Source organism: Petromyzon marinus, chromosome 11 (genome assembly GCF_048934315.1).
Source record: "Petromyzon marinus isolate PM22_M1 ecotype Great Lakes invasive population chromosome 11, UKy_Petmar_22M1.pri1.0, whole genome shotgun sequence".
In the NCBI taxonomy this organism is placed as follows: Eukaryota; Metazoa; Chordata; class Hyperoartia; order Petromyzontiformes; family Petromyzontidae; genus Petromyzon; species Petromyzon marinus.
The window spans coordinates 4,188,149-4,293,541 of NC_133677.1; the positions used below are offsets into that span (position 1 = coordinate 4,188,149).

At 47.5% G+C, this 105,393-nt stretch overlaps 2 long non-coding RNA genes across 3 annotated transcripts; one reads left to right on the plus strand and one right to left on the minus strand.

Annotated features, from left to right (window-relative positions):
- Nucleotides 1–8,728: 8,728 nt before the first annotated feature.
- On the minus strand, nucleotides 8,729–81,323 carry LOC142924274 (uncharacterized). Of its 2 annotated transcripts, XR_012941460.1 has the most exons (3): nucleotides 81,234–81,323; nucleotides 16,669–16,774; nucleotides 8,729–11,375 (listed from the first exon to the last, which is right to left on the minus strand). It is a non-coding gene; the product is annotated as an uncharacterized LOC142924274 (long non-coding RNA). The 2 variants fall into 2 exon arrangements; XR_012941459.1 differs by lacking the exon at nucleotides 8,729–11,375 and having other exon boundaries at nucleotides 14,503–16,774.
- On the plus strand, nucleotides 74,394–81,324 carry LOC142924275 (uncharacterized). Its single transcript, XR_012941461.1, has 3 exons — nucleotides 74,394–76,527; nucleotides 80,679–80,943; nucleotides 81,237–81,324. It is a non-coding gene; the product is annotated as an uncharacterized LOC142924275 (long non-coding RNA).
- The last annotated feature ends 24,069 nt before the right edge of the window (nucleotides 81,325–105,393 follow it).

Sequence of the window (105,393 nt, forward strand, 5' to 3'; positions counted from 1 at the left end):
GTGATGTCAATCAGTTTTCCGCAAACACAAATGACCCTCCAGCCCGCCCGCGTGAATCCTTAATACGTGACCGCTTTACGGGAAGCACTATGGGACTTTCGGGAAAACAATTATATCACGACACACGCCCCCGGCTGACCCCTTTAACTCGAGCGGGCTCATCCCAGGCAGATAGCCGTGATTGGCAGGACTTCATGTTGCTTCCTGACCATTATTAATGTCAGTTTCGGTCGGGGTTGGGGCTCGAGGTTGGGAGGGGATTGGTGTCAGCGTGAATGTGCATGAATGAGGATTGAAATCGAGAGTTTGTCCGGCAGGTTCAAGTGAAAGCGTGTATTATTAACCAGATTCTCGAGCCGCCGGGAGGGCATTCATTGTTAGGCACCGTAAAAGTTTATACTAATGGCTGGAAACGTGATATCTTCATGTTTACGCCGAATGTAAAATGTCACGTAAACAAACAGGAGAGGTTTGATGTACTCTGCATGTATACATTGTGTGTTTCAGCGCAGGACAACGCGTGCTCCAAATTGTGTTTATGCGTTTATAAACACACGCCATTTAACATATTTTCGAAAGCTATTTATTAAACACAAGGTACATGTAATGCTTGCAGCTGTAAACAGCAATAGTTTGAATATGATTCCATAATTGTAGACGGTGGTGCGTTGGCAGAGCGGTAAGCGCGCTCACTGCACTTTGAACCCAGCGAACCCGGCTTTAATCAATGCTTCATAATATTGTAACCGGCCACGGTCCACGCTGACCAGCGTGGTCATGGCTCACACTGACAGAGTGCGGCGAAGTATGGTCAAACCAGCTCCTATGATTGAAAGGCATCCAGAGGGCCTTAAACCAGGGATGGATTGACAAAAGTAGCTGTGGACGTAAACAGGATAGAGAATGGAATTCGCTTGAAAAGTGGGGAGTATTATTTTGTTTTACTTGGCCTGAAACAACCAAAGTTATTGGTGACAAGTTACTTGTATTCACACATTCTGAAAAAAAATTTCTACACTGAGAAATCGCAGAAGGTTTTCGTTCTTTTATATTCTTTTTTAGCAAAACGGGCACTAAGCTCTGGGAAAACCCTTGGAGCAGATTTGACAGCTTAAAAAACGAAGCAAATCAAAAACTGCTTGACCATTACAGTATCGCTTTCATAAAACATCAAAACTGCAATATTTCACGGGGGGGGGGGGGGGGGTGGAGGAATGCCCCTAAGGGCCGAGCGGAAAAATGTACATCATGTTGAAGTAGTGGTCAGCAACGTGTTACACCAATATCACGCTGACACGAGCGTGCCTTTAAACCCGCGTTACATTTCCCCATGAACCATTATTGTGATGAGGCACACGCAAGGCAATAAACCACAGTCCGAAGGTATGTCTGTGTTTGTTTTTAATCTTCATGCTATCGTTGAATATATTTTGTAATGCTTTCCACTGTAAAAATATATTTTGGTTAGTAAACTCTTTGTGGATTATAGGAATTCACATTCCGTTGTTCGTTTTTTTTAAAGAAATTGCTATTATTTATTCTAGGTTGTACATTCAGCATCCTTTGCACTTTCATTTGACGACATTTATATAAGTGAAGACCAGGTTTTGTGAAATATTTATCTAGCAATAACTGTAAATGCCCCCTCTCCCATTGAAGCTCTCGTTTCTGTGTTAAATGTCTCACAGCATTGCTGTTAAATAAAAAAAAGATAAACCCTACTAAAATCAAGCAAAACCATTATTGATGGCCAGTGGGATACTAAAGCAAACACAGTAACCAAATTAGAATCCACGAATTTGTTAAGCTGTACCAGTAAGCTCCCGGACATGGTTTAAACATTAGGGGTGTAAAAGTTCTCACCTTCCCAATTTGGCGAACTGTCGCAATTCCTGGCATCAACGATTCAATTCACGAAACACATTTTTTGTGTGTTTAACATTGTGGTGCATTCAAACAGCCGCTGGTGGCGGGAGGAATGACGTCAACCTATTTCATACCTAAATTATTATACATACCTAAATTATTATACATACCTATATTTGTGTATATCTACTACGTACATGTTTGAAAAAAAAACATGCATTCTAAACAAAGCCATTCGATGTGTGTAATACCGTAAAAATTTGATCGTTGATATTAATGCCCGAATCGATGCATCGTTCCTCCCCTAAGTGGATTTCCACCGCATTTAATCTGGAATGGCTACAGATGTCGGGATGAGCTCCAACTGTTGAGCAGTCTGCAGCCCACGCCGAGGGCCTCAACAGAGCAGCTGTAAATCCATCAAGAAGCCAAACATTCTCCGCTCACCACACTTTCTGTTAGCACTGTTCCGTACACCTCTCACAGCAGCTGCACGGAGTGTGGACACTGTCCTGGTGCAAAAAGATACACACGTTTTATTTGTTGTTGTTGTTGTTTTGTGGCCTTGATTGAGTTTTGTGTCATGTCATAAAACAAATAATCCATTTGTATCGAACAGGGGCAGTGCAATGGCACCACGAAATGTCAGTCAAACTGATATTTTATTCTCAGAACTGGCATTTTGCCAAATAAAACACGGAACAAATTTTTAAATGCCATATTATTGTACAGTCATTGAGGTGTGAGCGGAGACCATCAACTCACGACACTTGAGAACCCCGTTTAATTGAAGGCGACTGCCTGGATTACAACTCGGGTTTCCCTTCGTACAAACTCAGTGCTCTGACATTGAGTCGAGTAATGAAGTGCTTCGTTTATATAACGCACCAAATTTGGCCACAAATGAGTCCGAGTGAGGACATGCGACAAAAGATCAAAATATAACAATGAACACGGTTTGACTATTAAAGATTTACTGGAAAACAAGTAGATAGCTTTTTTTTTAAGAAGTGCATCCGTGTTACGATAGCATACACGTAGACATTGAAAAAAAGACAAAATACTGTGAGGATAATTCAGACCAGGGAAGTAGAGCGGACAGTGGTTGAAAAATGTAAATAAACAAACGCAGCGCACACGAGAGGTCAAAGCAATAATGATTGTGCTGCCGAGTGCCGACTGCCGTGCTTTTGTGAACATCAGGCAGTGCGCACAGTCCGGCCCATAGCCCAAGAGAGTACACGCCACGTACAAACCACAACACCTCGCCGATCTCGTCAAGGAGCGTAAACCATCGCGCGAACTCCGGTCGTACTCGCAGCGGCAGCGGCTTTTAGTTGGCCATCGGACAAAGGCGGTCACCGCATCGTGCGCTTTCAAATGAGCTTCTGCGTCCGTCTGGAACACTCTTCCATCCGATGTTAGGAAGCCACTGGAGCTGTGTACTTTTTCATCTAGATTTAAAAGTCATATAGTACTGCTTTATGTATTTAGTTTGTTGTCCTTCCCCCGCACCTCCGATTAACATGGTTAGCTACGTACGGTGCGAAAGAACTTCAACATGTATACGTACATGTGACGAGTAGGTTGATACCTCCAAAGCTACCCAATATCTACCAACCTACCCAATGAATACCACAACTATATCATTGAGTTCTGCGACGCTGACCTTCTTTAACTCAAAATAGCATAAATTGGCCCTAGGTTTTCTATATTAATTACATTTGGGAGAGCTTTTATTTTATTTTAAAGCACATTGTGTGAGCTTCAAAGTAGAATTTGCATGACATGAATAATATTACTGCCACCTGCCAAAAAAGTGCCTACAATAGTTCCGTTTGTTTGTCTAATTGTTGCGCTTTGGCCAGTGCCACTGTGTCATTTAAAATATTGGCACTTACAATGCACAGCTGTTGATAGTTGAATTAGATTATTAAACTTGAGCACACAATAGTGATATGTGTCTTGAAACGGTTTTCGTAAGAAATGGCCACACTTCATTTAATGATTTGCTGGCGCGTTTGGCAAAGTAGGAGCGGTAGTAATCGATTAAAATGTACTTGCATTAAAAAGGAAGACGTACATTCGGCTACACATCTCCTGGAATTGCAGAATGTATGGTCATTCACTCCGATGTCTGTTGATTTACTCATCGAAATGTTAAACACCCCTAATATGCACTTACAAATTGCGTCATGAATACAGTGAGGGAAAAAAGTATTTGATCCCCTGCTGATTTTGTACGTTTGCCCACTGACAAAGAAATGACCAGTCTATAATTTTAATGGTAGGTTTATTTGAACAGTGAGAGACAGAATAACAACAAAAAAATCTGGAAAAACGCATGTCAAAAAATGTATAAATTGATTTACATTTTAATGAGGGAAATAAGAATTTGACCCCCTCTCATTCAGAAAGATTTCTGGCTCCCACGTGTCTTTTATACAGGTAACGAGCTGAGATTAGGAGCACACTCTGAAAGGGAGTGCTCTTAATCTCAGCTTGTTACCTGTATAAAAGACACCTGTCCACAGAAGCAATCAATCAATCAGATTCCAAACTCTCCACCATGGCCAAGACCAAAGGGCTCTCCAAGGATGTCAGGGGCAAGATTGTAGACCCACACAAGGCTGTAATGGGCTACAAGACCATTGCCAAGCAGCTTGGTGAGAAGGTGACAACAGTTGGTGCGATTATTCGCAAATGGAAGAAACACAAAAGAACTGTTAATCTCCTTCGGTCTGGGGCTCCATGCAAGAACTCACCTCGTGGAGTTGCAATGCTCAGGAGAACGGTGAGGAATCAGCCCAGAACTACACGGGAGGATCTTGTCAATGATCTCAAGGCAGCTGGGACCATAGCCACCAAGAAAACAATTGGTAACACACTACGCCGTGAAGGACTGAAATCCCGCAGCGCCCGCAAGGCCCCCCTACTCAAGAAAGCACATATACATGCCCGTCTGAAGTTTGCCAATGAACATCTGAATGATTCAGAGGACAACTGGGTGAAAGTGTTGTGGTTAGATGAGACCAAAATGGAGCTCTTTGGCATCAACTCAACTCGCCGTGTTTGGAGGAGGATGAATGCTGCATATGACCCCAAGAACACCATCCCCACCGTCAAACATGGAGGTGGAAACATTATGCTTTGGAGGTGTTTTTCTGCTAAGGGGACAGGACAACTTCACCGCATCAAAGGGACGATGGACGGGGCCATGTACCGTCAAATCTTGGGTGAGAACCTCCTTCCCTCAGCCAGGGCATTGAAAATGGGTTGTAGATGGGTATTCCAGCATGACAATGACCCAAAACACACGGCCAAGGCAACAAAGGAGTGGCTCAAGAAGAAGCACATTAAGGTCCTGGAGTGGCCTAGCCAGTCTCCAGACCTTAATCCCATAGAAAATCTGTGGAGGGAGCTGAAGGTTCGAGTTGCCAAAGGTCAGCCTCGAAACCTTAATGACTTGGAGAAGATCTGCAAAGAGGAGTGGGACAATGTCCCTCCTGAGATGTGTGAAAACCTGGCGGCCAACTACAAGAAACGTCTGACCTCTGTGATTGCCAACAAGGGTTTTGCCACCAAGTACTAAGTCATGTTTTTCAGAGGGGTCAAATACTTATTTCCCTCATTAAAATGCAAATCAATTAATACAATTTTTGACATGCGTTTTTCTGGATTTTTTGTTGTTGTTATTCTGTCTCTCACTGTTCAAATAAACCTACCATTAACATTCTAGACTGATCATTTCTTTGTCAGTGGGCAAACGTACAAAATCAGCAGGAGATCAAATACTTTTTTTCCCTCACTGTATATACACACTGTACAAGACTACGTATTACTGCCATGCACAGATATATTACCATTCAGTAATCTTAGCATTATCATCATGAAGAGCTTAGTCAGCCGTGATATATCCACTGCTGGATGAAGGGCCTCTTTAAGTTCGTTCCACCTCTCAATCTGGCAATCGAAGTATCTTCCTCGCTTCTGCACATCAGCTGATCTCATTGCTCCACCTCCATAGTGGTCTTCCTCTTGGGTGTATTCTCTCCTTTTGGCTGTCGTTCCGCTGTGAGTCTTGACCATCAGTAATCAACCCTTCTAGCATTGTGTCCTGGCCAAGCGTGCTCGTGTTTTTAAACATTCAATACGATGTGCCAAACTTTGTCTGACTCCTAGCATGCACCTCCCCATTGTTTACTTCAATACTTCTCATTATAACGGTTGTGGATATGAATGACGTTTATTTAATTTATGAAACTACATTTCCAACCTCAGCCAATGTATCTTTTCGCTTTACGAATATATAAACCCCATTGACGTTGTTATTTGATTTAGCTATAACGGCTTAGTTTGTGTTTGCTTTGCGGGCAAGGTTAGAAAAAGCATGGAATAAAACACATAACCGAACTTAAGTTCAGTCTCAAATGTCTGCTACTGAGGATGTCGTCATCACATCGAGTATTTTTTTTAGCGTTACAATTTGAAAACCAAAACGCAAAGTCACTGCACACAATGGAGCTTTTGAGGGTTTCCTCGCTAAAATCGTACCGCCCATGGCAGGCAGTCGTGTAGACCCTGTACGCTTGGCATCCACACGTTGATGGCAACTGCATAAATTATGGCAGAGGCCTATTCCCAATTGTCATCCAATTTGGTTCCCCGCAAGGCAGGGTGCATAACAAACTGAGAGCACCGCTTTCCACCCACAAGTTCAACACAAGGCAGCGAGTGAAGCGATCTCTGCGCGGCTGTAAAGTGGCACATCAACTCCTGCCTCGATTGTCTAAGGCCTGTGCTGCGTTTTCTGGTCGCACCACACGCTGTATGAATAGCACAATGTCCAACGTTTCGCTGCGTGGGCCAGGAGGAACTTCCTCCCGAGGAAGCCATCCCTCACAGTTCGGCGATCCAACGATGCCGCGTCGAGGCGAACCGAATTGACTTCGGGTCGCTGGAAGAACCTCCCAGCACAACCCCCTGAAAACACGTTGGAGGGAGCGGTTCGTTAAAAGCTTTTACAACGTGGCGCGGCGTGGCATCATTCTGTCGCACTGGGCCTCTTGATAGCTGACACGTCTCGGCACACTTGCCACGGGATTTTTTATATTTTTTCCACCGCTGTCAAGTTGTAAATAATCACCAGGCACCTGCCCGCCACGGCCCCCCCCCCCACTGTTTGCAGCCGAGGCCTGGGGAAGATGGATGTTACATTTTTTGTAGTTTTAATCCTCCGATGCCAAAACGAGCGAGCGCATCGCGAGGGCCTCGGCAAAGCGGAGGAAGGAGGCCCGACAAGACGAGGAGAGCAAACGCGCAACCTTGCCAGATGGGCCGCGCAGCCTGCCTTGGCAGCTTGTCCAATTAAACATTCAAACGAGGGCGGCGGTTTGATCAATTAAACATGCAAATGAGACAGGGAGCAGCTGAGCCATCAAAATAAATAAACTTTTTTTTCCCCGCCCGGCGGTTGAGTGCGAGAAAATTGTTCGCGCGAGCAGAGGGCTTTTTGTTGTTGTTGTTGTTGCTTCACGGTGCAGGTAGGCGCCTGGCGTTCTTCCGCGCGACGACATTGGCGAAGAGAACAGCCCCCCCCCCCAAAAAAAAAAATCACCGTAGAAATTAAACCGCTTCATGGATAGAAGGAAAAAAAAGAAGAAACGAGCATGCACAGTTAGCGCGTCAGACAAAAGACAATGATCCCCCGTGTAGCCTCCGATTCATAGTGAGAGGACGATAACGTATATATAAGCCGTATTTTTGGTTCTTTCGGTCAAGTCACGTAGAAGGGAAACAGTAAAATAATAAAAATATAAAACAATTAAATTCTCACAGCAAGAACACTGTATTGCTGTGGTTTTCACACCTGATGATGATTTGCTTGTGTTGCGGTCGAAACGTCGTGAGCATTTTATTGTTTTATATTTTTATTATTTTATTGTTTCCCTTTCTACGTGACTTTACCGAAAGAACCAAGAATATGAATCCCTGCAGTCACGAAAGCTTTAAATCAAAATATAAGCCGTTTTTGGGGATAGATCGCGTTATTATAAATGTGTCGCAACCCTCCACCACCCGACACGGCCAATCAGTAAAAAACCTACGTGTTAAAGTAAATAAGCCGGTTACTAAAAAACTAATTTTTTTTAAAACTTTATAAGTACCTGCCATTTGGTACTTAAGAAACAGAGGATATTGTCACGATTTAGTTGGAACAAAATGTGAATTTGTTTACACCAAGACTGCACCTGCATTTCGAGTGTGTAACACTTTTATTATGCCAAACGACAAAGAACCCCCGTATAGCCTTAACAGACTGTTGGGGCAAGTGCTGTTAGCGAGCACCTATTAACGCCGGCACGGCACACGGGGCGGGGGGGGGCAACACCACGCCCGACCGCCTTTGTCTCCTTAGTGGCGATGTTAACACACCGAACCAGGTACTCATTTGAGGCTGAGTCGACCGAGGGGTTCATAGCGAACACATGCGCGCGCACACACACACACAACGCACAAAGCTGTGTTTATAACATCTGAGCAAAGTTAGTCCTGCTTCAAAAACAAAACCGCTTTGCCAATGACTTGTGTACAATTTGCCTGCCAATTAAATGCTACAAAACTGAGCAATTAAACCCGGTGGAATGTTTCCACGTCCACGAAATCCTGTACGTCCTTCATTTACCCTGTCGTTACGTGAAGCCAAAGAAAAAAGTGTAAGGATGCGAGACAGATGCAGCCCAAATTTGAACAAGCACTGAAGAGAACTCTTGGCACAGGATTTTAAGAAGGCAATGTAAGTAATTATTGAAGCACATCTCTAAAGCTTTACAATTGTAAAGTCGGAAACATAAAAAAACGATTTGTATGCCCACGAATTTACTTAAATTGTGATACAAAACAACATTCTCATCTGTCAATAAACACTAACATTTTGCACTTCCAATGAACTGGTCGATGAAAAAGCAATTCGGTACACTTTAATACATTGTTCATACAGATAGATTAAAATACGAAAACAATGGTGGAATTTCATGAGATATGTTCCTGAGCAAAGAAGCATGGAGAGATGCACGATGGGAATTACATCGGATCAGGCGACAAACACAAACCAGCGACATCATATTGCTAATTAACAAACGTAAATGAGCTTGGGCAAGGCACATCGTGAGACAGGACTATGGCCAATGGACAAGCCTGGTGATGACATGGTAGCTAAAGGAGAGACGGTGGTCCACGAAGTTTACGTTCGCGTGGAGATGGAGCAATTAAATCAGTTCGTGCGCTAGAGTGATCTGGATGGTAGCAGCACTGGACGGTGAAAGATGGCGGTGGCATGGTGTGGCGTTAATCCAGCAGTGGATAAACAATGGCTTATGATGATGATGATTAAATAATAGCTGCATAATTCCTGCAGAAGCGTATACATCTCCTTCTCCAGATGCCTTAAAAATCCAACACGTTTTTCATGTTATGACCAATTATAAAGTCCCTTGCCTTTTTTCACATCTCACATTGCCCTCTCATTAACAGTTTTGTTGGAACACCATCTAAATTTAATTTGTCACAACAACAATTTGTTTTCGTTGGCAATGCTGCCCGCGGAATCATGCGCAGCGCACTCGCAGAGGGCGCGCACGTTGCAAAACAATGTCCTGCCAATCATCGGTCGCGGTCACACAGAGCATCATCCACTTTGAGGCTTTAGACTTTAGAAGGATTTGACACTTACAGCGGCCACTCGAGTTTGCCACGAAGGGCACGCACGCACGTAACATATCATCTACACAACACGCAAAAGTCAAGCACTGTCGCTGCCCATGACTCATGTTTTCGATTCGTCTGATTTGTCACGTGAGTTGAAACTATAACATCCACGAGAGTTAAGCTCAAACGGTCCTCAACCCTCGCTCCCCCGCCACTGCACCAACCCGCCACTGGCTGGCACGGTGAAGTAAAGTCAAGCAACGCCCGACGATCGACACGGAATGGAGAGACCTCAGCTCATCAGTGGAGATTAACCAAAAGGTTGTAAACAGTAAGCAAAGCTAGTCTTTGTTTTTGTATGAATCCTTGCAGTCACGAAAGCTTCAAATCTAGAAGTAAGCAGGCGCTTCGGCGGTGGTGAAGAGAAAATCACGCCGTGTCACAAATGCGGCAAGTTTAATCGTCAAATGTTGCAACTGTAATATTTACAACGTTAACAATTTAGCCGTGTGGTAGGTGGATGATACACACGATCGTCTCCTTTGTAGTGCACGTGGTTCCCCCTCCCCCCACAAAACAGTGCATAAAGAAAACATGAGAACAATAACTGGAACACGGGAATGCTCCACATGGAAGCACACATTGTGGCCTTCCTGCTGGCTCAAGACGTCATTGGGATTTGCGCCAGACTTCCGGATAAACCACACTACACTGTGCTGTTTGTGTGTGGTGTGTGCGCACGTGGAGGAGTGGAGGAGGGGGGGCGCAGTGGTTAGCTCAATGCGCTCTGGATGAAACCCAGCGAGCGTAGTTTGAATGCCCAACGTCAGTGGTAAATCATTGCTAAACCTGTTTACTGGGCCTCTTCCACCTCACTAACGTGCACTGATTAACCAGTCGGGTGGAGTATTATAAAAACAGATCCCAATGGGGAGGCTTTCCTTCAGTCATCTACTGACAAAGGGCTCTAAAATATATGGGTCAAGGAGAGAAATATACAAATACATCGCAATACACGCATTTAACTTTGAGGTTTACCATTGCATAGGTGTACATGGGATTCTCAACGGAGTAATGTTTTACTGCATTGTATCGAATGGCATCAGAACTTGTACAGGACTTCCCCTAGGTCAAGTCACTTGTGCATTCCATAAACATCAACACGACGGTGGCAAAGGCAGACTCCTTGAGTGCCGTGCCAGCCTTAAGATTAGCTTGTTAATCCCAGTTGACATGGAACGTTGGGCCAAAATTGGCCCAACGGATTCAGACACGTGCCACCAACGTTGCTCTATCTACTGGGTAACAACGCTTGCCCCAACAACAATCTTTGAGGCTAAATGCCAGATCTTCGTCGTGTGTATGCAGCGCATTGGTTGATGGAGGTTATGCGACAACTCACAGCTCGCATCAATTGCATGTTCAACCACCAAAACAATTAACATCAGAATTTAGAAAGCTCCTGTATATCTCATTGGTAATTTTAATAAATGTTACTCATGCGTCTTTGCATATTTAGGCGTTTTGTACGTGCATATTCTTTGACGATCACGATTTATGCGGAGTAACAAAGTGTCCTATGCAATAAAACAATACGGGTTCTTAACCGACCCAGCAGCAGTGAGCCCCACGTACGTGCTGTAGGCATACGGCAACGTGCAGTCGTATTCGTAGTAGTGCATGCCTGTCCCTTGACCTTTTGACCTTCTTTTCTGACAGCCCTCTGTCGATCCACTGCTGAATGAAAGGCTTCCCGATGTCGTGGCCGTCACGAGGATTGCTCGGCCAATGGAATCGTCGCGCTGTTGCGGGTGCGAGACCCAGAATTGGTTTAGAATTCACTCGCCACTGATGGTAGCCGTGGCCAGGGACAGAGTCACTGAGTTCGTATCGGGGGGGGGGGGGGGGATGATCCCCCTTCCTTGTTGAAGGTTTATTTCCTTACTTCGAAATTCTTACAGTCACGTCAAAAACTGTTGGCACAATATTTAATAACCACCGTTTGCAGCTGTGGTAATGACTGTGCGTCACACGTCTTTTTTGGGTTGTTGTGTGTAACGACTGCTCACATGCCCCAGCTGATCAGCTTGCGGCATCCTTATTTCAGTTCAGGAGCTTGTTTTGGCATACAAACTGTCTGTAATCGTTGTAGGAGATTTTGGACAACAACACCATCAGATAAAAACTAGGAATAGTACCATTCAGTGATGGGAGTCGCAAAGCATTTCCCAAGGTAGCATAGGCGGCGAGTGCCGAAGCAAAATTCGTGATAGACAAATGATAATAATACTTTCATTTTATAGAGCGTCGTTTATGCAATTGCATCCCACAACGCCGCAACAGCAATTAGCCAGTCCCTTACACAGATTATATAAAAACACCCCCGCGCCCGCACCCACTTAGCAAATCAAGAGCTAAAAAGACGAATACGTAAATAACGACAGAGACAAAAATTGCACATAACGCGAACATGATCATCACAGGGAAAATAAATTAAAAATAAATAAATCCGTTCGCGAAGGTTATATTGTTGCTCACTCTGTTTAAGCGGTGCCGTTCAACATAAGTTTCAACATTGACTGTGTTAGTACGCGTGTGTGTCTGTGTGTGTCTGTGTTGGCACAGTAGGGGGACAGGTGGTGCATCAGCCAGTCATCTCGGTCATCTCAGTCAGTCGACCCGTGGCACCTGGGTCTGCCCCGTGACCTCCTGCCAGGGGGCGTGCGAAACTTCACGTGGCCTCAAGGTGCACATGGCCTGGCACAAGCGTCGTGGTGACGTCACCGCCACTTAGTGGCGAATGGCGGTTGTTGTTGTTGCCTGTGTGTGCAACCGTTAAATAACGCACAAACGCGCACACACGAAGCATATATTCTCCTCCCTTCTTCAGACACTACGAATGAAGCAGGCATTTGTGTTGATCGCGGACATGCACCTTTCAAAATGCAAAGACATTTCGCGAGTTTTGGGTGTAAGCGTGCTTGTGCGTGTTTGGTGAAGATCAGTTCATTTAAATAGCGAAAGAAAGATTGTGTATACAGTTGAAACTGAGTTGTTATTGATGGCATTTCTACGGGGCTGGGTGCATTGCTAATTCATGCGCATTACCACAAAAACATGCGCCGTGTTGACAGGGATCGTTGCGTTTCATCGCACTGCAGACACGGGAACTGAATACTTTGACTTAATTTTCAACATCCTGACACTATATCACCAGGGTATAGGAACACAGGAAAAGCGGTGAGATTGACTCTTAAAAATACACTCGGTAAATACAACTTTTAAAACTCATCGTGCCATCCACGGCCCAAAATGCTTAAACATTCAATTTCGCTGCCCCAAATGCCGTCATCGCCTCGTTCGCCGGAGTCACCGGTGGTTGTGATCGTCATCCAGTCGTCACGACATCAACAATGCCGATGCACACGCGCAGCTCCTTCGCGAATGGAGAACTCAAGACGGGCCACGGTAGCTGCGACGTTGCAGTGTCACGCAACCCAAACTCGGGACCGCATGGGCGAACCACCTGATGAAGGCCGCTTGTGTTGTGGCCGAAACGTCGTGATTATTTTTTTTTTTTACCTACGTGACTTTACCGAATAGAACCAAAGAGTACGAACCACTGTGGTCTGCGCTCATCCAATGGAGGAATAGCAACTGCCACACGAACTCCAGCTCTCTGTACAGAACGAGGAAAAAGATGCTGGAAGGTGACACTGACGGCTGCTCTGTGCTGCTTCCAGTGTTCAGGGGCCTGCTCAAGGCGCGGCTCCGGTTGGAGCACGCCATGTACCACACACGTGTCGGTGATGTGCGCGTCTTATTCGAACGCTGGGGAGCCGGAAAAGCCCCTCTCTGTACCAGCGTGAACGGCACTCTCATGTTCACCTTCTGAAGCGCTCGCTCGTCACCGTGGCGTGCGCGATGACCACCACCACCACGTGTCTTTTCTTTCGTGTTGTGCGCGGTGCATTTAGCGTGACAGCGTGTGGATTTATAGCGATAATTTGTTTGCTGGTGACTTTGTGTGTTTCATATCGGAATCGCCTCCAGTGCTGTTGCTGCTGGCGGCAATAAAAGTTGTTTAAAAGTCAAGTCTCTCTCTCTCGCTCTCTCTCTCTACCTCTCTCTCCTGAATCCCTCTCCTCGTAGCTAGCAGACCTCGACATTGGCATTCAGCTGCTGACCGTATTGCCATATGCACAGATAGAATATAATAATGCAGCTGTGGTTCGTCATTACACAGTGAAGGGTAATGGTTGATTTATTTAACCCCCCCTCCCCCCCTGGTGATACCATAAATTGCCACAATTCAGCATTTCTATTCGATTCAACAATCAATATACATATGTATTGTAGATTATCGTGAATGGTAGCGCCTCTAGTGGCGCGTACCCCTCGCATACAACAGATATGAATTTAAAGCCATCGATTGTGATTTCATGCACGTGCGGTGAGCTTAAGGAATTGATATTTACCGATGAATGGACGAATCGTTCCACCCGCCGCCAAACAGTGATGGAAATGCTTTGAAGTACACTGTGCTGCGCTTTATTTATTTTTTATTAAAATACAAACAAAAAAACCTCGCTTGTTTGTGTATCAGTTTTGTTTTTTCTCCCATTGTGCTCTGGTGCAGTAATGAGGCTTTAAAAACACGGGAACGGAAGTCATTTGTCCATGCTGTGTTCCTCCCCAGACTCAAAATCAAGAGTTTCAAACTGCCGCCGTCAGGACTTTGTTAATTAAGCCCCTCCCCCTTCCCAACGCCTTAATAACCGTTAATTGGCCGCCTGCTATTTTCAGCACAATTTGATAATTAGAGGAAAAGTCTGCGCAGGGTTTCAAGCTAATTACCGGGAGGCTGAGCGCTAAGATGGTTGCGATTCCACACCGCGTCACGTCATTAAATAAGACAGCACATGGCAGCACTTGCAAACTCTTTAATATCAAATCTCGATGTGAGGAAGGATGTCCTTGAAAGGAGTAAAATATTGCCACTGATACGATTTGATCCTCCAACTGGCGCAGGAAATCAGGCAAGCAATACGTTTTCTGATACAAAAAAAAAACTAAAACCAAAAGTCCCTCCCCAATATACGATTACTTTTGAAACCATTGTAAACCATGTTCAATCCACTCTTGGATGAAATCCGCCCCCAAGCTGTCACCGTCTTTCAATATTCTCCGATGAAATAATATAATGCACCCAGCAACTGCGCACTGGCTGATTTCATCGCTCCATCTCCTTGGATGCCACTCCGTTATGATTTTTTCTTGACCATTAACCCATCGTCCTTTTGGAGCGACGTGTCCTGCCCAAGCCCGCTTTACTTTTGTTAACACTCTGAGCGATGCCATTAACCTGCCATACGTTATGGAATCCACGTCTTCCTCCTTCTGGTGTCTCAATGGCAATTCCAAGCATGCGCTTCCCACCGGCGTTTTCTGCGCACGCTCTACATCACACGCACGTAAAGAACCCCCCCTCCCCCAATCATGCAGCAGCAATGTTTGAGCGGTGAAGTATCTACAGTTGACAGCGTCCGCTTCCCGTGTCAGCAATGGCCGGTTGTGAGATGCTATTCCCGAGGCGTGGGTGAGCGAGAGAGAGAGAGAGAAATGAACATCGTCTCTCTGGCCCAGAAGGCTTTGTGGCGCGTCAAGTGAGCCTCGTGGTCTTGAGCCAAGGCACTTGCTGGCAGCGGAAGCGAGAAAGCCATCTCAAGCCTCCACCTCTGTGGCTCTGCTTGCTTCGTGCACACTGAGTATGACGTGTGTCCTTCTTCATGAAAAAGTTGGGGTGTGTTTCGGTGTGTGGGGGGGGGTTGCCTGCACTATTATTAAGTTACGATTGATTTTTTTTGTCATTTACAGATTTGATTGACGCGAGGGTGGTTGGTGGTGGCAGTGCTGGGGTGGGTGGGGGGTTGGGAGAGTGAGACGGTTGTTGTATTTTAATGTGGAAAAATGTCTAAAGTCAAGGATGATTTTTACTTGTCTTAGAAAGGCATCTGCTACCCTGGAAATGGCAAAAAGCCACGAAAAAAATGACAGCGGAAAAATGTAACATCCCTAAATTACAATTTCCTGTCTGCAATGGCAGTTTCATTTGAGAAAATCCGAAATATTTTATTTTTCCCCCCAAGATGTGTGAACAAAAATGTCTTACTTATTTTATCGTTGTGACATGTACACCCAATAGTCATTCTTACAATGCGGTCTTATGAAGCATCGGGATTCAATCTCATCTCATTATTTTATAATGCGTACCACACTGTGCTGTCTGGAAGAAAGGAAATGCATAATGAAATAACACTTAGCACCTGACCCACCAAACAATTTTCCTTGTAGTGACCTGTCGCAGTCTGCCTTCGAGACTTCGGGTGAAAATCAACACACCGGCTCGCGCGCAATATTTTATACTAATTAAGGCTCCGGATTCTAAAAGTCTCATTAATGGCCGTGTAAAAGCCTTATTGAATTAATTAACTGACGAGGAGCCGCTCGCTTATGAAATCAGTGGCTTTTGCGCTCCGGATGACAGCGGTAATGAATTAAACATCGGAAGGAAATTTTCATTAGGCAAGCGAAGGAGGGCCCCCGCCTTTTGCTACCCCGGTGCTCCCACTCGGACGGCGTGGCGGGAGGGTGCAAGGGGAGGCGCGCGTGTGTGTGTGCGTAAGTGTGTGTGTGTGCGTAAGTGTGTGTGTGTGCGTGTGGGGAGCGGTAGTGTATGGGTTAGCGCGCTGCGCTATGAACCCAGCGACACGAGTTCAATTCCCGCTCACGGCCAACACCAGTGACGATTATCTGAACCGGTCCTGGGCCTCCCCTAGGTCGACTCAGCCTCAAATAAGTACCTGGTGCGGTGCGTAAACATCACCACTAGAAAGACAAAGGCGATCGGGCGTGGTGCTGGCCACCCACCCCCTCGTGTACCGTGCCGGCCTTCATAGGTGCTCGCCAACAGCACTTGCCCCTACAGCCTGTTAAGGCTATACGGGTGATCTTTGTCTTTGTGTGTGCGTGTGGGTCACCGCCACCGCTGCGGCATCGTCTCGACGCGCCGCGGTGTCACCCTTATTGACGCACCGTGCCACGCGCTGTCAGCGTCCTTGTCCGAACGTCTTCCCCCACGTGCGCATCTCTCTCGCAGAGAAGGAGGGCTTCGAGCGCGCGCCGTACACATTCCCAGCGACTGCGAACAAACAAAAAACGATACCATCCAATATATCGGCGTTTTTAATTAATATCCGCTTCTTATTTTACGTTTTGTTTCATTTTTGTGACGTGTCCCACTTTGAAGAAATGTAAACATTGCTCAGAGGAAGAAAAAAAAACCCCAACACGGATGTCTTTAACATTGGAACTGGCAGGTGTGCGATGACTCACACTGTTCTGTGATCAATCACGATACACGTGTGCGCGATTTTTTATATATAATAAGTGTTGATTGGCTCTGCAAAAAGCAATATATCACCCCCTACTGCGTTCACTATCATCGCTCATCTTTTTTTGTTTCATACATTTGACAATCTCACCATTTCATCCAATCAATTTGAACCTCACACGACCAGTTTATATGTATGTTTCGTATAGTGAGATATATTATTGTATATATAAAATAATTATATTAATGTATATTTATTTTCCAGTGGATTCCTGAAAGAAGACTTCCCAATGGCTTATGGGTGCATGGGTGGTTGATTGCCCGTAATCGGTGAAAAGGGTGGCACAGGTTTGGATCAGATAGCCATTGCTATTGACATGACAGCTGTGGCTGGGAATCGAATTCAGGACACTGAAATTTGCAGTGAACAATAGTGAGGAATAGCGACAACTTGTGGAGGCCTTTATCCAGCAGTAGATCAAACTTGGCCGCGTATATGACCGCAAATTAATTATTGTTTTGGCTCATGAACAAATACATGATTTCATTCAAAGAACGGCTTTCTAAATACGGCCTGTTTTTTTAGTGAGAAAATTAATGACCGTGCATAGACAATGAATACATTGCGCATGGCCATCATAGTCTGTGCTGGCGGAATTAGACAGAGGGCCTTTTAAAACTGATTTGGACATTTTACAATTCATTATTTAAACATATGTTGAACAATATGGCACTCCAATAGAAGCTCGTTTGATGTTTTGATTACACTTAAATATGCAGGAGTGCAGATGTGTCAAGATGTCACGTTCATTTTGGCAATGGTTTAAATGCTTCCAGGAGCTGATGGCGCATTCAGTAAAATAAATTTTCGTGCGCGTGTTAGGACGTCTTCCTACTCTGGCACGTCATCTCCCAGCTTTTGATTCCAAATCACATATTAATGTCTCCAGCGTGTATTAGCGTGCACCGGGCCGACATTGTCATGATGACGTGATCAACTATCTGCTGAGTCTGAGACCGGATGCATCGAGTCACGTACCGACTCATCGCCACACCTCCAATTATCACGGTTGGCTACGTACGGTGCGAAATAATTTCAACATGCAGACATACACACACGCGCGCACCGACCACCGATATCAGATGAAGCAGCAAGCGACCGTGGCTGCGTCCGCAGAGGTGTTGGGTCTGTTTCCACCGCCCTCACTATCGGCATTCAAACAGCACATTTAATATAAACCCGTTTTCTCTGGGCAGTGCAGAAATCCATTCTCAGGCCAAACCACCCTTGTTATTCACTCATTTTGGCACTCGTTGAGCCCTATTCTTTCTCCGAGCGAGCCGAATTTGCACACGAAGCGATTTCGGCCCCGGCGAAATTTATGCGCGGACATCGTTATAGGCATAGTAACAACCTCCGCTTTTTTTTTTGCCAATCGTGCGCTTTTTAATGTGTAAATTTACAACAGTGCTCTAACGAGCCCATTTATCCCCTGCGCGGTGCCATCGATACTCTCCCGTGAGCTACTTTGGGTAAATCTTGTTTCACTTTCAAGTCACTTAGTTTAGCGAACTTGGCCCTCATCCTATCAGCATGTTAATCAAATTACTTCGGAAGGTAAAATTGACAGTTTTCATTAATTATACAGCGCCGATTCCATTTGCAATGCAAATGGCTTCGTGCGGAACAGAAGGCGCTCAGTAATATTTCAGCAAATTTGCATATTAAATGGAGGGAGCGCTGTATTATGCATGATAATGTATGCGCAGTTTCCAACCCAGAAACACACGAGCCATATGTGCTGAGCTGCTGTTGCAGACTTAAAACGGGCAGGGGAAGAAAAAAAAGGCGAGCACTATCATATTTAAAAGTTTTTTCTTTTTGTTCTCTTACAGACAGTCGCTTATAATGAACATGAGTCACTTTCCCTTTTATTCTGATGCCATATGTTAATAAGCGGTCTCATGGTATGATTAAATATGTATGCTAGAGATGTTTCCAAAATGGAACGGTGTCAAAAAAGACACATGTGCCAAATGATAAATGCCCTTTATATAGCAATGCTGGCTTACTGCAGCGATAACGAACACTCGGTTATAGCTTTATTTATCCATCTGTGCAACGAAACCAGAACAATTAATGTGGGTTACAAAAGCATTACCTTCAATCTCTCCACATGAGCCTCCTCACGCCTTTGGATTTACTTTGGTCTCAGTGCAAGCCTGCTGCCTTTCACGCTGGCAAGTCTGTTGGGGTTTTTTTGCGGCAGTAGTGCAATTTAATTTAAGAGTTGCGGGTGTTTTTGTGTTCTCAAAATGACGGGTAGCAATTGAAGAGAAAATGTGACCGCAGAAACTAATTAATAGTGCCAGTTTTCATGCTGGCTTATTTAAATAGACAAGTTGGACCTTATTCACACCGAGAGATCCGTAGCGCAGATGTTGGAAGTGGCACTCGTTAAAACGTGTGTACATTGCACATCATCCATATCTAAAACCTGGGCCATCCGGGCAGCCACGTGGCTTTGGAGTCAGAGCAATGAAACGGCACCACTGGGATCCTGGGTTAAGAATCTCGAATCTGGGTTTCAACCACGGTGATAAAACTGGGTTGTCAAGTGTAGCCCAGTTGATGATTTAGGGGGCCTGCTCACCAATGACCGCCCACACAATTCATCCTTGTATTAAATTTTGACTTATTACTTACATTGGCAAGATTTCAACTTGGAAAATAGCTAAACGTCGGGTTGAGTGCAATAAACGTTTCTCTGCAGTGGGCCAGGTGGGGAAATGCAGCACCTTCGATTAGCAAGGTTGGATACGTACGGCGCGAAAGAAGTTCAACATACATAAAATAGATTACTTAAAGGGAAGTCGTTTTGTGAAATGTAAGACGCTGTTTTGTGATATTCTCTTTTTCGGTTGCTAACACAGGGTGATGCACTGCTCTGCAGGGAGACTAAGTTCTGAACGGACAGTTAGCTTATGATGCGACATCAGTAACAGATGCATGGCCATTTTGGAAATGTACTGCTGGATGAGGGCCTCCCCACGCCGGGCGTGCCGTGTTGGTTATCTGACCATACTTCACCACGCTGGTCAACGCGCGTTGGTGAAGGCGGGAAGCATTGCCCACTGCTGACCACAACGTGGTACAGCCTATAAACTCGCTTGCTTTGTGGTCACCCATCCAAGCATTGTCCAGGCTCAACTCTGCTTAACCTCTGAGACTGGAGATCGGACACATTCTGGAAACAGCATTATAACATAAAATCACGGTTTGCGGAGCACATAGCCCCCAATGAAGGTTTTAAGGACTGGTATGTACGTATGTTCAACTTCCTTCGCACCGTACATATCCAACTATGCTAAATCGGACTTTAGGAAAATCTGACGGATGGGACGTCGTGGGCCGATGGGCTCAATCGCAGCAGAATGGTGGAGGGGGAAAGACGAAGATGTACAACAACAAACCCCACGGCGGCACTGTGCCTGATAGAGGGGGTTGGGGAGGCAGCATGGATCAAGGCGAGCGACCAGCGGGGGGTGTGTGCTGCGATCCCATTGGTTGATTTCAGGCCAGTGGTCTGATTAAGCTAGTGCAGGGCCTGTAGCATATGTTCAATTAAAAAAAAACACGTAAATATTAAAACACAAGTTTGCTAATTGCGTAGTAAAGTAACTATACTTTTTCGCGTGCTATACAGCTAGGTAATACGACAAATCGCTAACCTTAAACACCCAGTCGTTCATAAAAAGTTGAAGGCGGTATAGTACTATAGTAATCGAGCAAGTGCAGAAACACCGAACCGGAATTGATAGCTTGAAAGCATTTAGCGCCCTTGCAAGTGCGGGGCCCGTAGCATATGTAGCTACTTTTGCTACTAGGATCATCCGGCACCGTTTCAGGCCTGCCGCTGATCTCGGCTCGACGACTACAGATTGATCTGCTCAAACACACAACACCTGTGCCTCTGCGCCGCTCGCTGCGAGCGTATGCTGCCTGCCCCGCCGCGGCGAGAATTCGTCGACACGCAACACGAGTCAAGGCCGAGGCGCAGGATTGGGTGGTCAAAGCCACGGGGTCATAATCCATTAACTGTCAGCCCCCAACTACGCTGGCTTGTGAGGTTGGTTGCCATTGTTTGGAGAATGGGGGGGGGGATGCAACGGGGAGGGGCTGGGAGGGATGGGGGGAGAGTGCGGGCTTGGGGTAGGGGGGGGGGAAGAGGAGGGAGGGGGAGGGAGGGCCTGGGATGAAGTGGTGGCGTGGATTGATCGCCCTTCACTTTCTTCACGGACTTCTGTGCCTGACGCTGCAGCGAAACGTTGATCTTAGCGCACGTGGCAAGGGGAGGACGTCACCGTTGAGGCCAATTACGCGCGTTTCACATGACGCGCAGATTCTGTTTGTTAACCGTGGGAAAAAATGCATAATATAAACACTGCATCGTTCGAATAAAAATAACCGAACTGACAGCATTTCGACTGACTGAAGCACTTAACGTTGCTTTTAATTCAATGTGTTATTTCACATTGCCAGGTGAGTCACAGGGAAAGTAGTTTTCAATGTAAGGATGCCAGGGCAAGTGGCAGGTCTACGTGTGGAACTCTTGAAATGGACACCTTATAGAATGAAGGGCACCCTCCATCCTTTTGCCATGAACGAACACTCATGCCGTACACAAGAGTTGGATTTCCATGGCTTTATCACTCACAATAGATGTATGTTGAACTTCTTTCGCACCGTACGCAGCCAACCGTGATAATAATCGGAGGTGTGGGGGAAGAACAACAAACTAAACACAAATATAAGTTATAAAGAAATTAGTTTTCAAATAAATGATTTTTTTGTGTTTAATTTGTTGTGCTGGTATGTGTGTGTCGGTGTGGGGAGCGGTAGTGGTTAGCGCACTGCGCTACGAACCTGGCGACCTGAGTTCAATTCCCGCTCACGGCACAACACCAGTGACGATTATCTGAACTGGTCGTGGACCTCCCCTAGGTCGACTTAGCCTCAAATTAGTACCTGTTACGGTGTGTAAACATCGTCACTGGGGAGACAAAGGCGGCCGGGAGTGGTGTTGGCCACCCACCCCCTCGTGTGCCGTGCCAGCCTTCATAGGTGCTCGCTAAAAGCGCTTGCCCCAACAGTCTGTCAAGGCTATACGGGGGTCTTTCTCTTGTTGTGCGTGTGGTTATAACATCACTTGCAACAAACTAAGCACAACAATTGCTTCCATTGGTTCTGCAGGTCTGATATTGGCCCATGGAGTCGCGAGGCATTCATTTTTACTCATGGCCAATGTCCACGTTTCTCCCACGGCAGGCATCGCCAACCTGCGGCTAAGGAGCCACGCGTGCGGCTCTTTAAGGACTCGCTTCGTCACGTTTTTTTTTATATTAAGGGATGCAGTCTCTGAGCCACGTGCATTAGCCGCTATTGAAATATTGAGTTTTTATTTTACCGAATTCGAAAAAAAAGTATCTTCTTGTTGCCGACGACTGTTGCATCGTTATCAACACCGCAGAGGAAATATTTCGTTACAGCACCCTCGCAGCCCCTCGATAACGACCGCTCAGACACACGAGACGGTCCCTAGCTGGCATCTTCTCGCGGCGACACGAACCAAATCTCCCGAACGTTACCAGCCCTACAGCGCGAGATCTCTGCAAGTTTACTTTATTCATGCGGGCAATTTAGCTTCGTGACCGGCACGAGTCCTCGCTGAATCTCAGTACTCGAGTTGCACGAGCAATTACGGGAGCCCTCGAGGCACAGCGAATTAAAATTGCGTTGTACCTATACAGGTGGTGAAATGTGGCTGTTTGCGTTGAGGCATTGGAGGTGGCAATGCGCCCCTTTATTAATTCACGGTAATGCAGCCCCGTCCATTGTCTGCAAGCAGCGCTCCGCGTGGCAGGACAGCAATTATTAATTAACACGATCAATTATTCAAGTTTGCGTGCAGCTTTTTGTTGCAAATATTAACAACGTGTCCCGCCAATATTTTGTGTGTGTGTGTGGCGTACAGCAGCACATTTGTGTTATTAGACAGGCACTGATTTAAAGTTTTCGTGACTGCAGTGATTCATTTTCTTGGTTCTTTCGGTAAAGTCACGTTGAAGGGAAACAATAACATAATAATAAATCAGGTGTGATGATGACTGCTTGTGTTGCAGTCGAAACGTCGTGAGAATTTTATTGTTTTATATATTTCATTATTCTATTTTTTCCCTTCAACGTGACTTTACCGAATAGAACCAAGAATATAGACAGGCACTGTTAAAATATTACACGCGATTAATTGATTGTATTATTATTACTACTAGTACTACGACGACGAGCAGGAACCCTTGTCCCAAGAGTCATCTTTTGTGGCCGGTGTCTGCAGTAAAGGAAATAAAAGGTGGTGCTGCCGGACTGTAATGGTCAGCGCATTGCAATTTGCAATCTCCGGGCATGGCAGTTGAAGCAACGGTGAGAGTTTCATGAATGCCGCCTCTGTCCAACCAGCAGCATCAATGAGTGCACAGCAGCTAGCTGATCAACAGGTCGTGTGTGGTGGGGTAAAGTGTGGATATGCTAGACAACGCTTTTCAAAACGTCTGCCCAATGTGGAAGAGTAGGCCAAATACCCTCCCCGTTGGAGGCACTCTCCGCGAGCTTTAGTGAAACCTCACCCACCTAAACACACTCCAGTGTGGAAGAGTAGACCAAATGCCCTCTATTGGAGGTACTCTCCGCGAGCATTGGTTGAAGAATCTGCACCTTTTTTGTAACCTTACCCACCAGAGCACATTCCAGCGTGGAAGAGTAGGCCAAACAACCTCTATTGGAGGTACCTCCCGCTAGCATTGCTGGAAGGACCTGCACATTTACTGTAACCTTACCCACCTGACCACATTCCAGCGTGGAAGAGTAGGCCAAACACCCTCTGGAGGGCGGCTACAGTAGTCGCGAGAACCACGGTCCCACGGCGGTCAGCCACGTTACCGGAATCCGCACTCAGCACCCCCCCGCCGCCACCCCCTTCTGTGCCGCATTCCTGTACATCAGCAGCAGCAGCAGCAGCGGTCTGCGACAGATTCCCTTCACACCCCGCCACCCCACCCACCCACATATGGGGGCGTAAGGCAACAGGGGGCTTAAGCGAACACGCGTGGGCAGCTGTTCAGCGACCCCTCAAGTGGGGTCCGCGGACGTTCAGGTGTGGCAAGCGAACCGAATGCGCGCTTAAAGCCGTCAATGCTGCGGCGGCCGGTGTCACTTCCTGCACCGGACAACGAGCCGAAGGGGTCAGGGTTTTCTGGAGTTATTGTTCAGCGGTATTTTTTTTTATTCTTAATGCCTCGCTCACCCCTTTCCTGCATTTTTCAATTAAACAAAAGAACATCACATAATATGGGTATTTATAGCCGAGGCGGGGAGGGGGGTTGGACCTTTGAATTGAACAAAATACGTGCAAAGTTCGAGCAGGAAAGTGTTGTATTTCAAAGTCACTTTTTTTTCCTGGAAAATCGGTGTTGTCGACAATGGCATATGCGACTAATGGCGCGACCTGCTTTGAGAGTCGTTCAACACGAGCCTCGTGCTCGGCAGGACCCGTCTGAAGCAAGGGACGCACTCCCCATAGCCCGTTAAATGCGCGTTGTAATCATATTTTGTTGCATATGAATGCAAGATGCTGCACAAAACAGCGGTGAGTGTACGCCACAGTGAAAGAGGGTCGTGTGTGTGTGTGTCTGTGTGTGTGTCTGTGTGTGTGTGTCTGTGTCTGTGTGTGACTGTGTGTGTGTGTCTGTGTGTGACTGTGTGTGTGAGCGGTAGTATAGTGATTAATCCGCTGCGCGACGAACCCGGCCACCCGAGTTCGATTGCCGCTCAAGGCCAACACCGTTGATGATTATCTGCACCGATTCTGAGCCTCCCCTCGGTCAAATGAGTACCTGGAGCAGTGTGTAAACATTATCGCTAGGGAGACAAAGGCGGCCGGGCGTGGTCTTGGTCACCCACCCTTTCGTGTGCTGTTCCGGCCTTCATAGGTACTCGCTAACAGCACTTGCCTCAACAGTCTGTTGAAGGCTATACGGGGATCTTTGTTTTTTTTTGTTCTTTGTATGTTCATACACACACATGTCGTGGGGAGCCGTGGCACAGTGGTTTGATTCCCGCTCACGGCCAACACCAGTCGACTATTATTGGAACCGGTCCTGGGCCTCCCCTAAGTCGACTCAGCCAAAAATGAGTACCTTGTACGATGTGTAAACATCGTCACTGGGGAGACAAAGACGGCCGGGCGTGGTGTTGGCCAACCACCCCCTCGTGTGCCGTGCCGGCCTTCATAGGTGCTACTCGCTAACAAGCACTTTCCCAAATAGTTTGTGAAGGGTATGAGGGGGATCCTTGTCTTTATATGTTTATATTTATAACTACGACATCGGAGCGTGAACCAGAGCCAGCAGAGTTGAGGAAGAACTTAAATTTGGACTTGAACAGGGACAGGAAGTCAAATTCATGGATAGGTGGTGGGAGGGAATTCCAAACTGCAGGGGCAGCAGTGGAGAATTTGACTTATGTTCAAGCCATACACTTCGAAGACATTTCAAACACTGCGGCACGGTAATAATTTTTGCTTAGTTCAATTGGTACTAAGTGTCACCCTCACGCAAGTTGTGGAATTTACAGGGCCGCTCTTTCGGTTTATTGAAAAAAAAAAGCCAGCGAAGAAAGATGATTCTCCACAATTATGTCAGTAAATGTAAAAATACATTGCAACGATAGATATTTAAAGTCCAGGCTCCCATGTTTAACGATTATGGTCTTTGTTAAAACTGTGCTGCTACAGATTCTTACAGCCACAGGTAGCTAGCTATAACTCAAAATGGAGCGTGTAAATGGTTTTGCACAGTCAAATTGTATTTTGTTATCCTTTAATGCTATCACTGTTATTTCAGCGTTCACAATTGGGTGCCATAAATGTGGGCGCGATAAATCTGTCCGTAAATAATGCACTGGGGCAACATTTGCTTTAATATCGGTAATTTTGGTGCATTAGCAATGCGTGCCCATTTTGTTCGTTATTCTTACAAGAGGCAAAAGTCTCCGTGACATCCAAGTACCGCAGCAGTGGCATTCTCTGATATTTCTCTTAAAACACAATTGACGCACAGCACTTTGGCAATCTAGTGACGCGCGAAGGCCACCCGATGCTTTGTCGTTCATGGATTTGTTTGTTCCACAAAAACTTTGCCACGTTGGTCAATACAGAACGGGACCGGTTCAGCAGATAGCACTCGCCTCTGACGTTCGCCCTGGCCCGGGAATTGAACTCAGGTTATCGGGATCATTGGTTGATTGAAAATAATCCTACGGACATGCAAGCGGCCATGGCGAGGGCCCTTCCATTAGCTGTTGTGTGTATCTTCACGGGCAGAGATAAAGGAGTTTGCTAACTTCCTCCCGAATGATGTTGGGAAGACTACACATTCTTTAGGGTGGAATTGGAATTGAGCGGGGAGAAATAAAAACTCTAAAAGCGACCACTGGCTTTAAAGTTCAATGTGGCGTGGTGGAACGAAACACGTACAGCCTTTTGTCAATTCACTACTGAACGAGGGCCTTCCCGCGCCATAAAGATCACGCCGGTAAGATCTGCAGCTGTAGCCTGGGAATGGAACTTGGATCTCCGCATACTTCACCACGTTGGCCAGTGAAAATTCGGTAAAGGCAGGAGACAGAGGCGTGGCCAACTAAACCAGCGGACAAACCCCCCCACGGGTAACCTTTGTGGATAAAGCACGGCACGGGATTTGAGTGTCGCACTCGCGTCGCAGGTCACACTGTTTCAAGGCGCATCAAAGGCAAGGGATAACATCCCCACCCCCCCCAAAGGAAGTCATGTGCACGACATGCGCCACTCGCATATGGCTGACCCGTTCCTCTGATTAAAAATTGACGATTACGTGCTCCTAAATTGCTGCAAAAAAAATTACGGAAGATTTGGCCGAATGCAAAATCCCGTCCCATTGGAGTGGCCCAAAAGATAATGAAGTGCACCACACTGGTACTTTCAGACATGGCTTTTAGTGTACACTAAATTATTAGTTGCACTTGCTAATGGGGTTTAATAAAGTAAAAGCCCATAATTATGAAAAAAATTACTTCAAACCATGAATGTTTAATTCGCATTTTTAAAAAGTATCCATTTTTTCTGCTGCAGCTCATGCAAAAGCCCCTGCGATATATACAAATAGTCAAAGTCAACTTGGGCCACCATTATTTGAAAATGCCAAAGCTACAGCGACCGATGGGGCTTCAGTACGACCAATGCACTACTGTATAGCACTCCGGTGTGGACAAATGTTCGGCACATTTTTTTAAAAGAATGTTATGTCGCAAGTAAAACATATACTCCTTACAATTTGTGTGCATTTTTATTCACATTTAGCAAAAAGAACACGGGGTCTAGGAAATATCATACACGCAGTGGGTTCGTATTCACACGTTACTGAATGCCTATCACACAGAGACACAGATTCCCCATGCAGCAGTTATAGACCGCGGCAAGTACCCATTGGTGACTCCCGGTGAAGGCCGGCACGGTGCACGAAGAGGCGATGTCCCCAGCGCAATGACTGGCCACATTTGTCTCCCTAGTGCCGATGTTTATACATCACACCAAGTATCTAGACAGTGGCGTAAAGCAGGTTCTGGCATCACTCTCCACTAACGTTACCCGTGGCCGGGAATTGAACTCGGACGGTCTGGATCAAAGTGCAGTGCGCCAACCACAGCGCCAGCTCTGCTCGTTACTCAACAAGAGCGCGCACCGTGTATGCGAGCACAGCAGTGTGCATTTATTTATCCCTTAATTGCTTCGGCATTCTCCCATCAAGCGCCACATTCGTCGCGCCACAAATTTGCAAGGCCACACATCGCAATCATAGCAAGTCAAATTGCGTGCCGATGGCGTCACGTAACACGGCGATGTAAAACACCATCGAGTGGAGGTTAATTGAAATAACTTTTTTTTTTGACAAGGCACGTTTCAGATTGTTTCGGAATCAATGGGTGCCCTTGCACACTCAAGTGTACGTGTGCGATATTATTTTTGTCGATCCACTGCTGGATGAGGGTCTCTCGAACTCCCGTGGGTTATTTGACCATGCTTCACCACGCTTGTCAGTGTAGGTTGGTGAAGTTGGAGCATGGAAGCGCAGTGCAACGGTGGGTTTTGTTGCACTGTCCTCCGCCGTCCACCGTGTAGGTCACCGCAGCCGATAGCACCTTTTGTGCGAGTGGTGGTCACCCAATCAAGCTTCTGAAAAATATGACGAGATTGGGTGCTTTTCTGGAGATTTGGTCATAGGCATGAATTCGCGCACACACACATATAGATGCTACGCACATATTATTTATAGTTTAGTTTAAACAATAATATCAAACTAAATAATGTTTTATTTTACCAGGTAAGGCCCACTGTGCTATATTAGCTCTTTTTCAGAAGCGAGCTGGCCACAAATGGTAGCTCAAGGAAGTGGCTGATCGCGTGGACATGTAGAGCAGCCAAATACTCTAAACGTGTAACGTTGATTCTAAACGTGGAGGGGAAAACCCGGAGGGCCCAGAGAAAGATCCGCGCGACAATGGGGAGAACACGCAAACTCCAAATACACAGGCGTCAGGGTCGCGATCGAACTCATGACCTCCTGTATACCAGGCGAGGGAGATGACATCTCGCCACAGGGGTACCCCAAGTACCCAGTAAAGAGTCAATAGGTACCTTTTCCGGAGGGTACTTGCAAGTATTGGCAGCAGGGTGCGATGTTGCTAAGTGTGATCCCAAAGTGAGTCATTTGCAGGTTATTTTTGCAGCACGAAGATAATTGGCAGCAAACAAAAAAAAAATTTGGCCATTTTTTGTCTTCATATTTTAGCCATTGGAAGGAACCGGAGAGACTGGGAGAAACCGATGCAAAACAGGGAGAGGAATACTATACACACTTCTCACAGGGAGGCCCCAGAATCAGGAATCGAACGCGGGTCCTTCTTGCCGAGAGGCACAGGTGTTACCACTGCACCACCCTGCGCTGCCCTGTAAGCGACCTTGTATATATAAAAACACATTTTCACTTGGACAAATATTGCAGGCTAATGTGTTAACCTTTAAAATAATCTCAGCATTACGTGACTTCAGATAGGGGAGTGGGAGCAAGTTTTCTACAGCTATTATTGACTCCCATCCCAGTTTCCCGGGCCTTATCAAACACTGACGGTAAATCCGAATCAAATTTACTGAATCTTTTATTCGCGTATGTCTGGGTCTCAAATGCGGCGTATAAATAAGTGATCAGTCAGCTTTTCTACTTGGCTGGAAATTCGCCAGGGGTGACGTGTGACACGTGTTTGGTACGACCAAAGCAGGTGGCGCTTCGCTTTGTGTGGCACAAAACCATCGCCGTCGAGAGGTTATCAACCGCCTAATGCCCCGAATCCACGCGCGACAGGTACACCGTGTCACGATCGAGCCTGACGACTTGCCCCCGCGCGTCAACGCGTCTGCATTCCAGGCTAATAATGATCGCGATCGCGCAGTGCCATGTGATGGGTTGCGCTCAGGTTCTTGCCGGTCGATTTTCGCGCGTAGCAGCCCTCTCCCCGTTTTAACTCGGCATGTTTATGAGTTTTGGTTTATGAAGATACCGATTTTTCCTTTCTTTGTCTTCAACGCAGACCCACTTACAAATCAGTCCTCTGAGAGTACTCAGTAGAACTTAGCGCATGATCCCACAAAACAAAGTACAAAACATATTTTTCCATGTTGTTATTATGATGATTATTTCAGTAAGGAAAAAAGAATCAATCGGTTGCACCGGAGCAGTCGCTCAATTATACAAGAACACGAAATAAGATTTTTTTTTCAAAGCCACATCAATGCGCCGAGACGAGGCGTTCCATCCACCGAGGACCAAAGAGCGGGGAATGCAACGACGATGGGAGGGGTTCCGCACTTTGTCGTTTACGTCGCAAAAGCGTAGGCCTCGAGAACCGGAGACAATAAAAACGCACGTCCGCCCGTCCAATTAATGCAGAAACATCCACGTGGCACTCGCGCTTGGCACGCCGCGACTGGGCCGAGCGCGGCGTGAGCGCGCGATAATCCACAAGAAGCGCACACTGCAGCGCGGGTGGCAGGCGTGGTGGAGGCGGCGGTGCAGTTGCTTCTTCCCAGAAGCCAGTGGCATGAAATCACAGCCCGCGGGATCGGCTCGGCCAAGCGTGGATTTGTTTTATATTAGTTTAATAAAGCAGTCGCGTAAATTCATCCCCGTAGTGCGACTAAATTACCTCCCTCATAAAGCAGATTAGCACCGCGGTGTCATCCCCACGCCTGAAAATGAGGGGGGGGGGGGGGGGCGGTGATTTCCATTCAGAAAATACGCTCTCCCTGTGAAAAGATAAACGCACCGTGAATCTGTAATGCCGACGGCTTTGGCGGCGACACGAGCGCAAAGAAAATTATTACAGTGAGCAGGTTGGGGAATGATTGCTAATGCTCCCGCGTTATCCTTCACGCACTGTGCAGTCTGCCGTCCAAGCCAGCCCCGGTCCTCCGAGCGTAAAGCATCTGGGACAGTTTCTGGGCAGAACCGAACACTTCATCAATTTCAGAACATTCAGAGCTGAATATTGACCTATCATTAGTGCATATATATAAAAAAAAATTAGCCCCGATAATAAATCCACCGCAAATGTAAAGTGCTCGTCGGCGAGAATATCCGGAGGGGAGAAAGACGTCCCAGCAGCTGCCTTGTACGGAGCCATAACACATTCGCAAGGCATTTATGGGGCTGGCAACTAGTCTGACACGGACAAAATATCATGTTAACCTCCTGTGCCTGGTCAGATAGTGGAGGAAATGGCCAGAACATATTATTACTTTCTTAACTCTTCCTTTATAATTCATGAGCCTCAATAAGTGTACAGTGTCCATTTGGTTTAAAATAATAATACTAATCTCAGTCGCCAAAAGATGTTTGCATAGAGAGCAGCGCCGCTGCATTTCCATGATTGAAAGTCAATGGGCTTGTGCGCCGTAGTTGGGGATGCAAATACTGCAATATATACATCCTCCTCCACCCATTAAGCTGATTTTTGATGCAGTCTCTCGGAACGGAATGGAAACCTTCAGAGCACCGTAAATGATGGGATTGAGTTCCGAGCATGAAAAGTAATTTACAGCCAAATCCGTTAAGGAAAAGGAGGTTGGGTGGGGGGAGCAAAAAAGCTTTGCCTAGTAATTCCCAATAAGATTATATGTATTATTTTTTTGGAGAAGGTTGAACGACAGCGGACGTGCGGTCGGGCATGTGGTAGTGATTGGGGGGGGGGGGGGGAAGAGTGATTTTTGGGTGGCGGTGGAGCGTAAGGGTGCGTGGTGGGGGTGCGGACATGGGATGGGTGGGATAAAAGCTTGCGGTGTAGGGGCAGAAATTTAATTCCAGACCGTGACAGATTTTACGGGACTTAAAGACACCTACCCCTTCGGAAGCTTGAGGGGGTGGCCTACTGGAAGTCACAGCCTCGCGAACGGGCCAGACAAGTTCCCTTCGCAGGACGTACGTCTGTGTCTGTGTGTGTCTGTGTGTCTGTGTGGACTTCTTTCGCACCAACCGTGCTAATCGGAGGTGCGGAGGAACGGCAACAAAACTAAACACACACTATCACCCGTCGCGGCACGCACGTGTGCATGCATGGGTGCGCGCGAGCCACGGGACATAATCGTTTTTTCATGAACATCATTTCCCAGCAGGGCCTGCCTGTTACCCCGTCGCCTTGGCGATGGCACTGACAACAGAGAATGAGGCCCTTCCGCCCCCGCTGTAAAAACAAGCGACTTTCGTTCGGGATTACGATGAGAACATTCCTTCCCTCCCACACGACAATGGCTAAAAGCGTTCGACCATCCGCTGACATTACAAATACGCTCGTCAAGGACAGAGTTTGATTAATATAATAATTATTATAATATATTTATTATAATATATTTATTTTCGAGTATCACTCTCTGCGGTTTGTTCTCGAGTAACCTTGTAGCCACTCTTCGCCAAGCCTCCGAGCGATTCCCCATACATCCAGACTCTTATACAATTCTAATTTGAGTAATTAAACTTGCTATTACACTTTTTTTTGGAGCCCATAAACGAATGCTTAATTGGATTTGTTTTCTTTTCTTACGGAATTAATGCGAGTGTGTTTGTCAGATCGCTCGCTCGATTTTAAGGAGAGAAAAAAAAATCATGTTTTCCGTTCATTCACGCCTACCAGACTATTAACAGTCATGCAAATAACAAAGCAAATAGAATCAATTAACATCCTTATCACTTCACCCAAGCAACGTCGCCGTTTAATTACAAAGAATAACAGATTACTGTGAAAATAAACAGTCCTGTAATTATCAGGCACAGTAAGGAGTGGTTATATGTAACGCACTGTCAAGAGGTGAAAACAAAAAGTTCAGTCTTTATACCAAGTTTATATAAATTAGGAATGCGATGCTGCCCTGAAAAGTGCTACATACGCGATGCTGTTGGTGTGCAACTTCTTAAACTACTGTTGATTGCTAATAAGTACAGCGCGACAAATTCACGATGCTAACATAACGTGGCAATGTTGTGTTACGAATTACCGAATGCAAAGAGCATGCCAACGCTTAATAACACATTTTAACGAGCTGCTTTCCTCCCTTGAAATATTTGTCTACTTGTTAGCGTTCGTATTGGCCCCGGTTATTTCTGGGTGGCGATTTTTATAACGTGGCGCATATGACGAAAAAATTAATCTGGGGGAAAAAAAACCCCCCAGAAGCAATTATCGTTGTACAAGCATACAAGACATTGAAACCCTTTCATCCCGGTGAGCAGACGGTGCGACTGTTGCCGTCATTATCTCTTTGCCTCCAAAGTCTGCCAACAGATTGACCCAGACCTTGGAATATTAACGATGCATTTTTTTTGGTTCAACAACGAATTGAATCAATGCCTATTGGGCATCTCGGCGTCTCTCGGTGTAATGTCCAACACGCAGCTCTCGATGCGTCCCCCCCCCCCCCCCCCCCAGATTGTTGTTGTTGTTCAATTGTATTTTGTCTTGTGCATTTGTGATTGTGATACATATGCCACAGCAGGTAATTCTGCACCGATTGAAATATTTTTTCGGTCGAACCTAACAATGGATCGGCAGACAAAGCAGAGAACACTCCCCCGCCACCCCCCCAAAGAGTACGTCCACCTCAGAGATGGAGCGATGGAATTAACTCTCTCGAGCTAGAGAGCTCTTTGTATTGCAAGACCGTGAGAGATAACGAGGGCTGGGGGAGGGAGGCTGTCATCCAGCAGTGAATGGATCGCGGCCGATGATGTAAATAGCAAGTGGCACACGATCACGATAACACTCTGTAGCCTGTAGCGCTCCTTCATGAAGCCACGCATTTAACAACGGACCATCAAGACATTATCTATTGGATGCTTTGAACACTTTTTTTTATGTCAGGTGTGGTCAATAGAGGTAGATAAATAGAGGTAGCGGAGCAAGCTCTGCCTCAAGCGATGTGGAAGTGGGGCAGTGGCGTAACGATCGAGTGTGCAGGCGGTACAACTGCATCGGGGCACACACAAGTGGGAGGGGCACAGGCGCCGGGCTATGAAGAAGAGGAGGAGGGGGGGGTGGCCGATTGAACGGGGGGCCCTATCGCGTTCATTGCATCAGGGCCCATGTCCACCATGGTATGCTGCTGAGGTGGGGCAAATAGATGATGCGAATAACCACGTGTGCTCGTCGCTCACGTGCAAAAACAAACAAACACGAATGGAAACAATCAACGTTTCTAACTGGGACCCGATTGAAAAATCAGTGATGAGACTCAGTGAGGCCTTGTGTTTTTTTTTGCATTGCTGAGCACAGGCCCAATGCTCCCAAATGTCAAGTAGCTGGCAACAAAACAGCACTGTTGGAGATGCAATTGAAAAGGTTTAATGCGTTTCTTCGACTGAGTAAAGAGTTATGTGAAGTTGCGATAAGAGACGATGTGGTGGATTTCAAAAGTCGAGCAGTCTGCTCCAAAGTGGAGCAGTGTGGTGGCTGAAGACAGCATGGATGTTTGGTAAACAAAACACAATTAAACTCGACTAAACTATTTTATTTTACCAGGTAAGGTCCGCCTGAGCGACATTGATGTGGAGGAAAACACCGGAGGAGCCGGAGAAAAATCCACGCGACCACGGGGAGAACAAGCAAACTCCAAATATAGAGCAGGCGTCCATAGTCGCGATCGAACCCACGCCGTGGGCCCCCCCCCCCCCCCACGCTATGTAGATGCGTCCTTTTTTTTTGCTCGATGTCTTGATACAACCGGTGCATTTTGGCAAGTTTCCCACGAGGACATCTAAGTAAGTCCATGACCTTTACTCGCTGACCTCTCGAGCCCCTTAATATTATTCATACAAAAAAAAACAATGAAAAACAATAAAACAGCGGCGATGACGCCTCTGGTTTATGTTGCATTGTTTCTGCGCTAATGGGCAAAAATCCTTTCCAAAGGAAGCTGCTGCCCTGTTTGAGAGGAGGGGAGTCTCTACCAAGGGTGTCATTGAACCAAAACATCTCACCGATTACAACGAGTAAATAAGCACCTCCAAACAATGAATGACTATTCAAATTTACAGGAGTGATTTTTTTGTGGAAATTTTCCTTCCACTAACGGCGGTTTTCACAATTCACCGTTTTATGCTTTTCTCAGTCAACCGAAAATTTTCGGTCCTAAAATGTGTCACGAATTAATATTTTTTGGTTGTCATCCGTTTTGTTAAAATTAAAAACGTAAATCAACGTTTAAACGACATGTATATTTAAACATTTGGGAAGCACGTTATTTTCGAGTGAGAACATATTCTTTCGTAAAGTCCAGCCACGTGCGGACTTTTTTTTCGCCTTCCTCCTGTCTCAGTCGAGCACAAAAGAGAGTCTCTTGAAGACGTTTGGGTCAGTTTCAAATTAAGTGTTTCAACACGGGAGGTGCCTGCATCGCTCCGGCCATCAATGTCCCGTGTCTTGGGGCCTGAACCAAGCCCTCTCTCTGAAGCTGAGCTGAAGCCTCGGGGCAGAAGAGCAAAAAAATTAACATCGTATTTTCCAAGCCACAAGGGCCCAAATGTGAAGTGTAGTAAAAAAAAATTCTAGCCACGAGAGCAGAAAATAACCCACACGTGGGAAGGTGAAAGCCCTGGGTTCATCCAGCTGAGGACTCCCTTGCTCTTTCAGGAATTGATGGGAGGACGACATCAGAGTCAAAGGTCCTGGCCGCGAGTAGCTCTCGGAGAGGGGTGACGAGAGGGGGATTTCTAAATTATAAAAAAAAAATGCCTGCGTCCTCTGCTGCTGATTCTAGCAGCGCGCGGCAACATCCCGGGGAGAACTCTCGACCCCCCCCCTACCCCAACCCCTCAGAATTGGACAACAGGGACAAATGAATGCTATTGATAGCATCGACGCGCAAGCAATACTACACACACACATACACAATCGAGACATCACACGCGAGCGTCGTACGCTATCTCGGCCAGCAATGCCACGTGGCTGACGGAGTGCGTATATTGAAGTCTGAGGTGACGCAATACTTAGCGTGGACATTGACGAAGTAAAGCGAAACGAAAGCTGCAAAGCGAGCAAAGTGGCACGGAGAGGCGAACGCTTGAGATTGCACCGAGCCACGGGAAAAGGACCACGTGGATTAGAGAACATACCGCAAAGGACCCAGATGGATTGTCGCATTGCGAAACCATTAAAGATAGTGATGGCTTTTTGGAGGGCCCTCTCGTCCAAGCAGTGGACGGCTCACATGTGACGAAAATGACAAATACTTGGAGATGAACGCATTCACACGCTTGGGAATATTGCAGAGGTATGTAATGGCTGGCGCACCCACTGGAGTTCAATGCCTGGCGATGGCTAGCATCAGTGACGAGGGATATCTGAACCGGTCTTGTTCACACCCTTTACTGATCAGTGTCAAGTACGGTTAAACATTAACGCCCATGACCAATACGAAGCGGGAAGGCCTTCATCCAACAGTGGATGGAAAAATGTACTGTCGATGAGATAATTATTCTAGGCACTATAAATGAACACTGTAGAGCCGCGCTGATCAGCAGCATGGTCACAAATAACACAACCGAACAAAAACTGAGAGTTGTTCTAAACGGCGTTGAGAGATGCATGCTTGGAGTTCTAATCGAGAGACAGAAAACGGAACGTGCGAATTTGTGCACAGCTAAAACAAACATAATTGAAACTGGGCTTGGGCAGGAATGAATGGTGGCAAATAGTCAAGAAAAATAGTGATGGAATCTAAACCAATGGAACGCAATGCATCCGAGAGGATGTATAACGAAGCGATGGGATTGATGAAATGAGCATGCGTTGCATGCGCACGGTGTTCCATTACGTCGCAAGATTGAGACAGATGGCAGCGGTTTCGAGAGGCCTCCATCCAGCAGTTGATTGATCATGGCTGCTCGTGGTGATAAGGAAGTAGAGCCGCAGTAATGCACTGCCACTTAACTTACTCAAACAGAGTACGCAGTGGAGTCGTGCATCTGCCGTGAGCGGTGTTTACGATGAAAACTGAGGAAGCCGCTCCAGAAGGTGGATATTTTAGTGTCTGCTCAGTATCGCTTTCGGCCACCACAGCGGATATGCAATTGGATCCACATCGATTATAATCTTAGGGAAATTGATGTTGCCCATTTCACCCCTTCAGGACACCGCCGCTTGCCGAGGTTCAAGTAGCGTAAATACGATAAACACAAACATCAAATGCAAATAAGAATCGGGATTTCTTGAATGAAGCGTAAACATTATCAACGAGGAAGGGGCGGCAAGCAAGGTTGAACTTTATCGATGTTGACATTCACCAGCCCCGCTAATGCAGACACGACACACGCACGCGCGTGCGCGCGCGCGACACTGCACACCGTAAACACGCGCGCGCGTGCGCGCGCGCGGCACAAACAAACAAAGGGATGCCGCAACAACCACTATGTCGGCGATGAAAAGGAATAAAACATCGTTGCAAGTATAAATAAAAATCAGATATGTTCGTCAGCGAGTTTGAGGCCATTGTGCAGCTTCAGTGTTTTAAGTGCTGCTTATACATGCGCTGAAGACAAGCAGCCCGAGGAGTCATTATATGACAGTGCGTCCTTGGTAAATCCCCTGTGCAAAGCGGTGGTTATCATTCATCAGCCGCAACCAGTTTATTACTGCCAAGCAGTTTACGGGGGGCTGCGCTTCCAAGCCCAGACAAACGCGCGCGCGCGCGCGAGCGAGCTGCTCTTTAGTGACCATGACGTGGAATCCCTCCACGTTTAATCCCAGGTTAAGGGGGGTCCTGGACACGTGGCTTAGTGTCCTGCTTGGGGATTCATTACAATGGCATAATCTTAGCCGATTAGCATTTCATTGCTCGCTGCTGTAAAGAAAACAACAATAATAATGAAAAATAACAATAATCCGGGCGCGTTTTTTTTGTCTGTGCGTCCAGACTGGGGGGGGGGGCACGAGAGGCGTAGCCCCCCCCCCCCCCCCGCGGACCGTAAGAAGCAACATACGGACACGGGGGAGGAAACTGGGCGATCGTCGCTGGAGAAACGAATTTTCAAGGGACTAGCCAACGTCGCCCCCCTCCTCCCCCCACAGCACCACCAATGCAGAGCCGCGTGCAAGGGGTGCGCGCGGCGATGTTCACACTTGGGCAGTGGGTGGCACTGTCATCCCGCTTTGGTCGGTGGCCACCGACAGAGAACGCGCGCACGGCAACGGGGGTGCCACGCTCCAACTTGCGTTTTTTCGCTTACTTTTTTCTGTAGCGTAAATCACACCTCCATCCCACCCCAAACCCCTGTTTTTGTTGCTGTGTGTTCGGCAAAAAAAATGGCAATAACGTGTGAACGGTGCGCACGACGTTCAGTTGTCGAGCCGTATTTGAACCGGTGTCTGGGAGCTGACGCTTCGCCGACCTGCGCTCACCTTGTGTGGACAAGTATGGTCAAACAGTACCCCCGTGACTGACATGGCGTGGGAGAGGCCATCAACCAGCAGTGGATTGATAAGGGGGTGCAATTAATTTATTCACGTATTTATGAATTCATATCTACTATCCCTCGGAATGAAATCCTCATTTACGACAACCGAGAGTCTGGGTTTTACACCAAGGCAGCAAGGAACTTATCATGCAGTTATCTTGGGATTTTTGTTTTTAAAGAGTCACGCGCGAGCTCTAACATGAACACATCTATGGAACGAGTTCGCATCCAACAAATCAGGTTTTGCAGTACAGCGGACGTCGTCAATGCAAGTGCCCCATCGCATTCCAGGGCACAACAGTCGACTTACTTACGTCCGAAATGGACGCAAATATAATTGCACGTCTACTTAACCCATCGTGCGCATTTGCGAGCCTTTTTTTGTAATTTTCAGGAAAAGGGCAATTGAAGAGAGATGTCCGGCACTTCGTGTAAGTCCAGTGACTTCTTCATTAAACATTCATGGAGTTTGCAAAAGTGCTTGTAACCCTAATTGCACTCAATTTTCCCTGAATTATTAATTGGAACCCTCGCCGTGCGAGGCATGAGCCAGCAACGCCTCCCCAGGTACACGTCCAGCCCTAGCAAAACCCAGAGAATTACCTCTCCCGCTCACCCAGCTGATGCCGTTGGTAAAAAGTCACCGCCTGCCACCCCCCCCCCCCCCCCCTTGCCACTCGTGCTACGGGCCGTGGAGAGGCTTTGACTCTCACCATCGGCGGGCGTCAAAAGCTGCGGCCATCTCTCTTGGTTCTGCATTGCCGCTTCTCTCCTCACTGAGAAGACAACTTGGGGGTGAGAGCAGAGGAGGCAGCTGCTCTGTTTTCGAGCACAAACTTTGAACCACCAATTTGTTCTATTTAGCGACTGGAAAAGTGGCTAGTCCCGCGTTAAAAAGGGGGGGGGGGGGGAAATATCAAAATATAGACGTGAAGATGAAACAGCATGGAGAGTTGCATAATTATAAATATATTGACGTTCATTTATTTAATGATGCCAATTATTGAGCCGCTGAGTGCCAAGACTTTTTACGGAAGGGTTGAGTCTCCCATGAATGAGTGGCTTGTCTTGTGAGAGGAAGCTGGCGAACCTGTCAACTCAGCAACGCAAAACGAGGTGATGGCAGCATAGAAGCTGCGATTGTAACGCTCTCGCAAGAGGAGGGCACTTTTTTGGAGTCAGTGGCTTAAACAGGGTTCGAGAAAACCATGCGGCTGGTTTGGCAGGCTGTGATGTGCTGACTGGCTCAGAGCTGTAAGCATCATGCAAGCTCCTCATACACGTTTCAGTGTGGAAATCACTTTGACCTTTAACCTTAAGGTGACCGACAATAATGAATTGCTTCACTGGGAGAGTGTGACGGTTCAAACGATGTTCTGATAAAAACTAAAGACACGACTGTCCAATTTGGCTGCTGAATATCATCTACCGTGAAACGGACAATTACAGCGTCACAAAGGTTTTATGGAATACTTAAATATCTCGTTGGGAAAGGTAGAAACGTATTTTCATTTGCTGCGAAGCCGTTATGAAGGACACTATAAATGCTGTACATTGTGGGAACACACGAAGCACGGTGGTCCTGAATGACTTAATATCATGAAGCATTAAATGATGGGCAAGGGTGACATTGCGAGTCTCTTCACAAGTCCACGCATGTTACCCGAAAAGTTAACTTTGTGTACTTAAAAAAAAATCCAACAACGTGGCTTCATATAACACCGATAATTATTTCAGCAAAGCAGCTCGAACTCTGAAACGCACAAACTTTTCCACAACGGAACCCATTGTCTCATGTGGCCGGCCCCGTATTTGCCCACTGGCTCAACGTGCCCAGCGCCTGCACGTCCACAGGGCAAGCGTCGGATGCAAAACTGAGATCCGACACGCGGGCGGGTTGTCGGGGGGTCGTAAGACCACAGCCCCGCAGTTGCCGAGTGGACCCTCATCAAAGGGAGGGGGGGGGGGGGAGGACAATGCGATGCTGGCGAGGATCGCGGGTTTCAGATGCAGCTGGCTGCTCCGGATTCTATCCTTGCCAAGTTCACTTCGTGTTTATGCACCGGGCAAACAATGCGAAATTAGGTGACTGCGTCATCGCGATCGATAACGGAAGCTATCAAAACAGCAAGCGCGGATGAAGCCCTGGCCAGGATTCAAAATCCGCGAAACAATTCGTGCCAAATTGTACCCCAAATCGACCCCTGCGCCCCCCGACACTGACAATACACAAAGCGCTCTTTTGCTTTTGCTGGGGGGATGTGTTGTGTTCATCGGGAAGAAGCGCCTAGGGACACTAAGGCCACAATAGCCAACACAATGGCTTGCCGGCTTATTTATAGGCTCGGGCAAACGTCGCAGGGCTGGAGCGCGGCCGGTTAGGGGGGGCAGGGGGGGGGGGCGGTTGGCGGTGAGGGGGCGTTGGGGTGGGGGGTGCTGGGAGTGGGTGGGTGGGTTGCAGGCTCACCAGGGTGTAGCCAGAGCGAGCCATTGGTGCGGCGGCTTGGATAACAATGGCCCAGGCTTCCTGAAGCACGCCCGTTCGGAGTGAGCGCGGTGCGCGGAGAGTCTGGGTGGGTGGGCGGTCGGTCGGGCGGGCGGGCGGGCGGGCGGGCGTGTGGGGACGGCCGCTCTCCAGTGGAATCTCCGCAGCGGTGCCAAAAAAATGCGAGCGTGGAAAAACAATCGCTTGGCACTTCTACTCCGCCTTCACAATAAGACCATTTGTGAGATTTATGCTTCGGTGATAGGGCTTCTTTTTTTCATGAGCATATATATATAAAAAAAACTATTATATCATTCTAAATGTTTAAATAAGCTAAGTTGATTTATCGGCTCGGCGATTGTTCACACGGGCATTGAAATAGGGGCTGAAATGCGAATATTGCTCAACGGGAACTATATTTACGCTAAATAAAAAAATGGAACAATACGGTGTTTTCAAGTGCCGTGAAACCTCCAAATTTTTACTCTCGATCGTGTTTCCGTCGTTGAGATTTCGAAAAAACTTTCAGCAAAAGTGAAAAAGAAAGAAACGCAATGCCTTATTCCAACATGAATAAAAAAAAACACTATAGTTTCCAAATGCTTTCGCGATGACCTGACGAAACCCTGCTGCGTCGGTCCCTCTGGAAAGACAACATCAGCACAATTTTTAAATTAAACAGCGGCGCAGAGCATCCTCTATTTAACTTGTTTTTCTCGTCCACATTTGCTCAATAGTCACAACTGCCTGGCATCGTCAATTTCGTACATTTAAATAAATAACGGCGTGGATAAATAATGGATTTTAAGCGAGCAGCCCATATTGCAACCGCAGGATCAAGCCAAGGGGCAGATGTTTTTGGCCTCCTGGGGGGTGCCGTGGCCTTAGAAAGAGGGATGATCATAGTCCTTAGCAAGAGGCAAAACATATATAACTTTCCACGAGTCAAGAGAGCACAGGCAAACCTGGAAAGGGAGCGATACAGTAAGATGTGGCTTAGGTGGTCTCAACGGCACCCGAATCTAACGACGCTGTGTCGATAGAGAAAAATCCCGCCACCTCCGATGAGCGTGTTTGGCTACGTACGGTGCGAAAGAAGTCCAACATACATGCATGCGCGCTATGCAATGCAAACCAACACAGGCACGCACACGGCTCGCAGCACGAATGTGTCCCACTTCGTTGTAGCTGCCCGGCAATCAAGAAAACCCCGAGCGGCAGCGCGAGATGACGCCACGGTTTGTTCCCCCCCCCGCCACCCCCCTCTGCGTGCACGGCGCGCATGCGGGAGCAGCAGGGCAGGCCGCTCTATCCACGTTCGGGAGAGAACTCAATGTTTGACATTCATTTTGAAGGCCATTCAGCTATCGGCGTAGCGTGGTTGGCGTGGGCTCTTGTTGCAGTGAATGACGTTTGGCCCTCTGTACCCTCCCCTCCTCCCACGCCACCCTTTTTTTCAAAACCCGCTGGCAGCATGCGCACTTGCACACCACCTGCACACTCCACGGCTATCTCACTGCATGCAGCAGCGACTCCAACACACCAAACACGTAGACACACACCAGGCGCCTTTTCAATCGCATCATGTCGCAACGCACGCACGTGCTCGCGCACACACGCGCACACGAGCACGCACACACGCGCGCGTACACACGCGCGCGCACACACGCGCGCCACACACACGTGCCATTAACCCTTCCACGTGCGCTTTGCCGGAGAGTGACACCCGAAGCTGTCAACCCATCAACATGTGGCATCTGCTCAAAGCAAACTTTGCTTAGTCTTCTTCTTCAACATGGCCCTCTGCCTCGCCCGTTGATAGGTACAACAATTTGAACGCTGTCCACCGCTTCCCTCCGCGACGAGACCCGTGGCGCAGGTTGGCACGCGGTCAGCCAAATATTTCTGGAAAGAGGGCGGCTGTGTGGGTGGCGGCAGTAGCGAGATGGGGGGGGGGGGGGTTATGTCGAGTGCAGCCTGGGCGGATTTGGAGAGCACCAGCGACGCGGCAGCTTGGCACGCCGTGAAGGCCTCTAATGAGCCCGGGGACCGTCCCTTCGCGAGAGGGCCACTCGTGCCAGCTGCTCTGCCTGTTTGTCTACACTTAACTCCCCCCTCGTAGCAGCCGCGCGCGTCTTGTTTGGTCTCCGGTTCCGCAGGAGAGAAAAAAAAATGCCTTGACCCTCTAACGCTCGGGGCGCTCAACTTCTTTGCGCAGATTGTTTTACACTGACGCTCGCAGAGCAAAAAAAAAGGTTTGCCCAAACCATTTTTTTCTGCGAAGGCGATCAGCGGTTTGAAATTATTATTATTTATCACCACCGCAGCGAGTCGCCGCATAGCTCGCGCGGTACGCGTCGCGCGCTCGATCTTCCACGACGAATTTTCCGCGGCAGCCGCTGCGCTCGCTAACGCTTAGCGCACGACGCGCGCCACGCGTGCTCGCAGGGTGTGTTTACTTTGGATTAAGAACGCCACGGTCGTGGAATTCCACGACCGTGGATTGTGTTTTTTTTTTACACGCACGTTAGCGCGTGATGTGGAATTGCATATTTCTTGCCCGTCGAATGTTATTGAAAACAATCGCGCGGGTGGTAGTCATGTTCGTGAGAAAGGCGCACGGAGACTTGCATCGGTGGGATTGGCAGCCAAGTGGAAAGGTGAAAGGCGGGATTGCAATAGCCCAGTTAGCGCCCTGGACTTTGTCATATCAATGTTGAAGCTTTACTTAGATTAGAGTACGCAGCATCACATAACATCACTCGCGCATTTTGCCGAATACCTTTTCAACCTCCTAGCTCAAAAAGTAAATGTGTATGTAACTTATAGCACCACGGATCAAATGTTGGACAGCTGTTGGCAGAAACATTTCTTTCATCTGCGTGGGTTATTTTTTTTTTCTCCTGGAGCAAAAATAGAATTTTCATTTCAGATTTTTTTTGCTTGTACAAGGTTAAAGGTCAGAATTGGATGGCAATTGCTGGGTTAGAGCTATGGAATATCGACTACTCAATAAACACGTTTCCTTCATTCGGAGTAATTGTTGAAAGCAAACTGCATAGGACGCAGGCATTTTTCCGCATTGTAATGTATACTTCAATTCACTCAGTGAGTAAAACCATCGCATCAGGCACACATTTATATTTTAATTCACTCAGTGAGTAAAACCATCGCATCAGGCACACATTTATATTTTAATTCACTCAGTGAGTAAAACCATCGCATCAGGCACACAGTTTATTCTACTCTATGTTGGCGATGGACTCCCAGCGTGCCTAATTTTTTTTGTAATTCTTCCCAGAGTAGTTTCTCGCCAGAGTGGAAAGGTTTACGGAAAAAGGGGGCATGTTGAGACAGCCCCAAATGCGCTTAAGGCTAATGAGATCAAAACACCAGCGCCGCCCTGCGCTCCCCTATCCCCAATTTGTCATAATTACGCCATCCGCTGAGGTGGGATGCTCGCCGGCAAGAGAAGGCGAGGTGGGAAAGGGGACGGGTTGGTGGGCGGCAGTAACCGAGAGGTGGCGGTGGAGGCGATGAGGGTGGTGGGGGCTGAGGGGTGGGTGTGTGGGAGATGATGGCCAGCTCTTCAAGGTTCTAGTCGCCGCATGGATGAACCATAGGGGAGGGTGGTGGAGTGGGGGTGGTAGAGAAATTGTCTCATGCTGCCATTAAGTTGTGGAGAACCAATTATTGAACCTGGGTGTGTGTGGTGGGAGGGGCAGCGAGGGTGGGTGGCGATGGGCACACTCCAAACCAGCTCTGTGGTAGCTTTTATTACCCGGTGTCTCTAGTGTTCCTTTGTTATTAATGTCGATCATTATCATCCTATATCACTGGGGTGACGTTAAAAATGATGCCAGGGATGGTGGGACCTGAATTGAAAAGGAGGGGGTGGGGGGCGATGGCATGAGAGTGATAGCGCTTGTAAAGCACCGTGAGTCCACGTAGCACTGAGCTTGGAGCCGCATGCATCGGTACCGACACGTTCAAAGTATTTCCTCTGCATACGAATTCTTCTTGAATCTTTGGAGAACTATTGTTTTCAAATCGTACTTATGTAAATCCACACTATCTTAAAAATCATAACCGAGATGTGGGGGGCAAATTGGTTTCTTTTATTATATGTAAAAGAAAATGCTCATGTGGGAGCCAAAACAATTTTTGGGCCATTAAAATTTTACTAAAACAGTCGCGCAGCAAAAACCCGGTGTAAAATTACACAAAGGACATCCGTTTTGAATGTGATGAAAAACTAGGACAAAACAAACCGAGTGCGAGAACACAATCACGCACCGCATGTGTCATCTGTGTCATAATTGAATACCTCCCAAAACCCTTAGCGGGCGGCACATGAGAGGCTACGTGTGTCTCGGCGCATAAAAACCCAAGAGTCGGAACAAACGATTGTCATCGCGTTACAATACACTGGGGCATCTCGACAATACCAGTAAGCCCTCAACCCTCGCCCTCCCTCCCTCCCCTCCCACTCGCCCTGGCCAAGCCAGGATGCACTCGCAGTCACCAGCTGAGCCACACGACCGCCCGCTCGCCCCCTTCTGCCCCGGCTCGTTCCCCAAGGGTCGGGTTGGTGGGCTTGACAATTAATGGTTTCAACGCGCTCACCGTCCTGGAGGATGGCGATCTCATTAGTGCTGCCACTCCGCAGCCGGGCCGAGTGGGCAGATGCCTTCGCACAGCGCGCAGACTTTAGTGTGCGGAATGTTACCAGCGCCGGGACAATGTAATTAGGAGTGATCGCTGCTCTCAATGAACGTCCGATGTTCCGGGCTTTGGGGGTGGCCTCGGCGCAGTCACGGGGTACGGGGAGTCGAGGGAGAGGGTTCGTCACAACGTCCCAGCCCGATTCATTACGGTGACGGGCAGTTTTTAAACAGATCTGCTCGAGATTAATCCCTGCTCCGCAGAGGATCGCTCCCTTATTCTCTCGTTCTCACTTTGCTGCTGCTGCGTGCGTGCCAGCCATCCAGCTTTGTTCTCCTGCATCCACCTTAAAAAGAAACCCACCCCCCTTCATCATCACCACCACCACCGCCGCCGATCCTAGGAGTCTCCCTTGAATAGGATTTCTACCACACCCTTCTAACTGCGAATGGAAATTTGGCCTAATCTCACGACTCGCAAGAGTTGCGATGGATCGTGGTGGCGAATCGTGAGAACTGCGCTCTCGTGCGTGCGGAAATCCTCGTCACGCGGGACACCTGTGCCGACGCAGAGCGAACGCCGCACGAAACAAATAAAGGCTCGATGTCTACGCCGGGCACTCGGAAGTTACAGCTGTTCAAAAATAATGACACCTGTTTTCTCCAGCGTTCGTGAGATGTGAGGAATTCGTTCAGATTTTGGGCGATAGCCGACAGTCCCCGTTGTGGTTTTGGATCACAACGATGAGGAGACATTCAAGGCGGATTTTAACATCTCAAGAACATAACTCACTACGGTTCGTACTATACCAGGAGCAGGTCGCGCGATGTGCCTTACGTGGAGCCTCCGCTCTCCGCGGATCATGGGCAAACCACAGAAAACGAAGCAAACCAATCGAGATGAAAGATTCGCAGGCGGAGGACTCGAATGGCCTGGCGTGTGTGTGGGAGTTGAGAGATTTGGGGGGGGGGGGGGGGGGTAAGGCAAGATGCAACTGTTGCTGTTTTGAGAGCAAGGGAATAATTAGCTGCCCTTAGAAGGTAACAGAAGCATCCGCCCGGGATACGGGGGTGGGGGGGGGGCGAAGCTAAGGGGGGGGGGGGGTGAGCCAAGAGGAGGCGGGGCGGTGTTGGGTTGCGCACGGATGCGGCGGCGGGGAGATGTCTTGGCGGGGACGACGTGTCGACCGTGGTGGGATGGCGATGCCGGGCCTGGGTGGGACAGGCTCGCCGGAAGGGCCCAGTGGGGACTGATAAACGGCAAATGCGAGGGACACGCAGAGCTGGGGAATTAATCACACGGCCGCCTCGCTCCTCGCGACTGCACAGCTGCGAGGAGCGAGGCGCTGTTCGCTCTGGGTCGCTAACAGCCACCGGCGTGACTGGCGTGGGGCAGGCTGGGGGTGCCTTGCCCCCCCCCCTCGTGACCAAAGCTACGAGTTTGCCCCCTCCCCCTTTGATAACCACCACAAGATCTGTTTTCAAGAGTATTCGGGCCCCACCTGACCGATTGTCGCACCCCCTGAACTCACGATGATAATGATGGAGCTACCACGCCACTGGCTCGCGGCGCTGCCGTCTACGACCGATCCAAGCCACGCGACAAACTCGCAGGGTGTCGCCTTTGAGTGGGGATGGGTGGGGGGCCAGGGGACCAACACCGGGTGACGATTACCTGAACCGGTTCTGGACCTCCCCTAGATCGACTCAGCCTCACGTGAACGCCCTACCTGGTGGTGTGTGTAAACAACAACACTGGGGGAGACAAAGGCGGTAAAGCATGCTGCTGGCTATAACACTAATGCGTGGTGCAAACTTAAATTTCTACGAATAGCACTTTCCCCAAAAAGTTCGCGTAGGCTGCATGAGGGATCTTTGTTTTTTTTTTGCGTGTTTTGCGTGCGTGGGAGAAACCGTGATTCGCTCTCCTGGAGAGTCCACGTGCCGAAGTCCTCTCCCGTCGTTGTGCACTCACACGGTTGCACTTGACAATGTGCGTCGTCAGTACATGCGCTTCACATGTGTACATGTATAGAGAGTGTCTCTATATATACATGCACCGTGAGGTGGAGCGATGTGCATGTGCTAGAGGTAGCCTAACATCGCAGGATAGTAAGAAATGGGTGCGAACTAGGAAGGCTTTCATCCAGCAGCGGATTGACCATTGCTGCTGATGATGACTATGATGATGATGGTGACTGCACCATACATGCGCGGGTCTTCACACCGAAACGGACGGGGCTAGATGGAGCAGTAGCCGCGGTCCTATCGGTGAGTGGTCGTCGATCAACGAGAAACGATTTGAGCGTTCGGCACACGGGCACAGAAACCGCCGACAAGCAACGCGCCCGCCCGCCCGCCAGCCCGCGTGTGGGTGGGTGGGTGGCACACTCGCTGCATCGCCGCGCCGAGCAGGGGCCAAAATAGCAAAAAGAATGTCCATTAGGGGCCACACATCCATCTGCAGATTCTCTGTAGCCTGTGCACATGCTCCCGAGGCTTGGGAAGCAACGCACACACAAAAAAAGCAAAGCTCCTCTTCTGTTTGGCTAACGAAGCCTTGAACCTGTTTGGCCCATTGGCCGTGAGATTTTGATACGGTGTCTCTGGGGCGTCGGCAGCCGTGTATGTACATGTTTTCGATTCCAGAAATTGCCCACCAGTGGAGTAATAAGCCGTTTCCATGTAGAAAGGTCAGAGGAGGCACGGCGTTTGCCACAGTAAGCGCTTTTATTCGCATCTGCTGTAAGGGGGAACTCAACAAAAAAAATGTGGCAACGTCCGTAAATGTGCGAAGTGTAACGGTGCAATTATTATCGCCTCCGTATACGAGGGTAAAAATGATAACAAATGAGAGCACCTCTAGCAAAAACGAGCAAAAAATCCCACTATCAGCAGAGCGTGCGTGACCGTTGAGCCGGTTATGCACAACGGTTCGATTCCCACAGCTGCCGGGCAATGTCTGCAGAGAATCAACTCGTGGGTGATTCTGCCCGTGCTGTGGTGGATAAGAGGCATAATGAGTCGCCCCTCCACATCCCCATTGGGAATTCAACACATTTTCACAATTCAAGATGACGATTCGATTTCCCGAAACTATGTTTTGTCTCGTTCCCTCCCACACGACTGCTATCTCGTTTATATTTCGTTACAAAAGAAAACAAAAAATCGGTCTCATTGGTAGCTTCGGTGAATCCATTCGCAAAAAAACAAGTGACAGAAGCCTATACAGTAATTGGCACACATGAAAATGAAAAAAAAACTACTATTAAACACGTGATTGGATGCAGGCATCATGAGCATAAAGAATCGATATCTATTGATCACTTAGCGGGTCATCGCACCGCTCGTAGTGGACGTCAATGACACCGAGACATCAGAATCAGAATATTTCTTTATCCTGGAGGAATCCGATGAGCTATGAAGCTCCTTTTCACAGATGTCCGGTAAAGACAGGATGGGTTGGACCGCTGGGATCATCGCCCAAATTCCAAATTCGCAAATTGCCTGCAGCTAAAAAGGGGCACACATGAATAACTCTCCATACGTAAGGGTCGCTCACCAGTCGCCTCTTCCTCTCTGAAAATAATAAAAAAGACACGGCTGCGATTTTCTACAGCCTCTTACCTGGTTCAAAGACGAGCACGCTTTATTTAATTAAATACTAATCCTTTGAGCGCAGAGATATACCGCGTTAGCTTATAAAGGACAGAACAATAAGTGCCCTACTTAATACTTTTAACTGAACGTCACTGAATCGTGAAAAGTGAAAAGAACGAGGAACGGTATTTTTTTTTTAAGTGTGGAAGTGAACGGGGCGGGGATGGGTGGATGTGTGTGGGGGGGGGCAAATATCTTTGGTTGTAGTTTTACTTTAACTTGAAAAGCCACATTTTAGTTGATCCAAAATACATATTTAATTAGAGCTCCGTGTCATCGAGAGAGACTGACAGACTTGAGCAAAACAAATTAGTTTCTATTCAACAACTCCATATTAAAAAAAATACGGCGCACACACAAACCTCCCAACACCGCCGCCTTGTCGCCTTAGTTGGCGTCATCGTCCTCAAGCCGGGCCCCGCTTTAATTAAGTTAATTAGCCGCTCGACCTATCGCTAGATCAATCAGCGCAGAAGAGCGGGGCGGGCTTAGCGGGCGAGTGCCGCCGCCCGATAATGAGGGTTTAATCAGCTCGGAGAGAGACCGAGCGAGCGAGCGAATGAGCGAGAGCGCAACCGCCATTCCATAGGATAAGGGGATTAACCTAGGAGCTGAAGAGACAGTGCATGTTAATGGCAAAATAACGGCTGCAGCAGACACTGCTGATCGTTTTGAATAATTTATTCAAAAACAACTTTATTTGAAAAAAAAAACCCTATCCCATCTGCTCATTTAATACACCATAACTAATTAGCTGGCTGGCTTTGACTTTGGATTAGAGCACTTGCTCCCATTTATAGTCAACGAATTAGCAATTTCTTTAATAATGAGCCTTGTTTGCATACAAATTAACTAAAATGTGTGGCATAAAGAATGCGGCTATGACTTTTGCGGCTTGTTGTTTTGATTAATCAGTGACAAACTATTTGAAAGTGTGCGTAAATCTAAATCACGCGAACAATTGCATCAGTTTCACATTCATGCGGCTACGCTGAAATTTGGACACCGAGAGGCTTACTCAACCGGGCGTCATCAACCATGGTCTATGCACTGCTGGATGAAGGCCTCCCCTGCGAGATAGTCATCATCCCTCAATCTTACACTCACCGAAACCCATCAGCGTTCACCCCTGTTGTTTTTAAACTCATAATTTGTTCACGCATTGAAGGTTGAAGTTCACTCATGATTGAGATAATGTTAAAAGATTAATAACTGCCTGCCAATGTATGGATCGACTCTCGCACGGTTAAATTACTTGGGCGACGTGGCATGCCGTTACCGCGAGCAATCCCGCGGTGAACATGAAAAAAAAACGGGCAGCAGCTTGCACACCGAAGAGTTCTCTGTTTAGCGATAAACATGGATTGACCTAAACCTCGCCTGCCCAATTATTATTAAGTCAGAAGCGTGCCAAAGGAAGGCGCCAGATGGGCCGAGGAGTGCTCGTTCCTGCTATGTTTCATGTAAAGGGGCAACTTGAGACGCAGGGTTTAAATACGAGCATAACAGCGTAACCGGTGGTCATGTTCCTTAGCCCTTAGTCCACCCGGCGTGTCACAGCATGGGGACACCAAACACAAAAACGATGCCAGGCTGCCTCGAGCGCATCCACGCATTGTTGACCTCTGACCCAAATCGCCCCAAATTAGCCCTAAACAAAATCGGGTCTCGGGCACCAAACGCAGTTGTTACTTGCACGGTTGACCACGGAAACGAATTTTGCCATGGCGCTGTAGTAACGAGGATGCGAAGGCGGCCAGGAGTTTGCGGTGCCGAGTGTCGCGCCCGCGTACGAACGCGGGCGAGGCTTTTCTCCGGGGTCTACGGTTTCCCTTAGCATAGAGCCGGCTTAACGAATGCCATTATTCGTATTCAAATTTGAACAGCGGGACTGATAAAATAGACACTCTGTGATTGAGGGCGGGGGGGGGGGGGGGAGATTGTGGAAATTGGTATACCACATTTTGTTCTGTGAAAATGTTCCTATTTTGTAAAGTGTTCCAAAACACATCAACCGAGGGGATATATTTAAATTATGTTGGTTGAAGTGCCAAAACCCGGAAAGCAAAGTCTCCACGTAGCTAAATCATAAAAAAATGGCACGTGTTAACGGCCACTACTGTTGGGGTTTTTTTGCTTGTTTGTTGGCAGGTTAAAAACAAGATTCTATCACGTCACACCCGGAGCTCACGTTATCATTGTTGTTTCATTACGAGTTGCGGCCAAGGGTACTGGACACTTTAACACCGGGTCCGTCAATAGAGGGCGCACGCGTACCGCGTACGGCTCCAATAATTACCAACACGCGCATCGACGAGGAACTTGCATGCTCACCGCCGGCATTACAATAATACACAGATTAAGCGACAGCCCATCAAACCAGACATGTCACTTACACAGACAAAACAAGTTTTCATTATCCATGGCGTGTCGGCTAATTCTTATTGTTGCACAACAAAAAGGCATTCACTTTTTTTTCCCCTCGCCAATGTCACAGGGACGTTCTTTCTTCTCTCTCTTTCTTCTGATAAACATTTACCGGACAAAATTGCCCTCCCACAATGTATTGGGGGGGGGGGGGGAGGACATAACACGTTAATGGATTCATGTCGCGGCGAAGGAAATTCATTGCATTAAAAAAAGATGTGGACATTGCGCACACACTGAAACAGTCTCCAGGGACATGCAAAGTGCGTCTTGAAAAAATCTTTAATTAAATTTCTGCTAGCTGTGTACCATATTAACGAGCCACTTCTTTTTTTTGTGTTGCACCCCTCCCCTGTTCGCGCAACGGAGAACGAAGCTAAAGTGACAATCCCATTGGACTGTACCCACATCAAAGCCGTGTACAAACAAGCCACAGAAATCAATGGAGGGAAGCGCAAGGAGAGAGATCGGGGGGTGTCAGGGCCCTAAGTGCAATATAAGCAGAGGTTTTTTTTTTGCTGTTGCTTAAAATGTTACCCACATTAGCCGCCGATATGCATTGCCGTGCAATTACAGCCTCGAATTAAGCACGGGGCCCTGGTGCGAATGCTAAATTCGTAATAAACAAATGCGGTCACGATCGAGCCATAATGTAGGAGGTAAAGACTGCGGCCTCGCTAAGATGCGTTAGCGTCGCGATTTTATTGCCGGGGGAAGAGGCGCGTGCGAGCGGTGGAAAAATTATGAGAAGGGAAAAGCGAGTCTCTGAGTGGGTCCCGCTTCTTCATTTTTTTTCTTAAAACTCAGCCCCGGTCATTTGAGTCCAGGATTTCAAACAAACTGCATCATTTTTTGCAGGTCAATTAACTTTATTTAAAAGATGTAATGATATTCATAATGTGGTTTTATGTAAATATACAAATTGTGTTTTAATATCCAGCCTGAGACTGATCTTTACAGTTGCTGCCGGCTTCCTTAGATCATCTTCGCCAGATTACTTGGACACAATGATATATATATTTTTTAAAGGGGACTGCTATCTGATGTCTGGATGTGAGAGATGCTTATCCGGATGGGCTCGAGCACTGCGTGGCCAATTACGGACAGAGAATAGTCAAAAGAAATTTATACAAACTGCCGCGGTTTACAGTTGCGAAAAAAGACCCACCCTGCCCAAGACTGTTTCCGGCTCATAAGACTAATTTCAGACAATTAGCATCATTATGTACATGAAATTGGGAAAGCTGACCATTATGCGGGCTGAATTATAAATAATAACTGAGAAGGGGGAAAAAAAAAGACGTGGAAAGAAGCAAGCCACCATGTATGTTTCTCCTTCCGAGCCCCTGCGCCCAGCAGGATCGTGGGGATTCCCCCGATCTCTCCCTGTTGGTAATACAATAACGATAATACCTGGCAACCTTACATACGCATTGTTACAACAATAGCATTACACGGAGTCCGGAAGAACATTTAGAACGCAATGGCCATCGTAAAAAAAAAACTTTTTGACAAAGGTCTACATCACCTTGCCCGTGATGTTCTTAAATAAACCTGCGATAAGTGCTCGGATTTTACAGCGGAGTGGCACGATGCCCTACGTTTCCCTCCACGCGGTGGGAGTTCCCGATTAAGGTCTCAACACGTGGAGTGAAACGTCGGGCATCACACCGACTCCAAAATCACGTCAGAGGTGTGTGCGGCACAACCGGAAAAAAAAGAAACCGACGCAGAATGTGTTAAAAGAAATGTCCCTGTCAACACTGCGAATCAGAAGGCATAAGATGGAATTATCACATGCGCTGTGGCTGTTCCATCTCGGACTCCTGCCTTACAATTAATTTTCAATCACTGTAAAGAGTCCCTTTTCACCCAGAGTCCAGCGACAAGACGATGAACAGACGCACGTTTGCGTGTTCCTCCTCCGAGGAAGAAACCTTCAGTTTAGCGTGCTCGCACTTAATGGTCTGTGTAAATGCGCTTGTGTACGTGTACATTTTAGCGTACATCAAGATGCAAGATACAGGAAACTTAAAATTTTAATTGTGCGGCATATGGGCGTAACACCAACCCACCCAGCGTTTAAAAATTGCGGCAGATTGGCCTTTTTGAAAACACACACACACATATGTGCATCTCAACTTAGTGTGGCAGGTCAGCACGTGATCACTTATGAATTCAGGGTGTCCCAGCAACAACAACAAAACAGGGCCCCCTTCGTTTTGTCCACCCTGTGTTGGTTTGAGGACAATAACACGATGGGAAATATACAATTCATTAAAGCCATAACTCTTTTACTATGTTTTAGCGATGCTGTGTTGGCAGTGGCGCAGGACAAATATCACCCAAACCTCTACGTTCATTTAATGTTTAAATAAAAATAACAAGCTGTAAGCAAACATCAATAAACAAACGCGTATACAAGGTAGGGCGCCAAATTCTAAATTTACAGTGGTACATGTTCAACACCAACTTCAACAAATGAGATTAGTCTGTTTTATTTTACTGTGCAATTGCTCGGAATGAGCTGCAAGAGGCTCTATCATTTAAGTGGGCAACCAGTCAGTCGAAAGCTCTGACGAGTTAAGAAAAATAATGAAGAAATACCCCCCCCATCCCTGTATTGTGGATAATATTGGTCGTGAAAAGCCTACGTGTTTAACAAAAAAAATGAAAATGGTTAGACAAACCGCTGGCCGGTCCCGATTGCACATTAACACACACACACTAACACACACGTGTGCGTGCGAGTGCCCGACATTCGGCAGCACTTGTGTGGATGCCTCTGTAAAAAGGTGGGTGGGGGGGGGGTAAACTGCGGAAAAAAATGAAAATGCAATAAAAAATGATTGTGCAAAGAACAGGCAAAAAAGGTTCGGGAGAAGAAAAAAAAATGCCGAATCGATGGCCTGTTTACACAAATGCTTAACCACGTTTCAAGCAACTGCTCGTGGCCCGGTCCTCACTCTTAATTGGGGTCACGTGATCATTATTCCTCAGCCTCATATGTCCCATGCAGCTGCTGTCCCGTCAGGTCACAGCTCTTCTGATTTTTTTATCGTCATCGACCAGGCGATCGATTTTGTCTCTCTCTCTCTCTCTCCCTCTCTCTGCCCTCACATCTCGGCTGAGCGGTTTGAAATGTTTATTTTTGTGGAGCATTTAACCTTACCTCTTGGTGACTGGGCAGTGCTGGTGCGGTGCTTGTGTGGAAATAGGAGGGGTCGGGTGAACGTTTAGGGGAGGTGAAGGGTTGGGGAGAGGAAGAGACAAACACACAAAAAACCCTCTGCAGTGAAAGGAAAGGGACGGCCGATGCAGCAATTACCTGCTTGATGTCACCTCAAACACTCAATCCCATCACCTAATATCATTGGCAAAGTCTTTAAATCAGAACCCAGCATTTGTATTTACACCGGAGAAATCCGATGAGCTATGAAGCGCTTTTTTGCAGATGTCAAGTAGGGGCGGGTCAAAAAGTTAGAACAAGAGCAAACGAAGCAAAGAACGATACGCGTGCAAAGTAGAGGAAAGGTAACCAAATCACCCCCCCCCCCCGCGCCCACCAGGCAGCAAAACAACAATAACAACATCATTGCCAATGGGTGCACAATCTTGTGTGACGAAGACTCAACGTTCGTCAATATCACTGCATTCAAAGGAAGAACAATGCATACGTTCGGTGACGTTTTAGGCAATGGACCCTTTAATGCATAGCGGAGACATTCTGAACGGCCACCGGGCCCATTAACTCTCATTTGATGACGGGCCATTGCCTCACACGTCAACCGATCGTGCTGTACTGTCTATGTACCCGTGTACGTTGAACTTCTTTTGCACGCCGTACGTAGCCAACCGTGCTAATCGGAGGTGCAAGGGGAAGGACAACAAACTAAATACACAAATACTTTCTGAAGCAATGAGTTTTCAAGTATGTGTGTATATACACGCATACACGTGCACGTTTCCCTTTTATGGCAGTGTCTTTAAAGTAACAGGACTAATTATATATATTAAAAAAAATCGCATTATTATTATTTTCACATGCACATTTGTCACATCTAATGCCATTAGTTTCAAAATCAGTTAATGATCTAAGAAGCACATTTCAAAGGAGTTAATTGTCTGTTGAGCATTGAGAGCGCTGCTCGGGCTGGCAGGGAGATAAATTGACCCTCTCGTGCACAGGCACAGAATCCCGACTCGGTGCTACCACAGCCTTGTAATTAATATCGGCATTTTCCCCACATGCCCCTGCTCAAAGTTTTGCAATATCCTCCGAGGGGCACGCATCTCTTCCCAGAATCCAATTCTCCTCTCAAGTTGTTACAGCTTATGCGCTTACCTTAAGTTATTGCCTCTTTTTGCACGCTCAGGCTCGTCTTATAAAAAGGCTCAAATATTGTGTTATAAAGATAAGAAACAAACCTCATCAGCAAAAAAAATTAGGATAACCTGAAACATTTATACGATGGGGAAATAACAGCGTGAAGAATGTTTGTAAATACCAACCGCTTACATATTACCATCGTCATCATCAACAGCAATAACAGGAGCGGCCATGATCAATCCACTGCTGGATGAAGGCCTCCACAATACCGTCACCACCTCTCAGTTTTGCGATGCAACAATCCATCTGTAATATAATCCCTTTGCTAATTGCATACTGCGTATTGTTTTCCCTGTTTGAACATTTGTAAATATTCTAAATCGTTGTTTTTTTTTCCCCCCACGAGTGGGAAGCCTATTTGCCAACACTCTCATGAATTCAACAATACAAGTTTTTTTGGGGGTAGAGCGCGTAAATATATAAATGTGTCGTTAAACCCGCCACCACCCGACACGGCCAACTGGTGTTGGAGAGCCAAGCCGCAACATTTACAGTCTAAGTACGGCGTTTCGGCCAGATTGGTGGCTGTCACCTGATGAAGCTAGTTGTAATTACTGGCGGAACATCGTACTCAGATTGTAAATGTTGTGGCTTTGCTCTCCAACACACCAGTGTGCAGTACTGGTAACGAATTGGCACGTTCTGTTTACGTGACAAACCTTACTAATTGGCTGTGTCGGGTGGTGGCGGGTTTAACGACACATTTATATATTTATGTGATCTAACCCAAAAAAACCTGTATTATGTATGATATTGGTTCGTGAAAGTCTCTTTATTAAACTCTCTTAAAGTGCAAACAAAAATATGAATAGCCGGGCGGTGGTGGCCCAAGCCTGTGATCCAGCACCGTGAAGGCGAGGGGATTGGTGGATCACAGACATGGTATGAGGTGCCATACCCTGGGGCTTGCTAGGAGAAGGCAGCTCAGCAAATTTCAGACGAATATCATCTCTATCTTCTGTATGGGACAGTATTGCCCCCTTGCATGCATGGATTTTCTTGTGGTGCTCCCACATATATGAACGGTAATACTGGTAGGAAAACGTAGTGGACTGGAAGCCCAACCGGGATTAATTCACAGGAGGCAGGGGATTAATTGTGTATGTCTGTGGATGTCTGTCCACGTGTAGTCCGGCAAAACAACCCCCTGCCTCCTCGCGGTGCCAGACGGGCAACTCTGTCGTGGACAGTGCTATGGGGGGAGGGCCAATTCCGATTGGCTTCTCCCCTCATGGCGTCTGTGTCCACCACAGTGGCTAAACGGGGGCTCTGGACGGGTGCGAGGGGCTGGTAACCCCTCCACCTTCAATTAATTACCACTAAACTACGACTGAAATAAGAGGAGTTGGAGACGCTGCTGCTGAGACTGGAGCGTGCCACTAAGAGATGGGGCCTTACCATCAGCCCCACCAAAACTAAGCACCTGCCTGGGTATTTTGTACCATTGGACACTCCACCCCCACAACTCCCAATCGGTGATGGGGCAGTTGTGGAGAGAGTGGAGAGTTTCCCATACCTGGGCAGTGTGCTTATGACCAGCTCCAATTTAACAGCAGAGGTCTCACTCCGAATCAGTCGAGCGGCAATATCTTTTCATCGGTTGCGTAACGCTGTGTGGAAGCTACCTGGTCTGTCGCTCCGTACTAAACTTCAGGTTTTCTCGGCCACGGTCATTCCCTCCCTTCTCTACGCTTGCGAAACGTGGACCCCCCTAATGGAACATCTTCGCCGGTTAGAAACATTTAGGCTAGCCTGCCTACGATCCATCCTGGGTTTAACCAGGCTGGATTGTGTGAGGAGCTCACAAATCCTTGAAAGATCTGGGCGAGGTCCCATCGCTGAGCTCCTCCGGCAGGCAAGGCTGCGTTGGCTGGGTCCTGTAGCCCGCATGCCCAGCCACCGCATGCCGAAACAGCTTTTGTTCGGCCGGATTGAGGGGGCTAAACGGGCGCAGCACGGGCTAGAGAAGAGATGGAGTGATATGGTACAGGAGGACGTGGAGCTGAGTGGACTTGCCGATGACTGGTACCAGCGGTGTCAAGATTGGCCTCTGTGGAGGAGGCTCGTGAAGGACGCTACTGGGCAGTTGGAGGTAGTCGCGCTCCAACAACAACGGAGGGCGGAGGAGCGACGCTCACAACGAGTGGAACGCCGGGTGGCTAAAGCACAGCAGGTTGGCACAGTAGGGGGCACAGGTGGTGCATCAGCCAGTCATCTTAGTTAGTCGACCCGTGGCACTTGGGTCTACCCCGTGACCTCCTGCACGCGGGCGTTCGACACTTCACGTGGCCTCAAGGTGCACATGGCCTGGCACAAGCGTCGTGGTGACATCACCTCCACTTAGTGGCGAATGGCGGTTGTTGTTGTTGTCCACGTGTATCCGGACACCCGGATAAAATGGGAGGGGTGGGGCTGGGTGGAGAGGGGAGGGTGGGGAGGGGAGGGTGGGGAGGGGCTGGGTGGAGGGTGGGGCTGGGTGGGGGGTGGGAGGGGTGGGGAGGGGCTGGTCACCCCGTGGTGCCCTTATCAAACTCAACGTTTAACCTACTCACGCCGGCTTGTGCCCGCCCTCACAGTCGGGCATATTTGCGGAATAGACCACGTGCCGCCGTTGACCCTGGCCATTGACCGAGCAACCCAACGTTCCTACCAGCTCCCTCCGCAGGAATGTGTTTGGCTGATAAAAACATGAAATATATATAGAGGACAACAGAGCTTTGGTTAATTATTGCTGCCAGCTCACCGCCTGCTCACTGCCTGGCTACCTTCCAAACTTGTCCGTTGTTCATAAGCGATTGTGGGTTTCAATTTGCATGAGAGCCGCTATATAAAACGAAACAGTATATCATCACAAAAATGTTTGCGCTGCTGCAGACACCGTGTGCGCGGCTTTTTTTAGTTCAGGCACCAAACTATGCAATTTAACAAGCCTCACGGTCAATGCTTGTTGGGGAGTAACACAAAAACAAATCAATGCGACTGTCAATGGCATGTTTATATCGCTGGGATATTGCAATGTCGAAGGCGGGAGCAATAGTAATGAGCAAACCAAAGCAAAATCTTAGGGTCCCTAGCAGCTCAAGAAACCCCCAGATTCGTCAAAACAATTGCCGTGTCAAAATTCAACTATCAGCTCAAATTCAACGAATAATCAAAAAGAGCTAATAAACATGAACGCCATTAAATCTCTGTCATCTCTATCGCACCTATCTCTCTTTTCTCGTCTCACTAACATCTCTAAGGTTGTCGATGTCACTTCCACCACCTCACTAGGATTGTATGAATCAAAGAGAGAACGCCCCAAAAATAATTTCTCATGAGGCCCCCCGGTGAGCTCGCGCCACCACTGACCATCAATGGATTGAAAATGCTTCATCTGTTTACCCAGGAAAGCCTCACCGAGTCTCAAGGCCATTGGTCATAAGAGTCCCCCCCCCCAGTGTTAAGGGACAATGTTGTTATATATTTCCCCAGGTCGAGTGAATTTACACATGGCCAACTCGTTAAAAAAAAATTATCATATGAAAACGTCACGGGATCTTTAACGTCCACTGCAAAAGCAGATGGCAGATATTTTTAATGGCTAATACATTCGCAGCATTAACCAGGGCAGCCGTGGGGTGTGAACTGTCAACTGCGACTCGGACCAAGTCACCGCGCCGTTTGCATACAATGCCTTCGCAGCACCTTGGTCCTGGCGTCGCCACACCCCACGCTGTCAGTGCAGTGGGCAAAACTTAAAAAAGAGATACACACACACATATATATATACATCTGTAAGGTTCGTCGCGCGCGTGCAGGCTGCCTGTCAAGGAACGAGCATCTTGCACGGGGCACGGGAACGCGGGCATCGATACCACGGGCGTTCTGTCTGCCGCGGTTACGATCAACATCCTGTAGGTCTCGGTGGTGCTTGTTTGAGATCGGAGCTTACCCCCCCCGCCCCGCTTCCTCCTCCCTTCACCGACTTCAACTGCTAACTCACCTCGTCACCAACTCACCCGGCCAGCCAGCCACCGGGCCAGCGAGCCGTCCACCGAGTCACCTCCCTTCTACCCTTCCTTCGCCGGCTCGCCACACTCCATAAAACCTGGAAGGCCGGCCAAAAAGCCAATCTCATCGTCGTGGCCAAGAGGCGAGAAGCCTCTACCCCCCCCCCGCACCGCCTCCACCCGCAGGTCTCTACGGTGCTGTTTGTATCGATGGTGCGCGTCCCCCTCCCCCCAGTATTGTTAGGATCGACTCATGGCCATTATCAAATTAAGGAGCACAATTAGGGCTTGTCGAGAGGGACCCGGGCTGATTGGTGGCTCCCTGTGGCATGGACCCCCCAATTGCCACGCGTGCGTGCGTCAGTGCGTCCGTGCAAGCTGAATGCTCAGCACTTCTATTAGGAAAAACAAAGACACAGATCCCCCGTATAGCCTTGCCAGACTGTTGGGGCAAGTGCTGTTAGAGAGCACCTATGAAGGCCGGTCCAGCACACCAAGGGGTGGGTGGTCATCACCACGCGCGGCCGTCTTTGTCTCCCTCATAGCCATGTTTACACATTGCACCAGGTACTCATTTGAGGCTGAGTCGACCTAGAGGAGGCCCAGAACCGGTGCAGCTAATCGTCACTATTGTTGGCTGTGAGCCGGAATCGAACTCGGGTCGCCGGGTTCATAGCACAGCACACAAACCGCGACACTACCGCTCCCCACTCTATTAGGACGGCAACGCACACACGTACACTCTACGGACTTCAAAAGATCGTTCTACGTTCATTGTTTCAATGCTGCTTAACGTTCTGTAGCTCAGGTCCAACTTTTCTTAAATTACGCACACTAAACCTAGACGTTCGGTACGTAGTAACTCGAGGCCTAGAAAGTCGACGAAAAGCTGTCCAGAGTTTGCTTGCTTTTACAAATGCTGCTGGAAACATTGGTCTGCAAAGGCCACTGGACCAAATGGACTGAAAAAATGTGGAGATAAAGAGCGAAGTTCTGCTTATATATCTTAAACCTTGAATAAATACAATTGCTTGAATTGTTAGAGTATTTGTATACAATGGGAAGGTATACAACAGTCTGTATCATGGCAATTGGTGATAATTATAATCACGGGCCACCATACATTTCAACGTTTACATACCTACTCACATGAGTGCCAATGATTTAGACAGTTTTGGGCTGTAGTGCAGAGGCGGGCCGTCAGGGCCAGCAAGGCCTCTCTGCTGGCCTCGAGATTGTGAGAATCAGAACATTTTATTTTGATAATTTAATATAAATTTTCATTCAGTCTGTGCACGTCATTTCATCGCTACTCTCTCCCTCAGTTGCGCTGCTTCCAGTGCAGCTCATAAATTAGAGCTTTTATCCAATCAGATTTTCCACCTGTGCTGTCTCCGCCTCTCCGGGTGAAAAATCTACCCTGAGGCCTTCAGAATGTCGAGTGAATCCCCTCTGCTTTTGAAGCAAATGGGGACGATGTTGTCGATTGTCATATTCTTTAACCAATCAGATTTCGAGATTGCCATGTTGGGCGTATTCTTTGACACGCCGGAGCCTTCTAGCTGGCCTAGCCGCCTACGTCAGCATTTTTCATGTGGCGTGATCGGAGGGCAAGTTAGTCAACTGAAGTAAAACTAGCTAGCACAAAACGTTGCATCATCTAAGATTTAATTAAACGTTCTTTCGTGACGTTTAGATTTTTAGATGTAGCGCTTAATATTGATTGTGTTATTTGTGTTTTATGGCATTTTTGCTTGCTTGGTGGTCGTATGAGTAAATGTGACTGGTTGTTGTGAGTTTGTCCTTGTATCTTTGGTAATGACATTGATTTGGGCAATGCGATGTCTTTTTGTGATGCAGCATCCTCTCATACTGCGTAATAGTGGTGGTACATCCTTGATGTTTTCAGTCACCATGTATTCATGTCTCTGCAATTAGTGTATTGTAACGCTCGTAGGTGTTGAGCCTCGTGTTAAATCACCTCATTTCACTCGATAAAGGTTACTGCCACTGTGAATATTAGGTGGTTATGTCGAATGACAATAGCCTATAGCCCTAGTGTCATGGTGAGGTTATTCGAAGGCGGTTTAATTGCGGGAGGATATCACTGAAGGCCGAGTTGTAAAATACACGGCCCGCCACTGCCGTAGTGCATTCAAAGATATATGATAACAGTGGTCACTTTGAGTAAAGCAGAGACGAGATCAGCTCATGTGTGGCACCGAGATGTATTCTGGTATTGCGGTGGTGGAAGGCCTTCATCCAACAGTGGATAGATCATAGCGGATGACGACATAAAAAACACATGTTTTGAGGCTCCTTTTAGAAAGGGAGGGCTCTTACGATGTATTTTATTCCCATACGCCATGTCACGAGTGTCCTATGGCAGCTCGCATTTTTATTCTTCTTATAGAATTCGTTATCGTGGTCACAACGTGTTGTGAGTTACACTCCCTTTCATTTTCAGTTGATCAAACTTGTTTTCTATCATTTGATGTTTCGTGTGCGAAGATAGGAACGTTGCAGAAACGTGGAGCTCAAAACAAGGAAGGAAAAAAATACACATTCGGATAATCCTCAAATGCCCTTTTTATAATCCTTGCCGGTCTCAGGCCTCGTCTTTCTCCATCCCAAACATATTTAATTTGTTTCACGTTACCGATTTGGTCGGCGTTAATGCAGAACGGCATAGGCGTACGTACGAACGGCCATTCAACTAGGAAGAGGGTGGTACTATTGATTGGACAATGAGTTTTTCTGTCACCTACCAATATGTTATGCCGTTGTTATGCTTGCACATTGACAACAGAAAACAATGACACGAAAAAGTCACCCTCTTCTCGGTTTTCAGGGGCAAATTGCAAACAGCGCAGAATGTACTTTCACTTTTAGCTGTGGCTGCAAATTGAGGGATCTGAATGCAATTTGCCACTCTCCTGTTCACCACTTTTTATCTCGCACAGTTGGGCCAGTGTACACAAAATACCCTGTAATTTTAGAGCGTGAAATTGCCACGAGCAGAAGAACAATAACTCATCTTTACCACTCTTATCTAGAGTATCCACTATGCCAAAATCATCCATCAAAAATTAACACTGCGTGAGTTCATTCGCTGTACGCATTAACAATTCAGTTTTTTTACGTTTATAATGTTATTTATTTGTTTATTTACCTATATATTTTTTTCCCTCCCCGGGATAAAATGATGAAACCTGGATTAACTTACTTGCAAAAAGTGTATTTCTAGCAAACAGATAGTGGCTTAACTTTAATCCACTTATCAGTACAGGAGGTGCATTGCGGTATTGATCAGGCGCCGCTGTGTTTGTTCGGTGTAAGATGGGTTTACCCTTTGCAACAGATAAACCATATTGGGTCTATACTTTTACAGGATTTCTCCAGCCTCGTGCGGTGCCTCCCCCTGCATTGCACTCGCAGACAAGACCCGAGGCTCACTTAGAAATACAAAATGCATCAGCAGGCGCAAAAAACGTGAACTATTTCCCCACCCCCACCTCTGCCATCCGCTTAAAAAAATAACTATATTAGCGAGCTTAAACAATTGCAACGCTATTTCACTGCACGTTGACGAATGCATCCGAAGCCTATCATGCTAGCACAGGGCGCGGTTTGAGTGTAAAAAGCTAGAGAAATGCTCTAAAACGAAGTCTGGTTTGTCAGCTGCGCTACTGGAATGTATACATCAGTAGAAAAAAAAAATAACAATTGGGAAGTAATTATCGAATACCGGACTGCGGGCTGAAGCAGCAGAGTGCACATACGGATCCTTCACCATCACCTCCACTCCCTTCCTCGTTCCATCTCTCCTCGTCCCGTTTACCTCCACCACCCCTCTCCCCTCCCAAATTCCTTCTCCGTGGCTCCTGCTCTTTTTTTTTAGCTCGCGTTCGCACTACCTCGCTTACCTCCTGCCTCACTCTCTCTCTCGCGCGCGCGCGCGCTGCTCTCAACGCAGATCAATACAAAATTATCAGCGAGCAAACAGGGGCGGGACAGCCTGAATCGCAGCAAGTGTTTGCTCCCAAATCAGGCAATCCATCTTCATATCGGCCAGGGTCAAGAGGCCGGAGGGCAGTGGGGGGGGGGCAGCCAATCTCCGCACTTCATAATTACCCGGCTCTGAAACGGCACCAGGCGTGCTCACGGGCCATGAGGCTTTTGACACGAACTCTGATCTCCTCAAACAAAGGTCTGCCCTACAGTACTGATGAAGCAGCTTCATGCAAACCGCTACGCCAATTAAGAGCAAGTCACCGAGGCTTATCTTCTACGCGTCTCTCTAACGCGCTCGCTTGTTCAGCGGTAGACCCACCGCTCGTCGAGTCTCGGAGGCTAAGCAGAGTTGAGCTTGGTTGATACTCGCCTTGGAGGCTGTTTGGAGTTACACAAGCAGGTATTGTAGAGTTGGGATGACAGTACAGACGTAGATTCTTGAATCTATTTTGTGCGGAGTGGTATCCCGCTGTGTGCGCGAGTGTTCTCCGGGCACTCAGACCAGTTCTCACCCCAGTATTTGAGCACGGCCAGAACATGAAGCCACAAGCCACTGTGATAAATGGAGAACTCGACTCGGCACGCTTTAGAGAAGTAGGCAATGTTAGATTCACTCTTTGGTTCTTTCGGTAAAGTCACGAAAGAACCAAAGAGTATGGATCCTTGCAGTCACGAAAACTTCAAATCTACAATGTTAGATTCCCTGGATGTTGCAGGAGATACTATAAGCAGAATTCGGTTGTGTCTCCACGCATAAATAATCGTATTTTTAGTCCGTCGCCCTTTTAAACTCTCCGGAACAAACTGATCCGACACCATGGATGAAGCACTGAAACTCTGACTAACGTAAACCGTCGGCGTCTCATTAGCAGTGTGAGGCTTGTTAAACAACTGGTGATGGGTCCCCAGGTGTTATTGGCAAGATTTCTCCGTCGAAAACCGTGGGTCCCGATGTTGTAAGGGTAGAGATGTAGGTGGGGAGGCATGAAGGGAGGGAAAAGTTGATGAAATGAAAAAACTGCAAGGCTTAGCGACTACCGGCATGCAACGCGAGTAAACGCGCGTTACAAAGCACACAAATGCGCTCTCTGTTTTCGCACGTCAGTATCTGAGTGACACCGCGATGATAACAACAAAAAACGATAAACGAAGCTGCCTCATGACGATTCCGACTCGGTGGTCACGCAACATTTGTAAAACCAATTTCTAGAAAAAACAAGTGTTCACGTATGAATCACGAAGTACCCAAACGACAGTTTCCCACAACACACAGCAACGCAAATGGCCAGCTTTCCCTCCCACTAAAAATTGCAGTTGCTTCCGTTCACTTTGTAATAAAACGAAGAACCGTATGAAAATGTAAATTACAAAAAGTGAAGTCTGTAATGATGTACTCCACAGCGATGCCATACATTGTGGAAATGTCTTCGCGATTTGATTCTATCGTGCTGTGCACCTGTCTCCTTTGTACCGTCCTGCTCGCGTAATTTATTGCTTTATTTTCCATCTCATTTGTAGATTTCTTCGCTCCGGTAGCCCCCACGTAGTATCGCCATCTCATTCGCGTGCGTTTCACGTAACGCGTTTATGCGTTCACAGTTCCATACTTGCGTCGTAAGCGTAAGGGTTAGGTAGACAACGATACATTGATGCGTCGAGTCAAAACGATGCTCATAACCCGTGCGTCAAATGAAGCACGTGAGGCCCGAATACTTTCAATCTGCATGTGTGACGTATTTAATCGATCCCCGTGGCCCCCGACGATCACGAAGCGACGCTACATTCACCACAACGTTAAAATAGCAATTTTTACATCGAAGCGAGTACTAGAATCGTGACAAATCATTGTCTCCGGAGGGGGGGGGGAGGGATGAGAAAGGGGGGGGGGGGAGTTGTTCGTTGAATCTTCACCCTCCTAACAGCAGTAATCGAGTCGCGCTGACGATTTGACGCGCAGCGAAAACAGAACGGCAACACGCATGAACCTCATGATAAAGTGTTTTGGGTTAAATTGCCCGATGACGCTAGATGTAAGGACCAGCGAAACGTCACGTGACTCAAATTGTGGGCTGAAGTAGTCACTAATTGGCCTTTTGGTCACGTGACAAATCCCGTTACTAATTGGTTGTATCGGGGTGGTGGAGGGTTACGACACATTCATACTTACGCGATCTAACACCAAACACCTTTATTATGAATACTATCGGTCGCGAAAGCCATCTACGCGTTAAAAAAGAAGCCTACTACCCCCCCCCTCCCTCTTGACTTGCGAGTTCAAACCGTCGGCGACCTCCTTTGGCGAACCTCGCAATTGAATGCGAACCGAGGTGCCGGCTGGGCGCGTTGCGTCGGCATTCCGCCGCTGAATTTCACGGCGACAGCGCGCCCAGTGGGGGGGGCGGAGCGACGCCGCGGGGCGCGAGCGCGCGGCGGCGGCGGCCCCGCCCCCCCTCCCGCCGGCCCCGCCCCCCCTCCCGCCGGCCCCGCCCCCCTCTCCCGCCGGCCCCGCCCCCCCCTCCCGCCGGCCCCGCCCCCCCTCCCGCCGGCCCGCGACCCGGCTCATCGCCATGCATGAGGCTCGGGGTTATGCAGATCGCAGAGAGCGCGGTCGAGGCAATCGCTGGGACCGGGGCCGGGGCGGGGCGGGCGCTCTGCGCCCTGCGCCGAGGCCGCCGCATTCCTCGGCCCGTCACCACCACCCCCCCCCCACCCGCTATTAGAGGCCTAAGTGACAAATCTCTCCCACGCCCGGGCTTGACACCCTTTTATGATTAATGGCCTGATTATTGGGAAGGCCCTATAGCTCGGTCGTCTACTCTGCTTGATGCGCTGTCGGCCCGTTTGTGATAGAGCGCTGCACGACGCTGTCATGTCCGATTTATTCCGCGTTGTAACGGCCGGCGAGCCAGGGAAGCCCCCCTCCCCCCCCCCCTCCAAACAAGAGCTGAATTTCGTCTTTCGCGTTCGCTCTGCATGCGTCGACATCTTTCAGCGCCGTTTTGAGAGCGAGCTCCGGCGTATTTACATTTAAAGAGCTGCCCGTCCAAACATCAGCTGCGCTAACGAGTAAAGCCGAGAGAGCAGGCAGCGAGTGCAGGTCAAGTTTATCCCAATTATGTGCAGATCTTTGTTCCAAAAAGGCCAAATTCCAACCCCGCATCCCAGAGGTGCCATCCATCTGGTTGGATATTGGACTCTGGGGTGGGGGAGGGGGGGGGGATTTTTTTTTTACTGATGAACCACCCAGCATCAACGATTGCGAGATTCAGACCGCAACTGTGAAAGGCAAAAAAATCATCAGAATATCAAGGAAAGGGAAAGCGCTGCGTGATATTCTCCGAGACGAGGTGCATTTTGGCCACGAGACACGTCTCATCGACAGGCACTGCGGATCGATTCTCTGGCCGAAATAAGTGGTGGCATTTATTTCCCCACATCTGATGCGTTCCGAAATGTTAACGGTCTTCCTGTCCCTTTTATCTTTGATGGAATTGTCCTGCCGGTCTTTGAAGTGAGCAGCATTAGACTTTATGCCAATACACTTGGACCCATTGCAAGAGCACACACTAATTTTTCACGAAGAAAATATACTCGCTCAAAAAATAAAACGTGAACCCCGTAACAAAGCCTCCTCCAAAAAAAAACATTCAAAGGCTTCTGCTAACTAAATGTCGTTTTCCTTAGGATGTGTTGAAATACATGTCAGTCAAAAGGACATCACCTTGACTTGTTAGCAGTGGCCAAGTGCTCAGAGGTTTGTCCCTAATGTTTAATTTAATGCAATAGCAGTGACACTGCTGACTTTTCTAATCTACTCCAAAGTGAAGCGCTGTAATCTGCTTTAACCCCCCCCCCCCCCCCCAAATGTGGTCATCGTCTAATTTAAGCGTGCACATTTTAACCACTCTGGTTGCGTCGTACAACTAAAATGGTAGCAAAATGAAGAAACATGCAGAAGGCTGAATGCGAACGAGTGGAATAGTGGACAGATAAATGACAAACTCATGCAGACACCCAGCCGCACACAGACACCCAGTCGCACACAGACACCCAGTCTCACGCAGACATCCAGCCTCACACAGCCTCACACAGACACCCAGCCTCACACAGACACCCAGCCGCACACAGACACCCAGTCTCACGCAGACATCCAGCCTCACACAGCCGCACACAGACACCCAGCCTCACACAGACACACAGCTTCAACACCCAGTCTCACGCAGACATCCAGCCTCACACAGACACCCAGCCGCACACAGACACCAAGCCTCACACAGACACCCAGCTTCACCAGACACCCAGTGTCACGCAGACATCCAGCCTCACACAGCCTCACACAGACACGCAGCCTCACACAGACACGCAGCCGCACACAGACACCCAGCCTCACACAGACACCCAGCCTCACACAGACACCCAGTCTCACATAGACACCCAGCCTCACACAGACACCCAGTCTCACACAGACACCCAGTCTCACACAGACACCCAGTCTCACGCAGCCGCACACAGACACCCAGCCGCACACAGACACCCAGCCTCACACAGACACCCAGCCTCACACAGACACCCAGCCGCACACAGACACCCAGCCTCACACAGACACCCAGCCTCACATAGACACCCAGTCTCACACAGACACCCAGCCTCACACAGACACCCAGCCTCACACAGACACCCAGTCTCACATAGACACCCAGTCTCACACAGACACCCAGTCTCACGCAGCCGCACACAGACACCCAGCCGCACACAGACACCCAGCCTCACACAGACACCCAGCCTCACACAGACACCCAGCCTCACACAGACACCCAGCCGCACACAGACACCCAGCCTCACACAGACACCCAGCCTCACACAGACACCCAGCCGCACACAGACACCCAGCCTCACACAGACACCCAGCCTCACACAGACACCCAGTCTCACGCAGACATCCAGCCTCACACAGCCTCACACAGACACGCAGCCTCACACAGACACCCAGCCGCACACAGACACCCAGTCTCACACAGACACCCAGCCGCACACAGACACCCAGTCTCACGCAGCCGCACACAGACACCCAGACTCACACAGACACCCAGCCGCACACAGACACCCAGACTCACACAGATACCCAGCCTCACACAGACACCCAGTCTCACACAGACACCCAGTCTCACGCAGCCGCACACAGACACCCAGCCGCACACAGACACCCAGCCTCACACAGACACCCAGCCGCACACAGACACCCAGCCTCACACAGCCTCATACAGACACCCAGTCTCACGCAGACACCCAGTCTCACGCAGACATCCAGCCTCACACAGCCTCACACAGACATCCAGTCTCACGCAGCCTCATACAGAGACACATCCTCACCCAGATACCAAGCCTCACGCAGACACCAAGCCTCATGCAGACATCAAGAATTAAGGGGGTGGACACATGAAGGCAATCATTTTCGCAAATGACGGTGCAATCGTTATTGCATTGCTCTCTGACCTCAGTGACCCCGAGCCTGATTACCAGCCATGGCTAACATCAGTGGTGAAATCTGAACCTGTCCTGGGCACTCCCTCTGTTTCACCAACCCGCACTGACTAGCATGGTGAAGTATGGTCAAAACACCCCGATAGATTACATGGTGTTGGTGGTCTTGCTTAATTGTTGTACATCAGATTACATTTCACCAATTAAGCCCAAAAGAGACAAAAACGGCACATTTACCTAGGTTTGGCTCGTGTAACTATTGGACGGTGTAATGATGCAATGACTCGTTGATTAATATTGATTGGCAAGTTCACGCTACATGCATTAAAACGCGGGGTTTTCTATTTGTGTGTCTTGCATAATAATAATAATGGGTTAATGCGATCCCCACCTCCAGCCACTGAAGGCAGCTACATTCGCCAGATTAAAAAAAAAAGAAATTGATTGTGAAATCGGATTGCAACCTTTGAATCTCGACAATTTATTGAATCGTCGGGTGGTGTGGATAATTATTAATCGGCTAAATAACAAATGAAACCGTGATACTATTTTTAGGAAAGCAAATCGATATGGATGCCACTGCTGGATAGGCGTCCGACAGTAGTGCGATGAAAACGCAACGAGCGTCGCCGCGCTCCGCAGCACACGATGCGTCACGACTTGTTACGAATCGAAACAAACAATTAAAATGTTAGTCCTTACACGGGGGCTTTGTCGACGCATGCAAATCGCGAGCTTGAGAAGGGAAAAAAAATCCAACATTTGACAACGAACACACAAAAAAAGCCCAGAGGCAATTTTCAAATCGTGTTATTTTTTTTTATTTAAAGCTTTCGTGACTGCAGGGATTCATATTCTTGGTTCTTTCGGTAAAGTCACGTAGAAGGGAAACAATAAAATAATTAAAATATAAAAGAATAAAATTCTCACGACGTTTCGACTGCAGCACAAGCAATCATCATCACCTGATGATGATGAAGCATTCATGATGAAGCATTCATCATCACCTGATGATGATTGCTTGTGTTGCAGTCGAAACGTCGTGAGAATTTTATTGTTTCATATGTTTATTATGTTATTGTTTCCCTTCTACGTGACTTTACCGAAAGAACCAAGAATACGTGTTATTATTATTATTTTCATTATTTTGTTTGCGAGTTTGCATTTGCCAAGTACGTCTGCGGTGATTCGTAGCCCTGCGATCGATACGCACGCGTAGGATTTCTCACTTGAGATTTCGCAGCAACCTAAGCAGATTATATATTTTATACGCGCGTTTAAAAAAAAACGTCGTATTTTTGTGTAATAATATTAGTAGCGTGGTAAGAGTAATAATAAAATAACGTCGCAAAATTAAGTACTATGCGTGGAAGTGCATAACAACTCCATTAGCGAGGTTGTCATGAAATAAGGGGGCCGCTAATGTGACACACCATTTTGCCGGGAACATAAAAGTGATTGCTAAAGAAATGGAACCTAATTGAATAACATCGCCAAACAATGAAGGAGCCATCCCTGTGTGCATTTTAGGCCGCCTGTAAGAGGCACATTAGTTAACCTGGCGAGCCAGCAGGCATTAATCGTAATTAGGCGCCGAGTGCGAAGTGACGGAAGGCATTGCACCGAACCCAACAAATAGGAAGAGACACATTATATTGGGTTTACAAACGGCTATTGATTTAGAGGATGCCTGGCTAAGTGCGACATTGCTGCCTAAAACACGGCACGGCCGTTGTTTATTTATTTATTTAACCCATTCGAGGATCAGAAAACATCTGCGAGCGCGCGCGCGCGTGCTTGTTAGTCACATGCTTAAGTGTTAATGAGGCCTTTTTGTGCTTTTTGATAACGAGCAGCAGATTAGGTGTTTGCTTTTCTCAAAAAAATGTTGAAGTCGAATTCGCTTCTCACTCAATAGAGCAAGGAGTGGCGCTCACCTATTTGTTGGAAATTCCACGTTCCTACGTCAGGGGTGATTGGATTATTTTTCTTCTTTTTTGGAAAACCACTGTTGACCTCCACCCACAAAGTGGTACTCAATTTACCAACCCCGGAGGGAGGGATGAAAAACTGAGTTCAACCCCCTACTGGGATTTGATCGCGAAACCTTTTGATTGTGAAACGGCGCAATCTATCATCATCTCACCCGAACGGTAAAACTTGGTAAAAAAAAGGTTACATTAATGCGTTAACATAAAATTTATGAGATGTTATTCTTCACGTTATGAATAACTGTTTCATTTATAGTACATGCGTGTGCACACACACATGCTTTACATAATTTGTTGTAGTGTATAAAAAACAACGGATATTTTTGCTCCAACCAATGGGGCAATTGCCCCACCTTTCTCATTAATAAGCAGCAAGGCTAACAAAGCAATTTTAATAGGTCGGGCGATCTTAACAACAGATATCCACCGCAGCCTTCAAAAACCCGTTCACAGCTCGCTCCGCCACTTTTGACTGGTGGTCAGGTCAAATAGCAAACACTGCATTAAGTCAAACATTGGCAAACATCTATTATCCAAAGCATATTTGTTGCCAATTAATGTCACTTTAATTGTAAATTTGCGTACAAATACACTTGTTCGATCTGCAGCGGGGGCGTCTCCATCGCCAAACAAGACGAGGGGGGGGGGGGCGTAAAGCAGGACGGGTTTTTGAACACGTGCCAAATTCTCGCTGCCTTCATTTAAAAAAAAATCTAATTCCATCTCTATGGGCTTTTTATCCCCAGCACATGAAGCCCCCAGCAACTACGTGAACAAGTATTGAACGCTGAACGCACAGTGCTCGCAAAAAGAGATATAGCACGCCGATTGCATGAGCCCCGGACTGGTAGCGCGGCCTTCTCTTATTGGAGACACGGGGATAAATAATGAATGGGGTTTAAAAACAATCTTGTCGGTACACTTGCTTCTTTTTGGCTGCTTTAAATATTCTTGCAGAGATTCAGGCGGACATGTCATTTCCTTCGTAAAGCATTCGTTTTTTTCTCCTCCTTTCAGGTTGTTTTGTTTCATAGCAACAACAAAAAAGACTAGGGGAATGTTATGAAACTTCGGACACAATCATGGCAGCGCGCAGAGCCTTGCGAATGGCCCTTCCCGTGCGAGATGAACGCGTTATTATACTCGTGTCACTTGGCTAGGGCTCTCGTGTGCAGAATGTCAGGATTCCCCAAGCCACCTGCCTGCCTCTTAATTGCGCACATTTGTAGAGTCTCCCCGTCAAGTTGCGAGTTCCCAGCCCGACAAGCCCAACCCCACCACCCACCCACACCACCTCTTCCACCGAGCAGCCCAATACAGACCGTAATTCTGTGATGTGTGCACTCCCTTAGCCCGTGATGAGTCAGAGAGACACCGCCGTACATGCGCACGCACGCACGCGGACACACACACACGCCCACAGACTTTAAAGACGGGGAAGAGTCAATATTTGCCATCCGCGCTTAACATGATGAAATGGGTGTTAATGCAATGCGGGGGTTGTCTGGCTGCCTGAACACACGGGAATCTCGGGGCGGCTTAGACCGCCCTACGACCACGCGGTCTCTCCACTAATTATTTCCATTGAGCCAAGGTACTGCGTGCGTTGCGCGTGTCAAATTTGTCACCACGAACACACACGCGCGCTGCTTTGCTCAAAGGCCATTAACGATAATCCTATCTCAAGGTTATTTTGCGGCATATTTCCTTTACGCACGCGTAATGATTACAGGCGAGTGGCCAAATCACGTGCAACCGTGGTTTGTTTTGAAATTGTATTGGTTGGAATTTGAATGGCGTTACAAGGGCAAGAGTCCACTCCGTTGCCTTTCAAAGACCGCCCGCTACGCGTTTGACAATCAGAAACGAACCGTCTATTTTGTGATCGATAAATGATTTCAAGTTCCCTTACTTTCAAGAAGGCTGTGTCACGCAGAGGCTAATTCACCATGTCAGGGTTCTAAGCCGACACCTTGGAGGTCCTGGGTTCAAGCCTCGGGGTTGGCAAGTGAGAAGAAAAAAGAATCCACGTTACTGTGGTTTGGAAGGGTGCTCAAGAGCGCCGGGGTGGTGTTTCTCAACCCAATCATTGGCGACCACGCCAACAACAACAACAAAATGTTCCCAGAATAAATGCGCTCAATTTCTCGTTGGCAAAATATTCCAGCGCGAGAGTACACGAATAGCGGGGGATGTTACGGGCTATTTGCTTTATTTAGTTAGTCCAGTGGGGGGGCGGGACACATATGAAAGTTTTTTAATGCGTTACTTATAAACGTATTGGTGGGTGTGCATACGTCTTTTCCGTGTGTCTATGTGCACGAAAGATACATTGCAGAACCATGAAAAATAGCTCGGCTTGAGGCCTTCATCCAGCAGTGGATTATTCATGGCTGCTGCTGCTGATGATGTTGATGTTGCGCATTGTATATGACCGGAGGTCTAGCAATATGCTGATTTGCATTGATTCTTAAGCTCGTCATACATGCATCAAATATGACGCATATCAATCCATGTTTTTCGATTCGTGAATCCAATGCATTCACATGACTGCTGCAGTCACTCGAGATGCTACACTAATCACTATGTCAAGAAATACTTTCTATTTTCGTATCAAATCGTGACATCACACAACAAAAAAGTAAATATCGTCATTTTGCCGAGTATAGACCGTCAGACAATTTATGCCACACACACAAAATCTTGACTACAGTACTCACAGCTGTACGTGTAAACTGCACAATAAATATTCGGTATAATGTGCACATATTTTTAGATAAAGCCACCTCTAAAAAAATTCGTCCTCTAAAAAGGGACGGGATGGAAACATTGCATCGGTGATGATATTTAAAGATTAAGCCAACTTTCTGACTAATATCACAACCATCAGTGCGAGAAGATTATTGACCAAAATGTTGACCCATTATTGTCACTACCAATACCAACTAATTCCTGGCTCCCCTGTACAAGATAATTAAAAACCACACCAGATGCAACATTTCAATACGCAATGTATGCTAACCTTGTTTTGTTTTATTCCTTTTCGCTTTTCCTATTTGAGTCGGTGTGCCCATCGCGAAGTAATAGACCCAGGCAGCCTATTTTTGTTCAGCGGAGCTGGCCTAAATTATCTTGTTTAGCCACAAACAGGCGCGCGCGTGTGTGTATGTGTGTATGTATGTGTGTATGTATGTGTGTGTGCGGAGTGGTGGCGTAGCGGTTAGCGCGCTGCGCTGCAAACCCGGCGACCCGGGTTTGATTCCCGCTCACGGCCAACACCAGTGACGATTATTTGTATCTGTCCTGGGCCTCCTCCCCTAGGTCGACTCAGCCTCAAATGAGTACCTGGTGCGGTGTGTAAACATCGCCACTGGGGAGGCAAAGGCGGTCGGGCATGGTGTTGGCCACCCACCCCCTCGTCTGCCGTGCTGGCCTTCATGAGGTGCTCGCTAACAGCACTTGCCCCTACAGTCTGTTCAGGCTATACGGGGGATCTTTTTAAATCTTTGTGTGTGTATGTGTGCGCGTATATACACGCGTCGTGTTTACAGCGTCGCGTTATGCATGGCCGTGGGCCGGCCCCGTCTGTGCGTCTGTGTGATTGGCCGGTAATGGAGCCCAGCATTCCCCCCCCCCCCTTCGCGGGCTATGGAAATTGCGCGGCGTGGCAATTCATCATGGTTAAGCGGGCTGTCTGTGGCGGCTTTGCCGAGGTCAGGCTATCAGAGGCGCCGACGCGCGCAATGCGCCGCCAACCGCCGTAATCGAATACAAATACAAACTTTATCGCCTCCGATGCAAGCGAAACAAAACGCGCGCGGGAGATCAAATGAAAAGGGATTTAAAAAGGAGTGGTGGTGATATAGACACACATGCACACTCTCTCGCGCGGTCAGACGCGTCTGCTCGGAGAGACAGCGTCCACGACTTCACCAGTGCATTACCGTAAAAGTCTATTAAATCAATCTGTGGCCATCACCGCTGACACGCCGACACATTTTACATTCAAATGCCCGCATTTAAAAAGGTTAACCCTTGTGCCTCCGCTGTGGGCCCGCAATGTATTTTCTATTACAGCGCATGCAGTCCAATTTCATGCATGTTAAGTAGTCGCCTCTCACTCATCGTGAACATAATGAACTGAAGGCCGTTTGTTTGTGGTCCGAGAGGTGGTAAATTTGAGTTAAGAAGAATACCCCCTCCGCTAAAAAAGCATTGCAGGTAATCTTCGCAAAATATCCATGCAGATAACTTTTTTTTTCAAGGAATCGTGGCAACTCTACGTTAGGACACCGACCGCGTCAGTTTACCTTGTTTTGCACAGACTGCAGAGGCATGGGACGTTCACGCCTGCGGAAGTTATTTAAACGCGCGACACATAAAGAGAAAGCCACTCACGTAGAGCTCCCCTGCAGTCAAGTGGAACACTCCCAGCTGTCAACGTGTCTGCTTATCATTGGGAGGGAATCTGAACTTCGTATCATCGTGTTAGACCGGTGTGCGGTGGTTATCACAGCTGCCAGATCATTGCATTTCAAATGCAAACAGAGCGTCTGAACAGCGACATTCGTGATTCCGATAGCAATTCAATTACGAACAAGCGTGCGTTGCAGCTGCATGCCGCAATTAATTTTAGAGCAGCGAATGGATGAGCCGCCCCGCTGACAAAACGCGGGCACTTTTTACAAGTGCCCGCGTAACGTTTAGCATCTTGGCAGCGACACTCGGCGCCACGTACGAGTCAAGAGTGGCAAAGTCTGTTTCTCTTTTTGCTACATTTAATGGTCACGAGAGATGACATCTGTGCTAGGAAATAATCAGAAGATTTTCCAGCTTATTCATTGCTAAAAAAACAAAAACCCTGTTATCCACTTGAGGAATGAGTAGAAGCTTCTACGATATCTCTGTGCACAGTCTAATGGAGCTTGTCTGTGAAGAGATCTTCAAATGCAATAAATAAAACCAAACTAATCACGTGTAGCAACCACAAGCGCTTGCCACTGCACACGGGGGCTGTCTGCTACGGCAAATATTTCGAGTGCGGGACTTTTATTCTTTAGTTAGTTCACAGCGGCGGTGAGTGGTGTGGGAAATGACAATTTTTATGTTTTTTTTTTTCCGGCAATTATTATCGGCGAGTGTAAAACATAGCCGATTAAAAAACATTTAAATAAATTACAAATATAGTTTTTGCTGCGTGGGTCCCCCTGGTGCAGAGCGACAGTTGGTCCCGCCACAGAGCAAGCAGAGAAGGCTGCCATCTGGCTCGCTGCTCCTCGGAGACGCGAGGAAGCACCTAAAGTCAGCCCACAGGTAAGTTAGGTCTCCCGCTAGATTGTCCACAACTGGCACATCCACCCAGCCGCTCGGGAATTTTTTTTTTTGCCTTTCCTATGCTCACGAGGACCGGGGAATGCGTGCGATACGCGCGTCAATGTGAGAACAGCGATGAACGCAATGAAAGCCATATGTTGGTTGCCTCGATCCTTGGATGAGTCAGAGCGTTGTGTCTGACATTGCTTATCTAGTGAGCTTGCGTCTGGTCTCAGAAGAAGCCACATGAATCACCGTCCCCTACAATTCTTAAAAAGCAAACCTTCATATTACTGCTCAAAGTTGATTCAACTCTGACCATTGGTGGTGGTTAGCTAAGAATAACAAAGTGTAGCCCCCTCAATGCTATTTACCAGCTCCAGCATTCAAATACAGCCTACACAGCCACACCTCTTGAAGCTGGACTCCGTGAGGGAACACGAGAGGTCATCAATGGCATTAGCACTGGGAGGACTGATTATATAATCAGGGAACTCGTGCTCTTGGGCATCAGTCCACCACGTGCGCTGCTCGTCTCTAGCTTTTGGACAATGACGTATTAACAAAAAATAATTCATTAAAACAAATTGATGCCGTACCCCCCAAATAATATTTGCACCTGCCGCCGTTGACTCTGACAAGTTGGCTTAATCTGTAATTTTTGCTGTGGAAATGCGGAATTTTTTTCCAGTAAAACTAAGCCTCCCTGGAACACTAGGATGAGGGTTAATTGACCTGGCGAAGGGACCTGCGGTCACGCCAAACGCATCGTTGGAATATAATTGAGCGAGAGACGGAGAGAAAGGAAAAAAAAGCAAGGAATGGTACGTTAACAAAACAATCGCCCTTCAACGTCTGCAACGCCGAATTTCAGCCCACGGTACGTGGCGATGGCACTTTTTTCGAAAATCAAAGGAAAAAAATAAACCTTTGCGGGGATTTTATTTTGAAACTGCGAGAGATAGTTGCATCGTTTAAGACGGCGCGGTTCTCGGGCACGCGTGAAAAGGCTGCAAGTTTGTCTCGCGACCCCCGGCAGACGATAATATCACCGCGCCATTGATTTGTCAAATGTTATAAAAGCGGCGATAACACCCGGCAGGGCCGCGTCAGCCGGCCCGGCCGTGTACTGACAGGAAGCCAATACTTTCCTGCCAGCAAATATGGCATCCGTGGTGACAGGCAGCAAGGGGGCGCGCTGGGTGCTGGCGAGGATGGGGGGGCTGGGGGGGGCTTGGGTTGAGAAGGGTTTGGGTCGAGGAGGAGGCGGGGGGGGGGGAGCTGGAGGAGAGAGGTAGGGGGTGTGGGTGGATTGGGATGGAGTCTTGAATAAAAAAAAGAGTGGGGTGGGGGGGGGAGAGGCAGCAAAAAATCACAACAAAACCAAATTCAAACCGCTGGACACTGAGAAATAAATGATAGAACAAATGCGTAGGGATTTTCGAGGGGACGGGGGGGGGCACTTCAGCTTAAAAAGCAGCAAAGCATTAAAGTGACAGGATCCGTGCGGCCGTATTGAAGTTCACGCGCCGCAGATAGAATTCGTTTTTATTTCAGCGGGGGTATCCGTGCATCGCCGCGTTAAATGAATTATTATAGAAGCTCACCAGGCCTGATGTCAAACGGCACTGCGAGTGGATTTGTTTGGAACTCTGTAATCCTCGGAATTGCACGGAACTTACTTTTGATAAAAGGGTGCACACAAACACGTGGCCACTGTGATATTTACCAAAAAGATTACCAACCTACATTATAATGATTACGTGAAAAAAAATCACAGTATGATACTTTATACAAAAGCGCAGTGATAAAAAGTAAACCTTTCTTTGAGCAGAAACTAAAAAAAATGCTCTCTCTATGCTGTATATCTCGTGCGATGTGTGTGTGTACATCACACGTTCCCGTTTGCTCGGGGAATTGCATCGGTCGTAATAATTTTCCGCAGCACACCGCAATTATTGCTTTCATTTTAAGCTTCGATTTGATGTGGTTTTGTTTTTTTGTTCATGAAGCATTCAGGAGTAATTTCCAGTTTGCCGCAGCTTTATTAAGAGAGAGAAACGGACACGTGGGGTAGTAAAACTCGACAGGCAGATGCGCGTGGCGCTCTCAAAATGACTAGGTTATTGTTCCTCTGTAATTATAAAAACGCACCGTTTTGCAAAATCTTCCGTTGTGGGTTATTCGACGGTTCCTCGTCGGATGCGAGTTGCCGCAATTAAAGTAGTAATTTTTCTGGGCGCGGAGTAGATATTGACATTTATGGCTTTAGCACCATTTCCCCGCTGTAGCATTTGCTCCGAGGCAGGAGCCACAGTCGGTAATTATCCTGTGCTGTTCGGCAGCATCCATAAACCCTCATCACCTCGGGTTATCACGTGACTGCCACACGCCGACACTACATCATCTTTTTTTAAAGCCGTGCCGTCGTTTTGGTAGCAATCCGATTTTTAGCGGGACCGCAGAAAATCGCCGACACGTGTAAGTTAGGCGGTGCGATTGTTTTGTTCGCTCGCCTTTCAGGTTAACTTTTTGGGCGAATTAGTACTGAATGTTCCGATGATTGGTTACCCCAAGCTGAGATTAGCACGGGTGGCTACGTACGGTGTGAAAGTAATTCAACATACATACATTCGTGTGTTGTTCAATTTTGGCGGTGGCAAAGGTTATTTAAAATGACGACGCTTAAAATAATTGATTAATGGATTTTTTAAGCCCACCATGTATGCAAATAGCATGTGGACTTTTGAAATTTAATTATGATTTACGTAACAGGTTCACGTGACTCCTACAACTACCAGTGGCTGCTACATTCCCTGCAATGTTAAAACATGATTCAATTCCTCATTCGTAACTTGATCCTGCATAATGGGAATTAATCGAACCACCAGAGGGGTGAATCACCACATCCCTTCTTTAAATCCACTATGAATATCCACCACTTATTTTATTAAACAGACATTTATTGTCGACCAAATTAAAATAAACTCCCCCTGCCCTCACTTATTAATCTTCATCATTCTTCAATTCTCTCCAAACTCAAGGACAACTCTGATTTCCAGAAATCACCACAGCACACTTTTCATACATGTCCATTAAACCATGATAATGTTGCATTGTGATCAGCCGGTTTCATAATTGACCCAATAACAATCTTGATTTGAGGACAGCTGAGAATCCATTGAAACTAAACCAGCCTCTCTTACATGGGAAACCTGGCTAATAAAAACAACTACAGGACACATGTTCATTTAAAAAAAAACCCACTAAAAAACAACAGCACACAATGACAAAACGTGATCCAAAATGAGAACATTAAAATCATTTGTAACATCAGACAAGAAATATCACTTAAGTGGTGTAACATTTAAGAGGGAGCTTTAAAATCTAAGTACATTTGAACTATATGAAGGTGGAAGGAAATGTAAATGAACATTTAATTTTTTATTCACAGAGATATTTTTTTGTGGTAGAACATCTCCAAGATTCTGTGCTTAAGCAACTTATATCACGTATTTCAGAATCAAAAAATTATCCTGGAGAAATCCGATGACCTATGAAGCTCTTTGTCACAGACGTCCAGTAGGGGCGGGTCACAAAGGTACAACAACAAACAACACATCAAACTATTTGAAGGGGCACCCCCAGTGACAGCTGTCCCTTTGTGGCACGCGATGACTCAGCAGCCACGTGACTATCGCAAGGGGGCATTTGCCTCTCCAAGTCAGAGAGTCCCAGTGCCCGTTCCTTCCAGAAAAAATATCATTGTTAATACAACACAGTTCGATTATCTACTGTGTTAAAACATCGTCATCTGGCCCAGCAAATTGTCCGGGCGAAACTCACGACGAGAACGGGGATATTTTTTTTTTCCCACTTCAAATAAATGGAACTATGGAACGATGGAATGGGTTTGCACTCCCCGACGTTGTGTCCAATGTCGCGGTGCGTTCTTAATTGGCGTTCACTTGCCGCCTCGTTCGCAATATCTCACAGCCCCGCGGTCACGAACGGATAAACACACGAGGGATATTCAGCGTCATCGTGCCCCGTCATGTGCTCGCGGCTTGCCTCATACGCGCTCTTCTAGATTGAAAAGTAATTTCATAGTTTCAACAGTCACTTACTTTGAACTGCCTTTTTGTGTTCAGTTGCGTTGTCCTTCCGCCGCACCTCCGATTAGCACGGCGGGCTACGATGCGGCGCGAAAGAAGTTCTACATACGTACAACGCGCATGCATCGGCATCCCTCGCCGAAAGTGTCTTCAAACAAGCCAGAGCCGCGCAGGATTTGCTCCCTCTGGTAGAGAATTAGCGACTCAGGAGGCGCGAGGAACCACAGACGAACAGGAATGCAGCCACGTGGCGAGCCGGCGCCTGCAATTGCCCAAGTTCCGCGGTCCTCTACAGATGAAGGTGTGAAAAGCCAATGAGTGAGTATTTGCATGTTGTATATAATTGGTTCACGTAACTGCTGCGGCCACTAGCGGTGCTACATTCCCGACCAAAATATTTTTGGGAATTTAATCCTGAATCAAGACAGTTCCTGGGATCGCTGGATTGATCGGGTCATATATTTCCTTGCTTAAAACAGGCGATTTTGAAACTAGCACACAGAGAGAGAGAGGGCTACGGTTTAAACATTCCGTCGATGCCAAATGTCTGTTGTATCTCTGACAAATCGTTTTTTTGTTTTTCTCTCTCACCAGAATGAAGCTCTGAAATGTGCTCGTGCACTTGAGTTGGAGAGCAGGAAGACGTTGCTCTGCAAGCAACACCCCACGCGCACTCCCAGTCCGTATGCCCAGGCAGAAGCCCAATTACGATCCGCGTTTAAAGTTGTGCTTCGACGTGTCGCCATGGCAGGGCGGGCGAGAGCGGCCTAGATTTGTCACGTTTGGTTTGAAGTTGTGGGGGTTGCTAGGGGCGGCGGCGGCTGGGTGTAGCGGAGGGAGTGAACCAGCTGTCTGCCACCTTTCATAAACACAATTCATTAAACAGGCGTGCGCGGCACACACGCGTGCCGTAACCGAATCGCGCGGGCTACACCCGTGCACACTGAAGCGTGCGTCAGCGCTCAACACGCGCGTGCGAATACGCACCCGCGTGTTTATAATTCGATATAAAAAATATATATGAATGTATGTTTAACTTCTTTCGCACCGTACGTAGCCAACCGCGCTAATCTGAGGTGCGGGTGATGGACAACAAACTCACACACAGAAAGCAGTTCTGAAGAAATGAGTTTTCAATCGCGATTGTGTTATAACGGTGAAACAGAAGATAGTGTATACTCCGGATTATAAGGACACACTTTTTCTTCCTCTGGATTTGTAAAGCTAAAGTTAGAGGTGAATCTTATAATCCATTAGGCGTATGTATGTGGAACTTCTTTTGCACCGTACGCTGCCAACCGTGCTAATCGTAGGTGTGGGGGAAGGACGAACTAAACACAAAAAGAAGATCTCAAGAAATGTGTTTTCAAACAACTGCATTTTGTGTTTAGTTTGTTGTCCTTGTATCTGTGTGCACGTGTGTGGCGCTAACAGCACTTGCCCCAATAGCATGTTAAGGCTATACGGGGGATCTTTGTCTTCGTGTGGTGCTGGCTACCCACCCCTCGTGTGCCATGCCGGCCTCCACAGGTGCTCGCTAACAGCACTTGCCCCAAAAGTCTGTAAAGGCTAAACGGGGGGGGAGGGGGGTTCTTTGTCTTTGTTGCAGGTGCGCGAGACCAGAATTGTATCATTTCATTTCCATTTGGCACAAGTTCGAGTTGCACCTGAAACAATCCGGAGAGTACGCGAACGACAAACACCAAACAGTGTCCACAACTCTGTTGCCGGGCTGAATGTAGACGGAGGCAAAAGTCAGCGATCGTCCAACAACAGCGGACAACGCTCGGCACTGAAGTCCATTCCAGCGCCGTGTATATATATATTTTTTTGACCCGAGTTAAAGTGATCGAGAGAGAGAAGCCCTGCGGAATCGCGGCTTAGTGTGGGAAGATACCCTCCTGTCCCGGGTGCTTACACCACTGTTTGCACACCGTGAGTGCCGCATGATCCCATTATCAAATCTGTCAGGTGCTCAACGCTTTTATTGGCTTGATTATTCGAATGGTTGGGAGCGAAACGCGGAGTCATTTATGCATCGCAGGTTGTAACGGGCGGTTCTGATTTTTCACAAAAGCGTAGATGCGGGGATCGCACTGCCACTGCCAGGCGTGCTAAATCGGTCTGTGTGCCATCCCCATACAATGCAGACCTGGGGCCAGTAAGCACAATCATGTTGGAAATAATATCCCCCTTCCTTTGCTCATGCTCAGTTTGATTCTTGCTCGGTTTGCCCTGCAGCAGAGTAGAGTAGTAGGATGAATATCCAGATATCACTGGAATTAATATTTATCGTATTCTCCACGTTGTAACATATTTATCATATTCTCCACGTTGTACATCTTTCGGCAAATAATACACACCCCAAATGTGTGTCTGGTGTTGATAATGTTCATGTAAAGCTGGCCACACACACACCTACCAGATTATAAAATGCTTTTTGCAACTTTCTCTTTTATAAACAGAGGGAGGTGGTGGGACGAGTGGGTCATCATCTGGAGAATACGGTAATTACTGCCCTGTTAAATTACCCCGTGCCATTGATGATGCATCAGAAGTGAATGTATGAAAACTGGACAGGCCGCGTCTTGTTTTTAACGCAACGTTCAAATATTTTCACCACGAAAGCACCGTGTAGATGTAAAATATTTAGTTTTTTAAATACATTTTCTTACAGTTTCATCCGCACTCCAAGGACACACGTTGATTTAGCCCATTGCGATTTGATCCCTGGTGAACCGAGTTCAATTCCCGGCCACGGCTAACATCAGTAGCGAGTGATATTTGACTTCGTCCTGCAATGCGTGGCAAAGTAAGTCAAACAACCCCACAAAACCAAGATGCTTTGGGGAGCCCTTCATCCAATTATTAATTGACAAATGATTGGAAAGAAATAAGTAGTTCCATACGACAGCATACTCCTTACTGCTTATTATATATATCACGTTGCACAATACATTTCTCACCTGCTGAATTGGCAGATTAGTTCAGGATGGTAAAAAGGTTTCCCTGGATATAATTTCTCACACAAAAATGTTAGCAGCAGCGACTGATTGAGTATTTGAATTGAATATTGTTTATGAAACATATTTATTGAAAGAAAAAAAACTTAACATGATTAGGAATAAACCTACAATGAGAATGACATATTCAAAAATATGTAGGCATTAAGAATAACTACACAAAGCCTTGTAAGTGCCCTAAGTGGGCCATATTAAACGCCTCATATATTTCTGTAAGTTCCTATTTGTGCGTCAGAATTTTCAACATTTCCATATGCACGCTTAAACAAAGTCGACGTCGCAATCAAGATCCTAAACGCAATTAGTTGCAGTGTTTTCTTTCATTAATTAATTAACGCAACGAAATGTAAGCAATGTGATTTTCTGGTTGAACTGGATAAATCAGTACAAAAAAGGGCTCAGGCACGTTACACCCCCCCCCCCCCCCCAATCAATTAATGCGCACTTTCAGGCGCTCATTTTTTTCTTTGCAATTTTCAAATTGCAGCTCAAGTCATTAACACACACCACATGGCATTCAATATGGCTGGCATCTGGATGAGTGGGAATGGCCCAACCTGCATTGTGGTTGTAAATGGCCTATTTCAGAAAAATCTGCTTTACCTGTCGCGAACATACAATCGTAAACGTTCCCGCACGGGCGCCTTCACCTGGCTTATTGACGTTACTTAAACAAACAAAAAAAATCTGCCTGGCTTAATTACCATGTCAGAATTAAGGACAATGCATCCTGATGCCCGCGTTCTAAATATAACGTCACCTTCCGCATCAGATTCACGATATTGTGCGGTCGTATTTTTTACGTTATGCGATGTGCATTTATTCACTTAGTGACACTCGATATACGGTACGAAAAAAAAACACGTGAACATGCGTCGGCAGGTTAACTGAACGCATGCATTTAAAAACAGTTGTGTTGTAGGTCACACCTTCAATTCATTTTTATGAATGTAGAAAAATGAATGAAACCATCTGATATTCTAAGCATGGGCACGGCACAAGTCTACAGATAGCAAAACACAAGTGGATCAATTGCTTCATATAAGATAGCAGACACTCCAGAAACATGGCCTACTGTTGTTATTATTGCTGTACAATAAAGGTGGCTACAATCAATTGTCTACGTGCTTTTTAATAATATTTATTGACATAATCATCACAACTTTGCATTTTGCATGTACCTTATCTATGCCATGTAAATGAATTAAAACTAAAGTTTTAAAAAATATGATAATAATTAAGTACTCGGTTAATCCACCATTGGACGAAGACCTGCCCACAGACTTCAGTCATGGAGGTTATCTGGTCATACTTCACCACTTTGGTCAGCGCGAATTGAAGAAGAGAAAGGCCGAAGACCGGTTCAGATATAATTCACCACCGATGTTCGCCATGGCCAGGAATCTAATTTAACAGAGTTCACAGTGTATCGCTCTCACCGCTGCAGCGCTATGATAAGTAATTCATGCCATTATAAAGCACAGCCGGAACCTTTAAAAGGGAAGCAGAAGGCACAACAGGCAAGAGTAATTTAGAATTTGTTCTCCACATCAAATCAGGCACCAGGCACGTAAATGAGACATTAGCGGCACCTGCTAATACCCCCCCCCCATCGCCCCCCACCTGATCCACTACCATCATAACTGGGCAAGGACGACGCTTTTCATGAAGTCCCGTGTATCCCTTCCAAGCAGGCATATGGCTAAATATCTGGCTTCGCGCTGGAGCTGGAAGCGATCGCCGTTTGCGCCAATTAACGAACACTGGGACACGCGCGAGCACTGCCTCGTTTTATGGGGGGGGGGGGGGGGGCATCATCAATTCTAGCGCCGGCTCACCGCGACTGCGGCGCTCCTCGGCATCGGAGAGGGGGTTTCCACGAGTAGTCTCAGATCAAAGTAGCAGTCTAATAGTTTGTGCGAAACCACCTAAGGCGCCTGGCTGGAGGGCAATGCCGTACGGGGTGGTGGTGGTGGGTGGGTGGGGGGGGGATTGGCATAAGGACAACAGTTAAACGGGAGACACGGAGATACAATCCCTGCCTGTCACCTCCTTCTTCCCTTCTACGCAGTCCCCTCGATGAAAAAAATAAAGTGTCATCGGGGGAAACTGCGAGGAAGGTGGCAGCAGCGAAGCTGCTCTCGTTGCCGTGCCAAGGATGTGCCATATGGCTCGGTTGATGGCCAGCGGGGCCGGGCGTGGTAATTACGTTAATTGCGCCTCGCACCCTGGAAATCACGCAGGGAAGTTGGCTGTCAGATTTTTTGGAATTATGACTAATTATCCATGGCCCCCGCAAAGTGCTTCTCTTCGACCCCGCGGGAGCCGGCTGCTTTGCTGTTTTTTTTTGCCCCCAATATTTGATTGCGTTGTATTTTGGCCGTTTCCAAAACCGCTCACCTATAATAGAGTGCATGCTGACCGTTTGAGCATCTGCACGGGGATTGTGCTAAAGACCTCTTTGCGTGATGCAAAGTGCCAAAAAAACGAAAGCACTTTGTCGCAGAATACATTTGTCATATTGTATTTGGGTCGACTGTAAGAGTTGGAGTGGTGCATGTAATTCCATCTTAAGTCAATATAAAATGAGTGCCAGAACCGAATATTCAATTCGTATTCTAGCACTGACAAAGCAATGCAAATAATGCATGTTTAGGCTTGTTAAAAATATTTGACGGATAACCCAGCACCCCTCTCGTGCTGGCAGTCGCTTGAGATGCATATCTTTTTAGTGACACGCGTGCAAGAATAACTTCGTATTGTTTATACAGCCCAGCTTCGGCCACGGCCACTCATACAATATGGATCAAAGAGGACGTCGTTTGCAAGGCATGTATTCTCCCCGTGCATATTAAAGAATAACTGCTGAACCAGCAAGTGGTATATTAGGGAGAGAGTAGTAAAGAGTTGCATAGTTACAAACGCTGTAATTTACTGTACTGCAGGCCCTTAGTCTTCGGAGGCTTTTTAATTTCGCCTCCAATTAATGCTTAACACAGCATCGCACGTAATCGTTCCGTTACTGCTACCTGTGCGTTTTATCGCTGCCCTGGTGCAGAAGCTAACGTTCGCACCAGGATTCGCTTTTTGATGATTTGTTTCCCGGAGTTGTAAACAGAGGACCTTGATGATGAGCGTTAATTGTAACTTCACAGCGGGCTCAATAATCCCCATATCACGCTCCTCGTGCAACATTCGCGCGCATTACTTCCAACCGCTCGGCTCGATCAGTAAACTACAATTTGCAATGGACACATTATTTGCTGAAAATTCTAATCATAATGATAATTATAATTTTAAGCCATGAATCAATTCGCTGCCACGTGGGGGCCTCCACATGCTATGTTGTTCATTGTTCATGGGGTTTTTGACCATACTTCCCCATGCTGGTCAGTGAATGTTTTTTTTTAACGTGAGTAAGCTAAAGGACCGATTCAGATATCACTCACCACTGATGTTAGTCGCAGCCGCAAATCAAACTCAGGTCACCGGGTTCATAGCGCAGTGCGCAAACCACTGCGCCACTGAACTCCCATCCGACAATTCTAAAACGTTGTGTTAGTTGTTTTCAGATTCGTTAAATATTTAGGTTTTGCTTACAAACCTAACAGTTTTGTTTACCACACTTTATATTTATTTTTCGATTTTGTCCAAATGCCGTTTACGCTTGTATTGCCCTGTAACCCATGTCACTCTTGGAAAAGAGACTCGTAGTCTCAACGGACTCTCAGCTTGGTTGAAATAACGGACAGAAATGAATTAATGAATGTGTGCGTTTTTCGCTTTCAGCTCACGAAGCAAACGGAAAAAAAAAACTGGAAACAAAAGCCATCCTGTGACTTGGGCATTTAACACATCTTTAGGCTAAGAAATTCTGGCAGAGAACGCAGTGAAATTTGACCCCATCAACACGTCTAAACGCGCATGAGCCCAGCTCCCTTTGCATTGGACTGCTTTATATGCATCAACTGTGTTCTTGGTTTCAGGCCACGGGATGGTCTCAGCGGTAATTCAGAGCGCGCTGAGCGGGGCGGTTGTTTTAATTGGCCCAGGCGCGTTTAACTTGGCGTGGGGAGACGCGGATAGCCAGAAGTTATCGCACGTTCATTGGTTGCGTGGTAAGATCACTTTTCCAAAGCAGCGGCGCGATAATTAACTACCCCACTGACAATGGGACACTGTATAAATTAGGCGACTGTTAAAACTTGCTATTTTAGACTTTGCAGCGAGGCGACATTGCATTAATTGGCAGTATTGGCTGTCAATTAATGCAATATGCTGGGATGTTATTACATTTATACACAGTTAAACGACTTGCCCTTAAATGCTCAAACAGCGTCAATAACAACGGACAAATGCGCACACGCCACGCACACGCCACGCACACGCCACGCACACGCCACGCACACGCCACGCACACGCCACGCACACGCCACGCACACGCCACGCACACGCCACGCACACGCCACGCACACGCCACGCACACGCCACGCACACGCCACGCACACGCCACGCACACGCCACGCACACGCCACGCACACGCCACGCACACGCCACGCACACGCCACGCACACGCCACGCACACGCCACGCACACGCCACGCACACGCCACGCACACGCCACGCACACGCCACGCACACGCCACGCACACGCCACGCACACGCCACGCACACGCCACGCACACGCCACGCACACGCCACGCACACGCCACGCACACGCCACGCACACGCCACGCACACGCCACGCACACGCCACGCACACGCCACGCACACGCCACGCACACGCCACGCACACGCCACGCACACGCCACGCACACGCCACGCACACGCCACGCACACGCCACGCACACGCCACGCACACGCCACGCACACGCCACGCACACGCCACGCACACGCCACGCACACGCCACGCACACGCCACGCACACGCCACGCACACGCCACGCACACGCCACGCACACGCCACGCACACGCCACGCACACGCCACGCACACGCCACGCACACGCCACGCACACGCCACGCACACGCTACAGCGATGGTTTTGCAAGACAATATACATTATTTTGCGTTATTAAAGCGTAGGCGCGTTAAAGCAGTTGACATTAAATTGTTACTGCCAAACTCTTAAAATACTGCCCCAATATATTTATGCAATGCTCCCTTTTTATAGCTTGTTTTTATTTTCCCTTTATATTTGTTTCTGTTTTCATTTGTCCACAACGGCCAATATTTGAGGGAAATAAAAACGCATAACTCAGTCGGAATGAAGAAGCCATCATCAAGGAGACGAAATGTAAACGGTACCCGCTTGTGTGCAATTAAATTATCACCGTTGACAAAGCAGCTTCCCATTATTCCAAGCCCCTGCTTGATAAGTTTACAGCACGCCTCCAGCAACGCGCTTGCATCTCTCTCCCTCCGACCTCCAACACACCTCCCACCTCCCCCCACCCCACCCCCTCGCCACACAGGCACGCACCACCCCCTGTAACATTGAACGAGGCGACACGTTCAGATAATGAAGACGCTACAAAAGGGCTGCTGCTAGACACCCGCTATGAGTAATATCTATCCGCTGCGTGATTGAATCGTGGGACGGCCGGTGCCAGGTTTCGGTGCGGCAACAATAACCCCCGCGCGAGGCCCTCCCCCCGCCTCTGTTAAAAGCTGCCATTCAGCACCAAGGACAGCGCCCAGCTGCCGCCTGTTGTTCCCACTAATAGGGTCACGCAAAACATTATCTGCAATTAAAATGCCGCAACCTTTCTGCGCAAGAACGCACCGAGCGAATTTATAATTTCCTAACCTTGTAGCTCGCGAGATTTATTGTCGTCCGTACTATTATCGGGGCGCGCCATGCCTCACACGCATACAAAAAAACTAAAAACACTGCCTCGTTTCCTCTTACGGCATCCGCCACCCTCCAAACTGTCAAATTCCCACTCATATTGTGTGTATATTAACTAAGGTTGTTAAACAGTCCGGGGTAAACCAGTAACCGTTCTCAAAATCTATTACCCGTTCTGAAAGTCATAATCAGTAATAAATGCACCGATTGGAATGCGCGAACATACAAACACCACGACGGTGAATGTCACCCTGTTTGTTTGCTTGCTCGTGCCACTGCTGGCAAAAGAGACTCCACTTAGAGGGGGTTCTCGAATGTAAGGAGGTGGGAGTACCCAAACTTTATTCCACCACACGCAACCTGCTGATTGGTTCACTGTGGTTGTTCCAAGATTATCGACGGGTGGACAGAGGTGGGGGGAGGGGATTTAAGAAACATGTCCCAATTGTTTAATGTTCCGCGCCTGTAGATCGAATCAAACCAGCGACCATTGCGGGATATTACACATTGGCCGCTCCCTTCATTTATCAGTTAAAATAAAATATAGAAGCATCACTTTGATTTTGTGTAAATGTTTATATATTTGCGACAAAACCGACAATAGTTTTTTTTTTTTTACCGGGTGTTTTTCACGCGTTTACTGGAAATCACAAACAATATATTTGTTTTAACTCCCAATAAAAAATCTGGCTGAATGAAATATGGTACATCTTTGTATCGTATTATCCTGTGTTTCGAAGGTTTGCGATATACATTACCGATTCTACGAACACACAACTACACGAAAAACTCGCACTCTTTCGCCTCGACCGATGCACCCTCAAATGCCCTGATCACGAGGGACCTCATAGACTCGGCAGACTTTTTTGCCTGCCTTGCTTGTGCCACTAGTTTTTGCTTTGCCTGAATACTATTTGCAAGGCAGATCAGGCCGGTGTTGTCGGCTCGCGGATGAGATTGTGTGGCCAGGAGAGGGTGCTGCCGATCGATTGACTCCCCCGCGTGTGTATGGTGGGTTTTCTCCAATTTTCGTCCAACTGCCAACCGCCGCCGCTGAATATATGTACTTTGAACTTCTTTCACACTGTACGTAGCCAACCGTGCTGATCGGAGATGCGGGGGAAGGACAACAAACTAGAAAAAAAACACACACGAGAAAACCGACTCCACTCACTGACCCAATTTAGGCTACGGTTTAAGCAGACAACAAACTGTAACCATATAAATGTAACCCTTTGTTAATCCACTGCTGGATCAAGGCCTCCCCACGCCGTGTCGGTCATCGAGTGGGAGAAGGGGGGTGTTTGACCATTCTTCAACATTCTCGTCAGTCCAGGTTAGTGACGGGGTGACCCAGGGCAGGCTCAAATATAACTCACCACTGATTGCAGCCGTGGCCAGGAATCGTACTCGAGATTTGCATTGCTCAAGATGCCTCCGATCTCGCACTTTATCCACGAACACACGGAACTTAGGCTGTACTCACTTTCATAGCTAGCTGCGTTCCTGCTGTAGGCCTTCCCCCTCAGTCCAATCTCACCAACCACGCAAGGCAGACATCTCTGCTTGCAGAGTTGGAATAAGGCACAGTGTTCGTGACGGTTCTATGAAGTCGTCTCGGGCACACGCATTGTGCAAACGAAGGTGCTGTACCGCGCTAATGAACATTACCACGTGTAGTGTCGATTGCAGTCAGCTAATTAAACGTGCTCACGGTGGGGGGGGGGGGGGTGAAGAGTAATTGTCCAGTAGTTCATATAAACTTTTCGCTAAACAGTGTCTTTACACGATTACTTATTAAGGGTGTCAATGATTCGTTCCAGCTTCGATCAAATGAACTGCCGCGATCCAATTGGTTAATGTGTGTCCCATCATCTCGTGGGTATTGTTTGTTTCTCGTTTATTCTGTCTCATTTGCACTCATGGGTTTTGGTAAGGGCCGACCGCTGTGCTATTGTTCCATTATTATAATATAACGTCGCATACATAGTTTACGTACATCTAAACACGCCCGTACTTACGCGTGCGAATCTAAATTAATCCGTTAATCGACACGTCGTTACACCCACAGACAATTGTTATTCCCCCGTGAATGGTTTAGTTTCCCATTTATATATATTTGTTTATTATTCACGAAACACGAAACAATCAAGAGCTGATTAATACACGTGACGCGTGTGAACGCAACGTGATAATGACTTTATCTGCAATAAAGTGCCCTAAACCAACAAAAAAACTAACGGGAATCTTCTCATGCTTTACATGGTACGATGACATCACAGATCTTGGGCATGTGTATACACAGAGACTTGTGTACATATAAAAATCTATATATAATGATCCCCCATATAGCCTTAACAGACTGTTGGGGGGAGGTGGTGTTAGCGAGCACCTATGAAAGTCGGAACGGTACACGAGGGGGTGGGTGGTCAGCACCACACAAAATCGCCTTTGTCTTCCTAGTGGCAATGTTTACACACCACGGAAGGTACTCATATCAGGCTAAGTCAACCTAGGGGAGGCCCATCACCGGTTCATATAATCGTCACTGGTGTTGGCAGTGAACGGGATTCGAACTCGGGGTCACGTGTACACACACGGTCTTTTGTTAGCCACCCAACTCAGCAAGGCGTGCGTGGCTGTACATCGGTGCTGTGAACCATCACCCCATTGGCTTGATGTCAATAGTGAGCACCTCTTCCGAATAGGGAAGCGGCGCTGCAATACGCTCATCTGTCATTCGCTCCTCAGTGCTTTTGTTCACCGCTACTAGTAATTGTCCTCGTTTACCCACCCAGTAAAGCCTCATTAAGACTATCTGTCGAGATATTTCGACGTTGAGATGTTTGACCAATACAACGAGTGGCATATGAGAGAAATCTGGGGTACTGGGAGAAAACGAACCACGCATCCAAAAGAATAACACTAAAAGCTATTTCCGCACGCGAGGCTCAACGTGTGTGTGTGTGTGTTAATCGCAGGATGTGGGAGCCGTAGTGTAGCGGTTAGCGAGCTGCGCTAACAACCCGGCGAACCCGAGTTCGTATTCCCGCTCACGACCAATAACAGTGGCGAACATTTGAACCGGTCCTGTGCCTCTCGTAGGTCGACTCAGCCTCAAATTAGTACCTTGTGTGATGTGTAAGCATCGCCACTGGGGAGACAAAGGCGGCCGGGCGTGGTGCTGGCCACCCACCCCCTCGCGTGCCGTTTCCGGCCTTCATAGGTGCTACTTGCTAACAGCATTTGCCCCAGCAGTATATTAAGGCTATACGGGGGATCTTTGAATTATTTGATTAATCACAGCTTTAATGGCCTTGATGATGTAATCCCTCGTCGTCAGTGCATCATCGTGCCGGGCACTGCCACCCCGAGTTTCCCGCGTTTTCAAGGCCAAATGGCCTGCCGTCCACCTTTTGTTTTTAATGGCTACAAATTCAGTGATTATAAAGTAATTGATGTTTTAAAATAGGGGTTTAATAATTTACTACTATTTCGGTGGATCTCTATCTTTTTAATCGGTTAATCATTTCAAAACCACGTCATGTTTTGTTACTTAAAATAATAAGGAAAATATATTTAAGTGATTGAATAAGTACAACTTTATGATTTAATATTGGGGATGTCAGCAGTGGTCGCCCTATGGATAAACCCACCTCAGCCATAGGACCGTGGAATGTCCATGACTGGTTCAGAAGGTGTCTCCCCCATGCATATGCTCCATGGAGACGCAATAAAAACGTGCACTGATAAACAAGGGCATCAACACGTGAAACATCAGACGCACTTTGTTCAAGGTTTATACAATGTGGTGTCATGATTCATTATTGATATTTGGATTAGGCCTCGTAATTAACTGACCAAACCGGTGTTCCCAAGAACCCTCCACCACCCGACACAGTCAAACAAATTAAATTGCCACCTAACGAGTAATAGTTGAAGGACGCGCCAGTTATTATCGTTTCGGCTCATTCAGCGGCAAGCTGACGATCAATTCTCAAAACCCAAGTGAGCAATTACTGTGGCTAACGCGACGTTTCGCTTCATACTGCATCAAACATCATCGGGACAATATCCACGAAGTCAGAAAAACAAATCCAGTCAGAACTGTGTGTGAAATGTTGCAGTTGATACTACAAATACATTGTTCAAGTAACAATTTATTTAAATTGAAGATCAGTTAAACAGTTCTGTACAGCAAGATGTTAATGTTTCTCCAAATGCCCCATATGCTTAGACGGAGATTAAACCAGCGTTCAGAATTTGGCACATACATTAGCACTTGGTGATGCCACTGTTTTGACTGGGAACGGTCTAACACCATTAATTAAGTAAGCGCATGCAGATGCAACTTACAATAATTTACAACTTTCGTTGCCAATTGTTAATGCAATCTATTACATTGTTGCGTCTGTGATAAAATAATAATAATCAGGAGTCTTTGAGAACCTAGCAGCATTTTGCACGCACCACATGTGTGTTTTTTTAAATAGCCTCCACAGTTTGACAGCTCATCAAAGCCCACCCTCTCCCTTGCGTTGGGATAATGTAATGCTCATTTTTCAACACACCCATGCGTGGCGATAACAAAGACAACGATTCCCCCCCCCGGGTAGCCTTGACATACTTGTTGTGGCAAGTGCTGTTCGTGGCAAGTGCTGTTCGTGGCAAGTGCTGTTCGTGGCAAGTGCTGTTCGTGGCAAGTGCTGTTCGTGGCAAGTGCTGTTCGTGGCAAGTGCTGTTCGTGGCAAGTGCTGTTCGTGGCAAGTGCTGTTCGTGGCAAGTGCTGTTCATGGCAAGTGCTGTTCGTGGCAAGTGCTGTTTGTGGCAAGTGCTGTTTGTGGCACGGCACACGAGCGGCGATATTTACCCATCACGCACCAGATACTCGTTTGAGGCTGAGTCGACCTAGGGGAGGCCTAGAACCGGTTCAGATATATTCGTCACTGGTGTTGGCCGCGAGCGGGAATCGAACGCGGGTCGCTGGGTTCGTAGCACGATGCGCTAACCGCTACACCAATGCTCCACTCGTGGCTATGTCATACCCGAACACACACACACGGACAACGTAAAAATGATTAATATTATTGTTGATGGAAAAAAAAAACCTATTGTCTTTCCATAACATTATGTTTGAACTTGACTGGCTTTAGCATTCCATGGCCATTACATGAAACACTGTCTTATTAAAGCCAAGACCGATTGTCACATTATTTTCAAATCTGATGTCAGAAATAAACCACGTGAAAGCAGACAAGATTGTCCTCCCAAAGTCAGATGAACTTTTGTATGAACGTGTAAGTTACGGACTGTGTACAGGCATATTAAAAGTGTTTGAGTTAGACTGCTTAAGTATAAATGTGTCGTAATCCTCCACCACCCGACACAGCTATTAGTAAGGGATTTCTCACGTAAACAAAACGCCAACTAGTTACTACTGTGCTGGAGAGTAAATCCACAACATTTACAATTTGAGTACGACGTTTCGCTGGTAATTACATCCAGCAACATCGGGCGATTTGCCAGAATAGTGAAGCAATCCACCTACTTCCGGTGTTAAAAAGAGCAGCAGCACTACGTCATCGCTGAACCCATGAGGTGCAGAGATCAGAGGCGGAGGAGGGGGCGTTATTGTATAGTGTAGAGTTACGACACATTGAAACTTACGCGATCTAACCCAAAAAACCTTTATAATGAATAATGTTGTTCGCGAAAGCTCGTTACGTGTTAAACTTTGTACAGGCATCTGCTCTACCGTGCATTGGTTCACATTCAATCGCGAGACACTTGTACTTTTTTATTACAATCACAAAGATGTTAAATTATTCCGTGTCGTTTGAAGAGAACACTTAGACATGCTGGCATGACGCTCACAGCCTAGACACGTCCCAAGACTGACTTTATGGAATAAGAGGACTACTTCCAAAGCTCGGCGTACCTCCTGGAGGTGGTGACACACAACATTAACGGCTCGTGTACTTCTTGATGGCACAGGTGCAGTTGAACCCTAGATTCGGGGCAGGCATGCAGTGCTGGCTTTGAGGTCACGTCGTATCTACGCAGCCTTCTACAAATGTGTCCTCCGGTACAAATCAATATTCCGATTCCGACGGTTAAAGAGTTGCGATCTCCTCTTTCCCCGGGCACGAATCGTCCGCCGCAGCGGCTACACCCCCCGTGCCCTACACCGGCGCCAGCCCCTCTTAGCTGGAGCACCCCCCCCCTCACCCCCCCTCACCCCCCCTCACCCCCCCCCCCCCGCCGCGCTCGGCATTCACGCAGGCCGCTCGCATTACGGGCGATCGAGGGGGGGGGGGGGGGATCAAGAGGTGCCGGAGACGAGCGGCGCGGCCCATCTGCGAGCTCATTCCACGTAGCCCGAGGGCGACCGGCGACCGGGGCCCACGTCGGGACCGCTGACGGCCGCGGCGCAGGCAGTGGCCGCTGATAGATTTGCGTTGCGCGGGGTGGGCTGGGGTCGGGTAAGGGCGGGTGGGGCGTTCGGTGGAACTTTGGGCTGCGGTGGTGGAGAGAGGCAACCGAGTTTGGATGCAAATGAGTGCGAGATGAGTTGAGAGTTGGGGGGAGGGGGGAGGGTTGGCAAACGGACGGCTGGGTTGCACCGCGCGTCGTTCGGCACGGTGTCCGACGTTTCGCTCCGCGTGCTCTGGCGCATTTTCAAGAGAAGCCTCCTGGAGCGTGGAGCGAAACGTCGGGCAACAGCGTGCCAAACAAGGCGCGCCACTCCACGGCCCCGCCCGTGAAGATTTGTTGGCTTGTTTGTTGGGATTGATTGTGGTCTGGGATGTGTGAGACCTCATGGACTCTTTTTCTTTGTTGTGAGAACTTTTTTTTTGGTGTTGTTCGTGCTTTTTTGTTCTGGTGCTATCCCTTAATTTGTCCATTCATTCTTGATTTTGCTTGGTGGTAAGTAGGGTTTTCATTTGCTTGCTAGTGGCTGTTTACGGGATGTGGGCCTCACGTATAATTAATATACAGCGTTATGGGATGTGGGCCTCACGTATAATTAATATACAGCGTTATGGGATGCTGTTAGCATGAATGACGCGATATAAAAGGAAAACATTATTATTATTAACCCGAAAATTTATTGGACAGCATCACAACTGTGAAAACCCTACGCCAGTGGCTTTTTGTAGATTATATTTTAGTATATTGGCGGAGGGGAACGTTTAGGGGGTGGGGTGGAGAGCCGGATAGGGGAGGGGGTGCATCATAGTTGCGAGGAGGAGGATGATCCGTGGGCTCGCTTCTCAGAGAGGAGAGAGGTGGCTCGCGCGCGGGTAGCGCCGCCGGGGTGGAAAGGTGGAGGAGGGACCGTGTTCGACCACTGGAGGTAAATGAGGTGTTCACGCTTGCGCGCGTCCCCATTAGTCAGTCCGTGGATGAGCGGGCCAGCGGCCGTGTCCGAGTGTCGTCTGCCCCCCCCCCCCCCCACCTTCTCTCTCCCACATTGCGGGGGCGCAATTGACTCCGCAGCTCCTGCTCATAAATAACGCCTCGGCACCCGCTGCGTTCAAGGACTAATAAAGCACGTTGTGTTTGTTAAGGACGCCAGTCGTTCCACGGCGCGTCCTTGATTAACAAATTAGCTCACCTTCAACTTTTCTGGCCACCTCCGGCGGGCGCCGGAGTGAGGCGCCTCGCCGCCCGCTGGCCAGGAGAACATCTTTTGATGGAATCCGAAACGCTTCCAGCGGTTGACACTGCGATGCAATTCCCAGGCACGCATTGGTTATTTGTAGATTAGCAGCAATAAATGACAGTCGCTGAGAGCCTATCATTTCACTTGCGATTGGACGCGCGTAATGTAACTCCGTTATGATGTAACAAAAAAAAACCCTCCACGTACAATGGCGTTCTTTTTGACTGACATATTTGTGGATGGAGAGGAGCTTTTTGTCGCTTTTCAACAGGACTTCAACAATTTACTTGCCGTTATTAATCAAAGGCTTCGCAGCATTGCCTCCTTCCTTCGGAGACTTGGGCAGCAGCATGGACGACTCTCAAATTGCCCAATTAGGCAGATTGAGGTCTCGACTGGCTCCTCCGTGAGTCTTCAATGAAACACAAATTTGGGTTTGTGCAACAGATGAGGGTTATTCATGTCAGGGGTTGAATGACAAATGATAGTGCAATGAAAGGTTGAATTAATCTTGTGCTCTGTGCCTGTAATGGCTAACGCTCGATCCTTTAGGGGATTTGTAACCTACTGTAAGCGGGCAAAAACTGTTACTATTAATATTGATAAAAAATGACTTTTGCCAGCAAGAAAGTTTTAGTGAGGCGAGGAGATGGTTTTTAATTTGAAAGAATCACACTTGGCCAACTCCCTCAATTTTTTTTTTTCATATTCTTGGTTATTTCGGTAAAGTCACGTAGAAGGGAAATATCAAGCTTGTGCATTATGTGGAGTTATGTGGAAGCCCTCACCGTAGAGGCGGTTAAATTTCGATTCAAAGCTTTCGTGACTGCAGGGATTCATATGTAACACGTAGGCTTTCGCGACCAATATTATTCATAATAAAGGTTTTTGGGTTAGATCGCGTTTATTTATAAATGTGTCGTAACCCTCCACCACCCGACACGGCCAATCAGCAAAAAAAAGTGTCACGTTGACAAAAGACAAATAATGCACTACTTTAGCCCACCGGTGTGTTGAAGAGTGAATCCACATTTACAGTTTGAGTACGACGTTTCGCTGGTAAATACATACAGCATCATCGGGCAATTCGCCAGAATGGTAAAGCCCTCGCTTGCTCCCGGTTTTATATAGAGCAGCAGGGTGACTTAAGTGATGACGTAGGCTTTCGCGACCAATATTATGATGACGTCACCCTGCTGCTCTATATAAAACCGGGAGCAAGCGAGGGCTTTACCATTCTGACGAATTGCCCGATGATGCTGGATGTATTTACCAGCGAAACGTCGTACTCAAACTGTAAATGTGGATTCACTCTTCAACACACCGGTGGGCTAAAGTAGTGAACTATTTGTCTTTTTGTCAACGTGACACTTTTTTTTTGCTGATTGGCCGTGTCGGGTGGTGGAGGGTTACGACACATTTATAAATAAACGCGATCTAACCCAAAAACCTTTATTATGAGGGATTCATATGATTGGTTCTTTCGGTTTTCGCACATTGAGAAGACAATGCTATTCGCTCAGACAAATCCATACATTAATTCTCGAAAGCATTCCACAACGTCCGAATTCTGATGAATCCCTGCACGCCTTTATCTAACAAACTCACCTACAAAAGGTTGTTTAAGATTCTGTACATCTCAATATTTAATTAGGAAGCCAGTCAACCGAAAACGTCAAAACTTTAAATTCCTCTCAATGATAAATGCAAACAATGATGACAGCAAAATAAAGGTAAAACTCACGTATATTAATTACGTCCCAATTTCCCACGCTATTGATCACGCGAATCCTTTAAAACGATCAGCATATTCAGAGTGGGACTTTGAAATCAGCCCAACATTGGGTCACCCGAACTATGTGTCCGCTTCTTATAGCCCATAAACAAACCAAGGAAGGAAAATTCATGCAAACGCGTTTGGGTTCTGTAACGCTCTACGTAAAACGTTTGTCTGCATACGTTTTGAATTGGCACTCACGGTGTTAAGTTTTACACAGCGCTGCGACGTGACCTAATATGTAAAAATACGTGATGATGTCATCTGGGAAGGAGGTCGACAGGGTGAATAATTTTAGCGCTGGGGTTTTTTTTTTCCCCCCCTCCTCACGGTTTTGGGCAACCCTTTCATGAATCCGGTTGGTTTTCTTAACAGCAAAAGTCCGTACCAGCGACGCAACCTCGCCACCGAAGTTTCGTTTCACGTCGGATCGCCTTTACGCGACAGTCACCTCGCGCCTGGCCACCCCCTCCGTGTTCACCGACGGAGCCGCGGCACGGACGACCCTCAACCTTGGTCGGAAAGCGTTCACGCGGAGCGTTCACCGACGTGCAAGCGAAGACCACCCCACTTCGCTCGCTCACTCCGCAGCCGACACCCGCCCCGCTTTGCGCTCCGCAGCTGTAAGCAAGGGGAGAGCAGCTGTGGGGCTCTCTGACTAAATGTGGCTCTTTTTTTTCTTGTTTGTTTCGGCGGAGCATTTCGTCAGCATTTTTTGGCTTGATGGAATGCTTTCATTATCACCTGTCCGAGTGCTGCCACCGACAAGCAAGCTGTCAGCGACACATAGCTGACGTTCATGTTTCCAAAAACACATCATAACAACGCGGCACCGGGAGGGAGGAGGTGGCGCGCGCACGGGGGGGGGGGGGGGTTATGGCATGGAGGGGGAGGGCCACATTTATTGCATTTTCTGTCCCTTTTTTTTGCGTGTCGTAAAAAGATTACGGCCTTTAATTGAAAAAGCTTAGTGTGATTTAAGCATTTAATGACGGCCTCTGGTTTTAATGGGGGGGGGGGGGGGGTGAGCAGTACTCTCACGTGCACTCTTAAGAAAATGTGTGGCACAGCAAAGAACATCCCGCCAATCCGCCGGGACTCCACGGCAATCTTAATTATCGGCATTTTTGGGGGGTTTCATTCGAGGCAAACAGAGATGTGTGTGTGTGTTTTTATTATAACCCACAAACCATGTGTTTGTGATCTGAATGGACTGCACATCACATCGGTGCTAATGGACACTCATTTTATTGTATTTATTTTATAATCGGTGTTTTATAGACTGCGTGTGTATGTGTGGGTGGACTTCTAATAATTAAAAGCATAAATGCTTTACTATATACCAATGGCACCTTATGAATCCCAGTTAACGTTGGGTCAACGTTGACCCAACGTTGGCATGCGATTGGAACCGTTGAACCAACGTTGGCCTAACGTTCCGCGTTCACTGGGATGTATCTGTAGTACATGGGGGGGGGGGCGGGGGAGCATTTCAGGAAGAAAAAAAATACTCCCAATACATTTTGAAGTGCTATACCTGCATTAAGGCGTATTTTCTTTGGCGCGTGAAGGGCTTGGGGTTACAATTTTTTTTTTTATGTGAAATTAAATTGGCAGCTGGGAACACGGAATCACAAAGAGTCAGGGCGTGAGGTGAGGGCTGAATGGCAATGTCAGGATTCACGGAAGACCCCATTAGTCGCTCGCAGAGAAGCTGCGAGAGTTAACCGCACCGCACATAACGTGTCATTTCCTCCTCCTCGAATTAAACCTAGCGCTGCCCTCATCCGGAGCCTGGCATTCCAGGCACAGTTTATTTCTGCCCACCCCAGTCTCTGCTGTGATGAGAAGGGAAGAGAGCCGGTGAGTGAGGGCAGGAGGAGGAGGAATTACTCGGAGGAAGGACAGATTAAATAACGGGGGGAACCTGGGCAGCGTGGCGTGTCTGCACACAGATCACACACCGGGGTCCCGTCCCTCCTGGCAGGGAGTGGCTGCCATTACTCCTGCACGGCTACAGGTCGGATTTGCGCTGATTTATGTAGAGAGCAGTACAGTGTAAGTGGCTCTCTCTCGCTTCCCAGCGTCCCTCGCACTGCGTTTTTCCCATTCAAGCGACGGCAGTTGCTGTGGAACCAGTGGTGGTAGTTGGTGGTGGTGGTGGTGGTGGTTGCGAAACGCTGCACTTCGAACCCGGCCGCCCGAGTTCAATGCCCAGCCACGGAAAATTTTTTGTCGGCGAGTGATATCTGAAAATCGGCACCGGCACCCCGCTCTTTGCCAACCGGGTCACTGGCCAGGCTGGCGAAGTGCGATCGAACAAAAAACGGCCGCACGACTGACGTGCCAATGGCGGGACGCCTTCGTCAATTTGGTGGATTGACGCGTGGGGCTGCGCGTCACGTCTATTCGCCGCCCCGTTTCCTCGTGTCGCGTGAAACAGCGCGTCGATTTCAAGGCGCGCAACGGTGGCGCGCGTCGATCTCGACCGACGCGCGCACAGTTTTTGAAACTTCGAGGCAAATGCTGTCTCGGCGCGTCAAGGGCCACGGCCTCGCGGATTTTAGCACCCCGCACCCCATCGTGGCGCCGTCGGGTGAATACAACTCGGCGCAGAAGAGACGCCACGGAACGGGTGAAACGTGGTGAGGATGTACACGCTGGGGATTAAACAAGGCATCGTTTGAATGACAGCACTTGTCTCTCGCTAGGTGAGACTTATAGAGTTCAAAGCAGGGCCTTTTAGCTCCCCTTGACATGGGCCCTCCAGTTTGTGTGTGGTGTGTGAATATATATGTACATGGTCGACTCAGCCTCAAATGAGTACCTGGTGTGGTGTGTAAACATCGCCACTGGGAAGACAAAGGCGGTCGGCCGCGGTGGTTGTCACCCACCCCCTCGTGTGGTGGCCTTCATAGGCGCTCGCAAACAGCACTTGCCTTAATAGTCCGTGAAAGGCATTAAGGGCGATCTTTGTCTTTGAATATATAAATGTACCAGCTTTACTACCCGGCTTCGCTCGGGACTTGGATTCACGACGCCCGGCCGACTTTGTCCCCCCAGTGGCGATGTTCACACACCAGTACCCTCGTTTGAGGCTCAGTCGACCTAGGGGAGGCCCAGGACCGATTCAAATAATCGTCACCGGTGGTGGCCGTGAGCGGGAAGCGAACTCGGGTCGCCGGGTTCGTAGCGCTGCGCGCTAACCACTACACTACAATGCGTTACGCTTCCACATGCGCGGGTCACGTGACAGATTTGACGTCATAGCTCACTTGCCGTGCAAAAAAATATGCAATATTGAGCTCCCCCTCCCCCCCCAAAAAAACTAAAGTGTATTTTAATACATTTTTCATGGTGTACAGTCTGGAAAGTACCCACATGGCAAATTTGTCGTTTGTTGCATGTCGGGAAGAACGCTAAACATTTTTAACAGACACACATATTCACAACTTTGCCTTTTATATATATGGAGATGTGTTTTCCTTACTAAACACGTCTTTAGTCTGCCAGGTCGTAAATGTGACAGCAACAGCTGCTCTCTATGGAATGAATTCGGTTCGTGGTTTGTAGCAAACGGATGCGAAAGTGGTTAAGGTGAGTCGTGGAGAGTGTATCATCATGCTTATCAGCGATGTTTATCCACTGCTGCATGAAGGTTTCTCTACGCTTTTGCCATCCCTTATGGTCACGCGATGTCACAATCCATCTCGCTCCTGCACATGAGCTGATCTCATCATTACAACTCTGCAGGGGTCCACCCTGTCGGACACGTTACAGTGAGGGAAAAAAGTATTTGATCCCCTGCTGATTTTGTACGTTTGCCCACTGAGAAAGAAATGATCAGTCTATAATTTTAATGGTAGGTTTATTTGAACAGTGAGAGACAGAATAACAACAACAAAATCCGGAAAAACGCATGTCAAAAATGTTATAAATTGATTTGCTTTTTAATGAGGGAAATAAGTATTTGACCCCTCTGCAAAACATGACTTAGTACTTGGTGGCAAAACCCTTGTTGGCAATCACAGAGGTCAGACGTTTCTTGTAGTTGGCCACCAGGTTTGCACACATCTCAGGAGGGATTTTGTCCCACTCCTCTTTGCAGATCTTCTCCAAAGTCATTAAGGTTTCGAGGCTGACGTTTGGCAACTCAAACCTTCAGCTCCCTCCACAGATTTTCTATGGGATTAAGGTCTAGAGACTGGCTAGGCCACTCCAGGACCTTAATGTGCTTCTTCTTGAGCCACACCTTTGTTGCCTTGGCCGTGTGTTTTGGGTCATTGTCATGCTGGAATACCCATCCACGACCCATTTTCAAGGCCCTGGCTGAGGAAAGAAGGTTCTCACTCAAGATTTGACGGTACATGGCCCCGTCCATCGTCCCTTTGATGCGGTGAAGTTGTCCTGTCCCCTTAGCAGAAAACACCCCAAAAGTATAATGTTTCCACCTCCATGTTTGACGGTGGGGATGGTGTTCTTGGGGTCATAGGCAGCATTCCTCCTCCTCCAAACACAGCGAGTTGAGTTTATGCCAAAGAGCTCCATTTTGGTCTCATCTGACCACAACACTTTCACCCAGTTGTCCTCTGAATCATTCAGATGTTCATTGGCAAACTTCAGACGGGCATGTATATGTGCTTTTTTGAGCAGGGGGACCTTGCGGGCGCTGCAGGATTTCAGTCCTTCACGGCGTAGTGTGGTGACTATGGTCCCAGCTGCCTTGAGATCATTGACAAGATCCTCCCGTGTAGGTCTGGGCTGATTCCTCACCGTTCTCATGAGCATTTGCAACTCCACGAGGTGAGATCTTGCATGGAGCCCCAGGCCGAGGGAGATTGACAGTTCTTTTGTCTTTCTTCCATTTGCGAATAATTGTACCAACTGTTGTCACCTTCTCACCAAGCTGCTTGGCAATGGTCTTGTAGCCCATTCCAGCCTTGTGTAGGTCTACAATCTTGTCCCTGACATCCTTGGAGAGCTCTTTGGTCTTGGCCATGGTGGAGAGTTTGGAATCTGATTGATTGATTGCTTCTGTGGACAGGTGTCTTTTATACAGGTAACAAGCTGAGATTAGGAGCACTCCCTTTAAGAGTGTGCTCCTAATCTCAGCTCGTTACCTGTATAAAAGACACCTGGGAGCCAGAAATCTTTATGATTGAGCGGGGGTCAAATACTTATTTCCCTCATTAAAATGCAAATCAATTTATAACATTTTTGACATGCGTTTTTCTGGATTTTGTTGTTATTCTGTATCTCACTGTTCAAATAAACCTACCATTAAAATTATAGACGGATAATTTATTTGTCAGTGGGCAAACGTACAAAATCAGCAGGGGATCAAATACTTTTTTCCCTCACTGTACCTCCTCTGTCTCCTTCCTCCGTCACGAGTCTTGACCATCCCTCTTTGTGACATGTCTCGTGACGCATCTCGTGACGTACCTCGCCCAAGTCGACTGCCATTTTTGGACAGTCAATATGATGTTTCTTGATTTGAAGCTTTCGTGACTGCAGGAATCCATACTCTTTGGGTCTTTCGGTAAAGTCACGTAGATAGTTAAGTAATAAATCACGACGTTTCGATCGCAACACAAGCGACCGTCTTCAGGTGAGAGAGAGAAAGCTGCTGAAACAAGGTCTTATGTAGGGGTGCAGCCTCAGGGTAAGAGGGCGGGGCTAAATATGGTCTGCCTGAGGCTGTGGAAGTGGCTATTGTATTGTGAGAGATTAGCATGTCAATGCACGAGCTTAGTATGCCTCAGCATCGGTGACTTGCCTAGTATATCGTAGCATCGGTGACTGAGCGAGGACATCCAGCCCGTCAAATACAAAGACATCCAGCCTAATAATGCAACTCAAAGAGTCAGCTAAAATGATGTTTCTGACTTGCACTTGTTCCTGAATCCACTGTGATTCTAATCACGCAGTTCCCCATGCTACTTTGCACACTTTTCATCCTCTGACACATGTTATTTTCGTCAGCATGTACGTTTCTGATCGATGTGAAACAGATTTTTCGAGAAGTGCATATTAGCTGCTACGACACGTGGGTCAGTGTCTAACTGGGCGTAATTATAAACGAAAACGCAACCCACTTCGCTCAATATTTTCAACTTGAGTTTCCAATCTATATGATGTAAAAGTGCATAGCTCCAGTGGCTTAATAATATCGGAAGGAAGAGCATTCCAGACGGCCGCAGAAGCGCATCTCAAAGCACGGTCATGCATCACTCGATTGAGCTATGCTCTTTTAAAACTAGATTCAAAACAAATTTCTTTCGAACTACTTTTTTGTGTTTAGCTTGTTGTCCTTCCCCCGCACCTCCGATAAACATGGTTGACACACGTACGGTGCACAAGAAGTTCAACGTATATACACACGTACAATATTTAATATCTTCCTTCCATACATGCGTGTAAAAATCATAAAAAAAA